This window comes from Mytilus trossulus, chromosome 9, assembly GCF_036588685.1.
Source record: "Mytilus trossulus isolate FHL-02 chromosome 9, PNRI_Mtr1.1.1.hap1, whole genome shotgun sequence".
Lineage (NCBI taxonomy): Eukaryota > Metazoa > Mollusca > Bivalvia > Mytilida > Mytilidae > Mytilus > Mytilus trossulus.
In genome coordinates this window covers 23685441-23801074 of record NC_086381.1, presented here as the reverse complement: position 1 = coordinate 23801074, position 115634 = coordinate 23685441, and the positions used below count along the sequence as shown (strand labels likewise).

Here is a 115634-nt window from a genome sequence, read left to right as displayed (position 1 = left end):
TAGTTACGGGATTAACAAGTTACGCTAGCCGGAACAGTATCTATTTAGAGACGGGTTGGGAAAAATTAAGCGTCAGACGGGAGGTTAAAAAATTATCTATGTTTTATAAGATTATAAATAACCAAGCGCCAGATTATTTACACGATTTGGTTCCGGATTTTGAATCAGATATTTGTAATTATAATTTGCGTAACAGTCAAAATATTACTATTCCCGTAAATCGTTTATCAGCTTATCAACAGTCTTATTTTCCGTCATCTATTGCACTGTGGAACTGTTTAGACTTAAGTATAAGACATATTCCTACATTTTCCTTTTTTAAATTAACCTTGCACAAACTATACTATAGAAATAATAAATGTCCGAGATTTGGCTCTTTATGAGATCGTTTGTATTCTGTTTTTGATTCTCATAAATTCTATGTATAACTTTTGAACTAGTTCGAATCTCGGTCTATTTCTGTAATTTATTCTAACATACTTTTGATTTTTTAACTCTGTATGCGTACATTGCCTATGGGGAAAACAATTTTTAAAATTGTTTGTATGCACATTGAACAACAAATTTATGTGACGTATATAATTTTTCTAACGTCAGACACTCAAATCAATCCATGTGTTCTTAGACAGTAGATGTTATTGTGTCCTGTTAAATTGTTCCCTTTAAAAAGTTTTGGATTCTCATATATTCTATGTATAATTTTTGGACTAGTTTGAATCTCGGTCTATTTCTGTAATTTATTCTTACATACTTTGGATTTTTTAACCCTGTATGCGTATATTGCCTATGTAAATTTTAAAATTGTTTGTATGCACATTGAACGACAAATTTATGTGACGTATATAATTTTTCTGACGTCGGACACTCAAGTAGATCCATGTGTTCGTGGATAGGTTTTTGTGTCCTGTTAAATTGTTCCTTTTAAAAATTTGGATTCTCATAAATTCTATGTATAACTTTTGGACTAGTTTGATTTCTGTAATTTATTCTTACATACTTTTGATTTTTTAACCCTGTATGCGTACATTGCCTATGTACAATTTAAAATTGTTTATAATCCAGGTACTTTTGATAACTATTGTATGCACATTGAACGACAAATTTATGTGACGTATATAATTTTTCTGACGTCAGACACTCAAATCGATCCATGTGTTCGTAGAAGTAGATGTTGTTGTGTCCTGTTAAATTGTTATACGATGATGACTGACATGACTGATGTTCCCATATTTTGACTATTTTATTGATTGTGACTGTTTATTTAACGCATCATGTAAATGTAACGGAATTTGATGAGACTGTTATTAAAGTGAGAGGGTTAGCGCTATAGAACCAGGTTTAATCCAACATTTTCTACATTTGAAAATGCCTGTACCAAGTCAGGAATATGACAGTTCTTGTCCATTCGTTTTTGATGCGTTTTGTTTTTTGATTTTGCCATGTGATTATGGACTTTCCAAATTGATTTTCCTCTGAGTTCAGTATTTTTGTGATTTTACTTTTTACACACAAGGCTGCGTAACAGATGTAGCGCACTGCGTGCTGACTTGTTCAAAGCAAATTTGATACAAAATGCAAATTGTTCATGTGGTTTTGTTGATGAAAATGTTGAACACTATCTATTTTATTGTATTAATTTTTCAGCTCAGAGAAATCTGATGTTTAACGAAATTAATGTCTTTAATGTTAATATTACTATCGATTTATTATTATTTGGCGATGATGCTTTATGTACTGAAGAAAATGATATTATTTGTTTATCTGTTCAAAGATATATAAAGAATACCAAACGTTTTTCTCTGCATTAACAACCTTAATTCTGTTAACACATGTGATTAAAGATATTTCTATATACATCTAATGACAATAATCGAATGATCTTGATGAATATTTACTGTTAAGTTTTGTTATCAATAACGATTCAATGGATTTTAACGAAAGAATATAAGAATAAGTTTCAAATCTAAACTTACCATTGTGCAGCTGACATCCTTTTCGAAACTTGGATAATATATTAAGATCCCACACTTTATTATGAGAAAACACACACACTTATTTAAGTTATGTCCACAAGAACAAAATTTGCGCATAGGTAATTCCACTAACTATGCGGTGTGTTTGTGTCGTATTTATACTGTAAAAGGATGCACTCGATTAAAATCCATTGATTCGCTTCAAAAAGTTTCCTTTTGTTTTCATGTCTTTATTCTTAAATTATTTGTTAGTTAGAAATATTTCATATGTTCATTAATTAATGTGTATATTTTGTATTTGTTTTGGAGAAGACGTTTCTAAGTTGTAAAACTTGTGTCTGATCCTTTTGTCATTTTGAACAATAAAATATGTTTAAACTAAACATCGAGTGAAATGTGTTTGACCGTCAATCGTTTCGGTATTAATGTAAATACTGTCTACACCTTCTGGGATTAAGGAACACAGTTAGCTATACCGAACGGGACACAACAAACACTTTGTATTTTTGTTATTAAACCATTCGCTGCACTAGTCAAAAACCTCCGAACCTCGTCATACTTGACACAGAAGCCATGTGCATTTGAATTTTCAATCAAGGACTTCGATTCTAAACTCTTGATACAACTGTACTACAAGACCAAGACTTGTATGTGCCTGTCCCAAGTCAGGAGCCTGATATTCAGTGGTTGTCGTTTGTTTATGTGTTACATATTTGTTTTTCGTTCATTTTTTTTACAGAAATAAGGCCGTTAGTTTTCTCGTTTGAATTGTTTTACATTGTCTTATGGGGGTCTTTTATAGCTGACTATGCGGTATGAGCTGTGCTCATTGTTGAAGGCCGTACGGTGACCTATAGTTGTTAATGTTTGTGTCATTTTGGTCTTTTGTGGATAGTTGTCTCATTGGCAATCATACCACATCTTCTTTTTATATTAATGAAGTAACTACGTTTTATAATTTGATACCAGGCACTCTGCGAGAGCAACACATTTTCTTCGAATGTCATGCAATACATCCATTGATACCGAAGAAAATGTTTTAAAAGACTTTTTATCAAGAAGCCAAGTATCAAAAAAAATAATGAAACAGGGTGGAAACATTGCTTTTAACATTTTCAACGATACTTCGTCATTTGCAGGATAATGATAAGATATATAAAAAAAATTATGTCTTTATATTGAGGCTGCTTCATAAAGTACATGCATATCGGTTTGTTTGTAAGTTTTGGTGGAGCTACATGAAATTTAGTCGGCGTTTATCTCAAGCATTTTAATTCTGCTTCGATGTTATTCGCTGCTTTAACAGCGTATCCAATAGAAATATCGCATGCACATACAATGCTAGATTTACCTTGTCCTTGTTGAGCAAAACACCTAACGGCATCCCTATAGTGCTTTTCAAGTTAAGCCGTAAGTTTAAAGGAATTACAGAATGTCTTACTTACTTTATCAGGTAAAAAAGACTGGTACATTGTCAAAAGTGGTGACAATTTAAGAGACTTGTTGTCACGAATAAGGTCTATGTCTATAATTTGAAATACTCTTTCAAATGCCAAATCATACGCAGAATTATCAGTGGATTTTGGTCTATATGCCAAGTATGTGGTCAGACATGTGTGTGATACACTACAGTATTGAGCAAATTATTTTGCTCTATTTGATTTTCACTTCATTTCAGCGCATGCTATAACAGCAGCATCTTTGAGATTGACTAACCTGTAAACAGTTGAAATTGTGCATAATGTTTTCACCTTTTTTATTTTAGACAATGATACACTTTGATGTATTGTGCTCAATATTTTCAGGCAACACAGAATTAGATAAATCAGAATTTATATCTGGTGTTTCTTTTTTAGCTGAAAAACATGATACTGCTTTCGAATTCTGCTCACTTGTGTAGCATGACATATGATACCTTAAGGATGTACTCTTCTGACGATTTTAACGTAATTTGGAAGTGGTCAACGGGAGATAACTCGCGATTGACTTCGATGTCGCAAAATGGCTGAAAAAGTCATATTTCGCAGAAGATAAAAAATATCGTTTAAATGTACATTAATTGTTTCTATATATTCATTTAGTTATTTAAATGGTTGTATAAAATTAGAACGACTTACTCAAAGTCCCGGATGTCAGTCGGCAATGTAAACAATCGTCTGCCGGTAGATATTGTTGACATTGATTATGGTACGCAAAGTGAAAGGTTTTAAGAGTAAAAAGCAGACGGAGCGGTAACGGAAGGTTCTACAGGGTCTAGAAGATCGGAGAAGGGAAAGATGTACAACAGATGGGAAGTTTCTTTCCGTTTTCAAGGACCATTCTTATGCATCCGCGAATGATGGCAACCCCCCCATACACGTCGCGGAGCAGTTGTTTTCAACTTCTACAGAAACTTCCTGGTCTATGGGCAGACGTATAGTGGAACTTGGTGTACTTGCAGAGGGTCTGTCCGGATGCAAAAAGTGTGGACTACCTCTGCAGTTGACGCATGCATATGGCATTTTGACATATGGATTGTCAGCTATTATCAAGGTAAAAATTCACAGACATTTATATTCTTTCTCGTTGTATAAAGAAGATGTTCCTTTAGGATAAGGGGAACTGACCACCTTCTTTTGCACATGCTCTTTCTATTCAAATTCATAGACTTTAAACAACCAACCTTTTAGTGATCATGAAAAATTTGTTTTTCAAGTGGTTATGGTGCCCATTTTTATTAATGTTCATTTGATGTTGAACCACTTATCTTTAGAATTTTTCAGCATAGCAAACCCCTCTTTTTTGGACAAGAATTTGATTTTTTTAGGAGAAGTATGACTAGTCTCTGACTTGCCTTGTTATTTTTTACAAAACAATTCTCATGATTTGGGTGTTTTTTTTCATTTGTTCATCATGTTCATATCCTTCTCCTTTTTTTTTTTTTTTTTTTTAAAGATTTTCATCCTTCCTTTTTTTCTAGTTATATCCTAGCCCCCCCCCCCTCCCCCCTTTCCCCTAAAAATCAAATGGTAGCTTCCTAATACTTGGTTATGGTGGAATCTCATCTTTTTAAGTGACCTTCTATAAAGGTTGGGTCTGTGACTAAAATAATACATTTATTCAATGCATGTGTCAAATGGACTGCATCAGGATTTAATACTTGTAAAAAATTAACAACTCTACCAAACACAGTATTATTACAGGAAATTTTGTTGTGTATTTAATACATACAGTAAATATAAAACAGAAGATGTGGTATGATTGCCAATGAGACAACTATCCACAAAAGACCAAAATGACACAAGCTGGTGGTAATAATTTTGAAAACTATTATTAATCTTTTTTTGCAGTCACTTAATTTTTGTATACTTATATATTGATGTACAAAAAAGACTTGTAACATAAAACAAATCATTTGGGTTAAAGATACAGTAAAACTATTAAAGATGGTGCTTAGTTGAAAATGAAGAAACACAGCTTATGGGGGCTGAGGCCAGGTAATAAAAATAAAATGACCTTTTGTCAATTGCTTTATTCTGTAAAAGCTTACAAGTAAAAAGTAATAACAATCATTTTAAACCCAATAGTATACACAGTCTGCATCGGCAAAAAATGTTTTTACTGTTGAATACATGTATAAAACACACTGCATGTAGTAAGTACATATTGCATTACATTAAATTGTAATGAATTTTTAAGAATATGTTTTCTTAACATTTTAGATACCATGTTATAATACCAGATGTCTTCACATAAACAATGTTGCAACTGGGAAAAGACATAACAAGATATGGGATGCCAACACCAAATTAGCTACAGGTATTTTTAGTGAACAACCACTGTGTCTAAAGTCAAAATACAATTTTGCAAATGGTAACTAGAGCAAATTATTATTCCCCCTTGTAAAAATGTCTAGAGGCACACAAATATGCATGCAGTATCTGATGACAACCACTTTAATTACAGGATGATCATGACTTGGGATATGTACATAATGTTTATATTGAATATTTATATGCTTACTTAACTGTGAGATCAGGAGATGCTGATTTAAATGGGGTCAAGTGGTTTATTATATAGAGAACTACTGGAGCATGAAAATTTCTGAAACCGTAACTGTCTGTAAATTCAAAAAATTATGCAAGATTTTAATTATAATGAATAATTCAATTGAGTTATTATTGCAGTACATGTATAAAAACTTACATTCAATTTTACACTAAATTTTTGTCACAAAATGCAACTTCTCCTGTTATAGTAATACATAATATTGATTAACATTTGTGAAATTGAACATGCTAAGTAATTTGTCAATATTATAATGGTTTATTTTATATGCTGCTATTACAAATTAAGCCTTTCAATGTTAAATTTTCTCTTTTTAATTTTAGCTATGGTACACGTCTCTTTGCTGCAGCATTTATAAGACTTTTTTCTTCCAGATTCAGTTGATGTTATTTAAATATCTTCAACAACATATTTGCAAATAATGCATTTGTCAACACCAACATCCACTCCTTATTTTGGGCATCTGGTGGGACCAGTTTTAACGAGACTTAAATTTTCCATTTGATTGAATAAAAAACAAATCAAACACACCTGAAAACCAAACAAACCCTACAATTACATTAACTTTCCCAGTTAAATTCAACAAAAATGAATAAACAACAATACCAAACAACATAAATTAATCACAAGGCTTCGGAAATAATAAGATTAACAAGAAATATGCTTGAAAATGACTACAAATAACCTTCGCTCAATCGCTGAATGAGGGACTATAACTAGAAACCACAACAATGTCGGTTAATCTGTGACAAATATACGAACTTGAAATCTGGATAAAAAGCAGATATTTAGCCAAATATATATTTTATTAGGAATTAACTTGAAAAAGTAAATCGGGTCGATTGAAGTATTATAAGGCGCCTTTACTGCTGTGCCTTTAAAATACACATAAACTGCACGTGCAAATAATGCTTGGTGAAAAACGATGAATTTTTCAGTTTTATTTTCAGCCATTTTCAAATGCATTGTGCTTTGCATATATCACTATTTAGAAATGCCCTTATATTGTATGAAGTTCAGGAATTACTGTGTTTAACAATTTCGTTCACAATTATTTTTTAGAACGGGTTTGTTATGAAATTTGTTTACTGAATTAGCAGTAGGGTATTGGATTCAAATTGGGTAACGTCAGTTAAGGCTATTTTTAAGTACTATATATACCATGGGTTTTACGAGGTAACATATTTAAAAAAACGAATCCGAAGGATGAGTTTGTTTAAATATGTTAATGAGTAAGACAATTTGTAATATAAATAAAATGATTGACAGCTTCAAGACCTTCAACTAATGTCGGAAATTGATCACGTTACAGTTTTATCCAATGAAATGGAAGCTCACGTAAGTAACTTTTGCACCTCGTGTATGATCTTCTGTGTATTTCATGTAATAAAACCCCTGAATTTGCAGAAAGTAAATAAAATGTCGGATTTTCCCGATTTTTTAAAGTTTTGCACCCCTTGTATGATTGTATGCGCAGGTAATTTCATTATGTCATCAGATTGAAGTAAACAAAAAAGTCGAATTCCAGCGACAAGGATCAAATAATCATTCTAATGACGGTAAGAAATGTTTTTTTTTGTTTGTTTTCATAATTCGATTATAAGATTATTTATTAGAAACACAGTTTTGATTCATAAAACACTGTATTTAAACAGTAGCGGATCCAGGGAGCGTAGACAGTTTACGTTCCCCTAATTGATGGCCAAAAAAAATCTTTTTTTTTCACAGATATTTGTAGCCGATATTTATTCCTTTGTCTATAGGTACACCCTTTCAAAATAAATCGAAATTTGATTTAATATTCGCAAGGTAAATGATAGTTTTACATTTTATTTTTTTCAAAACTGAAAGAAGAATAAGAATCATTTAGTAATTGTTTCCAAAATTAAGGGAATTCGTGACAATCCTATATAGTTTGAAAAAAGTTTTTTTAAGATGTGGTACACATAATTTATTGCCTTTTGTTATAAAATGAAAGCAAATGAAGATCTTGACCTTTTAGTTCGTTTTATGTTTTAGAGGCGGATACCTTTCAAAAAGAAGGTGGAGCTTCAGCTATGGAGTAACATGAAAATTAATATGTTATACCATTGCTGAAGCTCCGCCTTTTTCCTTAGGATTCTAGTTGAGTTGCATATTTAATTAGCAAAGTATGGTAAAACATTAATTTGCATATAATATACCATGGTTTTTCCTCACCACACTTTTTAAGCAAAATGTTTCATAAAAACATCAAAGGAAAAAATCCAATTTATATTACAACGTCATTTGTACCACATTTTATATTTACGACAAACATTTTTATAAAGCTGACTAATCGATAGACATTTTACGACCATAAAATTCCATGAGGTATTTAGGTAATTTAAAATCGTTAACTAAGCGATTTTTTCAACATTCGCCGCTCCACTATTAAATTATGACCTGTTGGGATGTTCTCAAACCTGTTTCCCAACTTAGTTTATTTTGGCACCTTCTGGAGGAATATAAAAAAGTGCACTACAAATCCCTGGTAAGTTTTTTTTTCTAAATCATAAAAAAATTTTGAAATTTATTTATCTAGGGCATGCTATGCCTGAAATTTTTAACAGATGCGCAGATTTGTCTGTACATAGAGTAAATTTTCAGGTGAAAATACGGCAATTTCAGCGATAAATGCCACATGAACCTTAAAAGCATTCTCTCTCTCACCTCTAAACAAGGTTAACCGTCCGATAATGACAATCGATATCCTATACTCTTAAATCATGTAATTTTTAAATAAGATGAATTGCCACCAGACATCAATTTCGTATAAGTGAATTATATGGGCGTTATATAATTTGATAACATGTATCGAAGACAAGTATATCATTAATTTCAGAGCAATGTATTGAATGTATTGGGCCGTGTTCACACCAAACGCCGTGTAGAGTAAACATGTTTACAATTAGTTTAGTGTAGTGTACACTGGTTTCACATAACATTTGTTCACATCTATACACCTTGTTAAGCTACCTGTACATACGATTTGTTCCCACTTGTAAACTATATGTCATTTAAATGTTCATTACGTAGAACTGAATTCAAAATTTTTGGAAAATTTTTCTAGCGGTAAGGGAACAACCATTTGACTTCAAAAGAGGGTGGGGGATGGGAATGGAAATATTCCGATCCCCAATTTGAAAAAAAAAAATGTTCATACAGATGATAAAAATTTTTATTCTGAATCAAGAGTTTCCCCATACATTATAGTGTTAGATATTGAAAAAAAAGTGTTTGATCACCAGCATCGAAAAAAAAGGAATAAAAACGTACGCGCGAAAAAAAATCTGACTTAGTTAAAAAAGATAACACTCCCCCTTTTTTTAAGTTAAGTGGTTGCTACTTTATGAAAGCCATTTTATAATTTGCAGTAGTTTGAATATACAAGAGATGTCTCGATAACGCATTAGAAAACGTTAGCTACAACAGCGTGCTTACAGCCGAAAAAAAAAAGGATTGAGATATCAGGGATCACTACATTTTTATCTCTTCTGTTCGTTCCAATTGGTAACGGGTTTTTTCATTTATTTTACGTGTTATTTAACGGATCTGAGATACTAGACAAACATATCATTTACCTCACACTTTTTTTAGTCATACATTTATGCGTGAATCGTTTTTTGAGTAAAGACCAGTGGCGAATATTTCTGTGTACGTCAAGTCGATTCGGGAAGACCTTTTCAAATGAATTAGGTAGCAACTATTTATTTCGTTTTTTGGGGAGGGGGAGGGGGGCGTGGGCTATAGATTTTTTTTCAGGACAAATTTTGATGACAAGTCGAAATCAATTTTAGCATTATATATAGTGGCAGCTGAGGGTGTAACAAACAAAAAAAAATTTCAGGGCCAAAAAGTGGAAACATTTTTTTTCCAAAACAAAATCCATAGCCCACCCACTGCCTTTATGTTATATACTCAACTATAATAGCCCCCCCCCCCCCCACGAAAATCAATTGGTTGCTGCCTTATCGGTTCGGCAATGATGCTGCTTTGAGTCTTGATCAGAGGTTAATAAAGTACGTTATTTTTTTTAACAAAAAAAACCGGTGAAATTTAGACAACAATTTCTGTAAAGAACTATACTAATAATTATCAAAAATATCAATTTTACTCAAAAATAGTTTTCTCCTTAAATATATACACGGTAAAACTAATGTCCTAAATGCCTAGTTTTGTGTACACTTAACCTACGCAAGGCCTACATTAACTATCGACTGTGTGTAGATAAAACATGATTTAAACTACATGTAAACATTGAGTTTTATCAATGGGAACGCAATTGTGTTTAATTTACGTGTGAGTTACACTAACACAACACCGAATTTATGTCAATGTGAACACGGCCTTATATTATTATTGAACATTGTATTCAATTGTAATATTCTAATATAAAATACAAAAGAAAATAATACTTATCTATATGACACCCTGTTCTTATAGATACTAACCATTTCAGGGTACCTTACACATGTTACAGTTAAAGCAGTAGCGGTAAGGTCATTGTAAACAGCTTTAGTGCAATAAATTTATATTTAAGTGTTAAAAATAATAGACTTGTGAACAAAACGTTTTAACTGATTCTTCCATAGAAATTGAATGTGACCTCACAAATGCGAATTCATCTTTGTATATGCGCTAGTTTGAATAAATTGAGTATAAGGAACACTTTAATTAGCCTATGTTACAAAGAAAATATACCACAAGAAATTCCGCTCATCATAATTCGCTCAAAAAGAATGTTCATAGCTTGAGGAAAATGACAAATACACGTCTCATGTGAACAGTTTAAATAGTGTGCAATTAAGAAACTTCATTCAATCCACTTTCATCTAATAAAATGACCTATACATAGAAAAGTTTAAACAAAACAAAACATGTACCTACAGAAAGACATACGTTGTTACATTCAACTTTTCGGGACATTTTGATATAAAGTAAAGAAGAAGGTTCAGTAAGAACCCCTTTTGGCCCAAAATATAGCAGTTTTAGAAAATTGTGAAAATGTAATCTTTAAGCTATATTTTGATAAGTAAAATGTTTTTGCTACATAAATATGAGCTGTTTTTTGACAATACAATTCACAAATATCGCGTTCTAGCATCATTTAGTCATGCTAAATTACTGAAATCTTAAATTTTTTAGCATTTTGGTTATTTTTTTGACTGTTTCCGTCTTAAATGAAAGTGGCCGCATTTGTGTTCATTCATAATATAGAAATGTAAGTTGCATTTGATGATAGTACAAAACCTATATAAAGGTTTAGGTTAAACACGGATGCGGCCACTTTCATTTTTGACAAAAACCATCTGAAAAGTGACGATTTTTAACCGAATTTTTGTGACAAAAATGTCGGTTATTGATTTAGGAATGTACGGCGGGCGGCCGGGCGGTCGGTCGGTCGGGCGGGCATCAATCAAATGTTGTCCGTGCATTAACTCGTGGACCGTTCAACCAAAGCTTTCAACATTTTAATATGTTGTTACTGACAACTAAATGAAAGTCAAGTGCAATAATGGCGATTTTGACTTTTTCCGTTCAGGAGTTATGGTTCTTGAAAGATTGAAAATGGAGTTTCCAGTCGTGTCCGTGCATTAACTCATGAACCTTTCAACCAAAGCTTTTAAAATTTTAATATGTTGTTACTGACAACTAAATGAAGGTCAAGTTCAATCATGGAGATTTTGACTTTTACCGTTCAAAAGTTATGGTTCTTGAAAGATTGAAAAATGCTGTTTCAAGTCGTGTCCGTGCATTTACGCATGAACTGTTCTACCAATGCTTCCCAAATTTTAATATGTTATTACTGATGACAAAATGGAGGTCAAGTGCAATAATGACGATTTTGACTTTTACTGTTCAGGAGTTATGGTTCTTGAAAGATTGAAAATGGTGTTTCCAGTCGTGTCCGTGCATTTTCTCATGAACCATTCAATCTAAGCTTTTTCAAATTTTAATATGTTGATACTGATGACAAAATGGAGGCCAAATTTGATATTGACGATTTTCACTTTCACCATTCATCAGTAATGGTTCTTGTGATATTGCCAGGACACAAATACAGTGGAGATCACTTCTAACCTCTCATTAAATCTGTCAGAATCTGTCAGGAGAACTGTTCTAGGACAGTACGTAGAACTGTCAGCCTGACACCTTTTAGTCAGTTCTAGGTTAGAACTGTTCTAGCTAGAACTGATTTGGTCAGTTCTACCTAGAACTGATTTGGACAGTTCTACCTAGAACTGATCCTTACAGTTCTACCATAGAACTGATTTGGACAGTTCTACCTAGAACTGATCCTGACAGTTCTACTCTAGAACAGTTTTAGTCAGTTCTACTTCTAGAACAGTTCTGATTACAAATTCTACGGCTAGAATTGATTTATAAATTCTACGGCTAAAATTGATTTATAAATTCTACGGCTCAGAGAATTGATTTTTAAGTTTTGAGAACTCTTTGTCTAAATATAAAGGCTTCGGCAAAATAGCGATTAATATTATAAAGAGTTTTGCTATTTTGCCGGTTTTATTTCAAATTTTTCGTCGAGAACATGTTTAACCCCGTCATATTCTGCATACAGGAATGTGGCTGTTCCATGCAAGTCTGGAGCCTGTTATTCAGTGATTTTCTTTTGTTGATGTGTTACATAAATTATTTGTTTTTCTTTCATTTTTGAACATAGATTAAGCCGTTAATATTGGGAAAAGGGGGGGGGGGCATTTTTATTTCAATTGTTTTACATTTGTCATTTGGGGAGTCAGGATGGCTCATTTTACATAAAAAAAATATCTGACCTTAATCTTTGTGTAATATGTTATTCTGGCCCAAACCACCAGGGACGGATCCAGCAGTTTTAAAAGGGGGGGGGGGGGGTCCAACTAAATGGCCTCATTCAAATGCATTGATCGTAAAAAAAAAAGGGGGTCCCCCCACCGCTCTGGATCTGCCATTGAGCCACTATTAACTTAAACTGATCATATTTGATTTCATCATATAAATCTAAATACATTTAGCTGCAAACTGCAGGAATCCAGTTTATCTTTAGGCAAGGATATCAATTATATTGGAAAACATTAATGATTTCAAAATTTTATTTGCACTCAATTTATAGTACTAGCATGTCCTCTTTTTATTTAAAATATTGAATTGTAAACAAATGTGATATCTTTTTACAAGTAGTTTTCATACCTCGGACGGACCTGTTATACAAAAATCTTTTGACCGCATCAATCTAAACTGACCTTATTTGCTCTTTCTTCCTGCAAATCTATATAGCTGCACAGTAATTCAGTTATAAATTTAGGTCAAGAGGGACTGATATATACAAGATACAGCAATATTGGAAAACAATAACCTCAAAATTTTGTTCACATGATTTTAAAGTGCTAGCATGACCTCTTTTTATTCAAAGTATTGAATCGTTAACAAATATCAGTAGTTTTCATACTTCAGACTGAGTCGTGTAATAAAATATTTTGACCGCACCAATCTAAAATGACCTTATTTGCTCTTTCTTTCTACAAATCTGCTTAGTATATAGCTGCACAGTAATTCAGTTATAATTTTAGGTCAAGAGGGACTATAATATACAAGTTACAGCAATATTGGAAAACAATGACTTCAAAATTTTGTTTGCATGAATTTATAGTGCCAGCATATCCTCTTTTTATTCAAAGTATTGAATCGTAAACAAATATCAGTAGTTTTCATACTTCAGACTGAGTTGTGTAATAAATTCGTTTGACCGCATCAACCAAAAATGACCATATTTTCTTTTTGTTTATGCAAGTCTATATAGTTGGACAGTACATCAGTTATAATTTTAGGTCAAGAGGGACTGTAGTTTATAAATAACTGCAATATTGGAAATCAACAACCACAAAAAAAAATTCGCATTGATTGAGAGTGCCATTATTTCCTACTTTTATTCAAAATATCGCATCAGAAACAAACATCAGCTAGTTTTCATACCTCAGACTGACTCATGGAACAAAAATATGTGTCTGGGCAACAACAACCCAACCATAGAGCAGACAGCAACGGATCACGATGGATTGTATAATTCAAATGACAGCGTGTCCTCTTTTTATTCAAAATATTGAATTTCAGAAGTTTCGATATATCAGACTGAGTCGTTTTAATAACAAAATTATTTAACCGCATCAACCAAAACTGAACATATGGGACCTTTTATAGCTTGTTGTTCGGTGTGAGTCAAGGCTCAGTGTTGAAGGGCGTACATTGACCTATAATGGTTTACTTATTTTTAAATTGTTATTTGGATGGAGAGTTGTCTCATTGGCACTAACACCACATCTTCATGATCTTCCTATATCTATATATTCTTTATCAAGTAAATATATATGGCTTCATTGTTAACCAATAAAATTTCTAAGTCAGGACAGATATTGTATGATAAAGAGGACACCAAATTTTATCCACATCAGAGCGCCATTATTTCCTCTCTGTATCGATAATATTACTATTTAAGGAATGACTGTAATATTTTTTCTGTCTATGAAGAAAAAACATAAAAAATTTGGTGCACACTGATAAATGCACGTAGAGGGTTTTTTAACAGTGTGCACCACATTTTTTACGTTATATATATCATGTATAATATAATAGACAGAAAAAATATTACAGTCATTTCTTATAATTTAATTCTAAATTTCATTTTAACAAAATGTTTAAACCTTGGCAAACCATAAAAAAACGTTGATGATGTTACGTTCACATGACTAACTTATGTCTATGGGTGTTGTAATGTATTGGTTGTTGATGGTCATCAAACTACTGGATTTAACCAAATTAATAAAGCCAATAAAGTATCACATTTATTGTTCACATCAGACAAGCTAACAACATCCGGTTACACAAGTATAGCTAATAACCAAAAAGGTTAATATGGTTAAATACCAAAATGAATATTTAGACAGATATTACATTTCTCCCCTTTTACTAAAAAAAAATCTGTATTCCCTTTTCTTTGAATTTCTAAATTCTCTTCAGCTTTTAAGTAATCTTTCAAAACTTAACCAGCAAAATTTTTACTGAAAATTGTCTTTTAAAAAAAAATCAAAATTAACATGATTAACCTGAGTATCAAGTAAAATACTGTAAATGTATGAAAATACTTTAAAGTTCATAATACTAAATTCTTGACTAGAATTTGATTTAACAAAAAACAATAAAAAATTGTCATCTAAATTAACTGTCTATAAACTCAAGTAGACAATTGTCTCAATTGCTTAAAAAAAAATCTTTGTATCTGGATGGTAGTTTCCGGTCACGAGTTGGTCTAGTCGGTTTGGACGGCTCTAGACTTGGGACGGATTTCATCAATTTGTTAGACTGAGCTTTATCATTAATTCCACCATTCTGATTTCCTTTTAACACATTTTGATTTTCACTAGATATATTTTGATTTTGAACTTCACTATAGACATTTTGATTGTCACTATAGACATTTTGATTTTCACTATTGACATTTTGATTTTCACTATTGACATTTTGATTTTCACTACTGACATTTTGATTTTCACTATTGACATTTTGATTTTCACTATTGACATTTTCACTATTGACATTTTGATTTTCACTAGATTTCCTTTCAATGAATCTTTTGATATGTGTGACATTTCTCTTATATGTATCACCATCATCATTTTGAACAACGACACTATTTCCATGCTTTTCCAGCAGTGTGAATGGTTTCGGATTGAAGGTTGTAGACAATTTATTTCCTCTATTTTGTTTCACTAAAACAGAATCTCCTGCTTTCAAATCATTTGTTGTCGCATTCCTTCTTGTGTCCGCATATAGTTTTCCTTTCTCCTTCCTTTGACTATCTCGGTCACGCACTTCAGTGTCGTCATGTGAACGGATCTGAATATCAGGTAGTTTTGTGCGAAGCGTTCTATTAAATAACAATTCAGCTGGGCTTACACCTGTAGTACAATGAGGTGTTGACCTGTACATCTTCAAATACGTTTGTATTTCAGTACTCAAGTTCTTTTTCTCAGCATTTGCAATACGCATGCGCTTTAGCAATGAACGGTTCTGACGCTCTATTTCCCCGTTGGCAGCTGGCCATAAGGGTGTAATTCTTCTATGCACTATACCATTTTGATCCAAGTATGTTTTAAAAGTGTCACTAATAAATTGAGGTCCATTGTCAGTTGCGATTGAAATAGGTAAACCATGTATAGTAAACATTTTGTCCAGAGCATCAATTACACGGTCTGCGCTTGTACTTTTACTCATAATTGTCACTTCCAACCATCTTGAATAGTAGTCAACAACGGTAAATAGATATTCTCCAGACGGTAACGGTCCTAAAAAATCTGCTGATATCTGTTCCCACGGTTTAGACGGAAGTGACGTTCGTATCATCGGTTCTGGTTTCTCTGGGTTTGCGACAAGCTGGCACCCATAACAAGACTTACAATACTCTTCAATACTCTTGTCCATGTTTGGCCACCAAACTTTTGATCTTAATCTTTGTTTCATTAAAACAATTCCAGGATGTCCCTCATGTCCTAACTTCAGTATCTGATTCCTCAATTCAGTCGGTATAATTAGTCTTGTTCCACGAAGAACAATATGACCTATAGAACTAAGTTCCTGTTTCACTGTTAAATACTGTTTGTTTAGCAAATCTTGCCATCTTCCATTTAACAAACAATTTCTAATATTTTGTAATTCTTTGTCATTAAGTGACATTTTATCCACATCTTCAATCTTTACAGCGTTTGGTGTAGATTCAGATGCAACAAAACGTATATACTCCTCAGCTTGATTTATTTCTCCTTGTTTTGATTCATTTTTCGGTACCACTAATAACCGGGATAGAGAATCTGCAATATTCTTTGATCCTGGAATATATTTCACAACATATTTAAAAGGTTGCATTCTAAGCATCCACCTTTCAACTCGAGCACATGGTTTAGACTTAGGCGAGAATATAAATTCCAATGGACGATGGTCTGTTAGCAACTCAAAATCATGACCCAGTAAATACATGTGGAACCTTTCACAGGCCCATACTAACCCCAACGCCTCTTTTTCAGTTTGTGAATACTTCCTTTCGATAGTTGTGAGACTTCTGCTTGCATAGCATATGACTTTGTACTCGTCATTCTGTTTCTGTACTAGAACAGCACCTAAGCCGACAGGGCTGGCATCTGCAATTACTTGAGTTTTCGCTTTTAAGCTGAAATAGCTTAAATTAGACGCAACCACCAGACCTTTTTTCAATTTTTCGTAAGAATCATTTTGTTCTGGTCCCCATTGAAATTTTGTCTCTTTGTGGAGCAAGCGGTGTAGTGGTTCTGCTACAGTTGCTAGATTTGGTATGAAACGACCAACAAAATTAACTAACCCTAGAAAACTCCTGATCTCAGAAACTGATTCTGGCCTTCTAGCATTTACAATTGCTTCAACTTTAGACTGAGACACACCAATCCCATGTTCTGATAACATGTGACCCATAAACTCAATGTTTGCCATGTTGAATTTACACTTGTCAATATTAAGTGTCAGTCCTCTTTCCTCTAATCTTTGAAGAACAGCATCGAGTGTCTCATTATGCTCATTAGAAGTAGAGCCATACACAACAACATCATCAAAAATGTTTCTTACTCCTTCAAGTCCTTGAAATACCTGACTCATTACTTTGTTATACATCTCTGGGGCGCAGTTTATTCCAAACATGAGCCTTTTATATCGGAATATTCCTTTATGTGTCATGAAGCAAGTTATCTGTCTGAACTCTAGTGTCAGTTCAATTTGATGGTACGCAAGTTTAATATCTAACTTTGAGAAGACTTTACTTTGATTCAAATCTTGAATTACCTCATCTACAGTTGGAATTGGATATCTTTCACGCATGACTGCTAAATTTGCGCGCCTCATGTCAACACATATGCGTATATCACCATTTTTCTTTGGTACAACCACAATTGGCGATGTCCACTGACTTGGCCCATTAACAGCTTCAATAATGTCCTGTTCTACAAGTTCATTCAGTTTTTCTTCTAACTTTCCTCGCAAATGATACGGTATACGACGTAATGGCTGAATTACAGGTTGAATGCTTTTGTCAATAGGAATTTTCAATTGAAAGTCTACTAATTTTCCCACACCTGAAAATACCTTTGGAAATTTACTTGTATAGTTAGTTTTCACCACATTATCAGTCACTGTGTTAACATTTGTCTCTATTTTCAATACACCAAGTTCTATTGACGTCTTATGTCCAAGTAATGCCTGGCCGTCTTCCTCAATCACGAAAAAATCAGCTGAAACACAGCGGTCGTTCACACAAACATTTGAATTAAAACTGCCTGCTATAGTAAGTGGCTTATTACTACCATAAGCGTACAAATTCTTAGACGATGTCTTAGACTCACACTTAATCTTATTCTTCTTTAAGTGTTCCCAAAGTGTCCTATCTATAATGTTTACAGTTGCACCAGAATCAATCACCACAGGAACATCTATACCTCCAACATTAACTGTAAATTTGCTGACTTTGCCTTGATTCCCATGTACTGTAAATGCATAATCATCATCTTCGTTATCGTAATCTGGTTCACTGCATGTATCATCTGCAGACTCAACATGTCGCACATTTGTTTTTCTTGAATAGTGATTCTTTGAATTTTTTTTCTTCGACTTGCAACATTTTTCAAAATGTCCTTCATTTTGGCATAATCTGCATTTCTTCCCTTTTGCTGGGCATTTTGGGTCTGTTTTGTAATGTCCAGAAAACCCACATGCGTAGCATGATATTTGTTTAAACTCTGATTTATTTTGATTTTGTTTCTTACTTGCATAAGTTGAAACTTTGTTGACAGATTCAATTGGTTGTTCTATCGAAGTTGCCTGTTTCTCTGCAGCTTCCATTGCCTGTGCCGTTTCACGCAATTGATGTAAGGTAACATTGTGCCTTTCTAATAATTTTCTTCTCAATCTCTTTGAACTACATTTGTCTATTACTTGGTCGCAAATAGCTTCGTCTACATTACCAAAATTGCAATAAATTACCTTTTGTCGTAACCTGGTTATATATTGTTCAATTGTTTCTTGGGGTTTTTGTTCCATTGCCCGGAATTGGTTCCTTTGAAAAGAGTTATTTACTTGCGGTGTAAAGTGATTGTTCAAAATTTCTACAGTAACTTCGTACACTGTTTCATGTTCACCCGGGTCTCGTTCCACCAGGGTATAATACACATCTTGTACTTCCATTCCCGCACTGTGTAACAATAATGCTTTTTTCTGTTGTGCCTCTACAACTCCTTTACCTGTTGCATACAAATTAAAAGATCGAAGCCAGCGTGTCCATCTTTGTCCCAACGAATTAATGTCATTGCCAACGTCAAAAAATGGAATTAAACCAACATCAGACAATATTGGACGTGCTTCTGCCATCTTCTGTTATCCTCGATTATCCTCGTCGCCAAATTGTAATGTATTGGTTGTTGATGGTCATCAAACTACTGGATTTAACCAAATTAATAAAGCCAATAAAGTATCACATTTATTGTTCACATCAGACAAGCTAACAACATCCGGTTACACAAGTATAGCTAATAACCAAAAAGGTTAATATGGTTAAATACCAAAATGAATATTTAGACAGATATTACAGGTGTTGATAACAAAATAACGTCAGAAGACCCGTTACATCCAAACTTAAATTATTAAATATTGAACCGTCACAAAAGTGACTTTTAAGTCAGTAGTTCATGATGTTTTTTTTAAACAAAACTATTTAACGGCATAATCCAACACTCACATGACTGATTCATATACTTTATTTTAAAATGAAAAGTACATGTATGAGAAGTTCTCTTCTTGGACTTGGATTTTTAAGAATAGTATACTGACTATACTGTTAATATATAATTTGAAGAAGGACAATGGTTGGTTTTGTTTGTAGCCTAACGTCCAGTGGCAAATATTTCATTTATGTTCAGATCGAGTATATTTTTCAGACTTTCAGGACTCCCAGATATTATTCATAATCGTTATGGATAAGTTTGGCAACGAGCTACATGTAATGCAAATGTACATAGTTTTTTTTACGTTTAACAACACTGATTTCATTAATCCCATAATCCATCCACTGTACAATTTTCGTTTGAACATTTGTCAAAACAGAATCCTAAGTCATGAATGTAAATCCAAGGCAAACAAGGTAAATTAAGATTAAATTTCCATGAATTAAATGCAGAGTTATATTTATGAAGAGACTGTTAAACACGGGGAACGAAGAAACGTAAACAATGATGTTTCATTTGCAATCTTATAAAAATATTTCTCCGATGAGTTGGATAACCTCCTATCCACTTCGATATTTGTACATGTAAATTTTGATCAGTAAAAGTATAGAAAAATCCGCTATTATATATAGTAAAGTAATTGGAACTGATTTTTTCTTCTAAATTCTAAAGTGCCCTTTCTGCAGTGACGTCATTTAGAACTGTTCTTCAGTCCTGACTGATTTGGTCAGTTCTGCTGACAGTTCTACAGTTAGAACTGATTTGGTCAGTTCTACCTAGAACAGTTTTAGACAGTTCTACCCTAGAACTGATCCTGACACGTCTACCTAGAACTGATTTAGTCAGTTCTACCTAGAACTGATCCTGACAGTTCTACCTAGAACAGTTCTAGGGTAGAACTGTTCTGGCTAGAACTGTTCTAGGACAGGTTAGAACAGTTCTATGACAGATTATTCTGACAGTTCTAATGAGAGGTTAGAACTGATCTCCACTGTAAATGTTAATAAATCCGGTTTGCTGTCGTTGTGACAGGCTCTTGTTGGAATATAGGATGGATTTTTCATATTCAAGCTTGAATCAGAGCGTTTTTAATGACTAAATCGGTTAACATATTTCACATAAACTAATTGAATCAATTGAAATATACACTTAAGTGTTTAAAAAGTGTCCATAAACTTTCGTTAGATGAACCTGAAATTTGAGGCCAAAATTGGCCCTTATCGGACCTACTCCTTTTGGGCAAGTTTTGTCCAAAACTGAACATTCTCTTTATAACGGGTAACATTAATTCCCTATGTGTTTTTTTTTTATCTTTGTCTGATTGTATCAGAGTTACTTATTCTAACCCCATTTCAAGTTTTCCCAATAGGTTTATTTTTTTATAAACAATCATTATGAGTAATTCATTTCAACCAACGAGTGTATTAATTTTTTGTACAAGCTCTCTAAATTCCAATTTGCCGTTGCTAAAAATAGACAATCGTTGATCCTGGCATCTTTGGTGAGTTTATTTTCATATATACAGCAATATAAAGATTCGTAAATGAGTTTGCTTCAATGAACGTCTCTGAGTTTGACAATGTTTGGTCTAGATGTCAGTTCCGTAGGTGCGTAGGCTAAATGTTTAACAATAGCAAAACTTGGACTTCTGAATTTGTATATATCTCAAAACACTATTCCTTAGAATCTATTTGAACTTCATGATTGCCTAATGCTGATTTCTCATATTTTTTCGTTATAATGTGTCTTATATCCTTATATATATCTTCTAAATATTCAGGAAAAAATCAAATCATTGACTCATCATCAACACAATAAGTACTAGCTGTGACATATTCGACTGGAATCGACTAATTGGTTGAATATTTGTAAAATGAGGGCATGTATGATACTAGAGACGCTGTCAAAGAGTTTGCATATGGTAATCTACAATCGTCTCAGGATATTAATTATTGAAAGGGTCTGTCAACAAATAGAGAGTGTGGCACTCTTTACAAACAAGGAAACAGATTTGTTTGTCCCATTAAGACAAGATATAAATATGTTTTTTACACCATTCCAAGCAAAACAGACCAATCATTCAACACAGGTGTGCTTCTGGATTGGATAAGTCAAGACATATGATAAAAATGGGAACTTTGCTAACTTTCATAGCTCATCTGTTGTAATTAAAATTGAGAATTGAAATGGGGAATCTGTTAGAGACCAAAGCAAAGAGCAGAAAACAGCCAAAAGTAACCAATAGGTTTTCAACACAGCGAGAAAATCCCGCAACCGGAGGCGTGCTTCAGTCGTCCCATAAACAAACATGTGTACTAGTTTAGTGATAATGGACGTCATGATCAATTCCGAGTTATATAAATGATCTAATATTATAATTCATACAAGACTAACATTGTCTTTACTTTGTAGAATGTCATTGAAGTGGCATTATAAATGTCAAAAAAAATTACAATTATTGCACTAAAAAAGAGGAGTTCGGCAACGAGAGGCGCAAAGTTCGTTCCCACAAGAATGCCGACAAAGTGTTGAATAAGTCTACCTCCAAATTCAACAAAATATATGTTATCAATAAGAAACTCTAGCATACATGTACTAATCACTTGTTCCTTTGTGTAGCATATATATTTATTGTTTACTTTTAACAAAATAAGTCGTATGGTATCTTAAAGAAATGAATTTATAACGTAAGCATACCATTTTGATGTGAAAGCATTGTGAAATATGTCGCTTATACGATTTTCAATTTCCCATGCGGAGTGGTAGTACAATGTTTACATGATTGAAAAATCAAAGGTTTTGATAGAACTAATTTCAGAGAAAAATCGGGTTTTAAAGTTATCCAGAATTTCTTCAAGTTTTTAAGAATCCATGTACGGTTAATACCTTTACGCAAGTACCGTTGTTGTATACGTCATTTTATGATGCTTTGGGATCCAATACAAACAAGGCTAGAATGCACAAAAGCTGCTCTTCTTCTAAAAAAAAAGTAAGATTTTTTTTATGTATTCACAAAACTAATGTTAACGATTTAAGAATTAAATGTTTCTTTTTGTTTACCTGTGAACGTGTTGACCGAAGAAAATTTGGTATGAAATTCCGCGCTTCAATAATAGAAATATGCACACAATCATGCTTTTATAATACGATTTTTATCAAGCTTAATATTTAATTTACCTGTGCACTGTTTGATGGAAGCTCTTGTCATCACGAAAATTACATATCATTTTGAAATTAAGTTTAATATCAGAATTACGTGAGATTGATGTTAGCCAATCATACTAACATATCTATTATAAGAAAACATAGATATAAGAAGATGTTGCGTGAGTGCCAATTAGACAACTTTCTTTCCATGTCACAGTTTAAAACCATTATACGTCAAAAAAAGTAAAATCACAAAAATACTGAACTTCAATTCAGAAAGTCCATAATCACATGGTAAAATTAAATAACAAAACGCATCAAAAACGATTGGACAAGAACTGTCATATTCCTGACTTAGTACATGATTTTTCAAATGTACAAAATGGTGGATTAAACGTTGTTCTATAGCGCTAACCCTCTCACTTTAATGACAGTCTCATCAAATTCCGTTATATTTACATTGATGCGTTAAATAAACAAACACAATAAATAAAATAGTAAAAATATGGGTACATCATTCATCATCGTATAACAATTATAAAAGGGGCAATTTAACAAAGCACGGTCTTCAACACGAAACCTTAGCTCACACCGAACAATGAGCTAACGAGAGCCCTATAAATGACAAGTGTAAAGTCTAATCTATAACAAAAGCGAATTACGAGAAAAACTTATGAACCATGTGATATAGAAATTAAATCAAAATTTTCCAACTGGCATACTGTATATCTGGACATTTTTGACAGTTTCGATTTTCTAATCCTCATTTAATTATGCAAGGTGTTAATCTGAAATATGCTTTTATTCTATTAATGATATAGATTCTATATTGTTAAGTTTGATAGTTCAATTACATATAATTTCCTCTTTTGCTTTCCTGATTAATTTCCGTTATTTGGGAAAATAAATTTTCCACTATTAAATGTGATGCCGGGATAAAATTGTTTTATTTCCGTGTAATAATATCGTATTAAGAAAGCACCTTGTCCTCACGATTCCAAAGTAAAAGTACATGGACATAGAGAGAGCTATAGCACATCAAAAAGATGCTTAAGCGAGAACGAACAGTTGCGTAAAGAAGCATAGAACATGATATGGTATCAAAAAGGTTAGTACTTTTTATTATTTAATGTAGTGTAATTTAAGCAGATCTTTCTTAACTGTAGTTGAGTAATATCATATATTCATCATATGATTGATATGCACAGCAACTTACTAAAACACAAATATGTTTGCTCTATTGAACGTCAATGAATTTGACGCGTATGCAAAATTACTTTTTAAAATACATTTATGAGGACAGACATAGAATTTCGGAATGTATTAAACTCATGTAATACAAGTGAACTTTATAATAACATAATGCTTGTTTCTCATATGTCTTCCTTAGTTTGGCTGATACGTGTTTTTTTTTAAATAACTAGACATATGATGATTTGGTACAAGTTATAATGACACAACTCTTCATCTAAGTTACAATTTGTAAAAACTTAGTAGGCCAAAGCACGGCCTTCAACTCGAGCCTTGGCTCACAATGAACAGCAAGCTATAAAGGACCCTCAAAAAATATTGCGAAACCATCATCCGGTAAACCAACGGTCTAATCTATATACAAAAAGAGAAACACTTATGAACCACATCAACAAGTGACAGCCACTGAACAACAGGTTCATTACTAAGGACAGTTGCAAACCTTTTAACATTCGTCAACATTGGTCCAAACATGCAGTAGAAATGTCACATAAGAATATATAATACAGACAAACACACTATAACATATAACATATATCTATTAAAATGGCTAAACTCAATAAAAACATATATTAACAAAACAAAGTAAACATAAACTGAACGAATTTTATCTATGACACAATATAAATACAATATTAATAATAAAAAAAGGTAGCTGTAAAACAAATATGCTAAAGACAACTATAACTGTTTACAAAAAGTCGTTAAATAAAACAACGTAAACAGGTTAATCTCATATTATGTTTGTAAGGAGTTCATGGAATACGGAAATATTATAACACATAATTAACTTTGTGTATATAAGACGAGAGAACAGAATTGATAATAAATACTAGGTACATAACCAAAAAAAAGAGACAAAAGAGACAAGATATATTAACACAAAATAAGTAAATATTGAATAACATCAATACATTAAAAATTGAACCAACAGATCAAATTAATAGGAATATACGATTTGAGAGTACTCGCAGTTACCGAAAGCTAGGTAAAATCGAAATAATATTAGATTAACAAGATAAAAAAAACATGCACCAGAGACTAGAATCAATTATACGCATTCCAAGAATTTAGTGTTGATAAGCAGCAAGTTAGTTAAGATTTATAAACCTTATAAAAGTTATGGAAAACATGGATTAAACGTTTATTGTCTAATGTCTTTATATTCAGGAAAAGATCAAATCAACAGCCAACTTATATAATAACATGAATAAGTTTATTGCTATAAAATTGGTCGATTTGAACCGAATGAAAGACTGACATTTTGTAGTATGAAGGCATGCTAGAATAAAGAGACATTGTCACACAGCCTGAAGGTTGTTAATCATAATAAAATTTCATTGTTGACATTTTTTTTTGCAGACCAATGGAAGTATATTCTTAAAATTGAACACTTGAACACTTTTATATGAAAATAAGAATATGTGGTATGATTGCAAGCAAACAAATATAACTCCAGTCTAAAGTAAAAAAAAATAATGATAGTCGGTAAGATAAATTCGTTACATAGTGTGCCTCTCACATCATATGGAATTTACTGACTCCGTATATCTCCTATTCATTCACTTACATACTATGTAACTAATATGATTTATCGGCGTATGAGGAAACATATTAAAGGTTAAATTATAAAGGAAATTATATTGATTTTTTTTACGTTTTAGTTAAAATGTGTTAATATCATTTGCCATTTGATTTAGGACATTCCTTTTTGAATTTTTCTCGGCGTTCAGTATTTTTGTGTTCTTGAATTGAAGCATTTTCTACAAAGTTACATTAAATGCTTGTAAACTTTCACCATAAGAATAATTCATTTAAAATGCAAACAGTTACACGAAAATTAAACATCACCCTGTACCTCTCGATAAAAACAGACCACTTATTAATTTGCAGTTTTATGATTTATATTGTTCGTTTTAAGATTGAAGAGAAAGATTTTATTTTGGAAAGAGTAATTTATCTTGAATGGTAATTTTTACAGGAGTTGACAGATTTCGAGATACTTCATATGCAGACTTGGAAAAGAAGAACAAAAAAGTAAAGGAAATGAAAGAGCTGTCTTCTTAATATCAAAATAAATTTTGACAAATAATCAGGAATTTCAAAGGGAAAATATATCAATTGATTTGACTTTCTTTCTGAATATAAAGTTAACATACGTTAAAAAGCTTGTGATGCTATTTATGGTGTTAGATTTGCACTTCATATTCAATATTTTGAAGATTTGTTTCACGGTTACAATTAAAAATGGGTGATGGTAATATGTCAGTTCCTTTGTACAATTATTTATGTTCAAAATTAGGATACGAACATGATGTAAGAATAAGAAGACTTTGCTATACGATGTCCGAGTATATTTGCCCTAACAATAATGTAATTCCTAGTGGAAGTAAGGCTGAAGGTCTCGATTTTATTGAAAGCGATTTGGATATAATGTTTTTGCTAACATATGTACACGTCTTTGAACTTCGAATACATAACATGTTACCCGACTCTTTTATAATACATACAGAAGACACAGCACCAGGGTATGTTCGTTTGATATCATCTAGTTACATTACTCCCCTTATTCGTGAATGGTGTATAAAGCAGGACAGAAACAAGCTACTGCTGTCAAACAAACTCGCGAAAGAGTATTGGTTATCCAATTTTCCTGTTGTTGCCTCTATCCATGGACCATGTATAACAGATCGTAATGAAAGTATTGATCATGCATTTTGCTTTAGGTGCACGTCTTGGACAGCAGGCACAACCATGGATCCTAAGGAAACGTGAATGGCCCTCACCGAATTTAATACATAAAATACAGAACTTTGGTGTCTTGTTTGTAGCAATTGGCTGTAAAGATTCACCAAACGAAGATATTGAATGGCGAGTTTCATTTTCGGTTGCAGAGAAACAGCTTATATTTTCGTTTTCTCATACACAACTTCTCTGTTATGCGTTGATGAAAATCCTATTGAAGGAAGTGGTTAATTTTCAAAAATCTTGTAAAGGTTTGTTGTGTTCCTATTTTATGAAAACAGTGGTGTTATGGGCATCCGAGGAGCTTCCTGTAGAGATTTGGAAACCAGAAAACCTGATTTTCTGTTATCAGTGTGTTATACAAAAGTTGATTTACTTCATAAAATTCGAGAATCTTCCTCATTATTTCATCATTGACAACAATATTTTGAAAAATAAGTTAACTGTTGTCCAGTCATCAAGCCTACTTAATTTATTATCGGAGTTATATGACAGAGGTGTATACTCTTTAACTCAGTCCAGAACAATGTCGAGTTTCTTTCAGTCAAACTTTGTCCAGTGGAAATTCGTTGCAATACCTAAGATAGGACAAATATATAGGCAGCTCAAAATTTTCTTCTTCAATTGTCACTTTAAAACTAAACAACATGTTGCAACATTAGATATGTTATTTAGACTAATCGCCTCATTCAAACTGAAATCGCACACATTTCTGTATTCAACTTTAACATCAATGTTAGCTAAATATATTAGTTGTCGTGGTACAAACATATGGGAATTCGCTAATAAATATTTTTATAAAATACATAGGAATAAAGTTCCATATTTCATAATTGGATTGCAGTGTGATGCAATGTCTGGATGGCTTAATCTAGCAACTTACTTTTACTGCATGAAACAGTACAGGATTTCGTTATATTTAACCGTGTTGACATTAAGTAAATGTCTTTCAAATGAAGTAGTATCCTTCCATTGTATGGATGCTGGTTTCGGTCGTATCTTAAGCAATGTCGAACATGAAGCAATAGCATATGGTTTGATGAACGCTTTTCATGTTTGCAAACGACACCTCACAGACAATGTAGAGTTTTCCATTTTTTCGTGCATTTATCCATTCGAATTAGAAATGGAAGTTCGAATTAGAACATTAATTCATAAATCGCCGATCCTGTACGGCTTCTTTCTACGTTTTTTGTGTTTACACCACCTTCATGAACATACCGATGTAACATATGCCTTACAAGATCTTTATGACCTAACGAACTATCTTACTCGAGATTCTGATCATCTCGATTGGAAGATATTTATGGGACAAGCACACTATATACTTGGAAATTTCCAGACGGCGTTAATATTCTTTAAAAACGTTTCTGAATTTGAAGAAATGCGTTCTTTATTTACATTTGCTGATCCATTAAAATACAAAGCTTTTGCAGAATTCATGATAAGTCATATTCAACTGTATTTGTAATGATAGCGTGTTTTTTAACTGTTTGAAGCTGTTGCGATGGGTCATGATAACCGTTCAAGTGTTTTTTAATTGTGCAGAAGGTCCTCCAAATTCAATATTGTCTGACTAGAATACAAAACATTGTTTTTGAGTTTTAAACGTGCATTCTCCAAAACAAATATACCTAATAAACACACTTTGGACTAAACTTATTTTGAATAATTTGTATATTGTCTACTATTTTGTATTATATAAAGATAGCGATGTGGCATGATTTTCAATGAGACAACTATCCACCATCTTCAAATGAAGTTGAGGTACATAATTACAAGTAAAGAATTTAGTGGGATCAAATGTGTATGAGCGCTGTGCCTTTCTAACCTGGGACAATGTTCAGTTGAAAAAAACACCCACTCATCATATTGAAACAGAGAAAAACATCAAACAAAAACACAGAAGGACATGGCAGGTTATCACTAGTTCCTCACTACAAAAAAAGACACTGAGCACTCGAAATTACTGTTAAGTATTTCAAAGCCAATAACAACTTATATATATAATCGTGTATCTTAAACTTACATATCAATCAGTACACACTCTGTAGCCATTGGATTTAATTTCAAGACCTTAGTGTGAATGTTCATATGTGCGTATGTGCGTCAGTTTTTCCGTATGAATGGTTTTGAGGTAGCAATTTGTGGGGCCCTTGATGTCTTGCTGTTCGATGTGAGCCAAGGCTCCGTGTCGGAGGCCGTACCTTAACCTTTAACGGTTTACTTTTATAAATTATTATTGCCATGGAGAGTTCTATCATAGGCACTCATATCAGATCTTCCTATATCTATTTTTTTTTAATTTAACACTGATATTTATAAATCTGGTTTCAATTTACTAATTACAAAATAAAAATGTATACCAATGAAACAATATTCAAAAATCTAATTACAGTCTAGTATTGGTTTTCCTTTAAGAATAAGTTTTATTAATTGATTGATGAGCTCACCAGAATTGTGTCTCAATTTCCGGGCTCAGTTAACGACATCAACGTAAAATTTGGACCGTTTTCTACAGCCTTACTTGCAAACCAACCGTTTTGATCTATTGAAGATCTTAGTAAACGTTTTCGGTAATATTTGGTAATACTGAACAATCTAAAAGTCCCCAATCACATGGCAAAATCAAATGACAAAACACATCAAACGAATGTACAACAACTGTCATATACTTAACTTGGTACAGTTATTTATTACGGTACACATAGTATGCTCATTGATACGTAATTTCTTTTTTTGGATTATCTGCAACAGTTGGAAACATTTTTAATTGTGACGAGTGGAGCTATAAAACGTATTTTGCACTTATTTAATGTTCTGGGCTAGAATATTTTCACATATGTGATAAGGGCACAATTAATATATTTTTTTTCCAAATCGGAGCCAGAATAATTACTGCCACCATCTATTAGCCCTCTTCTCCCCCTCAGAATCAAATGGTTGTCCGCTAAATGGCATCATTGAACATTCAATAGAGCAGGAAATCTGAGGACTTACCTTGTTTGTACTGGAAAACAAATTTACACTTTTTAAAATTGTTTAAGTAATATTTAAGTTTTTGAAGTGTATTTCTAACCTAAAACGTGGTAAAAGTCATGGTATTGATGGTACATTTAACGAGTTATTCATTGAATTTAAGGATATTTTGCTACCATTCCTAGAGGAAATATTCAATAAGATATTAGCATCAGGACATTTTCCGAAAACTTGGGCACTCGCAGTGTTAATTCCTGTTTTTAAAAAAGGCGACTCGTCCGATCCAGCGAACTATCGAGGAATCAGTTTAGTCAGTAATTTAGCGAAACTGTTTACATCTATTATAAATTCAAGACTTATTAAATGGTCTGAGAATAATGATATTATTACAGATGCGCAATTTGGATTTCGCCCGGGTAGCAGCACTGTTGATGCAATTTATTCTTTGTTGACACTCGTTCAGAAAGCACTTTTCAAGAAAAAACGTTTATATTGCTGTTTCGTTGATTACAAACAGGCATTTGACTCCGTAACCAGACTTAACTTATGGTTGAAACTGTCAAGAGTTGGTATAACAGGCAAATTACTGTCTGTTTTAAAATCAATGTATTCTACAGTAAAAGTATGTGTGAAAGTTGATGGTTTTTATTCTGAGCAGTTTACAAGTTCAGTTGGTCTTATGCAAGGGGAAGTTCTTTCTCCTATAATTTTTTCGTTATATGTAAATGACTTTGAAATGGAATTTCTACGTAATAGTAATATACCATATGAAGTGCAAGAATTGTCATTATTTCTACTGATGTATGCTGATGATATGATTTTATTTTCTGATTCAGTTATTGGCTTGCAAGATATGTTAGACACATTTTTATTATATACTTGTAAATGGGGTTTGACTGTAAATATTGCCAAAACAAAAACTATGGTATTTAGAAACGGAGGTTATGTAAAAGACGAAGAAATTTGGTATTATGATGGCAATACTATTGACATAGTGGATGAATTTTGTTACCTTGGTGTACTGTTAAATTTTAACGGTAAATTTGTTAAAGCTCAAAAACATTTAGCTGAGCAAAGTAGAAAAGCTGTTTTTGGTTTAAAGTCGAAGGTTTCGTCATTGTATTTGAATGTTTTTACATATTTGAATTTATTTGATACTTACATTAGCAGTATTTTATGTTATGGTTGTGAAATTTGGGGCTTCCATAAAGCTCCAAATATTGAAAAAATACAACTTGATTTTTGCAAAAACATATTAGGTGTTAAACAATGTACAACAAATGTTATGGTTTATTTTGAATTGGGTAGATAACCTTTGATATATTTTAGAATGTACAAAATAGTGAAGTACTGGTTGAAACTATTATCCACAAGCAACTGTATTTTTAAAAACTGCCACAGGGAACAACTGTACAATTTCTGTAATTTTAGAAGCAGTTGGATTTATCAACTACAACAATTATTATTTAAGTTAGGTTTGAATGAGATCTGGCATAACCAAGACAATTTGATTATTGATACAAATTTATTATTATTTGTAAAAACAAGGATATATGATCAAGCAAAACAGACTTTGAATGATCATCTATCTGAACGTTTCATTTAAGTATTATTTATATAAATATATTGTCAATAATGTATGTTTACAGAATTATCTAACTAAACATATGAATTTTAGAGTGTATTTAACTCGCCTTAGATTGTCATCTCATAATTTGTTTGTTGAAGTAGGTCGTTATCATGGAGTTAATAGGTTAGATAGAAAGTGTACTCTTTGTACTTTGAATATCACTGAAGATGAATTCCATTTTGTTTTACAATGTGTATGTTATAGAGACTTAAGGAGACAGTTTATTAAACCTTATTATTATAGACGTCCATCGTCGTTCAAATTAGTGCAACTTCTCAGCACTGAAAATGTAAAAGATTTGCGTAATTTGTGTAAATTCCTGTTTAATGCATTTAATCATAGGACCAAACTGTTATTGGTCAATACTTGATATTTATTTGCTTCTCTGATGTATTATGTCATGTTGTGTTATAAAAATGTATTTGTATTTATTGCACTGATAAGCATAATGTGCTTAAAGTAATACAGAATTGAATTGAATTGAAGTTAATTTCCTTTGTCCCTGATTATCATATTGTTATATTTCTGACTTGTTACATGTGTTCCCTTACATACAAAATAGTTAATGTATTTGAATTTCACTAATTAAACCTGTACAATGTAAACCGATTATGTATTATTGGTTTGCTTATACACGTTTGTTTCAACGGGTCAGCCCAAATTGTCCGATAACCCAGTAGACCGACATCGGAATTTAAAAAGAAATAAATTCAATTTTCTTTAAGATAAAATACAATATTGCATTAATAAGTTAGGGATTACAAATAGAAACAAATCATGACGGTATATGTTATTATTGTTTAAAATGTAAAATTTTGTGTCAGACGTTTTAACTATAAGTTCTCTTCAGTTTTTTAATTAAAAAAACATTTATAACCAGGATGAAAAAATATAACGCGGAGAAAGTACACATAGGAATTCCAATTTAACAATAATCTTACAAACACGAACACAACTATTGTCAAGCAAAAAACTTAATTTTTAATGGCGCATTCCAGGAACAAAGCCAAATTTTAAGATTTTATAATTTAAAATATTATTTGTTTCAAAAACTTTTTTTTTGAAAACGTCCTCTGTCACTCAATGCTAGCATGAAACCACGAGGTATTTGATGCGGTATAAAATAACATTACGGTTACTTGAAACCTGTGTTTTTGGAACAATTATTGATCGAAATATTGATGGGTGTGTAGGTGGGCGTGGGTGGATGTGAGTGATTGTGTTGATTTGTATGGTGTTACTGGTTGAAATGTGCACGACATCATATTTTTACTTAATTGAATTTCAAGGTATAAAAGGCAAAATGTAACTGTTTAACCTTGAACTTTGAAAATCAAGTGAGGCCACTTTGTCCAATTATAGGTAGTAGTTTGAATACACCATCTCCCCCAATGGAGGTTATCACACTATTATGGCAGTATCGAAATACATGTCTTGACACCTGTGTTTTGGTATATTTTATTGGTAAGGGTGTAATCTCTTAGGAACGACATCAAAAGTTGGATAAAAAACTTAAATAACATAGTTTTTTTCACTGACCCCCCCCCCCCCCCTACCCCAACACCCCCTCTTCACTTAATTTGGGAAAAAATGATTGATCATTATGGATATAAGTTCAATTGATTTTTGATAACCAAACTTGCAGGAGTTTAACCCCAACTCCAAACTACTTGAATTAAGTTTGTGTTTATCCTACATTGATCTTTTGTTGTAGTCCTTTACATCGATCATGTTTTGCCTCTCAAAGATTGAATTTCGAGATATATCAGTTTTGTTGAAGCATGAAATTTGGTACTCTAAAATCTTACAAATAACAATTTTTTCAAACATATAAAGTAGCGATAACATCCATTTGTTTCAGGAACTCACTCATTTTTATTTAAAGACTTTAAAGTGATAAATTCTTTATCGAATGTCGTAAAAAAATGTGTTGTAACTGTATATGCATACACATATTATGTTATTAGTTGAAATCTTACAATAATAAACCTTTTTAAGGCAGTGAAAAGAAAAACATGCAGGTCAAAGTATTTTCTCTCAGCCTAACGTTAACAAAAACCGTTAAACAAATCACTTATTTGGAGTTAAAATCACTTATTTAAAAGTTATAAAATTTTGCATTTAAATGAAGCTTTAGATCTGTTTGTGTTTTAAGTAGAGACGCAGACACACCCTGTCAGTTTATAAAGTGAGCCTTGATCATTAACATGACAAAACGGTCTATTTAATCTATGCATTACCAAAATAAGTTCAATTCATATGTTTAAGTGAAGATTTTTTTAGGAAAATAAAAATGCAAACCAAAAAGTATCGTTATTATAGTTTAATTTAGTCCTGGTATCTATGATGAGTTTATTTTTAACCAATGGTAATTGCAACAAGGTTTAAGGTTTAACACCGATATCATTCTGTACCACACGTGTTTCATACAAATAGTCTAGATATATAATAAACATAAGACATTAACGACCATCAAATCAAGATGTACCTGACAGTGCAGTCAAAATTCTAAAAAAGTAAATTTCACACTTTACATGGAAACGATTCTGTCTTGCTAAAGTACTTGTAAAATGTACAAACTGATTTTTTTTAAATGTAAAAGAGGGACATAAGATACCAAAGAGACAGTCAAACTCATAGGAAATAAACTGATAACGCCATGGCTAAAAATGAAAAAGACAAACATACATATAATAGTACACATGACGCATTATAAAAAAAAAACTGGAGACTTAGCAACACCAACCCCACCAAAAAATTGTGGTCATTTCAGGTGTTCCGTTAAGGTAAGCAGATGCTGCTCCACATGTGGCACCAGTCGTGTTGCTCATGTTATTACAATCCAGGTAAGTAGTCTAATTCGGTATTTCACAATCGCCAAAAAGGAAGGGGATTGTAGTTACGACGAAAGGAACATATCCGATATCATCTGTGAAACGGTTATTCCATAACGATCAATTAAGTCATAATGGCGTCCGTAAAATTTTGAAAGGGATTAATTCAACTTCACCATTTGAAACTCTTGGTTTGATAGCTTCCTAGTGAGCAGCAACCTTCTATTTAGGTAATCATGATAGGAAATACAAGCATGGGAATATCGTATCAATTGGGAGATTCTGAATTTCAAACTATGTCATTAATTAAGTACTTTGTACTTAGCTGATGATACCCTCATCTTTAGCGGTTCGTACCCAGTGGTAGGTAAGAACGATGAATTATTACTATAAATCTATACATTTGAAGTTGAATACTGACAAAAATATATATCTTGCTTGAAATATTTAGGTAGATTATGATTCATATAAGTATAGAAACAATATCACAGAGAGCGCTGCATAATTGGTGCACATAGGAATTTAAAATCTCTCCATCTAAGTCATCATTTGTAAAAATACTAATATAGCTCATTATATACTGCATGTCACTGAAATCAAGAACGACATTGGCATAAGAAAACAATGTTATTCTCTGGTTAAATTAAATGCTGTAAAAAAACAGATAAAACCTTATAGAAATATGTGAGTGTTTTGTGTCAAAAAATCAAAAAGAAAAATTCATATTTTTTTAAATTTACAATAATTGTTTAGGGAATACCCGTTTCCAATTTTCCTCAGAATTCTGTATTTTGGATATTCTTTCTGAACGTTTTCCCCCAAAAGTATTTTGTAAATAAAGCCTTCGCTACGGGCATTACAACAGTTTGAACAGTGACACAAATCGCAGATTGTAAGTAAACTACTTGTTATTGCCTAAAAAACATTTTTTTGCATTAATATTGTAAACTAGTCGACACAAACCAGAATATAGTGTTAATTTTTTTTTTTATAATATTTATAAATATTGTGTTTAAAAACAATACCTAATCGTCATCAAATTTAACGAAACATTAATAGTAAGTGCTAATTAAATACAATTGATTCAATACCTAACATATTAATCAATTATAAAGGTTGTGCAAAAATAAATGCAATTAATATAAACAATTTGTCACATATTAACACGTGGCAAATTGCCAAAGACTGGCTGATTATATTGTGGTTGGGCAGGTGCACCGTACCCCTGCTGTATTCCAGGAGCCGACGGATAAGCTGGCGAAACCTGCTGTGCTGGTGGATACATCATGCCGTACGCAGGAGGTGGGGCAGAATATCCATATTGATTCAGAGGCTGCATAGGCTGCATATATCCTGAATTTTAAAACAAAGTATTGTAAATTAAAAATTGTGTTCATAAAACCTCTAAACAATGTTGATAATAAAAATAAGTAATCAAACCCCTGCGTACATATGCATCTGCCCAAAAATTAGATACTCATAACAAATCTGTATACCATCTCTTATCAATATATTTTTACCTGGGTTATGACTGGTGTTTGTGACAGACACATGTGTCCCTATGCCTCCATTTGTTGTTGTCATAACTCTGCCTGGTCTGCCTTTGTTACATCCTCCTTTTATACATATAACAACAATTACAACAAAAATGGCTCCTGCTGCCAATACACCGATAACCAATCCTGCTATGGCACCTCCGGAACTATGAAAAATATTTAATATTCATTACCTTTACTAGTTTGCTTTACATGTTCTCGACATGAAAAACCGTTAATAGTGTTGTGTTTGTACAAAACAAGTTTGAACACGCAATATTACGTTGCCTGATTAAATGGACCTGATTCAATTCATGCCGAAAATCTTTGCGAAAACGGTTATAATACAAGTAATACATAAGATTAACAATATGAATAAGCCATGCATGTAAATGAAACCAAATTAAGAAGTACAATGTCAGAAAAAAGAACGTCTTACAATCATTCAAAACATCCAATTTAATTATTTCCTATTGCTTACAATCAACATTCCCTAAAAGAGTTTGAACATATATATTCACATTCTGATTTTTTGAATGCCCATTTAATTAGGTGTGTGAATTTTTTCTTAATGAGAATGTGAGGCAATGTGGTATACAGGGTAGAAACATCAAAACTTTGAACAGATTCAAAATCACCAATATAAGCATGCAATTTATTAAGTACTTCCAACGAGTTCTTGACACTCCAAAAGTAATTTATTCCACTATTTTCGAAGGCCTTATTTGAATAATTTATTATCAGGTTTTTAATTGTACCAAGTGTGCTGGTAAGAAGAATAGACAATTTAGTAGTTGAACAATGGCTTGAAGACGAAATAAATCTATATTTGTAAGGGGTTTTGTGTAGCTTCGGAAGCCAATACATAGTTGGGACTTTCATTGTATTTGGCTCTGCTTGTAAGGCGGTGGCTAAAAGTTTATGTTTGTTACAGACTTCGTTTTCTGAAAATAGAGTCAGTTGGAATGTTGGTGAATTGGTGATTTCCTTTTTCAGAACCTCAATGTAAAATTTACGTCAAACAATAATAATATTATTAGCAGCTTTATCGGCCGGGACAAAAACAAATTCCTTGTCTAGTTCTTTTAGTTTATGTTTGATACGAGAAATAGGTTTATTGTGGTTATTGTTAATAGTAAAATGTTCTGTAAAATGTTGAATACGTATATCAACTATCTTCATTACTGAATTAAAAAAAGAGTCTTAAGATTTTTTGTCAGCTTTTTCCCGTTTTATCCTTTTCATACAGTAAGTATGGAGTGAGTCGTGGATGATATTACGACACTCATTCCAATTAATGATTGACGGGGGACGATATTTAGGTCCTTTACTGAGGAATGATTTAACTCTCGGTCTTGAACGATGTTAAGATCTCCTGTTATAACATGGGAAATGGGTCCATAAATATATTCGGAAATACTGCAATTACATGAAGTAGGCGTATTTTCACTCATATTAACATTTTTACACAATTGACTTTAATTAAACACAAATTTTCGGGTAGATTTCTTGTAAATATAACAAATAAGAGGTAGCTCAGTATTGTCAAAATATCCAGGAATTTGTTCTTAAACAGAATGGTCGTTAAATATACCGGCAATATTTACAAAATCAAAGCCTTTATTCGCATACTTAATTTTAATAAAATGTTTTTTATGATCATCCGGGCGATCAATTTTGGGAAATAATTTAGAATAACAATATGCCATAATAAATTGAACAATTTCATACTTAGGACTGCTATATGAAATTGTGTTGCAATCCTCCAAAATTTTATTTAACTTATTAACCGGTAACGAACAGAGTTTTGTTAACAGATAATGTCTGCGGTTGTTTTTAGAAATATAAATTAGGTCCGAAATATTGGTATGATTAGCCCGAAAAAAATTTTGATTGCGATCTGTTCTACGACCGTGAGATCGTTTTTTACGAACGGTTTTTGAAACTATATCCAAAATGTTAACGGAATTGGTTCTAGATATATTACCAATTTCCATGATATAATCATTTAGACCGAGAGGGTAAACTGTCTGTATTTTTTTAATCCAATTTAATTCAATTATTTTCCATGATCGAACAAACTTTGAATGCGATTCACCAGGCTGCTTATTAACTACTTCTAAAGGTTGAACTGCGAAATATTTCAAAGGATGGTTGTGCTTCGTAAGGTGTTGGTAAATGATACTTTTGAATTTATTGGGTCTGTTAATACGATACAGATGTTCTTGAGTGCGTTTAGATAAATATCGTCCAGTTTCTTCTACGTACTGAATACCACACCGCGGTTTGTTTCATGTGAGTAAATAAATAATACTGTTTGTTTTTCAAGTTATATCAGTTTCAAAATTTAAAGAAAATGTGCGACCATTAAACGTGGACCTTACCGTATTGTTGGTGGAAAGACGGGGACATGTAAGTAATTTTTTGGCATGACACTTATCGATAGAAGGGTAACCACTATTTTTATTGTTAAAAATGTTAGCGATGGTAGTATTTTTAGATAACCGATTTTAAAGATTGAGACGTGTAGAAACCCTTTGAACAAGTTAAGTATTTAGTAATTTTCCAGTTCTAAGCTTCATAATTGGTTTGTTAGTGAATTATATAATAAAGGAGCAAAGATTGGCGTCCAGAATATGAACCAGCATACAATAATTTATGCTATGTAAAATGGATAAATTTGTTCGGCTAAAAATGTCAAACGCTATCAGTATTAATTACCCGAAAAAGATAGGGTATATCAGGGTAGGACTGATGGCTGACTAAATAGTAGAATGGGGCTGAATATTGAAATACTACTTTTTGATAAAAATTCCTAAAGTAATGAACTAGAGCAGTTCTCCCTCGGACACACACTCCATAATCTAGTATATTATAAGAGCATAAACCTGATTGCATACACTACATATATAGATGAGCAATTGTGTATAGTTTCTGAGTAATGGACTTAGCGTTGACTTATGAACGAGAGGATGAAGTCAAGGTCAGACAAATATATTTGACCTGCTCATAGTACCCAATAAACAGTGTAGTCTTAGATGAAAATCTAACATTGGACAATGAGCCATGAAACAACTTAAATCAAGGTCAGACTGACATCTTGCAGTACACAAACCAAAATAATTAGATCAAAACAAAAGAAATATGACCGACGAAAATTTCTTAATACGAGGTATCTATTTATAATTTATAAAACACCAATGATAGCTTAAGCCGTTGTCACTCGCGGACAGTAATCTATATGATTTGCTGAATGCACTCTCCTGACATAGATATAAATATCTGAACACGGTAGAATCAATGTGACCAAAAAGGAACTAAAATAGCAATGTTAATAGCAGGTCAAGCTAATTAGTTATTCATCAAATCTAACATTCAAATAGAATGTCACTCTTTCAAATGGTGTCACATAGTATTTCGTCTTCAAAATAAAAAAAGAACTATTTAACACAATATTTTGTACGATTATGTTGAAAGCTTTGTTGTGTCTTGTGTACTATAATTTATCTATTTGTCTTTCTTTTAAAAAAAATGAAGTTGTCATTTAAGTTTCAATCTATGAGTTTGACTGTCCCTCTGGTATTTTTTCGAGCCTCTTTTCTTCGTGTTAACTATAACAGTTTATGTTCTAAAATAATAAATTCATGAATAACTTCACAAATGTGTCGCTCTTCGGTATTTCTTGAATACTATTACTTTTCGAGAAAATTATCAGCAACTACGTTGTTATTATTTTGGTACGATTAACTAAATTATAAAAGATACCGCAACCATTGCAATTACATTTAGTTTTTTTGAAACCCAACCTTGGAATGATAATCCTTTTGTTTTTGTCATTTGCTGTGCGACTTCATATACTGGAATACTTTTCCAAGGTTTGGCTATGATTTACTTAATGTTATTACTTCTACTGGGTCGATGCCTCTGCTGGTGGACTGTTAGTCCCTGAGAGTATCACCAGCCCAGTAGCCAGTACTTCGGTACTGTCATGAAAATACGGATTGTTTTGTGTTATAAAATTTGCTGTTACAAAATGTTAGAAATAATTATAAATTAAGGAATGTGTCTCCTTCATGCAAAGCTTTGATTCCTTTCACGGATTTGGCTATACTTTTTGAACCTTTGGGATTATACCTCTTCATTTTTATTATAAGCTTTGCATTTCAAAAATGTTGGCTACCAGCATCACTGAAGAGACATGTATTGTCGAAATGCGCATCTGGTGAAGGAAAACTTGTACCGTTAATGTTAGTATATATATACTTGATTCTTGAACTTTTGTTAATAAAACTATGAGTTCTATTCTATTAACTTTTGTTAATAAAACTATGAGTTCTATTCCATTTATATCTTTTTTCGAACAGCGGCGTACTTCTGTTGCAATTATTATTCAGCTGGCATATGATATAAGGTATTCTGATGTTGGTATATGAACGAACGATAGGCTACTACATGTTCCCGGATGTGTAGACACTGACCCTTCCTGTAATAATGAAATTATATTGTATAAAGTGGTACATGTTGATTGTCTCTTTTTGCGATTAAACAATAATATGATCGTTACTGAACTCACCTATGATAAAAAGTAAGACTAAAATCGCATTATACATATTGAAAAATTTCTAAATAACTGCCAATTCCGCTGTGAAATTATAAAAGAAATCTGTAGCTTATCTGATTCTAGTTCAGACAAATTCAACCCCACCGAAATTTCTGAGGCAATATCAAATCTGAACAATGGAAAGGCATGCGATGAATATGGGCTATCTGCTGAACACTTCAAATCTGCTGAAGAGGTTGTTGTTCCGTATCTCGTTTCTCTATTTAACCAAATATTGGCTGAGAAAAAGGTACCAATCCAATTTAAAACCGGTATTCTTAATGCAGTATGTAAGAAAAATAAAGATGACAAAATTCTTGATAACTACAGAGGCATCACCGTATCATCAATTATAGGAACAAATTTTGAACATGTTATCCTTCAGAGAGTGCTTCTGAAATTAGATAAACAATCAGAGTTACAATTTGGCTTCACAAGTGGCCTCTCACCAGCAATGACAGCACTGCTAGTCTCTGAATCGGAACTTATATAAAATAAACAAAAATCTAAATTAATTTTCGGACTTCTGGATTCACAAAAGGCATTTGATGTTGTTCATCATGATATTCTTCTCGACAAGTTATTTGACCTAAATATTGATCCAGATAATTGGGAAATCATTTTTGATATGTACAACAACCTTACCTCTAAAGTTAAATGGAAAAACGGATTTAGTAACAGCTTCCCTGTACGACAAGGAGTCCGCCAAGGATGAATTCTATCCACCCATTTGTACAAACTGTACATTAACGACCTACTTACAGAACTTGAAGAGAATGGTATGGGCCAGTACATCGGCACAAACTTTACGGGATGTCCAACCTGTGCAGATGACATTATACTACTGTCATCAACTGAAGAATAAATGCAATCTATGCTAGATACATCTAAAAGATACTCAGACAAACATAGATATAAGATCCATCCAACCAAAAGCGTTACAATTAATAAGTATAGTAACTCAAAAACAACGAAGAGTGAAGTTCAATTCAAACTCGATGATAAAAACATGCCATCAGTAAACCAAGGTACACATTTGGGTATCATCAGAGCAATTAAGGACCAAAATAAAACAAACATCCAGGACAGAATAAGCTTAGCCAGAAGAACAGCTTACTCTCTTATGAACGTTGGAGTACATGGTACTAATGGACTAAACCCTAAAACTTCCTATATGATATATAGAGTATACGTTCTACAAGACTACTTTACAGCCTGGAAGTTCTGCAACTCAATAATGGGGACATTAAGTTGCTAAGAGATTTCCATGTGAATTTTTTGAGACAAATACAAGCTCCTCCTTCACGTACAGCAATTTCAGCAGTATACTTACTCGTGGGTGCTCTCCCCATAGAGGCAGAAATTCACAAAAGAGTTCTTAGCCTCTTCCACTCCATCTTTTCATCTAACAACGAGAATCTAAAAAAGGCTTTAGAGAGGCAATATGTTCTGCAAACACATGAATTAACCTTCCTTAACAGAGTAGCAGATATTTTATACATGTATAATCTTCCTCCATGGACTGATCTGAAAGATCAATTACCATCAAAGTTATCATGGAAATGCAAGGCAAAAGAAGCAATAAACAGCTACTGGAAAGTGAATCTTCAAAGGGACGCCAATAGCAAAACAACACTAAAATTTCTCTGCATCCCTAATTTAGACATAGGAAAACCTCATTCTATCTGGAACAGTCTACCACCAAACATTGGTGAACTCAGGAAAGCAACAATAAAAGCAAGGTTATGCACAGGGACATATATTTTTCAACCGCAGAAAGCTCAATTCTCAAATATGAATCTTGATGCAACTTGCCCAATCTGTCAACTGGAAGAAGAAGATATCATCCATTTTCTCACTCGCTGTCCCGTTATGGAAGGTATACGCAGATAATCTCTTGGTGTTATCAAAAGAATTACCATCAATAAAATTGGGCTAGGCAACTGGAATTCTAACTTTCACGAGAGAACTTGTATTGCCCAACTAATCTTTGATTGTCAGCAACTGGCCCTAAACAATATTCTCCCTCTGGATGACCTTTTTCTTAATTCAATAGAAGAACTAAGCAGGAACCCATGTTATAGACTCCATCTAAAGAGAGTATCCTTTCTTAATATCTAGTTCCCATAAGGTCAGTGTGGTTGTACCGCGCTATACCTTAGTCAGCTATCTTCAATTTCACGAAATGAAATATGGCTTATTCTCTGGACAATCTAAGGAATAATCGTTAATGATTTTTCGACAGTACAACTAGGTCAGTGTGGTTGTTCCGCGCTAAACCTTAATTACATCAATCTTATACACAGAATTTTAAATCTTCATTAGGTTAATATGGCTGTCCCGCGCTATGCCTTCATTTGCTGTCTTAAACTCCGTAGTATGAAACATTGCTTATCTTTACTATAGTCATAACCAAGCCTTTTGGACAGAACAACTAGGTCAGTGTGGGTGTTCCGCGCTAAACCTATCAATCCTGTATGTAAAATTAAATGCTGAGAAAATCCATGAAATAGTAGAATAACTGGTCAGTGTGGTTGTGCCGCGCTATACCTATAAAGGGAATAAATATGCATGTTTAGCTTTAATACCCAGTACTACACACACATATATATATAAATATATATATAACAGATAGTTATACATGTTATAATGGCTATGCATAATTAGATCGCTTAGGACATATAAGCTTATATGCATGATTTTATTGATTTTATATCGCCTAGTAGTACACACAGGTGCTTGAGGACAGGATCCTGTATGAGCCCCATATAGTCCCAACCCCCCCCCCCCTTTTTTTTTTTTTTTTTTTTAATCATAAATCTCAGATTTTTCTATATATATATATAACTTATTTGTACCATATATATACTAATATACCATATTTATACTCTAAATATGCATGTTTACTATCAACGTGAATCTCAACTATAGAGCGAAGCGAAAGGTTGCCAACTTCGTTTCAAGAAATTGGGGCAATGGTCAGGAAAAATTGTTTTAAAATCTAATAAAATGTCTCTTACCGGTCTAATCAACGAGTACTTGCTGTTCCCACATAATTATCCTTATCGAATATCAATATCCAGACATAATATATTACTGTTTAAACACTTTTAATTAGTTTTTTCGCTGGCGGTGTTGCTGTTTTTTGGTCCATTCAACTTCGATCAACGGAAGTTACAAAACAGCGACATCTGTGTGGTCTTCAGCTCAAGAAGGATAACTCCACATGAAAACGCAGGAAATTAGAAGAGTTCCGGGGTATATGCAGGATAAGAAAACATAAGAGAATTTCGAATGTAAACATTTCTAAAATCTCTGACTTTTTCTACCCCGGAACTCATCTAATTTCCCGCGTTTTCATGTGGAGTATGGTATATTAGTATATATATGGTACAAATAAGTGATATATATAGAAAAATCTGAGATTTATGATTAAAAAAAAAAAAAAGGGGGGGGGGGAGGGACTATATGGGGCTCATACAGGATCCTGTCCTCAAGCACCTGTGGTAGTACACATAGACAGATGTAGTAGCTGTAGCAGGCAGAAATCTGAAAACTATTTATTTTTATATTTTCTTTTTACCTTTTAGTAACACTGTTTTAGTGAATGTAAAGATTTTTTACTATAATGATGTATGTCCTGTAAATAATATTCAAAACTTTCTTAAAACTCTATTAATAACCTTTTAATTGTGACACATTTTTAATGTACATAGAAGTTATAATTATTGTTTTTTCAGGGATTTAACTGTATATATTTTTTTTAATGTTATTTTTAAATAGTTATGTTTTCACTGAATAATTAATTATTATAAGGGTTTAACCAACCTTAATTTAGTAAGGTTGGTGTACTCCAACTATTGGAGGAAGTTATAGAGGAAAGAAGAAGATTGCATAGAAAACAATATTGTTTACGTTTCTTCGTTCCCCGTTTTCACAGTCTCTTCATAAATATAACTCTGCATTTAGTTCATGGAATTTTAATCGTAATTTACCTTGTTTGCCTTGGATTTACATTCATTTAAGATTCTGTTTTGACAAATGTTCATACGAAAATTGTACAGTGGATGATTTATGGGATATTAATGAAAAAAGTGTTGTAGGTATTATAACGTAAAAAAACTATACATTTGCACCATCTCGTCAATTTAGCCAGACTTATCCATAACGATTAAAAATGATATCTCGGAACTGAAACTCAGAAAAATATACTCATCTGAACATGAATGAAGCATTTGCCACTGGACGTTCGGCTACAAACAAAATCATGCATTTTTCTTTACCTTCTTCCATTTGTCTTCAACATGTTCAAATTATATTTATAATAACAGTATATTATTCCAAGAAGAGAACTTCCCATACATGTACTTTTTATTTTAAAATAAAGTATATGAATCAGTCATGTGAGTGTTTGATGATGCCGTAAAATAGTTTTGTTTAAAAAAAATCCATCACAATCTAACTGACTTATACATGTACAAAGTCACTTTAGTGACGGTTCATTATTATGGATACAGAGAGGAAATAACGGCGCACTTAATTTTAGATATGGTATAAATACACCTTATCGCTATTTGTCTGCCATTACTGGATATCACACAGGTTCCCGTAAAAATTCGACATCATACAGCAAAATATCTGACGCCACAATGGAAAAGTGATTGTTGTATGCTTCAAAAGTTCAAGAGGCCGGGTCAGCCAGAATTAGCAATATAGGTGTATTGTGTTCCAAAGTTGGTGTCATTTTCGTCATACAATCCATCCTGACATAAAAATATTATTGGTTTACAATGAGGCCATATATATATATTTACATGATAAGTGTAAATAAGTTCAGTTTTGGTTGATGTGGTCAAATAATTTTGTTCAAACGACTCAGTCTGATACATGTATATCGAAACTACCGAAATTTGTTTACAATTCAATATTTTGAATAAAAAGAGGACTTGCAGAAAATTGCTGATACTCTAAATTGAAGTGAAAAATTTGCCAATGTGTTACAATATTGCTGTCATTTGAATTATACAATCCATCGTGATATGTACTACATGTATAAGTGATTTATTATGCGGCTATATATATATATAGTAAGAATTACATTATAAAGTATAAATATGGTCAGTTTTGGCTGATGCTGTCACATATGGTCAGTTTTGGTTGATGCGGTCAAATATGGTAAGTTTTCATGGTTTTGGTTGATGCGGACAAATAATTTTGTTATATCCATGAGTCAGTCTGAGATATCAAAACTACTGAAATTAGTTTAGGATTCAAAATTTTGATTAAAAAGAGGACATGCTGGCACTATAAACTGATGCGAGCATAATTTTGTTTTCCAATGTTGCTTTCCTTTATATTGAACAATCCATCATGATACATGTTTAAAAAATATAAGCACGTGCAATATAAAATTCTACTCGGAACAATATTCCCCAATATTCATGCAATAACCCTATAATATAGATCAATTGTATTATAATGATTATACACTCCATCCCTACATAAAAATATTACAGATTTACTATGCGACTAAAAGAGTTGCATAAAAAAGAGCAAATATGGTCAGTTTTAGTTGATGTGGTCAAATATGGTCAGTTTTGGTTGATGCTGTCAAATATGGTCAGTTTTGATTGATACAGACAAATAATTTTGTTACATGAGTCAGTCTGAGGTATGAAAAGTACTGATATTTGTTTCTGATGCTATATTTTGAATCAAATAGGAAATGCTGGCACCCTCAATTAATGCGAAAAAAAATTTGTGGTCATTGATTTCCAATATTGCAGTTATTTATATACTACAGTCCCTCTCAAACTAAAATTATAACTGAATTGCTGTGCAGCTATATAGATTTACATAATAAAAAGCAAATATGGTAAGTTTTGGTTGATGCAGTCAAAAGATTTTATTACACGACTCAGTCTGAAGTATAAAAACTACTGATATTTGTGATGATTCAATGTTTTGAATAAAACAAGAACATGCTCATCGGAGGATCAAGGGGAGGGGTCCAGGGGCAAATAGTGGCAGTTTAGATTGATGCGGTCAAAAGATTTTTGTTAAACAGGTCGTCCGAGGTACGAAAGCTACTCGTAAACAGATGTTATATTGGTTAATGAGGTCATATTAATTTTGTTATGTGATAACAAGCCATCCTGACTCCCGGAATAACAAATGTCAAACAATTCAAATAATAATGCCCCCCCCCCCCCCCACTTATACTAACGGCCTAATTTATGTACAAAAAATAAAAGAAAAACAAATGATTTATGTATATAAAAAAGAGAATGTGGTATGAATGCCAATGAAACAACTATCCACAAAAGACCAAAAGACACAGACATTAACAACTTTATGTCACCGTATGGCCTTCAACAATAAGAAAAGCCCATACCACATAGTGAGCGATAAAAGGCACGATAAGACAATGTAAAGCAATTCAAATGAGATAACTAACGGCCTACACATCAACAAAAGAAAATCACTGAATGAGGCAGCAACCATTTGATTTTCTTGGGGCGGGGCTTTAGATTTTTTGCTGGACAAACTTTTTTCTTCGCCTTCGGGGAAAAATAATTTTTTTGGCGACAAGTTGACAACAATTTTTTTCTTTCAATATTAGCATTACATATAGTAGAATCTGAGGGTGAAATAAACAATTTGTTTTCTCAGGGTTGAAAAAATTATTTGTTTCTCCGAAAACTGGAAACAAACTTTTTTTTCCAAAAAAATCCATAGCCCCCCCCCCCGCAAATCAAATGGCTGAGGCCTTACATGCTCCTGGCTTGGAACAGGCACATACATGCAGAATATGGCGGGGTTAACAGGTTAAACATGTTCTCTTGCCGAATATAAATCTGAAATAAAACCGACAAAATAGCAAAACTCTACATAATTTAAATCGCTTTTTTACCCAAGCCTTTATATAATTAAGTCAAAGAGTTCTTAAAACTTATAAATCAACTCTAGCCGTAGGATTTTAAATCAATTTTACCCGTAGAATTTATAATTTAATTTTAGTCGTAGAATTAATAAATCAAGTCTGACCGTAGAATTTAAAAAAAAATCAATTCTAGCCGTAGAATTAGAAATCCATTATAACCGTAAAACTGTTCTAAATATTTGGTCAGTTCTAGCTAGAACTATCAGGATCAGTTATAGGTAGAACTGTTCTAAATATTTGGTCAGTTCTAGCTAAAACTGTCTAAAACTGTTCTAGGGTAGAACTGTCAGGATCAGTTCTAGGAAGAACTGTCCAAATCAGTTCTAGGTAGAACTGACCAAATCAGTTCTAGCTAGAACAGTTCTAACCTAGAACTGACTAAAAGGTGTCAGGCTGACAGTTCTACGTACTGTTCTAGAACAGTTCTCCTGACAGATTTAATGAGAGGTTAGAAGTGATCTCCACTGTATCCTCGGGAGTTCAGTATTATTGTGATTTACCTTTTTCTAGTACAATAAAACATTCAATGTCGGATGTGAAATATCGTTTAAAAAAAGTTTTCTACAGGCACAGCCAAAATAACTGATGAAATCTCTGTACTAGTATCTATAAAATAATGTAGTAGATTTAATCAGTAATTTAGGTAAAGAAATTCTCCTCGGAGCACATAAAACCCCCAGCTTTTGATAGGATTCGTGTTGTTCAGTTAATACACAAGTTTTCTATGCTGTGTTTTATAGAATTTATTTATATACTGTTGATTTTAGGGTCTTTTAAGTTTACGTTGCCATGCCATTGGCATTTTGTTTTCAACTTATGAGTTTGAATGTCCCTTTCGTATCTTTCACCTATATTTTATTCATATTAATAGTAATCTACACACTACTTGACCAAGAAATATACTCATATCATTATTTTGATATCGAACTTGTTTGATTCTAAACGATCTTTTCTATGTTGTGATGTTATGCTATTGTTTCAGAAAAAGGGAGAAGGTTTGGATCTATTAAAACGTTAAATCCCGCTGCAAATGTTTGCACCTGTCCTAAGTCAGGAATCTGATGTACAGTAGTTGTCGTTTGTTTATGTAATATATACGTGTTTCTCGTTTCTCGTTTTGTTTATATAGATTAGACCGTTGGTTTTCCCGTTTGAATGGTTTTACACTATATTTATTTTGGGGCCCTTTATAGCTTGTTGTTCGGTGTGAGCCAAGGCTCCGTATTGAAGGCCGTATTTCAACCTATTATGGTTTACTTTTTAAATTGTTATTTGGATGGAGAGTTGTCTCATTGGCACTCACCGCACATCTTCCTATATCTATTAAAGTGTTTGTCATTAAACTGTTACATCAAATTATAAAGTTATGCATTTAATTAGAGTATATTTTACATTTGCAATTGTTCAACTTGCATTGCATTAAAAATAACTGTTGATTCTCAATTAAATCGCCCATTAAAAACATAAAATAATGGACCTTAATTTTCCTGAAACAATGATTTTGAGTTAGTTTTAAAGATTAACTACTATCGTGGCGGTTTATTTTAATTTGTGGAACTGATTGGAATGGAACTGAAAAATATTCTATTGTGCTACAATGAAGTAACATATCAAAGAATAAAGCGTTTTGGAATAATGATTACAACATGTATCGCAAATGATGAGAGTGTGAAAATATATGGAGAATGGGTCTATTGGATACCCTAGCTTGCAAATGACGTATAAAGGGACATATGATGTAGACAGTACACATTCGGACTTTCTGATTTTTGTTGTGATAAGGATTGTGTATTAGTGTCATAACATTTTGTTAAATAATTGAAATGAAAAATTCATATTCCTTTTTATTTGTTAATGGAAGTAACTAAAAAATGGTAGTAGGGACGCAACCAGAATTATGTATGTTTTGCTAATAAACGCTGTGAATATAAAGTTTCATAACATTTGATTGTGGCAAACGAAAGTAAAGAACGTAACCCAATTTCGGGACATACAGAAAATATCTTGCGACTAGAAATAATTCACTACAATAGTAATATATATTTTGGCACGACTAAAAAAAGACGACAAAAACAATTACTGTCACGAGGATTTACATTAAGCTAAATTTCACAAAATACTAATTCTACAAATTAGTATGTCGACTTTATCTGTTGTATGTCATGCATCCTTTTTCTATTTCATTACCAATCTGAATCATAGTAGACATCATAACTGTCTTCATAGCAACCATAATAATAGTCATCATCAGAGTCAGAGTCATCATAGTAGTCACCATAATAGTCATCTGAATCATATCGAGCGACCCTGTCCAACACCATCCTGAATAAAATCATAAAATGTGTAAGAAAAAAAACCGACATATTAATAAATAATATAATTGTAACATTGGTTCAGTATTTCAATTGTTCCATTGTTTTCTTCTTATAGTTGATATATTTCCTTCAATTTTGGTATGCTACCAAAATTTAGATAATCTATTTGGCATATTTCTGGTTGTCATTTCAGCAAAAGTGAAGACCGAACAGGATCGCAATTTGGTAGCTTTGACAATTTTGCAAAAAAAAAAAAGAATGGCGGAAAATATCGAATGGATATTCAAACTCAAACTGCAATGTGAAACGGACAACACTAATGGAAAAAAAAACGCAAAACTGTCAAAGGCTTTATCAAACCCATAATCTGTATGAAGTCATGCCACATACAATATCAACATGAGGAATATATATATATATAAAATTGCGGTTTTAATCCAACGCAATCATAACTTTGAACGTATTTTTCAATTTATACTTGTTTATATTTTTTCGTTTGGGCTTGTATCATATTTTCCCTCCGGTTTATATGATCCGTTCATTCTATATTGACTCTTAAAATTAAAGAGTCTGTCTAAAAATGAGGGTAAATTTTATATGGCCTTCAAAATACCGTTTCGATCCCTAACATCACTGAAGAGACATTTATTGTCAAAATCCGGATCTGGTGTACAAACAAAATATTGACACCTTATGTTTGTGGCATAACATCGTAGCCACAAGTTAATTGTTTTCTGTTTAGTATTAAATTTATATAGTAAGATCCATTTTGTTATTCTTGTGATCAATTTTATTTGGCAATCGCAAATGGCAGTCAGCATGGTTAAAGAACATCAGTTGTTCGACCTGTTAGTCAAATGCGTTTTGTTTAAATATACTTTGGTATTTTGGAAAATTTGTTTGTGCTGTATTTAGACCCTTCTACAACGACATTTGTACGACTTAGCCCCCCCCCCCCCCCACCCCCCCGGCAGAGCTATAGAAAAACAGTACATTAACGGGTGTCACACGGACTCTTTTGAGACGATACACGGACTCTTTTTAGATGTTACATGGACACTTTTAATGAATAGAATCACTCGTGCATGATCATTGAGCTCATGGGCACTTTATCTTTCTATTAGATTTGAACTTTTTGGTTCACGGACTTATTTCCTGTCTTTTTATTGAACAACATATTTTTACGTTAGCATCAATATCTTTTTTCAAACATTTCCAGTTAAATACTATTCATAGCAGTACTCTAAGGGATTAGACATTTAACTTCAAATGGTTTTCTCCTAGAATAGGTATTTTGATCCCAAATTTTATGAAAAAAAATTATAATGGTCAAGTAGAGGACAAATTAATGTTTTGCATTATTCCTTGATTTTCCAGAATACCGTTTATAGTGCAAATTCAAACCAAACATTTGGGTGATGGCGTTGAAAAGTGCATAGTTAATATACTCAAAAAAGAACATACCGCCCTCTTTATGAAGCAAAATATTCGGTAAATAAATGTTTTCTTCAATATATGGACAAGCAAAGTATTTTGGATAATGCTGGAAGTAAAGAAATGATGATACTGACGTGTATATTTCAATAAAAATAAGACAGGAAATAAGTAAATAAAAATCAAATCTAATATCAAAAAATAAAGTCCCTATCATCTCACCAATGCACGATTGATCCTATAAACAAAAAGTGTTCGTGTAATACACGTCCAAAAAAGCAGCAAATCTAGAAGAAAATCATTCAACTTATGTCATTAATTTTTGGCGCTAAGCTGCGATTGGATCATATATTAACACGTGTTTAATCCCGATCAACACTTGCTGATCTAGAGACGAGCATGAATTAAAAAAAAAAATCAAAGTATAGCATGAATATTAATAATAGTAAGACAAAATCCATTTTTTCATAAACATTTCATTCATTAATGAAGAAGGTAGTTCAATCTTTTGATACATTTATATTGTTATCGAATTTATATCACTGTCGGATCCAGGTAAAATCCAGGACTTAACAGGACTTAACAGCGGGGGGGGGGGGGGGGGGTTCAACTTTAATCTCCCTATTTAAATACCGTCAAAAAAAGGTTGTTTCCTGCGACCCACACCACTGAATATTGCGCGATTTTTACGATTTTTTCATGGGGGGATCGAATGGCACATCTTACATTTTTTCATCAAAAATAAAGATCACAGCCTGCTTATTTTAAAATGAATTAGACCTCCCCCTCTCTGCTTTCCGTTTCATTCATAAAATCTTACGTTATACCTACATATTTTTCTTTAATATATTACTTTTTTTTTAGAAGTTGTGTTTTAAAAAGTCTTAAATGCGTACAACATTTATCTTTACTTTTTTTTTTATCAAATTATTAGATTCCTGATTTATTTTCTTTCAAAAAAATCTCGGTTGAAGGGAAATAAAAAAAATATGTTTATTATATAACTTACATTTACTGCTTTATGACTATCTAAGTTTGTCGAATGTTTTGTCTTGCTTAAATTATTATTACTTTCTTGAAACGTCGAAGAAGTCAGATTAAAAATATAAGTGACAAAAAAAACAGGCCGGTTACAACCAGCCAAATAGTTTTTCGCCTTGGACCTTGACCTGAGTACTCGTGCAGAAAAACTATCCGGCAATGGTTGTTACCGGCCCGTTTCTTTGTTACCTTTGTATTTTATCTAATACTTGTTTTACATGCACACGTATACAAATTGAAGTTTTTATCCAAAACAACCATAGGTTTGAACGTAGTGTTCAATTTAGTCTCGTTTATATTTTTCGTATGGGCTTGTATCATATTTTCCCTCCGGTTTATATGATCCGTTCATCCTATATTGACTCTTAAAATTCAAGAGTCTATCTGAAATTGAGGGTTAATTATATGTCCTTCCAAAAACTGTTTCGATCCCTTACATCACTGACGAGACATATATTGTCGAAATCTAGATCTGGGGTACAAACAAATATTGACACCTTGTGTTTGTGGCATACCTCTTTGCTACAAATTTATCGTTTTTTGTTAAGTATTAAATTTATATTAAGATCCATTTTAATACATCTCGTGATCATTTTTATTTAGCACTCGCCAATGGCAGTCAACAGGCTGTAAGAACATCAGTTGTTAGACCTGTTAGTCAAATGCGTTTTGTTTAAATATACTGTTTCACTTTTTTGGTTTGTAGGAAAATGTTGTTTGTGCTGTTTTTAGACCCTTTTACAACGAAATTTGTTTTACAATCACACGTATAAAAATGAGGTTTTTATCCAACGCAATCATAGGTTAAACGCAGTTTTCAATTTAGACTCGTTTATACTTTTCCGTTTGGGCTTGTATCATATTTTCCCTCCGGTTTATATGATCAGTTCATCCTATATTGACTCTTAAAATTCAAGAGTCTATCTAAAAATGAGGGTATTTTTTATATGGCCTTTCCATATACCGTTTCTATCCCTAACATCACTGAAGAGACATTTATTGTCGAAATCCGGATCTGAGGTACTAAACAAATATTGACACCGTATGTTTGTTGCATTACATCGTGGCCCTAAGTTTAAAAAAGAAATTTCTGTTTAGTATTAAATTTATAGTAAGATCCATTTTGTCACATCTTGTATTCAATTTTATTTGGCTATCGCCAATGGCAGTCAGCAGGGTTAAAGAACATCAGTTGTTCGACCTGTTAGTCAAATGCGTTTTGTTTAAATATACTTTTTCACTTTTTTGGTCTTTTGGAAAATGTTGTTTGTGCTGTTTTTAGACCCTTCTACAACGAAATTTGTCTGACATGCTCACGTATAAAAATTGCGGTTTTTTTCCAACGCAATTATAGGTTTGAATGTAGTTTTCAATTTATACTCGTTTATATTTTTCTATTTGGGCTTGTATCATATTTTCCCCCCGGTTAATATGATCCGTTCATCCTATATTGACTTTTTTCAATTTAGACTCGTTTATATATATATATGTTTTTAGACCCTTCTACAACGAAATTTGTGTTACCTGCACACGTTTAAAATTGCGGTTTTTATCCAACACAATCATAGGTTTGAACGTAGTTTTCAATTTAGATCGTTTATATATATGTATATATATTTATATACGAGTCTAAATTGAAAACTACTTTATATATACGAGTCTAAATTGAAAACTACTATATATATATATAAGATTCTAAATTGAAAACTACGTTCAAACTTATAATTGCGTTGGATAAAAACCGCAATTTTATCAAGTGTATACGATTTGATTTTTAAAATGTTGCACACTGTATAAATCCTCAATGTACATAATGCCTCAATCAGAGCTATTGGACTATATTAGTGTCTCGGGTTGATACTGATGCCATACTATATTCTCTATGTAGTACACATTGTTGGTGTATACTTCAATGCAAATCTACAAAAAACTTACTTTTCAATCACAATATTCTCTATGTCGTTCATAAATTCCTTCAAAGATAAGAAGCATTTGATTTTTGACGGAAGCGGAAGTGCTGAAATCTTTGTTTCAATCTCAGAACCATTCGAAACCGTTGACAGTTGATGTCGAATTGCATTCCTGCATATATTTGTTAAGGATTTTGGACCTGTGTCAATACTCTCCAAGAATGATTGAAACTCTGCTTTTCTAGTTTCATTTTCATATCTCTTGTGGATGTTGCATTCTACTGTTACATTTTCTAGATCAAGCTTTGAGACATCAAAGGCATCAAACCATTCTTCCTTTTCCACATCCCATCCACTATGTAGCAAATACTCTGCAGTTTTGAAGAGTCCATTACTTATTAACATGAACAGCGCTGACCGACTTGTATTTTTATCTGGTCTGAAAAAAGGCGAAAGTGATTATAATTATAAATAAAATTGAGAATGGAAATGGGGAATGCGTCAAAGAGACAACAACTCAACCAAAGAATATACAACAGCAGAAGGTCACCAACAGGTCTTCAATCCAGCGAGAAATTCCCGCACCCGGAGGTGTCCTTCAGCTAGCACCATAACAAATATATATACTAGTTCAGTAATAATGAACGCCATACTGAACTCCAATTTGTACACAAGAAACTAAAATCTGTATCCGAAGGAACTTATAAACAGTCTAAGCTTTCTTCAATAGGTTTCAAGCGTTCCTCTACAGGCATATTTGTTTTTGTATTGATACGTTATTCTAGAGCTAGCCTAAAGTACGTTGATTTTGTTGAACGAGGAATACTGCATTCTCACAAATTGCTAAGACAAATCAAATCAAATTAAGGTCACCACTCAAGAAATTGTACGGTCGCCATCATGAGCTGATTGGCCATTTGACAAAAGAGTGACAAAAATCATATCTGATATTCTTCCTCAGTTATAATAACCTTCCATCATTACCAAAATGAAAAACGAAATAACACGAAGGGTGCCGTATACGGTGCAGTAAATGCTTACCCTTCCGGAGCACCTGATTTCACTCTCGATTTTTTGTGGAGTTGTTGCTTATTCTTTTTATTTATAACTGTTGATGTAAATGTCCTTTGGTTTTTTGAGTCTTTGTTTACTCCTTGGTTTTGATTGGTATTGTATTTCAGAACATAATAAAAAAGACTCAAATATCAACAGGGTGGAAAAAAATCATAAATCGCACCACATTAAAGTCCAGAAATGTATATGAAGGCCTACTTATTTAAGATTTGGCCTTAAACATTGACATATGTGACCTGCAAAGTCTGATCAAAAACTCTATATAAAGTATATCACCGATCACAATCATGTGTGCCAAATATACATATTGTACATAATCCTATCATAAATATTCATCTATCGAATTTTCTTTATATAGAAAGATTTGACCATCCTGCTGCAAACTATAAGGAAAGTAATAAATTCATTCAATTCTCAGAATTTGATAAAACAAAAACTTTTAAAACAAACTAAAAGAAGTGTAAAATACAAAATAAGAAACAAACGTATATGAATAATAAGGAAAAGGAAAAAAATAAAATTTAATGTACGTTCATACGATAGTTTTAATGCACAGCTAATGAACAACGCTTATATCAAGCAATCAAAAATATAAACATTGTAACACTCAATAACCATGCGGAATAATAAAGTAGTATACTTGCATCTGCATTGTTTCAGTGGAAAGCTCCCCGATTTTTGCATCGATTGTATCAAGCATCGAAGGACACAAATCTGCACCTCCGCGAACCAGTAAATTCAAGAGCGAAAGGTCTATCGTAAGTAAGCCACATTGTTCTTCCTTTGCTTCTTTTACATCAATATTTCTCATGTTTTTGATCATGTTCTGCACTAAAACATCAAGAGGTTTTTCGCCATTCGTAGATGTTGCATTTAAATTAGATCCATGTTTCACCAACAGTGCTGTAATTTCATGTCTGTCCCTGACCTGACCTATAGATATGTGTTTAAAAAGTTTCAAGTTACGACAAAGTGTGAGGTTTTATAGCCATTATTTTATTTATACAAGAATATAGAATACAATAAGTAGGTTTTCATTTGACAAGAATCCTTAAAATAGTTCCGTATTCAACGTTACTGGAAAATAAAACAATACCACTATCGTTTGTATAGTCGAAGAATAGGTCGGATATAAAAAGGTATAAAAGACGACGATCTGCTGTCAAAAACCGACCTGTTTTTATATCTGGTCAGGGGCTGACCGATTCTTGGTTCCAGTCAAACGCAAAATGATCACAAAATGGTCCGGGGCAATAATTCTGAAGCAGGTTTTATAAACCTACATAGGTTTGGTCTACCAACAACGAAGTAAACATGTGGACATGCCCTGGCCTGGAAGATTTCTGTTTGTCGTTTATAATAAAGCATTTATAGAATTATGTTGAAAAGTAAACTGTTAGTTAACTATTTGATAGAAGAATACTTTTGTAACATAAAAAGAAGCTGTTTTGACAGTTAAATGCCAAAAGATCTTGCATTAATTCATGTATTATTACTAAAAGCTTCTCCATTTGAGCATTTGCAATATATTAAGACAGTTTTGTCGAAATGGACGTGGCCGCACTAAGTCTATCGTTCAGTTTTAATTTTTAAATATATATGTTGTATTGTATGATCATACATACTATATATATATATACGTTGAGACTGAACACGAATGTGGTAACTTAAATTTTAGACAAAAACATATAAATAATTATTTATTTCATGGATTTGTCATACTTAATGCCCCAGTCACACTATACCACGATCGCCTAACGCTCACTGTGATTTTAATAAATTCAGATCGTGGTGAGGTCGCGGTATGAGCGGCATGAAAAGGTAACTTTTCGTTGTTTTCACGATGCAACCACGTCCTCATTACGATTATAACAAGTTCTGTGACATCACTACAATTATTACGATCTTACTACGCTCATCAGGTTCTCATTACGATCATACCACAATTTATTGTATTGAAACACGATCTGTCCATGCTTCTTCTGCTATTATAGCACGCTGTTCCCAGTCATTCTAAGATCTTAACCCGTTCATACCGCGATATAGCAACACTGAACAATATTGTTTAATATAAATATTGTTCCTTTTCTTCTAATTGTTGTTCATACGTACAATTCTTGAAAATAAAGATTTACATTTTCATGCCGCTCATACCACGACCTCATTACGATCTGAATTTATTTTAGATCACGATGAGCGTTGTTCGATCGTTGTTTAGTATGACTGGTGCTTATTGGATATTATTTTTGAACATCTTCAATGACGAAATCAGTTCAAATATTAACATAAAGTATTTGCAATTAAGTCGATTGATGCAGATACCTAAACTTTAAAAAAAGTGTTCATTTGGTCTAGTTTTGCACTGCATACATTTCTACAAAAAATATATTATGAAAGAAATCATACACATAAACGACGATTTAACATTTTGCATCTGTAGAATGCACAACTGAGAATTCCCTAACCTCGTATACAAGCATAGTGTAAAGCAGTTTTCTTCATGCCATCAGCAAAATTAATATCAGCTCCAAACAGGATAATCTCTTCAACAAGATAGCTGTTTTGATACTGGACACAGTCAATTAAGTTAGACCCATCTGTTTTATGCTTGTTTGGATCAGCCCCCTTCAGCAGCAACGAATGTATGAAAGAAATCCAGGAATCAGCATTTTCATAAAAACTTCTACAATTCCGCAAAGAATGTTGAATACAGTATCCAAATTTCGGGTCCGCCCCGTTTTCTAACAAAACTTCCGCTATGTCTACAACTTTCCCTGTTTAAAGAAAGCAACACAATAATTAAACATAACTCAGAAAATATCATCGATAACTCTATATACTCGATTCAAATGCTCCTTAGAGCACGTGTTGTATATTTTAACTTATGCCGAGTCAAAATAATTTTTTCTCATCTTGTCTTATTTTATGGTTTTAATTTTTAACGCGTTCGTTAATGTGTTGGTTGAAAGAACTAACGCGTTGATTCAATAGTCATACGGTATGAAAAACTGACCCTTTGGCTTTCAATTTCTATAACGTAAGTTTTGCATTTTTGTCAATCAATCACAAACTTTCTTACAAAGTATTATCTAAATATGAAATACACTAATGATTGGACTGATGATACGATGCTAATACTGTTTTCATTTCTGATACGAATTATGTTAATTTTGAAATATGATAAAATGTCGTCATGTAATACATAAATGTAATAACAAACAACGAAAATTTAAAAGCTTGAAAACAGTGACCTTACCAATGCAATAACCTTATTTTTTGGTTTTTTTAAGAACATTAAATTTTAATTTTCTTTTTTTATATTAATAAGATATCCTTAAAATAAATCAGGAAAACATATTTTTTTGTTTGTCAAAAATTAAATTTTACCAACCTTGGCTGTGTCCTGACCGTTTTCATCACCAGTGCATTGACTATATACCAATTTTTATGTATTAGGATTTGTCTCAAATTAATAGAAGCATTTAGATTGAAGCATTATTTTTTTTATCAAAAAACATGAAAACAATCCACCGGCCAAGTGTACCAAATGTTCAACTTATCGTGACAAGTCTAATTATATCAGTTTATTGATATTAGATTACTGGCATGATCAATTAAATATATATAGAGTATACAAGTTAAAGTAGCGTTTAATTCATATCTTCAATTTTTGTATAACTTATACCGATTTCCTGGCATAATTCAGACGTTAAATGAATATCCACAATATTCACCATTAGCGCATTATACGCCCGTCGCTATTTCAGAGAATAAAGTTCCACAATTTCTGAATGAAATATCATGAAATATATGAAAAACTAAATGGAGGTAATCGTGGTAGATATAAACCAGTCACCAACGTTCTTGCAAATTCGTGAAAGTGTTATTGTGAAACAAATTTGTTCGATGCCGGAACATTTAAAACTAAGGAAGGTATGCTGCATAATGCACGGGGATACCTCAAGTTATACACGAGTATGTTCATTTATCTTAACTTTCATGCCACGTTTTTGCAAGCGTTTAATTTTTTTTTCGTATATGTTTTCTTATATTTCTTTATCAAATATTAAAATCTAATTATATTTTAACCTTGAAATAATTTCTTTACAGAAATAAAAATGTTATTCAACATTTCTCATTGTCCTTCTTTGCTTCAGTAATTAGTGTAACCCATATTTAGGTAATACGTAGTCAGAAATTCTTTTGATTGGTTGACAAAAGTTGAAAACTTACGGTATACAATTGAAAACCAACGCATATAAATTAAGAATCAACGAGTTACCTTTTACAACCTACGCGTTTAAAGTGAAAACCAAAGCGTTGAAAATGAAAACGCGTTGGAGGTAAACATTTTATACGGTCTGTTTTAACGCCAATGACACGAACGGCCACTTATGATCATTTCCAAAACTGGAAATACAGTATTATGTCAGGTTATCTGGTTGAACATAAGGCAGCTTTAAGAAGAACATAAAACTGACTTAGAAATTTGAAAGAAATCTAAAGTCCTATTTATACATTTTAATCGTAGTTTGTATCTTAAAATGAGCAATATATGTAGTTGTCTAGTTTCATCTAAACTAGGTTCCATTTCATCAAATAAATATTACCAAAAAAAAGCTAAGCATTAAAACATTGAAAGTAATTATTTACAAAGACGAATCAAATAACACCTAAACACGGCACTAAGAAGATAAATAACATCAGTACCAAGAATTGACACCGTAAGACCGTCGTGTATCATTTGTGTAGTTGATACGTGAAATTTATTATCTTCCGCACTGATCTTTGTTAAATAAGAACGGGACGTTCTTCTACATAAAACTCGTGCATTAACTTTCTGCTCAGACACTGGTGACGTTTGACAAAGTTGAAATAGCAGCTTAAAGCTCTTTAATACCGCATGCGTTGCGAAATTTAAATCTCATATGCAGGTGCATATATTGCTACTAAACAAATTGATAATTTCAAAAGTAGAATCATCTCGTATGTCATAGAGTCTGGTACTTAGATGACTTCTAATGTCGAATTCAAGGTTAAAGTCTATAAATTTGGAAGAGGAATTCATAAATATGGAAAGATGTGATATGAGTGCCAATAAGACAACTCTTCATCCATAGAGTAAAGTAACCATTATAGGTCAAGATACGGCTTTAAACACGGAGCTTTTGTTCACAACTAACAGCATGATATAAAGGGTCCCAAAAATTACTTGTGCAAAATCATCCAAACGGGACAACGAGCGTCTGTTTTAAATCAAATGGACAAATTCTAACTTTAGGTCGTTTTGCATTAATACCAAAAAGTATGAATACTTGTATCAATACGCAAAGCAAAATATAAAATATTGCATACTTCTTTAGCTGACAGACTAAAGAACATTATTTATGCTATTTAGTAGACGTTAGTATTTGACATGCTTTTGTTTGTTTTCTTATCACGAGGCAGCATATAACCTTATAATATAATTCAATTTAACGTTTATTACTTTTATATCAAGCTAGTCACATTAAATCATGTTAATGAAGGTTAAAGAATTACAAAAAATTCACTGACCAGAAGAACAGAAACTGCTCAAAACGGTCTCCTGCAGGTTGTCACAAATATTAAGATCTGCGCCATGCTTAAAAAAACCATTGAAAATGTCTTTGAATATTTTAACATCTGAGTCAGTGTGATAATTTCCATTGTACTTTTCAAACAAGTAAAATAATGCAGATTTCCCATCTGTATCAACCAAATTTACATTGATTTCATTTTCAAACAGAAGTTGTGTCAGACGAAGATAGTTTTCTGAAAAGAAACAAAAATACATAGATGTCCATCAATGTTGAATAAAACACAACAGAAGTGTTCACGATAACCAATTAATACACACGTATTACATTTGCAAATATATAACATTATTAAGTATGGCATATACCCGATTTCTGTACATCTGAAATTAAGAAGATAAAGAAACAAGTTTTTGTCGTTTTTTTTTCAAAAAGATTTACGATAAAAGAAATAATAGAAGCTATTGAAAATTAATTGTACAACAATTTTCTTTGGATAAAAACTGACGGTGTGAAAAAGCCAGCGTGATCTAATTTAATATCACCAAAAAAGAATTATTATTTTTAGGTACACATTTCTCAAATAAATAGAAACCTGATGCATTTCAGCTTGTGATTTATTTCATGCTTTCAATTGAAATCAGAGAAAATTAATTGTATTTAGAAGTTACACAAGTTATTGTGTTGATAACTCTTGCAGACACTGAAATCAGAAGGATAGAATATTGATTTGCGTAGTTGTTTTGCGAAGAGGAATATCGAATTTGTCGTTTTTAAATATAGTTAATCCTGTAAACGTATTTCATGTTTACAAATCAACTACGTTGGATGGATAATAGCTATCAGAAAAATCAGTACCGCTGTAAATTTACTGAAACGGTAGCAAGGTAATAGTTTAAATTGCACGAACTACATACTACTCACTCAAGAGTCAATTCAGTTTTACAATATGTTGATCCCATTTTCAAGAGAGGCGACAAAAACCCAAAGGGATATTCAAATCATAATTTCTGATAATGTCGTGACAAAAAATTATAATAACATAACCGGGAAACAGATTAAAAGATTAACATCATTGTTGTTCTTAAATATCTGTTAATAAGATTTCATTTATCCTGTTTGTATATTCGTATCTTTTTTCAAGAGGATTAACTATTAGACGCATATTTACCTTTTTGACTTTGAGGTACAAAAATAGTATGGAGTGCTGACATTCCTTTATGGTTTGTTGCATTGATGTTTGCTCCAGCTTTCAATAGGAGGGTCGCCGTCTGGATATCGTTCGCTTCAATAGCAGACAACAAAGGTATTTGATTTTGCGTGTGATCATTAGGATTAGCCCCATATTCAAGTAATGATGTCACCAAACGAGATGTTAATGAAGAAACGTCACTTAATTGCCTTAGCCAAACAGCTGTTGCAAGGTACAGTGGAGATTCTCCGTTTGAATTCAGACACAGGTTTGAAGTTTGATTTTCTAACATCTTTTCGATAATTTTGCATACATTCGCCTTCGCTGAAAAAACGAAACAATACATTCACAAATGTCTGTAAGCGTTGAATTCTTAAACAGGTTCAAATGAGTACATGAACACCATTCTACTGGCGTTGTAAGATTATCATTATTGCAATATACATATGCATATTAGCGCGGCAATCAGTTAAATCTAGCATTTGGATTGAATCCTAGGCAATAGGCTAACACAAAATCAGAATATGGACAGGCACATCAAAATGCTCAATTTGACAACATATTTGTTGAGTTTAGTGAATTGATGTTTCAGCAGTAAATCAGTATTTCAATATGGTCTCAATGTACCCCATTAATGACTCGTTTTGTTTTGTGTTTGTACTCATATGAAACACATTTTTTTATCGAATCCTCGCGGACACAAAAGCAAAAAGTCATCTCGCAAAGAGATTAAGTTTAGTTTATAGATATATATTTACTATTTTTGCCTTGGATGAATTTAGATATTTTTTTTGTTGCTTCCGTCTTATTACAGCAATTGCTTTTATTATATGTTTTCGAGATATTAAAATTGAGAATGGTAATGGGGAATGTGTCAAAGAGACAACAACCCGACCATAGAAAAAACAACAGCAGAAGGTCACCAACAGGTCTTCAATGTAGCGAGAAATTTCCGCACCCACCCGGAGGCGTCCTTCATCTAGCCCGTAAACAAATATATACTAGTTCAGTGATAATGAACGCCATACTAATTTTCAAAATGGACACAAGAAACTGAAATTATAATTATACAAGACTAACAAAGGCCAGAGGCTTCTGACTTTGGAAAGGCGCAAAAATGCGGCGGGGTTAAACATGTTTTCAAGTCTCATCCCTCCCCCTATACATCTCGCCAATGTAGAAAAGTAAACGCATAACAATACGCACACTCAAGTTTAGTTCAAGAGAAATCCGACTCTGATGTCAGAAGATGTAACCAAAGAAAATAAACAAAATGTGAATATACATAAATAATAACAGACTAGTAGCAGTTAACTGACATGCCAGTTGTTTTATGTAGTCGTCAGAAGTTCAGTTATGTGTCATTTGGTCTCTTATGTGGAGAGTTGTCTCATTGACAAGCATACCACATCTTTTTTTCAAATAAAGAGGTATAAGATAAGGTTCTAAATGCTTGAATCAATATTTCAGTTTACATGGTCAATTATTTTAAAGGATGAGGTTCAATAAGACCCCTTTTTGGCCCAAAAATAGAGCAGTTTTACAAAATTATGAAAATGTAATCCTTAAGCTATTTATTGGAAAATAGAATGCTTCTACTACATAAATATGGGCAGTTTTAGACAATATAATGCACATATATTTGGCACTTGCATCATAAAGTCATGCTAAATGACTAAAATCTTCACAATTTCAGCATTTTAGTTAAATTTTAGAGGGTTTCCGTTTAAAATGAAAGTGGCCGCATTCGTGTTCATTCATAATATTGAGATGTAAGTTGTATTTGAGGATAATACATAACACATATAAAGGTTGAGGATGAACAAGGATGCGGCCACTTTCCTTTTTGACAAAAACAAACTGAAAAGTGACGTTTGATGGCATATTTGATAGATTTTTCAAATTTACGCTTGAATCAGAGCGTTTGTAATTTCTAAATCAGTTAAAATCTTCACATACACTAATGAATCAATTGAAATAGACACTAAAGTGATTAAAAAGTGTTCAAAATCTTTCGTTAGATGAACCTGAAATTTGAGGCCAAGGTCGGTCTTTACCGGACCTACTCTTTAACGTCTTTAACTTCAGGTTGTTTGCAATGGAGCAATCGTTAATGGTTTTAATAAACATTAAAGCTAATCTGTATAAAATAAATCTGAGAAAAAAGAAACTTTAAACTGCAAAAAAAAAGATAGTTACTATGGATTGACCTTTATTTATCAATACTGAACTAAAAAGAAACAAATAATTACACGATTAATGACGAATTGAACCAATTAAGACTGAAGATTAACAGAAAAATTATTTGACTTTATCAATTAAATTATTAAAGGAAAATAAATAAATTTGGTGTATTTACTGTCTTCTTATTGGTTTTACGTATTACTTTCATTTTCAATGTTGTCAATTGTTATGGCGACTAGCCAACTCTGATGTTGTTTATTCATACGCCAACATGTGTGTACGTTGTCATTGTTAATTTGAATAATAAAAATAGTTTTTAAGCGTTTTGTGTTTGTACTCATATGAAACACATTTTTTTTATCGAATTCTCGCGAACACAAAGGCAAAAACTCATCTGGCAAAGAGATTTAGTTTAGTTAATAGATATATATTTACTTTTTTCCCTTTGATGGATTTTGATATAATTTTTTCTTGCTTCCGTTTTATTACAACAATTTTTTTCATTATATGGATTCAAAATATGTTTTATGTAGTCATCAGTAGTTCAGTTATGTGTCATTCGGTCTCTCATGTGGAGAGTTGTCTCATTGACAATCATACCACATCTTTTTTTTTTTATATAAAGAGATATAAGATAATTAAGGTTTTAAATGCTTGAATCAATATTTCTGTTTATATGGTAAATTTTTTAAAAGAATGGGTTCAGTAAGACCCCTTTTTGGCCGCAAAATAGATCAGTTTTACAAAATTGTGAAAATGTAATCTTCTAGCTATTTACATTTTTATTGGAAAGAAGAATGATTCTGCTACATAAATATGGGCTGTTTTAGACAATATAATGCACATATATCGGGTAGTAGCATCATAAAGTCATGCTAAATTACTGAAATCTTCACAATTTCAGCATTTTATTTAAAGCAGTAGGTTCAGTAAGACCCCTTTTCAGTCCCATAATATAGCAGTTTTACTTTTTTTTTTAGATATTCTGTAAGGCCAGTGTACCGTAACAAAATTTATATTTATTGAAAGTTATACGCATGCATTCCCCATTTCCATTCTCAATTTTAATCTAATGTTTTTTATGGACAGTTATGATGTTTGAATTAGCTTGTTATGTTTAATTCAATCACATGTCTTTGCGAAGGACAGAAATGTCCATAAAACTGATATTTTCAGTAAAGGTCTACAATTTCGACCCTAGTATCGATCAAAGAAGCGCATGAAGGTACCCTGTATATTTTTATAACATATTCAAATTGCTTTAGTTAAAAATAGCATGTATTTATGTTTTCGTAAAATAAATTATTGTGGGATCGAAACTGTATCGTATTCCCTTAAACTATCGAACTTCGAACTTATCGATATAAACTCTTGGTTTAATACTTCTCAAACAGCATCAGCCACGTTTTAAGGTTTCAACTGGGTGAGTTATTCTCGTTAACAAACAATGCTGACATGACGCTACATATAAAAAGATGGTGATTGTTCGACAAACTCAAACCTTTCTCCCTATTTCTTGTATTTATACGATAAGAGCATTTCAAAATGTTTGTTTTGCATATAAACATTTTGGAAATTCTTATGTTTTTTAATAACAGTCAGGGATCTTATGAGGTACTAGAACACACCCGTGATATCGCGGTCCTTAGTTTAGTATTGGTATTGTCATATGATAAAGTTATGCCGATTATAAGATTCACAGTTTTCTCTGCTTTCAAATCTTTCTGTTTGAACCCGTCGACCTGGAACTTATCAACTATTGGTTACATTAATTATGTGGAAAACAAAAGGGTCTGAAGTGGTGTAATTTTTAATCTACACCATTGTCCTATATTAGCTATAATATACAAAGTTGAAATATTTGATTCGATGTTTTACGTCATGCCCGCTAACAAATTGAAAACTGTACATATACGCCTTATGTTGAGTCCAGATATTTTAGGAATCGTATTGTTATCTTAGAAAGTCTTACTGATTAAAATACTACAATAAGGAACAATTTGATAATGATTAAATTTAGTAGTCTCAACCCTGTGATTATGACCCGTGTATATAGCATAATCCTAAATACAGTTTGGTGGTGCGCCTGTCAGATGCGGAACGTATAGATAAGGTAATAAGTTACAGGTGAATATACTATTGGTATCGGTATCGGATTCGACCCGGAACTTGTTAATTATTGGCAATATTGAATATGTGGAAAACAAAGGGGTCTGGAGTGGTGTCATTTTTAATCAACAACATTGTTCTATGTGAGCTATATATGAAGTTGAATTCTTTGATTTATCGTTTAAACCCGATGACGGCGGAAAAATTAGACCTCATTATTTTTGTATTATAGAAGTTATGTTTGGTATTTTATTTCATTGTTAATTACACCTTATATAAGAATGCTAGATTTTGATTGGTTGATGGCAAATGAATTTTTCGCATATTCTAATATTTTGTACTCATTTCATACTATTTGCTTGTTTTTCACCACTGCCGGTGAATTTGCCTAAAATACCATGATATTTGCCATTTTGGATATTCCTTTTTTATCCTTGCATGAGCGTCTTCCCGTCAAAATTATTCGAAACATTTCTCACATAGCTAAGCACTATTATTTAGTCAAATCGAAAACTTTTACAACAAAAATATCAGATATAAATTGGCAAAAAGACCTTCTATACAAATGAAAGATTTCATGGAATAACAATAACGTTTATACATAGATATCATGACGTTAAGTTAAGACAGCACTAACGCGTATATAATTACAAGTTTAACTCCCGCGGTACTCCGATTTCCCTGTTCTGTACAGACAGTATCAATCAAAATATATTCTGTCTAATTAAACAGATTTATCATTTGCCATTTTGGATATTCCTTTTTTATCCTTGCATGAGCATCTTCCCGTCAAAATTATTTGAAACATTTTTAACATAGCTAAGCACTATTATTGAGTTAAAATTTTCAAAATGGTATTTAAGAAAAATACCAGTCTTGGGAACGTATTCCTTCGACCAGTGTTTTTCAGAAATATTTCCATCCGAAACATGCCATCTGTTCAAAATTGCAGAAAATTAAGGAATATCCGGTATATTATTATCTGAAAACAAGACCGGGTTGACAGGATACTTATAATCAGCACACATTTGATATGTTCAACATTAAATTGCCGAAAATGCAATCATCAACCCGATAGCAATCAAACCAAATAATCCACTCACTAACGAAAAGATTAATACTAAAATTTAAAATAAAAGAGATGATTTTTAATTCCTATCGTTAATTATCTATTCTGAAATGGTGACGTTCCCTTGTCACCATCTTACGGTGTTTATATATCTCAACTTGTACTGACAAATTATTACACCAGGGTTTTCGATATCACAAACTAGTCAAAACATTTTATCATCGATATAAGACATCATTTGTAAATATAGCTCAACATGCAAACTTCTTATACGTTCAGGTATTTCACATCCATATTTTTATGGAAATATTCTTTATAAAGCACAAAAATGTCAGTATTGACCTCAGAAACTAACAAAACCTTTAATAGACTTATTAAAAAGGGATATAGTTACGAAACTGTTGTCTGGTCATTAAAGATTGGATATTGTGGCGTTAAAATTGATTCAAATATATAGTCTTAGCATCGGAACTAAACACATTTATTCAAAAACCAGTTGTTGGCATGTCAAGGGTTATGTTCCTCTCATATATGTTATGATGGTATGATACTAAACCTCTAACTGTAAGGATTGTGCCTGATATTCATATGATGAAATCATAATCTTTCAATCAGTTTAATTGAAGTCTGGAGCTTGCATGTCAGTTAACTGCTAGTAGTCTGTTGTTATTTATGAATTAATGTAATTTTGTTTACTGTGAAAGTACTTTTATTCGTGGGGTACCAGTATTCGTGGTTTTCGTGGATGACTTCATCCACGAATTTAAAAGCCGACCGAAATAAAACAACCACTGTCCAAATCAAGACATGGAAAATCACCATCGGTAGGTTTAACTACTGATATGATCTAGAGAATGTATTGAATCGGAGAATACTTTCATAGCAGTCACAGAACTACAACAGCACGCAGAATTACTTATTTAATCTTTAACAACCTAAATTGTACAACTTTTCTTCTTTTAATTCTCAGGCATAAAAAATATTTTTAATCGATGAAAGTCAGATTTCCGGTATTGCTATATATGCAAGTATGATAAAGTGTTCATTTTATTCCGTCATTGTTCTCGTACATATTGGAAATACTAATTTCATGCTGGGCTTGATTTTGATAAGAATTATTTGACAATTCAAGATACGTTTATAGCATTTGTTTATGTTACTGTTTTCTTTAGGTGACATGTTTATGGCCTAATTAACACCTTTGATGGGTTAATTTTAATCTGTTGATCACTTTATCATGGATTAATAAGTGTTATCACTTCAATTTACACGGGTCAAGGTTTACTCAGCAATTTACTTCAATCCAGACTATTTGTAACCTTCGTTTCTTAAGGCTTTAATTTTAGTTAAAAAACTAAAATCCACGAATTTAAAAACCCACGAACATGTTAATATTGCTCAAACCACGAAAATTGATATCCACGAATTAAAGTACTTTCACAGTATTTTCTTTGGTTACATCTTGTGAAATCAGACTCGGACTTCTCTTTAACTGAATTTTAATGTGCTTATTGTTATGCGTTTACTTTTCTACATTGGCTAGAGGTATAGGGGAAGGGTTGAGATCTCACAAACATGTTTAACCCCGACGCATTATTGCGCCTGTCCTAAGTCAGGAGCTTCTGGCCTTTGCTAGTCTTGTATTATTTCAATTTTAGTTTCTTGTGTACAGTTTGTTAATTAGTATGGCATTCATTATCACTCAACTAGTATACATTTGTTTAGGGGCCAGCTGAAGGACGCCTCCAGGTGTGGGAATTTCTTGCTACATTGAAGACCTGTTGATGACCTTCTGCTAGTGTTTTTTCTATGGTCGGGTTGTTGTCTCTTTGACACATTCTCCATTTTCATTCTCAAGTGTATGTGTTTCTGATTTTAATTATTAAATCTTAATATGACCATTAACTTACGATTTTTCAAACATATATGAATTGCTGTATCTCCTGCGTTGTTGTTGTCAAATATTGAATCCTTGCCTAATTGCAAAAGTACTTTTATAGTTGCAAGGTAGCCATTCATAGCAGCTAAATGTAGTGGTCCGTTTCCGTCTTTATTTTTCACGATATATGCTCCATTTTGAATAAGAAATGAAACTATATGTGCTATTGTTTCATCCCTTTCTTGATACCTACAAGCACGTGTCACTTCAGACAACAATGACATCAAGATCGAATTTTTTACCGAATCGATACTAATCAATGAATGTCCGGTATCAACAAAGTTCTGCAAAAACTCCAATGCACCATCTAAAGCTAGAAAAAAAAATAGAAATTGATTCTGAAAACTTGAACTGTGAGAGACATTAAACATCAAGACCTACATCACGGTAGGTATAATGTCCGGCTAAGATCGAGGTTTTTCGAGTGATTCGGTCTATTTTTTTCGAGTGCAGTTCGGGCTTTTTATAGTGATAACACATGCGATAAGTTAAAAAAACTGCTATTTCGTAATTATGATAGGTTTTACATTTCTACTTATCTTATATTGAACACCTATATTGATTCGAGAGTCACTGATGAGTCTTTTGTAGACGAAACGCAGGTCTGGCGAAAATATAAAATTTTAATCCTGGTATCTATGATGAGTTTATTTACATGTTACTATCAACAAAGAAGCACAATTTCCTTATATTTAACCAAAAAATCAGACAACTGGCCAAAATAACACAGACATTAACAACTAAGTCACCATACGGCCTTCAACAATGAGCAAAGCCCATATCGCATAGTCATATATAAAAGGCCCCGATAAGACAATTATGTAATACAATTCAAACGAGAAAACTAACGGCCTTATTTATATAAAAAAATGAGCGAAAAACAAATATGTAACACATGAACAAACGACAACCACTGAATTACACTACAGGCTCCTGACTTGGGACAGGCACATACATAAATAATGTGGCGGGGTTAAACATGTTAGCGGGATCCCAACCCTCCCCTAACCTGAGACAGTGGTATAGCAGAACAAGATAAGAACGAACTATAACAATCAGTTGAAAAAGACTTAACTCATCAGATGGACAAAAATACAAGTGGACGTGGCCGGGTATGTTTTTTTGAGAGCAATTGTAAATAAGTCCAGTTTTTTAGACAAATTGTCCGGGTTTTGTTTACAGAAAATTTGTATAAGAAAAAAAGGTATTATAATCTTTAAAAAGGCTTTTCTAGTTTAAAGATATAGGAAGATTTGGTGTAAGTGCCAATGAGACAACTCTCCATCCGGATATCAATGTAAACCATAATAGGTTGCATTTCTGTAAATATTGACAATACAATTTCCCATAGAGACTCTTTTTACGGCTTAAACTGTACTCCCTTTAATATGAAGTTTTGAAAAAATCTTACCCTAGAATTTAAAGTTCATATGCACTACAATTTTTTTCAAAGGTCAAAATACAGGGTGGTGCGGCATATTTTCAACTTTTATATGCCATGAACTTTTCAGAGTTTAAACCAACACTATTTTGTTTTTGGCTACCCCTATCTGGAATAAAGGGTTACCACAGATTTAAATGTAAAACAATATGCACATGTATATTTACTTCTAACATTCCCAAGTTATGTCTCTATGAGATGAAACACAGAGAGCATAACTGGGAACCAGTATGTAAACAAACAAAATTTTCTATGAATATTCTAAATCTCCCCAAAAGAGACATGGTTTAAGAAACAGCTGTATATACAAAGGGCAACCAATACAAAAACATGTTTTCCAATAGAAAATTCTCTGAAATCAGTTTTTCTCACATTTATACTCATTTATCAGAATTATAGTCTTAAAGAAAACAGTGTGTACTCTAAGTTTTTTTTACTGAACATTTTATATTCCCTCCCCTGTTTTTGATTTTGAAAACAAGACTTTAATTATTGCCAGCTTACCCTGTTTGCATATTTTCTGATATAAAATAACTAGAACCTGTTTAAAACTGTTTTGATAACATATTGAAAGCATTTTAGAATACTATAAATGTAATGTTTAGCAGTCAATCATTACAACATTCAAGATTACATAAAGTATCCAATCCTGCATCTGTCTTCAGTCCACATCTTACTGTATTCCTATTCGTCAATTAAACTTCAAATTTACTACCTCAAATGGTCAATTTAGAATTTTTTGTCACACCAGTATCATCTGTAACCATATGTCTGACACTGTTTACTTAATAAATATACTAGAAGTGTTCAAACAAAGCCATATTTGCAATAGTTGTATGTATGCAAATACCAGTCTGAGATAAAAATTCACTTAAAATGTTCTAGAGATGACTGCTTACATCTGAGTTTTGCATAACTTCCAGGGCATAGTTATTGTTTTCTTTATTAAGGACTTAACAATCATAAAATGATAGCATTTACAAGTTAAATCATTTGTTTTATGACCCAGGGATTAGGCAATTTTCGACGTTTTTTCACCCTGGGGCTTCAATTTTCCTACCTATTCTGCTGTTTCTAGCCATTTGGAATATTTAGTACATATTCAGGATAGAACACACTATTGTAAGTTTTGTTGAGATATATTTGTATTTCTAGCCTGTATTTTTTATGTGGTGTCAAAAAAGCAGATTTAGGTGTTACGGCTCACTTATGGGTTAACGACAGGACACAAACACCATATAAATAATATTCTGGAAGGATCGATGAGATTCAATGACTGCGAAGAGTAAACATAAGCACTTCTAAACAATTAAACTTACATATATGCAAATATTATGAATTCATTTTGTATTCAGGACTTTAAGTAAATTATGCATAATGTAAACTGTGAAATTATGCTGAGTCGTCATATCTAAGGCCCAGGACTCTATCAATCTTCATCATAAGATATTTAGAAAACTCCATATTTGAGTTAATTTCTTACAAATCTATGAGAGAAAGCAAATTTGGTTAAATTCTGAATGTTCTCTTTTTCCCCTATAAAGGTCCATGTACGGCCTTCAACACGGAGTATTATAATACCTGTAATTTAATGAATGAACATATTATTTATTCTCAATAAATCATAAAAATATAATACTACATTGATCAAAACTAACCTTTTTGAATTTAATGCAAGATTTTTGTTCGGAAATCGTTCTACTACAAATTTCATGTATTAGATTAGAAATTATTAGATCCTTTATAAAAGATATTGAACAAAGTGCAGGAGAATCAGGTACTTTTGTTAGTTTAAACATATTTATTAATAGTTGATTGGGAAACAAAATATTTCAATTTGTAAAAATCCCTTTCTACTTTGGTACTTTTGTTGTCAAAGGAAATAAAAAATAAATTGGTGATCCATGGAGTTTTTATACGGGACATAATGTGGTTCCCTGTTGTCCATTCGTCTCTGGTCAGCATGTTAGACAAAAACTCAAAAACGCGTTTACCAATTTACATGATTCTTCGGTGAATTGCCTGTTGAGGTAGCATCCCTTTCGAATGTTTAGTAATTATTGAAATTAAGTTTCCGAGTTATGGGATTTTATTAAACATTTTAGAGTTTCCTAAGAGCCTGTGTCACTAACCTTAGTCTTTCTGCTTCAGTGCATGTCACACATTGCACTCTTGAACATTAAAGGCAAGAATATATAGAATTCATGGCAAAGATATCTGTTTTGGTGTTGGTTGTTTGTAGATCTTATTTTACTGAACATGCTTGATTTTTACAGTAATCTCTATCTATAATGAACATGGTCAAGTAGTTTCGGACGAGAAGATTTTGGTAAAAGCTAAATTTTGACATTAAGAAAGAAAAAAAAAGACATTAAGAAATTATTGATAGGTGTCATAACGAAAAAGAATAGACATCGCTTTCTATTAACCCGAAATATTTAATTTCATAAGAATACCATTATCAAACCGAAAAATGCATTGGTTCATGCCTGGAAAAGAACTTAATTTGAAACTTTGTTTATTATTTTTAATCGTAAATACACTGCAAAATATCATTTTTAACTATATGCAATTTGTATAATCACTCGAAACAAAATGGACACACTCCAAAAAGCCCAGACAGTTCTCGAAAAAAACTCAAACATAAACAAATGGATTTAGTCTCAAAATGTCGTCTTCGATGCAAAAACAAGATTTTATGTAAAGTGCCTATATTTATAAGGATATTTAAATTCCATGTTTGTATTTCCTTCGGCATTATCAGTGATATGTGTATAAAAAATTACTTTATTTTATATTTTGGAATCAAAAAATTTTAAGGCTTATTTTAACTTTTTTTTAACGAATATATTGCAAGTAACATCTTTCTATAGCAAATACTATCATACATAATATAACTTTGTAAATAAAACACAAGCTTCTATATCACGCTCTCAGAGATGAAGTCTGTTCGTTTACATATTTGTTCATATTCACTCGAAAAAAAATTCTCACACTCGAAATTGCCCGACCAAATCACTCGAAAATCCACGATCATAGCCGGACACTATACCAACCGTGCATATGATTATGAAATACAATTTATATATATTTGAATGCTAAATGATTTTTAAAATTTAAATGTAAAGTTTAATCGGCGATGACGATGATACTACTTGTACATGACGTAAACGACACTGTGCCAATTTATCTATCGAAACATTAGATTATAATGCTGGAAAATATTCTCCGATTGTATATATATTATATAGTATCTAATTGAAAATAGTTCATTCGTGCATGTCCGGATTATATGTCCTATATATATATATATATACATCATAAATAGGAAACTAGCACAAGTGCAATCAGGAGGTTTTGATTTGAAGTCGTCAATATTGAGATCCTGCAAAACCTGCTTGTAATTTTAGTTGCGATAGGTTTGGTATAGGTATAAGAAATGATTGGTACGGACTGCTCTTTGAAATGAGGAGGTGTTTTCGATTGAACTAATTTATGATGAAGGATATTGCCTTAGGTGACGCCATCGAGAATTTTGCTGGCGAAGTAAAGATCTTTTCTCTTTTTCATATTTTCCAATGCAAACTGGCTTGAAAAGCCCGTGACTTGCAATATCCGAACTTATAGCTGCAAGTTTGTATTGGTTTGAATGAGGGTTTGTAACAGTGGTTTCCAAAATAAATTGAAAAGAGAATGACGTTTAGAAAGGGGAAATGAATGAAGATTCGTGCGAATGTGATGAAAATCCAACAGCCTTTGTATACATGGCATCAAGTCATTAATAGAGACATCATGCGGAGTAGGTGATGTATAATAACGATGACCATGACTGCGTCTACGTCGAGGTGTAGAATTAAAAAATATTCACCATATTCACCAAGCTTCACGAAGGAATAGATATAATACCTATGCCTATACCATCAAATTTGTTATTGCAACTTTATGGTGTCGCAGTTCCCAATTGTCTAATACAGTAGTCCTTTTTGTCTACGGAAAGCGTTGCTGGACATGAGTGTATATGTGAAATTCAATTGTCACTAGTATGAGGATCTGAATCATGTTTGAGATATTAGTCATGGCTGGTAATGAGGGTACATCTGCCGTATCAGACGACATCGTATTTATAGTGACTTCTGTTTCGAACCTTTTTATATTGGGCGACGTGCGAGGCAGTATTCAAAGTGTTATAAGATATAACATTTCTGACATCAATGCACATTCTGTTTTACATAAATAAAGATGTGGTATATATACCGATGATAAAACTTCCCTTTGGAGACGATAAAACAAAATATAAGTCAGAGTACGATATATAACATGGGTCATTGGTTCACACCGAACAGTTAGAATTTTTGTGTGTTTAAAAGTGATTTCAGTTGAGTTAATACGTTAAATACTTACGATTTGACCAACACAAATGTAAGATAGACTTTCCATTCCCATCCTTTTTACAGTAGTCACCACCATAGCGTATAAGACAAATAATCCCGGTGAAATCACTCATCTGGGCACACATAATTAATGCATTATTCAAATCATTTTGATCTGTTTTTGCACCAACCTTTAACATTTTCTGAACATATTTGCTAAAATATTTATGTTTATCATATACATGATATAAACTCATACTGGGATCATAATAGTATTCCGAATTCCAATAGCCAGCTCTCTTTCCACATAACATATCAATGGTCCTCTTCATTACTGTCTGATTCAAGTCGTCACAAATGTCTAATCTTGGACTTGCACCAAGCAAACACTCGAATATTAAAGCAGCATGCTCATAGTCTAAATAATATTTGCAAAAATAAATTAATATAACAAGTATACATTATGATGAAATATTCAAAACGGAAACTATGGTAAACTAGGTTTGTAATATGCATATCCTTTCATTTTTACCTCCATCCATTGCCAACGTAACCCAGGCCCCGCTTACCACTTTGCAAATTATTTCGCGGATTTATTAGCCGTTAAAATCAACAATACATAGCAGGATTATAATTTATTACGCCAGACGCGCGTTTCGTCTACATAAAGACTCATCATTAACGCTCAGATCTAGATAATAACATCTTTTAAGGGGCACTTACAACAAGATATACAAAATATCTAACTTATTATGTTTTTGGGTTGCCCCATTAATGAAAGTTGTATAGTGAAGTAGTAGTTCGCTTTCAGCAGCCAGTATTGTTCAATCTTGTCAAATTAAGTTAGGTAAATTCATGATCAATTATTTACTTGCAGGTGAATAATTCAATAATTGTTCCTATTTGCATGATTTGTATGAACCCATATATGTTTTGCAATATGGCGAAATATTCTTCATAGTGATGCATTAAATATGAAAATTTGAGTCAAATCGGTGAACAAAAATTTGACAGCTAATGCTCCTTAAAGTTTCATCATAGTATATAAACTTATTATGGAATTCATTAACAATTACATACAACTTTACAAACTTTTATAATAACAAGTCTAGAGATTAATGATTCAAAGAAGGATAACTCAAACTCAAGAGTTTAAGATTTCGCTTTGAATGTTCACCACGAACATGAAAATATGTAAATTGAGTAATTAACATCCGTTCAAAAAGTTATAAGAATACAACTTAGTTCCACTTTTTTACGTTTATAATGTCAGTTAGAGTAAACTCATTTCATATGACAATTATGAAAATGCTTGAAAGAGAATCTAATATTCGAGAAGGCTTCATCGGATACAGAAAGACGCAATTGAAACACTAATAAACAACACTTTTAATTCCATCTGAAATTCCAATGATTTTAAATTTCGTTATTTCCCAGCACCGAATGTTGATTAGATTAGCACACTTTATAAAACAATCTGGTTTATTTTATTATTATGGACTAAGTAAAAATACTCATTGAACATTACAAATCATTAGACAAAATGCTCCTGAAAACATTCAATTGCCTTGTTTGAAACTGATGGCACGCGCAAATTTAGATCACATGATAACATATAAATATATCGTTTGAGAATATGCTCACCATCCAATTGTATACACAAGTGTATGTTTATTAAATGATAAAAAAAAAACCAGGAACACGTAATTTCTGCCGTCATTTTCGCTGATACCAATTAAACAATTAACAATGTTTTACTACTCATAGTAACATCGATCACACACTTTGATAATTAAAGGAGAAACGCATTAATTCTTTGTAAAGCTACAAATTCTATGCACACAAACTAAGAGTATACATAAAAGAATCTGCCCATTGATGCACCGTATATTAACAGCTAGAAATATTTTGCTTATCATGTAATCTGGTGGAATTGTTTTTTACATTTATATCAATTGTTTAACCATAACGGTGGTTACAGAAATTATCAAACCGTGAAAGACTTCAGGTCAAGAACTTGGAATAGCCTAGGGACTCTGCGTATTAGAATTTCCCTCGGACTTCGGTAATTTTTGATATCTCACTTTTAAATACTCGAAATAATTTTGTAAATTCTTACCTGTCAAATAAGTGATGTGGTGTAGTGCAGTCATTCTTCTTTTCCCTTGATGGTCTACATCTGCTTTGTGGACCAATAACATCCTTATAGACTGAAGGCATCCCAGTCGGCAAAAGTAAATAAGTGGTGAGTCGTCAAAAGTGTTTGCTAAATTAACATTAACATCTTCTTTTGTATTCAAAATCTTACATGTAACACTATCAAGTGTTTGCTTGTTTCCAACAGCATGCACTGAATCATTTGATTTAATGTATTCCCAAAATTTACTGAAAAAGACATCAGCAGTCTTGTCCAAGGGTGCATGATCAGTAAGCACATCTAAAATTTTCAAGCAATCGTTTCGATTCGTCCCTGTTAAAAGATAAGACAGATATGTTAATCTCTGAACAAATCTCCTTAGCGATTGTATCATCTTTTTAAAAACTTCAGCTTCCCCTATACAACAATCAAATTGTGAGTGAACCACGGAAACAATGTATTTTGATATTTCCAGACCTTAAGAATGTAGTGTAAATAATAATGTCTATCTGAGGGTCGCACACTATCACTTTTACCAATGAATATAAGCCATGCATATTCTAATGTAGTAACTACAGTAGGCCCCCTTTGAACTGATTTAATTCAGACCAAGCACCTGTGAGTGCAATGCGAACATTGACCTGTGCAATATTTCGGGTAATCATTAAAAAAACAGAATGACAAAAATGGTAGGCAGGATAGAAAAAGTCAAATTTATCAATTTAAACTATATGCTTTCTGTTTTCGTTAGCAAACATCAGTCAATGTGGTGAACATATATTAACGTATTTTAAAATAATATTTATAATCTGTAATTCGATTGCAATTAAAGTACATATGTAAGGTATCCCAAATTATTATGATAGGTTTAGTTGTTTTCTTATAGGTTTTGATTTAAATGGCAGTAAATGGAAGTTCTGTCAGAACTATACATATAGTCGTTTTTAACTGTATATAACAATTGTCTTTTTGTTTGTTTATTCTTTTGAACATAAATCAGGCTCTGAATTAGTTTTTTTGTTTGAATAGTTTAATATATGCTATATCGGGTTCCTCTCTAGATGACTACTGTATCAGTATGGATTTTCATTAAGGATGTAAATGCGTTCTCGAGTACTCGAGTATCGCCAGGTAGAACCGAGTACCGATTACCAAAATGAATCTCGACTAATAGGTTTCTTGTTCAAATGTTGTTGCTTTCTTAAGTTTGTAAACATGTTTTTATTCAGAGTGCCTCCCGAAAAATTATTAAATACTAGAACACACCCGTGATATCGCAGGTGCGTGACTGAATTAAAGCAGATAACTATGCGTTTGACTTATTTGAGTATTGGTATTGGCATCTGATAAAGTCATGCCGAATATAAGATGCATAGTTTTCTCTGCTTTCAATCATTTTTTTTGAACTCGTCGATCTAGAACCTATCAACTATTGGTAATATTAATGATTCGGAAAACAAAAGGGCCTGGCATTGTGTTTTTTACTCAACAGTATACAGAAAAATTCTAAAAACACCGTTTGGTGGTGCGCCTGTCAGATGCGGAATGTACACACAAGGTAATAGGTAAAAGGTGAATATACTATTGTTATCGGCGTCGGACTCGATCCGGAACTTCTTAATTATTGGCAATATTAATTACGTGGAAAACAAAGGGGCCTGGAGTGGTGTAATGTATTTTACTATATTAGTTATATATATATAAAGTTTAATTCTTTGATTCATCCTTTTTACGTAATGACGGCTGACAAATTTGACCTCGTTATTTTAGTATTATAGATTAATCAAAACTAATAAATATTGAAATACGATTTGAATGTGTGCGTTTAATTGTCATTGATTATATTTTATATTTTTAAAGCATAACAAATGTGATTTTAACGTTTAAAGTAAGGCGTGGCAGTATTTATAACTTTAAAAATAAAATTAAATGGCGGACATTTGAAAATGGCCGCCAAAAATGTAAAAAAATAATTTAACCGAAATTAAATAAAACATGGCTCTGTTAATATTCATTTCATTCTTGGAATTGCTTTTAGCAGTTGATACTACGTTATAAGGATTGTGTTTCAATAATACATGACTTGCACGATATATTTTTTTTATCAAATATCCCATTAATGGAAATATCCGAACGTTTTCATGACGCCTTTATGATTTGTTTGACTGTGTACCATCTAAATCAAAGGTTATGATTTTAAATAAAGGCGAAGTGGAATGATGGCTTATGAGACAAATCTCAACAAGTGACCAAAATGTCATAAAAAAATAACAGCTATAAGTCACTAGACGGCCTTCAACTATAAGTAAAGCCCATTACACATGTTCAACCTCTCCTTGTCCGATTCATAGTACATGTATTTTTTTCCCAAAGAAAATTTGTCAATGTTGTGTGATTTGGTCTTACATGTATTTATTTCATATCTGCGTTGTTTACAAATGAGTTTTTAAAGCAGTAGTATCCATCATACAGCATATGGCAAACCTAATTTCATTTCAAACTAACCTAACATATACCAACATGTTTCTAATTTGATTGAACTGGATATAACTCATCAAGCTATTTAACCAATCACACCTGCTGACCCTCCTTTAACACATTAGATCATTCCCTGGTTCTATGAAAGGTTTCGTGTTGCTCATGGTGTCTCCTCATCTTCTTTAATTTTTAAACAACAACATTTTTTTAACTGCAGTTTTAAAAATGTGTGCCGGCATTTAGTTTTTCACAACTCTTTACCACATTTGAAAAAGGAATGTACATAAAATCATAATCCTCCCCATATATGCAGATTTTGATACTTTATGGCGGCAATCTTGAAAAAGCCGCCATATTGAAATTGCAGATGTATTTATAGTCTATACTTTTTGAAACACCTCTCACTACTGTCACGCCAAATTTGGACATAAAACTGACCTTATATAAGTTATATTTGCAGATTTTAATATTTTATGGTGGCCATCTTGAAAAAAAGCCGCCATATTGAAATTACAAGGTGGGTCCATAGCTAATATGTTTTGAAATACCTAGAACTACTACTATGCCAAATTTTGTGCTTTTATCACCCAACACACAATTGTTTCACCAATCAGCCGGACTACTAGGACACATCCAAACTATACTGTGTTGTTTTGTTTTTTTTCGTTGACCATTTTTTGTAGGTCGTAGGCCAGAAATTGGGTATAAAGCATATGTGTGTGTCATGTGTTAAATACAGATAAAACAATTTTAAATATTAACATAGCTAGGGTAATTTGCATGCTTTTTTAAGTTGTTAGTGGCTTTGAACTAGCTGTCAGTTAGCTCTGAATACTCACAGATTTATTCCTAGTGTCTTTTTGTTATTGGGATGTTCAAGTACCCGGCCAAGTCCACTAGTATTTTTGTCCGTCTAATGAGTGAAGCTTAGAGGGTTGAAATCTCGCTAAAATTTTTAACCCCGCCACATTATGTATGTTTGTGCCTGTCCCAAATCAGAAGTCGGTAATTCAGTGGTTGTCGTTTGTTGATGTGTTACGTATTTGTTTTCCGTTCATTTTTTTTTTTAAATAGATAAGGACGTTAGTTTTCTATTTTGAAATTGTTGTACATTATCAATTCGTGGCTTTTTAAAACAGACTATGCGGTATGGGCTTTGCTAATTTTTGAAGCCGTACGGTGACCTAAAGTGGTAAATTTCTGTGTCATTGTGGTCTGTTGTTGAGAGTTGTCTCATTGGCAATCATACCACATCTTTTTTTTATTATAACACATATAAAGCACCATTAATTGCCTTGGTTCTGTTACATATTAACTTTTTCTCATTCAAAGGAACATTCTGCACTAGTTCTTAAATATCATTCGTTTATATCTAAAAATACAGACTGATATGAAAAGATCGAAAATAATTTAAAAAAAAAACCACCACAGCCTTGATCTCTATTGTAAGTTCCATTGAGCCGTAGCTTGTGTTTTTTTAACAGTGTATAGAAAATGGGAATTGATGCGAGACGTCTTTTTGGTATAGATAACAATGTTTTGAAAACAGTGCCGAAATCTCATTTCCATGCGGATGAGATGCGTTCGGGAGAATATCAGTGTTAAGAGGGATACATTTGTGTAGTTCCCACTAAGTAAAGTTGTCGTATATACAGAATTGTTTTTAAAAGCACCATTTCTGTTCGAGGTCACATGCCAAAAACCAAATTGAAAAATGACAAATAATGACAAGTGATAGAAAATAAAGATAATAATAAGTAGGTTTTTTACGAACAAAATCAACATTTTTTTCTGTTAATACTGGAAAGACCTAACTGATGATTTTCATGTAGAAATTAACTTACCAAACTTTAAACACAGCTCAAACGCATTTAACCCATCCTTTCCTTGTAGCAAAATATCTGAACGTGCAGATAGTAGTTTCTTCACACCTTCTATATTCTGATTTGTTATTGCCATGTGCAACGGAGTAGCTCCTTCATCATCTTGAAGATTAACATTTGAATATTTTGACAAAAGTAATTCCAGTATTTCTAAAGATTTTGAACCTCCATAATAGTTCTGATAAATTTCTGAAACTTAAAAAAAGGAAACATTAATATACATATAAAACTTATAATTAAAATTTGCACGCGAACAATTTTTCCGCCGGCTTATACGCAACTGGGGCATCTTTATTTTTCCTACCATCAACAAATTTCAGTACTAATTTAAAAGAAACCGGCGACCGGTGATTCAAATATGATAGTAACTTTTCTTGATTTATTTTTGAGCAGACATCAATTTTATTTATGAGTGTTGGTTGGTCACGTAAAGATTTCAACGAATTGTTTTCAGTCTTACAGCTTTTTAAAGAAAATAAAGTATAACTAAAACAGCAATAAGGTACATTTATACTAAGTTTGATTCGCATTAACAAATTCGAATTAGTTTAATTCGCATTCGAAACCTTTTACGTCCTAACGTCAATTATAATTCGAGTTATAATATTCGCTTTACTGTCCAAACGACGTTAACATTCAATTCGATTAAAATGTCCGTGTGAACGAAGCATTAGTTGACAATCATGTGCCAACAATAAACCTTAGGAAAAGTGATATTCTTTTTTACACTGTGCGATTAGTTACAATATTGTATTTTTCAAATGCAAATATTAAAATATGCAATGTACTTTATTTTCATACAACTGGTATACAAGTGGGTGGGGGGATGGGGGGGGGCAAGGGGTTAGCTAGCTATATACTCAGGTTTAACTCACTTTTTATTATATATATACCTGTACCAGGTGAGTAATATGACAATTGTTGTTTATTGGAATAAGGAGTTAAAGCGTTTGCTTCTATAATTGGATAATTTAGAAATATCGGCTCAACAGTGTTAGATCTGTTAATTTGTGGAAGCATGCTACTGTGATATCGTGAAACCAAATCGCTTTGCACTATACCCGACGCAGAAAGACCACCTTTATAAAAAAGAAAGCTTTCGGTTGCCGTGTTACGTTTCCTCGTCATTTTCCTTATCTAGTGTTGTCACACAGTACATGATATATATGAAGATGACAGGATTTACAGAACAGGTGAAATATCTATTGTCAAAAATTGAATACAACACGTTTAATTATTTCTTGCGTCCGAAACGCTTTTCTGGATAAATCAGGAACGCTCAAAGCCAAACATTTGAGATCCAAAGATGTAAAAGTACCGAAACCGTTGAAGAGCTATGTGTCAAAAATACCCAAAAAAAAATAGCCAATTCCATCTAAAGCCAACTTTAGTATCCTATAAATTAATGTAAGATGCAATCTCAGAAATGATATATACATATATTTGGAATGCCATCTAATGCACTCGGAAAATAATGTTCAACAAAATCCTCGGCTGTTTTCGGTGGGCTAACAACTGAATTTGAGAAACCCTCAAATTGTGAAAAGTGAGACTTTATTAAATTGCTGTAAGACATGTTCTGGTTAAAATATTTCAATTTGAAGACTGACAGTTTTGGAGTCTACTATTTCGACAAACTTAACAGAATTTGGTTTACAATAAAACACAAAAACATAAAAAGGGTCACTGATGCCATTTTGAGTACCTTTGAAAGAAAGGGATTTGTGATAATGATTGTTTGAATAAGGCATTTATTGAAATGAACGGTAGGCAAGAGAAAAAATATTTAGTATGAAATCGTGAATATTCTGAGTTCTAAATAGTTGAAGGCACATTGTCTAAGGTCTAGCTTATTGTAATGTTGGTCGGCAAAAAATAATGTAAGACAAGATTTTCAATATTGTTAACCTCATAAAATGCAGGAAATTGAACCGTGTCTGTGCTTTCTAAGTCTAGTATTTTTATTAAACGTTCTATACACGTTCAAAAAATTGCAACTTATACAGTCATATTTACCTAATATCGCAGTCCAACTTGACTACGATATTTGAAAAAAATATACCACCTTTATACCATATTGTTTAAGACCATAGTACGATTTTAGCACGCTAAACCGACTTCGTTCATACTACGATCATTATGCTCAAGCTCATTGTCATTGACATATGAAGTTTATAAAATGTCTCCAGCTTTTGTTTGTCTGTATGTAATTTGGACCTCTTAACCTTTACAAAAAGTATCCCCATCGGCTCAATAATTCTTGACACATCTGTGTTATCGCTACTATTGGTCACTAAAGCATCGTCATTTGATCTTGAAGGACAAGCAGTAAGTTGTAATTCAGGTTGGATTGGTGGTTCGACATATATCTTATAGATCATAATTCGTTACTAACAGATATCCCTCTGCCTCTACCTCTACCCTTACCCTCATGTGCGAGGTTGCATGACTGTGTTGTTTGCAAGAAACATACAAACAACCAATCTGCCGAATTGGAAGATTATCCCTTCCAAATTTTTTGACAATCTTCAAGTTGGTAAAAACTTTCTTGTCTTTAACATGAATATAGATAATATTAGATCATAAAATGGACTCGGAAAAATACCCGATTTTTATTTACAAGTAATTACAAGTTGGGTTAAAAAAGGAGGAGGTTTATCAACATGTTCTAATCACTTTTCTTATATTAAAAAACGGATTATTTGGGAATAAATATATTGAGGGCATACGGTAAAGTTTTGACCCCGTATTTACAAGTTGATGAAAATTTGCATATAGGCTATTTTGTACCTAATTAAATCAAATATGTAATATAAAGTATACCTTCGTGTGTTATGATAAAAATCAGGCGAAAAATGCATCTTTTCCCTAAAAGTCACAGTTTGACGTCGCGAAAATAACATTTTTCGTTAGCAACGTCATTATCTCTCCTGTAACTGTATCGTATGCCCTTAAACAACGCAACAAATGCTTGTATTCCCGAAATAAGTAAATAGTGGATTGGTGTATATTAACGAAATATTGGATCGTGAAGGACATTTATCTGAAAGTTTTATTTAAAAAAAAGTTAATTAATGAAACAAACTGGATTGCAGAGTTTAAGAGGTTAAAATCCTGCATTCCAAAAGAATAGATGCCAGTTTTAAAAAGGAAACCTCCGTTCAGATTATAATCAATATATGTAAGGTTAAATTAAGATGGTAAAATAAACAAATTAAAACAAAAGATATCAACAAGAAAATACTTTATAAAACTTTAGTAGATGAAAAATATGCAAAGCCAATCGGTATCAAAATTTGGACAAGATATTTAGAATACATACCACATATGTCATTTGTATACGATTTTATATTTACAATTTTATCGGAAAATAAGTTAAAAAATTTCAGATGGAAACTGCTTCAGTATATTATATTATCCCTACAAAGCAGCTACTATTAAAGTGGAAAATATTTGAGAACGATAAATGCAACTTTTATAAAACAAAAATAGAAGATTATTTGCATTTCTTTAGTACATGTTCATTTGTAGAAGATTTTTGGGAGAAAGTACATTATCTTCTAGCAAAAATGAATTTCCAAAACAAGATATTAGCAAAACATATAGAATTTGGATACAAAATATCAAGTAAAGGGTAATATGATTTTGTAATTATTTCTTGTCAATTTAAGCATTTTTTACTAACAAAACGTACTATGCATCCGAGCAAAAACTGAAATTTGTAGATTTATATGCAATGTTTATAAAGGATGGTTTATGAATGAGAATATAACAGTATCTCAAAATGTATTTTTTATAAAGTTAAAAAGATTGATATAATTGTTTGAAAAAAAATAAATCTATATTTTATCATATTCTGTTTATTTTCCTGGATACTCAGAAAGTATTTCACAGGGATACTTTATTGAAGCTTGGACAATGAAGTAAAGTTGAAATAAGCAATTTGAAAAAAAAGAATATTTAATTGTTGTAAAAAAAAAAATAAAAATGAGAAATAACGGGGTAATCATTGTTTATACTTGTTCAAGTCAAACAACGTATTAAATCAAAATGTCAGGACGAGGAAAAGGAGGAAAAGCAAAAGCAGTATTAGTATGGAACCAGATGTTGACGCTATCGCTGTATGAATGTGGAATGATCGTATTATGGTTGTGGAAGGATTGTACTTTAATCGCAGTCGAAGCGGGGTAAGATCATTTTACAATCGAATTAGTCACGGTATGGTCGTTGTGAGGACGTGGTGAGCGTTTAAAGATCTTAATATTCGTAGTAAGGTCGCCGAATAAGCGTGTCGAGAACACGGTTAAATCGTAGTAGGATCGTTGTAGCAGCACAGTGAAGACGTAGTTGCAACGAGGTTGAATGCAAATTTACATTTTCATGACGCGCATACTGCGAGCTCACCATGATCTGAATTTATGTTAAGATCGCGGAAATCGTGGTGCGATCGTGGTCTAACGGACTTGGGCTCAAGATCTTGAACTTATTTAGCCCTATAAACTTTTGTTTAATACGAGCATCACTGAGGTTTTTGTAGACGGAACGCGAGTCTGGTGCAAATTCAAAATTAAATCGTGATATCTATGATGAGCTTATTGGATTATGTAAACACACAGGAACATTAAACCATTGCTACATACTAACATAATTTATCATAGGAAGTCATTCGAAATTGTTATCCCAAATATGGTCTTGATTATCGCTTCAGACCGGTCAACGCCTTGATTTTATTTGTATCGGGGTTTTATGGGGATATATTAACAAATATTTAAGTAAATCACATACTTAGAATAAGATTAACACACTGCTTTGTATTTAGTTTGATATTATTTGAACATTTAGATTAAGAGAAAATTCTCACCATTCAAACGGAAGTAACAATGTAAAACATTTTGCCCATTTTTCCCAAGGTGATGAATATCTGCTCCTAATTCCAAAAGCATTTTAACAACGGTTGACAGCATATTTTCTACTGCTAGGTTCAACGCAGAATCTTCACCAAATGGTGTAGCTTTTGGGTTTGCTCCCTTATCGATCAGTTTTAAAGCAGTCTGACTGACTAATTTATCCCAATTAGTGTATCCATAACAATAATTTCCAGACTGTTTTACAGAATTGATTAATAGTAACAATGGTGGTTTTCCATTTCCGTCTGTAAGAGTAACAGAGGCTCCTCCTTTCAGTAGTATATCTACGATTCCTTCCCTAGATCCTAAATGATAGAAAAAAATGAATTTAATGCACATTTTATTTTTATTTAAGCAATGTTTGGCATAAAATATCTGTGATAGCTATATGTGATAACATGGATAATTTTTTGTAACCTGAAGCAGGACAGACGGACGAACGGACGAACAGACGGATGACCTGACGAACAGACGGACGAACGGACGAACAGACGGATGACCTGACGAACAGACGGACAAACACGAACGAATAGACGGTACGACGCGCAGACCAACGGACGCACATACCAGAAACATTATGCCCATAAATAGGGCCTAAAAATAATCGAAGAACCCAAGAAAGGAGTTTATCGTTTAACTTCCGCTACGAAAAAGATAAACTCTCACTAAAAGAATTAAGTTTTTGGTAATTTTTTTGAACGCATCTGTCCAATCGTTCTAAAAATAAAAAATACACCAAATACATTTAATAATGTCTCATATCTTACTCAAATCCAGAAATTGACAGAGAGTGTCAAGTGAAACAAAACTGAAAAAAACCATTTGATTTCAGCATAAAAAGTGCGGTTGAACGACACTTATCCTACATGTATAACAAACGGTAACAAGTCGGGATCAAAAGGCAAATCGATATTCCTACGCACACTCTTGTGTTAATTATATGATATTTTGGTTTGATAAGCATAGTTTGATGAAATAAATATGTTAGAATTAGGCACAAAAAAAGCTCTAAATATAATTTAAATACCTTAAATATAAAAAACAATACACAAAATGCAGTAGTAGATATTTCTATTATAAAAATACCTTTTGTTGAGTCACAGTAATCATTTAAGATCGTTGTAAGCGCTGTATTTCCTTGGGAATTCATCCCATCAACATTTGCACCGTGCTCCAGGAGCATTGTTGTTGTCCTTTGTTGATTTAAATATGCAGCGGCAATTAATGGTAGAGCTTCTCCAAAGTTAGGATCAGATCCCGTTTCTAGAAGATATGGCAGAACTGTTTCAATGGTTTCCTTACTCTGGTTCTCAATGAGACAACAAAGAGGTGTTTTCCCATCTTTGTTAGCAATATTTAAACATGCTCCTGCGTCTACGAGTTTTTCGACGACTTCTAACGCTATAATAAAATATGAGTATAGTAAAGAAAAAGAAAATACCTAAACGATCTGCGCTAGATTTACTTTTCTGTACTACTTTTTTAACAAATCATAGCAGTCCATAACACTAGTAAGTTTTATATATAGCCACAGCATTAAGCTATATTTCCTAAGCTTAGCTGTTTATTTTTTCAAATAAGATATCTTTTGGGGTAATGTGTTTTCAAAGAAAAGTTAATGAATAGGGGGGCCCGTGCGCTCTAATATGCAATTTAAGTTATGTTGAATTTCTCAGCATAAGAGGGAAGGATAGCTATGACATCATATGACTGCCACCATTGAATTGAACTGAAGTAGCTATTGAAGGCATGAACATTTAAAATCGGTGTTGCTGTCCGTTGTAAATATTGTTTGTTTGTAATTGAGATATTGAGAGAAAAAAAGGAAAATAATGCTATAATTACAATCCAAGAAAGCAGTATACAGCGAATATACCTTATTATTTTAAGTTAATCATTTGATTCGATCGAAACATGTGAAAATTGTGTAATGAGATGTGTCTTACGGAAACAGACAAATGACCCTTTAACCGTTTTAACACAACGAACGTTTATCAACCTCGAAATTATACCTTTTTTCATTTATATTAAGAGCAAATCGATTTAGCATTTAATTGAGTATGAACGTCCGTGTACATTTACGCAAAACATTTATCATTTTAAAATGAAAAAAAAAAAGATTTTTGAATTTGCTCTTCTTAACTTAAGTTTATATATTGAAAAAATGTAAAAAAAATCGTTGAAAGTCTCTATAAAAATCATTTTCAAAACTGGAAATTGGTTATTTTCATGAGATTACAATTTTTGGAGCATTTCCTTTTTTTTGTTTTTCAATTTAATGTCAAAACGAAAAACCTTCACGTTTCCTATTTTCAATATTTAAAACCGAAAAGAAAAGTGTTAACGGTCAGCAATGTTATCATTTGCTTGTCAGAATGAGATTGACAAATATTTTTTTTCTAATACAAGCAAATGCAATTGTTTAAATCTATTCAAAGTTTTGACAAGTTAAATAATTTTTAACACGAACTTTCATTACTCTTTTTCATACCATCGTGAAATTATATTAAAAATTTGTAAAGTATTATGAAAAATCTATTTTTTCAGTTTATAATGACATACTTTTGCCCTTAAAATACACGGTCGAATCAATTACTATTGCATCGAAAACATATTATACATTCATATGTGATAAGGACACAATGATGTATGAATTTTGTTATATATTTATGATTAATGATGTTAGTTAAGGCAAATATTTGATGATGTTAAATAATGTCCAGGCCTAATAAAGTAACAGCTGACACTAATAATGAATGAAAAGGAAATCTAGGTACTACCAGAGATAATCGAACAATTGAAGGAATCATTTATAATCACAAGGATTAAACGTTTCTATTTCAAAATGAGCATTAAAAAGGTTTTGAGTCCCAGATGTAAGAGTTTATATTAATTTTTATAAGAACATTGGTAAAACTATAACTGTTTAGATTACTCATAGAATTTTTACTTTCAAGAAATTTTTTTCCGTGTCTTTTCTTTACTCCTACCACAGAAGTAATGTTAGTATCTCTGTTCATTTTCCCGACATCTGATTTGGATGATCTGTCTAAATGTTTGAAACCAGCATATTTTGTGTCATCATCTGAGTTACACAAGGTGTTATCATCGACATATGAGTAGTGATGTATCGTGCGTCTGTATTCTACAATAACATTATTAAAGGTTAATTTTTTATTCACACTAATAAATCAAAACAAAATGTCATCTTTCGAATTTGTCTACCTTCATTATCCATGTAATCGATCACTAATAGATTTCAAGAGTTTATTGTAAAGCAACGCTTAGACACATATATGTGTTAAATGAGGTACATATAACATAATTAACATGATTCACAAGACAAGGGTAACATTCAAAAGACAAAATTAGACGAGAGGGTAACATTTAAAAAATTGTCACCTTCTCAGCCATGTTATAGGTAAATTAACACCCTCGTATCAGCCAATCAAAATATGTCATTTTAACGTGAAGTATTATAATATTCCTTTCACACCTTTTGACCTAAACTCGAATGTCTTCAATGTAACTAGGTCTGAAGTGGTGTTCTCTTATTGGCATTTGTACCACATCTGCTTATACAATATATATGTTTTATTCTTGTGTTGGTTTCTGAAAATCATTATTTTGCGAAGACCAAATTGAGTTTGTGGTTTTATATTTCAATAGGGCTGCGCTTTAGCGCATGATACGCCCGTTGTTCTTTTAACTTGTCTTTTATGCTTTAAAGGAATTTATATGATCAACTAGAAATAGTTGCATAAAATTTTGTGAAAGTGTAAGTTATTGTCCCAAAACTCCACCCTTTTTAATCATAAAAATTCATAACACGGAAATGTAAAATCTGAAATTTATAAAAATTGAAAGGGAGCTTACATCAATGGATATAAACAATTCACCAAAGTTTCATGGACATTGGTGAAAGCCTTTTTGAGTTATTGTCCGAAGTGTTAAACATCCCCCTTTTTTATGAATAAAGCCCCATAAATCCAAAACTTAAATTCTGAAATTTATAAAATTTTAAAGGGAGCTTACATCAATAGATATAAACAATTCACCAAAGTTTCATGGACATTGGTGAAAGCCTTTTTGAGTTATTGTCCGAAGTGTTGAAAATCCCCCCTTTTTATGAAAAAAAACCCATAAATCCAAAACTTAAAATCTGAAATTTAAAAAAAATCGAAAGGGAGCTTACGTCAATAGATATAAACAATTCACTTAAGTTTCATGGAAATTGTTTAAAGTGTTTTTGAGTTATTGTCCGAAGTGGGGACGACGGACCCCCTTTTTTATGAATAAAGCCCCATAAATCCAAAACTTAAAATCTGAAAGAAAAAAAAACGAAAGGTAGCTTACGTCAATAGATATAAACAAGTCACTTAAGTTTCATAGAAATTGGTGAAAGTGTTTTTGAGTTATTGTCCGAAGTGTGGACGACGGACGGACGGACAGACGGACAGACAACGGTATACCATAATACGTCCCGTCTAAAAGACGACGGGCGTGTAAAAAGAGGAATCACAAAAATACTGAACTCACAGGAAAATACAATCGGAAAGTTCATAATCACATGGCCAAATAAAGTGACAAAACACATAAAACACAAATGGACAAGAACTGTCATATTCCTGTCTTGCTTGAACTAATCAGACATAACAAATAAAATAGTCAAAATATGGGTACTGCAGTCATCATCAAATAACAATTTCAAAAGGCACAATTTAACAGAACACAAAAAAAAAACATCTATCTACAAACACATTCATTGATTCTTTCAACTCAAACTGCAACTAGTATGTGCGGTCATTTAAAGTTTAAACGAATTCCAAAGTTATTTTGAAAACATATTGAATAATAACTTAAATTAACCATAGCAAAATGTTTTACCTTTCGAGAAAACAGCATGAAGTACTGTATTTCCATTTTCTCCAATATGATTTAAGTTGGCCTGATGATCTATCAAAACCGAAGCAACATTAAAAGATTCAAATAAAATTGCATCTAATAATGCAGAGTTCGATTCATCGGCACAAAGATTTGCCTTAGCACCATTTTCCAACAGGAATACAATGTTTTCAACACTCGCATACGTCGATCCTCTTTTTATACAAGAAATCAATGGCGTTTCCTCTAAGTCGTTAATGGCGTTGATATCTGCCCCATTTATCAAGAGAAACGAGAAAATATCTCTGCTGAACATCTTCTTTTCTTAAAAACAAATAAAAGTTTGATCATAGAATACTTATGGTAATGGTGATAACAAACATTGTAGAGCAGCAGTTTTTTTTGTACAGGATTAAAGCAGTGAGCACGATCATATACCCCACGTCCCCACATTAACACTGGACAAATAAAATCATTGAAAGGAAAACAAAATTGAATCATTATTTCCTGTCAGTATGCACATTTACAAATTATACAAAGTTTCATGAAATTCTTTTGAGTGGTTTCGGAGGAGTTGCGATGACAAACTGTTGCAGTAGTATATTGAATAAATAAGTTAAAAGGGCCTAACTCATAGAAAAAAAATTGAATCATACTTTCCTGTCGATATGCAGATATACATGTACATAGTATGTTCATATTATTTAAAAAGGTTTCATGAAATTCTTTTCTGTTGTTTTAGAGGAGTACCGACGAACTGACGGACGGGTGGATCAAAAACATTATACCCTCCACAACTTCGTTGCGTGTGGCAAACTTATCTATCTTACTGCAAAAAATAAAATTTATGAGGTCGGCTGTTGCCTAGATAAATACCCAGAAATCGAAATCGTCCGCTTTGAAAACTTATCGTATAGTTGCGATTGGCCCACAAACTTTTATTTTGTTTAATGCTTAGTTCGTTTCTGTGTGTGTTACATTTTTATGTTGTGTCGTCATTTTCTTGTATTTAATGCGTTTCCATCGGTTTTGGTTTGTGACCCGGATTTGTTTTTGTCTATCGATTTATGAGTTTTGAACATCGGTATACAATGTACTACTGTTGCCTTTATTTGGTAATTGCCATTGTCTGGAATATGAAAATTTCATTACAGGATATTGTTAGGTTGGAATGAAAGGGCATGATAATTGCACGGCAAACAGGACATCCACTTCCAACTATTTTTATCGGTCGAAAGATGGTTGGAAAATAGAAAAGAACGAGAAGGCAAAATCTATTAACAAACAACAAACGTCTGTGTTATTGAATAGAAAATAGCTATGCCATAAAATAGCTACATGTAAAGCTTTTATGGAAGCCGGTAAAGGATTATGTCTGGGCGTATTGACCAGAGAATATACTCATGTCTTGATGAAAATTACATATAATAAGATGGCAATGCTCTGATTCATAGGGTTAGTTTTGTGAGAGTGCGTCAAACAAAGTTAAATTCAAGATATGAAATGGTCGGTACAAAGTTCCGTTCTTGATGTTATTAACAATATGAGACGTCTCGTTAAACGTGAGCTGCACAAACAGGTGCACTTATCCATAAATAAACCCTGAGATTCAGACATCGATTCTGAACTGAGGAACGCATATACCCTTAGAAATTATTATACAGGTTCGATCTTTCTACATGTTAGGTAAGTGACAAACGAAAACATCATAAAGCAATTTATGAGTACAGATAAGTTTATTCAGAAGATAATAAATACTTGTATTGACATGTGACGAGTACTTGATAAATATTATGTAGCAACAATCTTGGAATTATCTTCACTTATTCAAGACAATGAAGGATAATTATCTTTCCCTTTTTATTCTATTGATAGCCTAAAAAAGTCATATATACTATTCATAGTATTTCAAGTACAAAAAATAGTGATTGCTAAGGACTGATATGTGGTTGCTAGGGACAAAAATGTCATTTCCAGGATTAAAATGTCATATCTATATTATTCATAGCCTTTAAAGTTAAAAATAATACGTGTTTGCTAAGGTGTTTCTGTCGTAGCTAGGCCCTTAACATCTGACCTTGTCATAATTTTATAGATCTTATGATGAACATTTTTGCATTTCAAAGTTTCTTTTATCTTTAACCTCTTATGGGTTATAAGCAAAAAAATCACCATTTCGGACCCGAAAAACAGTTTTCGTGCCCTAGGTCAATAATAGTTGGTCCAATAATTTTGAACCCAACATAACAAAAATCTTACAAAGACACACATTTTCACTGTTTCTTTTTATAAGCCATCTTTTACGTTTTTTGAATAAATCCGATAACTAACCAAAATCTTACGGTTTTTAAGTTTAAATTGTCAACCGACATTTGTTTATTTTCAAAGGGGCATAACCCTAGCAACAAGTCGTTGAATATATTTCGATCCAAATGTAACGAAGAATCAGGATCTGCTCCTGGAAAAAATCGGCCCTTCGTTTTTTGTTTTACCTATTATGATTATGAAGTTAGAATGAAAACAAGGTGTTTAGCGTGAGGGGAGATAACCGCTATGAAGGAAATGTTACGGGGTCAACCGATATTAGATAACTAATATCATGTTAACATGTCGCGTACTTTTTGGGAGAAATGACGTTAAAGTTTGGCGTAAATAATAATAACAATAAATATAAATCAATTGTTTTAAAAACAATTGTTGGCGGTCTTTCCCCTCCAAAACATGATTGATTGATTGATTTATTGATTGATTGATTTGATTGATTGACTTATTACACACGTGAGATAGGGTAGCTTGAAACAAGCAAACACGAAACAAATGAGATATTGCACCCGAATTAAACACAAGGGACCACAACATGTAATAGTTGGTTGGTTGTCGGTTAAACACATGGACAACGCGAAAAGGGAATTGAGAGTGAAGTGCTCGTGTTTAAACACGGAACACGTAAACTAGGCATTAAGAACTTAGTGTCCGTGTTTAAACACTAGAGACCCAGCCTCTAGGAACACGTCGTGAAAACGGCATTGACAGCCTAGTGTCCGTGTTTAAACACTAGAGACCCAGCCTCTAGGAACCCGTGAAAACGGCATTGACAGCCTAGTGTCCGTGTTTAAACACGAGAGACCCAGCCTCTAGGAACACGTGAAAACTGGTCTGTGAAATATTTTAGTTCTTTTAAAATTATGACATTTGTAGGAACATGCAAGGATATATACACGCTTACAAAAAAAAATCCTTTATAAAAGTTTTTTTTAAGTAGGCTTTCCAGAACGTGTGTCGTGTCATATTTACTTGTTGATCTCGTTGTGTGTGCACTGTATTCAATTTTATATTTAAAGGAAATCGGACCTGACCTACATGGTTTTAAATGAACGTGCACATTTAAATTTTTTTCGAAAAGGGGAAAACCCTGTTTCATTTAAGGAAGTACCGGATGCAGCGATTGTGACGTCTCGTGCACCAAGCAGATATTCTCAGAAAGATAGTTTATTTTAATCCTTTACAGAGAGAGACGAGGTCCTGACCAAACCTATAAAGAATGTGCAAACGGATTTAATTTTCTTTCATTTACAGGTCATTGATGTCGGACCATGCATGCTTTTTTCTTTTACATATTTACAGGTACACACAATGGATTTATTTAATTTAAATGCATGTCTGATTCTAGGATTTTACTACTTTTTACGAACTTTGGAGGGAATTCTATGTCATAGATTTTAATTTCTCAACCCAGATTAATTAGAACGTCAGGCAGACTGCACGTGATTTATACTGCTAACGGAAAATATATTTTCTCGATTTATTTTACAGGTAAACTTTGTCCAATTGCTGACCACTGGTCGACTCATTCATTCCATGCACACAAAAATAATGCTGGTGCTGTAGTAATTTAACAAATCTTGTTTCAATTATTTTTCAGAAATACATGAACATGATTTGAAGTAGCATTTTTTTTGCAGCAATAGATTTGTATTTCAGAAAGAAATGTATTCATAAAAAGAGAAGGATTGGCATTTTTTTAATAATGATATAGAAATGGGATTCCTAAATAAAAGGGGGGAGGCGGTGGTGGGGTTGGGAGGGGCTAGATTGGTGGTTATGGGCATTGGATGATTTATAAAGATAAATTGCATGAACGCATCACGAGATTAGTACAGTTTGAAGCTATAATTAGTCAATCTGTTCATTTTTTCATTTCAGTGGCACGAAAAAACCCGAATTACTATGCGAATAATTTTCACATTTTTCTCGAATAACTTTATGTCGCGACTAATATTTTGCTCACATTTTTTTAAATTTTACCCCAAACTTTTTTCTAAGTAAAAGCAGTTTGAAGTGAAAGTTAAAATTCAGAACATGACTTTGACCTTTGTCCCTTGACCTGATTTTCTAAGTTGGGACTCAAGGACCTTCAATAAAGCGACTCTAGGTGTATACCGCTTACGGTTTAGGAGTTTATATGCATATCACTTATGTTAAATGCATAAGGGGAAATAACTCTCATATGGAGACTCCGGAGTACTTTGGTGCATACCGACTCGTCATCTTGAAGATATATCAAGCACTTTGGTCAAATAAATTTGTCTAAATCTTTTACGGATTCGAAGGAGTCGTGGACACAGGAAAAACAGTATTCGGGGAGATAACTCTTACACCGTAAAGTAAAGGGTTTGACAGGGTCAGTTTCAAAAGCGCAATAACTGTTCAAAATCATACGCCAAAAATCACAGCGACATCTTGCGAAACCACCATTTTATGCAAGAACAAAATGAGGCGGATGAAAAAATAAAATCTCAGAAGAAAACCAATAAGTCTTTCCACGGAAAAGTGGAAAGACCTAATAAAAACCAGAAGAAATACAGAAAGGTCTTTCCTTGTAGTTAAATTGTTCATACAAATACAAATACTGGTCATTTTGGTCTCTAGTGAAAAAGTTTATTATTGATAATGAAACTATCATCATGCATAAAAAAATCTAATGTTTTGGTTTTAAAAAATTTGACGTTTTGGGTTAAATCGGTTCTAAAACGCGCATCGGAGATATTATTTTCATGCACAAGTTAATTAAAAAACAAATGTTATGCGAGTATCGCAGTTCACACTGGACAAATTGTTACATGTACCTACAAAGACCGATAGTTCATCAGCAGTAGTTCTAATATATGGAAAACAGGAATGATATGCTTGCTTTGCACTCATCACTTGAAAAAGTTTTATTATTCATAGTATTTCAAGTAAAAAAAAATGATTTACACTTAATTTAAATTAAGCATCTATTAGATAAGTTTTAAACTGTTTCACCTTAAATTACTCACTGTACAGTAAAGTGTTGAGTATTGTTGAAAACAACTTACAGTTTTGATTGCTACGTCCGCCCATTTCACCAATGCTTCAAATTTCATTATTTATTTTTTTATATAAAAACCAAATTTACCTATGACGACATGAAGAGCAGTTTTTCCATTAGTTCCTTTTGACTTTAAATCTGCTCCTAATTCAACCATCTTTTTCATAACGTCTAGACTGCAAAACTTGGTGATATCTAGAAATGGTGTACTCCTATTCTTGTCTGGGATATTTATATCTTTAGTTAGGTCTATCAGCTTCATTATGTCACCTAGATTACTTTCAAAGTCATAACATGTCTTGCAATTTGAAAGAGCTATGTGTATTGGTAAGTTTCCATCAAGGGACGATACATCAGTGTGTGCACCATACTCAAGTAAAATTTTGAGAATGAACGATACGTTACTTGGTGTACCAGACTCCGGAACGGACGACTCATCTTCAAAACTTTCATCAATATACGCTCCTTCTAGTATTGTTCTGTATGATGCGTTTACTTGTAAATATATGAACCGACATTATAAATATTATCATTTAACATTTTTAATTATGAAATAGTATATATTTGTTAAGGGGCCAGCTGAAGGACGCCTCCGGCTGCGGGAATTTCTTGCTACATTTCAAACCTGTTGGTGACCTTCTGCTGCTGTTTTTTCTATAGTCGGGTTGTTGTCTCTTTGACACATTTCCCATTTCCATTCTCAATTTTATTTATGAGACGTAACATGTACATTGTATTAGTTTGAATAAAATGCTATTCTTATGTGTACCTGATATCTAACTACCATATATAATCTGCTCTATTAGTGACATAGTGACATGATATAATAGATTTTATCTGCCACGTTAATATTCTATTTTTAAAATTGGACTAAATGCAAACGTTATTAAGTTTTTTATGCATTCAAAAAAAATCTTATCTGGAAGAACATTGATACATACTTTTTTTAATAACAATTGTGTTTCAGTGCCTTTGTATGCTCTATAATTTTATAGACCAACGAACAAAATAATTTCAAAAACTAATGAATTTTTCACACATACAGACCAACGACTAAATGAGATAAGAAAAAAATCAATTACATAAACTTCATCATAAGATATGTGTTTTAATTTTGTTTGCAAACTATTTTAAATACATAAGAGGTTAACTAGTTCAAATGTTTTTCAAACTGTTTATACATCACTTTTAAAACAAGTATACAAAAGAAGATGTGGTATGATTAACAATGAGACAACTGTCCACAAGAGATCAAAATGACAGCTATTAAGAACTTTAGGTCACCTTACGGCCTTTAACAATGAGCAAAGCCCCTACCGCATAGACGTTACGCACGGTATTCGGTCTATTTTTCATTAGACCATTTCTTGATGCATAAGTAGGACAGAAACAAATCAATTATGCGTATTATCAAATAATTACTTGTCTTGGTGCATCAGTTTTATCAATATCAAATAAAACCTAATTTTAAAATATTTGATTTTATGTATTATTACATAATAAAGCAATAAGTCCCGTGTTCATCATACCATTTTTACCGTGTAAGACGTAAGCTATAAAAGACTTCGATAAGGTTATTTTTACAATCATCATCACGAAATGGTATGTGAAATAGATGTGTCAATGTCTGAATACATTAGTGACCTATTTCAGAGGTAAAGCAAAACTGTCTGTTCTGTCATTGAAACGGTTTACCGATTTTTACATGTGTTTTGATCGTGGATTTGTATTACGGGTGATGCATCCACAGCTGTTTGAAAATTCCTTCTACTTTTAGAGTTCATCTGAACTGGTCTCGAATTTACCGACGAATTCATTTCGACATTTACCATTTAACCTCTATCCTTTCATTAAATTTAACGCATTGTGTAACAGTTCTTATCGATGGGTTTTATTCTTGTTTTCCAGATCCAGATGACTGGCCCCATTATAAAAAATCAATAGTGTCCAATCAAATCGTTATAAATTGTAATAAACTCAAACTCTTCCTAGCAATTGACAGTAGATGTCAGTCTAAGTTATAATGAATGCCCAGTAACCATTTAAAAGATTGTAAGAAAGTCAACTTATGGTTATACAAATAACGAATTCTATAATATAATTAACACTTATACTCTTAACAATATAGTGAGACACATTCTGCCACAGAGGTAAAAAGTCCATCAAAATTATTGAATTGTTTTAATGTTTCGTCTCTACTATAAATATTTATGTGTGACTATGGTGATTTTTAACAAAGGAAATGGATAACTGACCGTTATTTGGAAATATTATTTAACTAAGAAAATGTAATTAAATACTTCAAAATGTATTGAGACTTATGGTATCAAGTAATATATACCTGATTTATTGATATTCAAGAAAAAGACATGCAAAGCAGTGTATCCCTTGTTTCCTATGTGATTTATGTCTGCATGTGCCTCAAGTAAAGTCTTCACCATAGTGGGATCGCCATGATGCACAGCTAGCATCAGACAAGAATCTTTTCCATATTTTTCTAAATTAGGATCTGCGCCAAACTCCAAAAGTAAACTCACAAAATATCTTCTTTTCTCCAATGACATTTGCTTGTTATCTAATAATTTCGCAAGAATAGACATCTCAGTCTGTTGTTCTGAAATGTCTTCCATGGACTTCAATACACAATGGTCGAGCGAAGTGTATACTACAAAAAAAAACTATAAATTAACAAAACCGAAAACCAATAACCTTAAATGATTGTATTGAAAACTAATCTCATATATCCTATTAGTCTTTGATGCATCGCGGAGCAAAAAGAAAATACATGAATCTAAGTAGTTTTTTACTAAAGTTCAAAACTCAAACAGCAAGGAATATGATAAAATGTTCACGGTGTTTAATGTTTAAGTCGGAAATGACAGACCAGACGATCAAAAGACATAAAGAGCTCACAGGAACCTGAATAACTCCCCTAGTAAAAATATATGCAACTCAAAAATCATAAGTGACAGTTTTAGCCATCTTGCACATAACTTTAATTAATATGACGTTCATAGAAAGTTACTACCTTAAACTAAATTAAAAAAATAAATGATGCATACGTTATCTTCCTGGTAAATGTCAATACTTAATACTTAGCAAACAAAAAAGGTTTTACGTTACAAATTGTCATACCTTCCTTCAATAGTTTACAATTTCGGTAACATTTATTTATCAAACACCAGGTTTTAAAGCATTAGTTTATAGTTGTAAACGTAAAGTCGTCCTTTCATTTCGTTTGTTTATCAGACCAATATTAATATTGCTTTTGTTCAGAAAAAAAATTCAGAACTTCCTATTTTGGTATCAACGTTAATGTAAATATAAAAAAGAAGATGTGGTATGATTGTCAATGAGACAACTGTCCATTATCCATTAAATTATGCTTTACTAAGTGAAGCATTTTTTCAGAATAGTCGTTGATGCACATTCTTTTTACCGAGACAAGAACAACTTCAATTACCTCTGTGGAGAGATGACAGAAATCTTTTGTATTCTTTTTACTACTTAAGTTACAACTTGAAAGACGTATTTCAATAGTAATCAAATGTAACATTTATATAATTTGATACGTCAGACGCGCGTATCGTCTTCCAAGATAGATTTGTTAAATAAGGTTAATGGCTATACAATGAACGACACATTAACTTAAAACCTTAACTGCAACCTTGCAAGTCTTCAAATTGGACAGAACACACGAATCCAATGCCAGTGTAGGGGTTTAGCTCTTTTGCCTTCCGATTTATTTTTCTAATTATTTGAACGTCAATGGAGTTCCTGGTATTAGAACCCACTTTCCAATAGCGTGAATGGCAATGATAAAAACATATTTTTGAACCGAGTAAATCAATAATTAGTTCTTTAATTCTCTTTTGAGATAATTCGTAATTTCAAAGTCTTAATTACAGACTCGCAACTATCAATTGTCAACAATAGTAATGTTATCTTGTATGTATATTGGTAACAATAGAAATAGACAAAGCAATATTAGTCATATTCTAAACTAACAACCTTTTGATCTGCGATATAATAAGCCACTCTGTCATGTTAAGTGATTTACATATTAGTGTTTAATTGCATTTCGTTTCATTATCCTACAAAATTATATCATTAAAAATTAAATTAGAATTATCAATTTGGAGACTTTTAAACTACAAAGATCGTATATATATATAAATGATACATTAATTGGCAATAAAGAAGAAAAAAAAGAAGAATGAAATTTCATAATATTTGCATTTAATATTTTTCAGATTCTTACCTCGTCCGTTTCCGGCATGATGTTCAGTTTTTGCGTTGCAGATTTGATTCACATTTGCTCCAGCATGAAGAAGAACTTTTACAATGTCATCCAATTCATGAAAGATAGACTCAAACAACGGTGTTTTTCCATTATCATTCACAATATTAACATCTGCTCCTTTTTCTAATATAACTTTTACAACACCTTCTGCACCAAGAGAAATAGCCAAAAATAATGGATATGTTCCAAACATGTTTTGTTGATTTACGTCAATTCCAGCCAAAACAAATGTCTCGAAAAGTTTAACTGCTGAACCTAATGAAATAGGAATGGAAATTATAAAATCGTCTACACGTAACTCTTTTAAAAGAAATTAAACACAGATACTGATTATCAGCATGGACAATAATGTCGAGTCATCTCATAGAAAGAATTAAAAAAAATAGAAATGCAACGGATAATTTTGTTGTTCATAGTTCCTCATGTTCATAGCACCGACATGAAAATCTAGTCATTCAAAAAACTTTGAAAAAAAAATACAGAGACGAGGTAAACCCTAACTAAAATCGATCGCCACTTGAAAACGGCAAAACGTGCACAAAGCAAGCAAAACACACCTTAATTTATATTTCGATCGCACTATCATTTTCTATTTTCAGTGGATCGTGAAATTGGGGTAACAACTATAATTTGGCATAAAAATTACAAAAATCGTATCCTAGGGAAAAGTTGCTTGCACTTCAACTTCGTTGAAAACTACCGTGACCAAAAACTTAAACCTGAAGCGGGACAGACGGACGAACAAACAGACAGACCAACAGACAAACGAACGCACAAACCAGAAAACAAAATGCCAAGAGATAATCTCTTATCGTAGGTTGAACATTAAAACAAGACTTCATAACAGTCAGAAAAGATGAAGTTTCTTCATTTTGAAACATTGAATGCCATACAGAGATGTTATGCATGTGTGACTTATATACTACTACTAAAGGGAGACACCGATTTCATTTAGACGCAATTTCTCTGAAACCATATACAAGATAGGAAATATTTATGATAAAAAAATAAATCAATATAACAATGTATAATGTAGTGTTTGTATTTCCAAAATTTGTATTTGAAACATTCTTTTTCCCTAAATCATGTTAATTATAAAGTACAATATAGTTCAACGATATTGACGCCACACAGAAGTCTTAAACATTCAAACAAACAAGAACAAAAAATACTAGTAGTCTTAAGAAGACTAGAGGATCCAGACTTGGCACAATCGTAAAAATGCATTAAAACATTAAGTTCAGATTTTGGATTGCAATAGAGGAATTAAATTGTTTACCCTTAAACTGATATTTAAAATAGAAGGGAAACTAACGAAATTTGAATATTTGCAGGTATCCCTTAGAAATAAGACAAACACTTTACCAAATGCTCCTTCTCAAAATTATATGTTCAACTATTTGAAATAACCATAGAAAATAAATGCACTGCTTAAGAAGAAAGAATAAATTTCATATGCACGATGAAAATTTAGTCGGTATGTATCAAAAAGACTAATGAACGAACTAATCAATCTGATTCGAAGCAAAAGCCAAATAACACCGCTTGAAATGCAATAGGGCTTTTGTATTTAAATCTTACCTTGATATTTACGTGGGTGATACAAAGAACTGAGTTCTTTTAATTGACCTATAACAGAAAGAAAATATATAAATATTTGTATACTAAAAAAAACCAGTAACGAGAAAGATACCATACAGTCATCAAACTGAATTTTGTTATGTTACCACAATATCAAAATCTAATGTAAATCAACTAAACAAATCCGCCTTCGTTGACATACATGGGTTAGCCGGCCGAACGGGAGGGATTTTGCCTGATCGGCGTTTTGCATTTGCGCCGATCTGCATTTCATTTGCGCCGATTTTTTCTTTCATTTGCGCCGATTTTTTTTTTTCATTTGCGCCGATTTTTTTACAGGTAAATAACAGGTAAATTACTGTTGAAATTATTTAAGGTACAGGTGCGGATCCAGCCATTTTAAAGGGGGTGGTTCCAAGAATATGCTCCCATTCAAATGCATTGATCGGCCAAAAAAAGGGGGGGTCCAACCCCCGGACCCCCCTCTGGATCCGCCAATGTAAGAAGATGTGATATGAGTGCCAATGAGACAACTCTCCATCCCAGCATTGTTATTTTCATTTATCATTAAAGACCTCTTCCGTTAGCCAGTTGTACGTATGTCATGAATTGTCAATCATAACATGTATATAACTGTTGTCTCCTGTTTTAACTCAAGAAGTAAAAACCTAAGATAAAAGCACTTTGTTTATACTAAAATGACCATACAAAACGGAATACATTCAAATCATAAATCTCTTTTTGCCGAGTATGTATAGTAGGCAACACATCTAACATATTCCTTTCTTATTATTTCGTCTCCTCTATATTTGGCGTAAAGAAGGCCATCTTTTCTTTGTCTGGCATACATACTGGTTGGGGCATGTTTAGAGTTCGCATTTTCTACCAAGGGAACTATTAAACCAAGAGTTCCACATGGTGAAGTTGAAATCCTCCCTTCGTTAATTTTATGGACGCCATCACGAATTGGTTGACCGTTATGGAATGTGTACTTGTACGTTGTCTACGAATGTATGAAAGTCTTCAGAAGGAGCAGAAACATTGGAATAGCCATTTACCAATTGCAATGTCACTTGATTTGTCTTTATACTCTGTGCTCGGCCAATGTAAAAGTATGAACTTACCTGTAACTTACCTGTAAATCCATTTAGGAAAAAATATAAAATCGGCGCAAATGAAAAAATGAAATCGGCGCAAATGAAAGTATGAAAATTTTCAAAATCGGCGCAAATGTCATACGGCCCTGCCTTATATTCATATGATGAAGACATGATCTTTCAATCAAGTTAATTAAAGTCTGGAGCTGGCATGTCAGTTAACTGCTAGTAGTCTGTTGTTATTAATGTATTATTGTCATTTTGTTTCTTTTCTTTTATTACTTCTTCCGACATCAGACTTGGACTTCTCTTGAACTGAATTTTAATGTACGTATTGTTATGCGTTTACCTTTCTTCATTGACTAGAGGTATAAGGGGAGGTTTAAGATCTGATAAACATGTTTAACCCCGCCGCATTTTTGTGCCTGTCTAAAGTCAGGAGCCTCTGGCCTTTGTTTGTCTTGTTTCATTTTAAATTTTAGTTTCTTGTGTATAATTTGAAGTTTATGGCATTCATTATCACTGAACAAGTATACCTATTTGTTTAGGAGACACCTGCAGGACGCCTCTGGGTGTGGGATGTTATCGATGTATTGGAGACCTATTGCTGGCCTTTTGCTGTTGTCTGTTGTATAGTCGGGTTGTTGTCTTTTTGACACATTCCCCATGTCCATTCTCAATTTTATACGACATATTAATCGTTTAATGATGAATAGTACTTAAAAAAATATTATCCAACTTACTTGTCAAAATATCAAATGCGGTAAAGCCATCTTCATCTGTTCTGCCAATGTCAGCATTTGCATCTAACAGAGCTATGCATACATCATACATTCCCAATTTAACCGTCTTCATTAAAACAGAATTTCCCTTTGCTATTATATTTGGATCGGCTCCGTTAGAAAGTAGCAGTAAAAAGTAAGTACAATCACGATTTTTGTCGATCAATAATTCAAGAGGATACTTCCCTCCCGAATTTGGCTTGTTCAGTGGCATTCCATTTTCTATAAGTATTTTCAGTGTGTCTATACTCTTTGGGTTAGGGCCTGAAAAACAAATAAACAATCTCATCTATAATATTTTGAAATTAACTCTTAATAGATCTTTCGCAAACTATTTACACCATTGTATACGTACTCCACTTGAAGCAAATTTCTTTGCAGAACCAAAATTAACTATTTCGTAATCATACTTATCTAAGATTTATTCTTGATTTTAAGTTTGTTCTGGTGTATCAATTTGAAGTAAAATTTAAAAAAAAATGTTAGACTGTCCGCTGATTGTTTTGTTGATATCCTTCACAAGTTTGAAATAAGTAAATATACAACATTCTCCTTTGATTTTTGTATTGTATTTATCATTTTTGAGCATTATATAACCTTTTGCATACATTGTTGAAGGCCTAACGGGGATCTTTCGTGTCTTTTTTTCTAGTTCTACGTCGTTTGGTCTGCGAATGAGAATTGTCGCATTAGCAATCATATTTCATTTTCGTTTTATAGAGATAATAGATAAAGGAAGATGTGATATGAGTGTCAGTGAGACATTTCTTCATTCAAGGAACACTTCATAAAAGTAAATCATTATAGCTTAAGCTACGGCGTTCATCACGGAGACTTGGCTGACACCAAATAGCGAGCTATAAGGGCCTAAACAATTACTAGTGTAAAACCAAACAACTACGTACATAACGTTAAATTACATTCACATCAAATTATGTTAAAAACATGTTTAACTTGACAAGTGACAAAACTTAATGTACATTAAATAATGTTGAAACCACATCGAGAATGATAAAACCATATTGAATAAATAAATGACAAGACTATATCAAGTCATTACGAAACCATATAGACTTAGTGTAATATCGAAATACCGTTAAGTAATTATTATTCCATATTGAGTATGCTTGACGAATCATACGTACGACTCGTTTAAGGGATCCTTTATTTTGACATATTTAGATAATAGTCGTGGAACTTCGGACAATCATCCTACATGCAAGGCCACTTATTAAATTGGATTTTTCTGGGGATATATTGAGAATTTTCGGTACGTACGATAGGTTTAAATATGATACCACTAGGTCGGAGGAGACAACACTTCAAAATATCCTAAAGATAGAGTAGTCAGACGAAAACATTTCCCCTATTAGACTAAATACCGACCCTCCACACTCTTCAATAATACAATGTTGCACTGTTTAACCTAAAAAATGTCAAAAGAAATACATTTTGTCTTCTTCCCTTACAGAAAAATGAGAAAAATCAAAGCACAAATACTTCCTTGATTCAAAATTAACAACGCTCAAAATAATAAAATGAAAATGAAGAAAACAAGATGATCTTCATACTATGCCATTTACTGGTGCTCGTTTAATAACTTTTGAATCATCGCCTCTCCTCTGATACTATTCATCACCCCTCTTTCCCCCTTAATGTGTATATATGATACACCGGAGCAATGGAAGGGTTGTGTTAGTGTATAATTACGTTTTGCCTATTGTCCTGAACATTTATGAATTATTAGCCACTGGACGATAAGTGACAACTTCGCGTCTATCTTCCAAACACGTGTACTATTAAATCGTCATTATAAAATCCACAATATATATGGTGCAAAATTGTAGATTTATTTTCTTGATATACAAAATCTGTTTTTTTAAAACATTGTAGAATAATTTTTAAGCAAATCTTGATATTTCACTTTGACAATTTGCTGAAAATGTAATCTAAAAATAAAAATAAATGTGAATCTCGTCGTTATATTTAGACTAACGTAATTCAATATTGCCATTGAAATGTTAATCGTGAAACTCGTGCTTAAAAATTCCCGCGGAAATGTGTGTACTCGCTGTTTACGTTAGTAGCATATCGGACGTAAAGATATTTGACACTTTTTTCCTCTGTTTGATTATCATTAAAATCGTGTATTATTTACGATATTATCATTTTTGAAAAACAAACTTGGTTTAGAAAAGAATGCTGTTTTACTTGATAAAACAAAGACGCTTTTAACTGTTATTGTGGAAATATAATACGTGTTCCCTTTACGTTCGTTCGTACCTTTCGTCAATTTGTAAGAAAGCTCTATCACAACATCATTACGTAATGTCAAAACCATATTAAGTAAACATAACAATAGCATTTTGTGGTTTAATAAAGTCTTGTCATTGTTAATATAATGTAATACAACTAATACTTGAATTAATTGAAGAGGTTTAAATGGAAATATCTAATGTGTACCCGAATAAAAGCGCTTTTAATTTTGGCATGTTTATAAGTCTGTATAGTTAATTGGTGTTCACTGGAAAAAATGTATGTTTATTTGTTAGGTTAACGACATTCATTATTTCATCTATATCATTACTTGTGGCTAAATATTTCTCGTGTAATTCAATACAATTTGAATACACGTATTATATTCGATTGCTCTGAAATATTATCTGCGACGACATATTTGTATTTTACACATGATGAATATCTCTGCAAGACAATGTTTGATTGAATGATTGATTGATTTTTTATGGTTTATCGCCATGATGCTATGATATTATCTTCGTCGGCGTAGTCGGCATCGTCGTCAGCGCCGCTGTCGTCCGAAGAAACTTTTGGTTTCCGCACAATTCCTTTCGTTTAAGTAAATGGATCTGTATGAAATTATACAAGAAGGTCCATATCACAATGAGAAAGTTGAAATTGGGTTTTTGGTTAATTGCAGGAATTAGGAGCAAACGGGAGGTCAAAACAAGCATGTTTTTAGTTTCTAGACAATAACTTGTGTTTGAGTGTATGTATCTCTCTAAAACTAGAACATAAGGTTCCATACACAAAGGGTAGACTTGGACTGAGTATGGAGTAATTACTTCAAAGGGAGGGATTTTTTTTCAATTAGTTTTGGGGGTTCATATATTTTTATAAAAAGTTTTGGAAATTTGAATTTTTGGAAAATATTTTAGAAAGAAATCTTCAATTGGACAGTATTGCGCTTTAGTTTTTAAGACTACATTTTTTGAGCGTCAGAAATCTATTATATTATGTCAAAATTTTGATTACAATCTAAATTCAGACAGTAGCAAGCCTTATTATTATGCCCAAACTTGTCCCAACTGTTCAGGGTTCAACCTCTGTATTCCTATCAGACTTCGCTAAACGAAGCATTTTATTATTGCCGAGAGAAGTCGAAATGCTGTGTAAAAACACCTACTTTTGATAGGAAAACTCTTTACGTTTAAATGTAATGCTTTTACGTCTTCCTGTTCGTTTTGTATATAAAAAAAATACTTACCAGGCTTAAAACAAGATTCAAATGTAGTAGACTTTTTTTCACCAATATGAGATGCATCAGCACCAGCATGAAGTAACACTTCGACAATTTTGTCTAATCTTTTCAATATAGCTAAAATCAAAGGAGAATTTTTACCACTTTCGGTTAAATTTGGATTCGCTCCTTTATTTAGCATTTTTGTGATTATTTCTTCCGACACGATGGTTTTATTTACATATGCTGTGTTAAACCTCTCAAAACCTGTGTGCATGTAAAGTCTTGCGTATTGTCTTCCTCGGATAGCAAGCTCTAGAGGATAGTTTCCTTTTGCATTGGCTTTATTTAGGTCAATATCAGTTGTAAGCAGTATTTCCAAAAAACTCCAGTTTGACTCTATAAAGACAAACAAATATAATATAACTGCAGAAATTAGAGACATCATCTTTGTTTTCATTATAAATATTTTATTTCTACAAATCTTTTTAAAAAATATTTAAAAGTAAAGAATTTCCATGAATTAATTTAAATGTTGTGCTAGTAATATGTTAATTCCCTCCGTTGGTAAAACAGAAATCACTAAAAAACGCTATAAAGGTCTCCAGTTTTTATTTTGGATACGAAATCTGGAAAAAAAACAAAAGCATTAAATTCGTCAATATGTTCTCCTACTATGTAATTTGACAAACATCTTGGCTACCAACTTAAACTGTACGATTGTCTATGCTTTGAATATATGAAAGGCCAGCACTTTGTGTCTGCTGATGTCGATCAAATATTTAAAAATAAGACGATACGGTATGATTGCACATAAGACACTTATCTGCAAGGGACAAATTGTCACATAAATTAACTACCTTCCGTTAGCATAAAGTGCACATGTTCATTTATACAATGTATATGTGAAATATAGATCTTAGTTTCAACCCACTGGTAGCCGAGTTGTTTCGTCGATAGTTTGATGCTATAAGTCACACTCGGAGCACTTAAGAGAGGGGTTCGATTTCAACTAAAGGCATATATGCAAATTACAAAACGTAAAGGTGAGGTGTTTTTTTTTTTTAAATCAATTGGATTTATAAACAGAAATTACTGAATCGACCAATTCAAGCCCAATGAAACAATGCACACAAAGGAAACAATTTAACATAATTTGGTGAGTCCAACGGTTTTAACACAAACAATATTGCCAAAATAAATGTATGAATTATGTTTATAATCTTACTTATGAATTTTTTTGTCAAATGGTTTTTGTTTAATTTGCAAAATGTATTTTATGATTTTTAAGATTTTATTTTTCGTCAGTTGAGTTTTAATATCAAGCAAATCAAGCTCAGACTGTAGCATGTGTATACAGAAGAATGTTTATCCCTGTCTAAAACGGAAAGAGAATCAGTTTTGAATAAGAAAATTTTTATTCATTTTTCGAAAAAATACTCTAAAGTTTTAGAAAATAATAAGCAGTGAAAAAAAAATGCATCGATGGGAAAGGGTGCATGTTTTCGTTTAATCAATTGCATGGTGAATTACAGACTATGATAATAAATGCACCTAGATAATAGTTTTGTTATCTTAACACTTTCAATTTTAAGATGCCAAACTTGAACCGTTTTATCTTTAAAAGGAGTCATGAACTGGTATCTTATAGCAGCAGAAACTCGTTATATACTTTTTTTAATGGCAAGTATAATTATCACAATTTAATTACCAATGCAGCACACATGGACAGCTGAATTGCCATCTTTTCCAAGTTGATGTATGTTGGCACCTGCAGCTATTAATATTTCGAAGACACCTTGTAGACGATTTTTGACGGCTGTAATTAACGGTAAATCACATTCCTCTGTTGACATATCTGGATTGGCACCGTTTAAAACTAAATCCGCTACCTCATTTTTAATCAATTCTAATTCCCCATTCTCGATTTCCAGATCCGATCGTCCAACAGTACATATATTATAACTAAACCAAGTACTCAAAGCCAATCCTAATGTAGGTACTTTGTAAGTGGACTCCATCTCGTGCACAGATATTCCAGCATTACGAAATGACTTCAGCTGGTCTAAAACAAATAAAGTTCTGTCATATTAATAAAAAGTTTGAATTGTTAAATTGCTTTTATTTTGATACATGAAATGAATTAGTTTCGCATTTTAAATATATCCAAGCATCATCATACTTAAATCCCTTTTCGTCTATCCCATTGTAAAATTCCCCAAATCATTCTCAAATTTCTAGATGTGTAAGTTTGTTAATTTATTTGCCGATTTGTTGATAATGACTGCGATTTATACTTTAAAACGAGTATGTCAAATTGTTTCAATATTCAACATTCAAAATTTTTTTCTTGCATCTGACGAAAAACAAAATGCTGAATGTTAAATGTTGAATATTGAACCAACTTGATACCGTATGCATTGTTATACTTATGAAGTCAATCGAAGTTTTTGTAGTAATATCCTTATTTGTAAACAAATCAAGCAACATATATAAGTTGTTTTATGGCTGTTCTGGTTCAACTCAAACCCAAAGCACAGAATCGGGACCCACCAACAAGCGTCTGGACAAAATTACCAACAAAAAATATTATTTCTTTACCCGTCTTTTTTTTCTCGCAAAAAATATGTGGTTATTCTTAATAGTATGGTTCTTATAAAGATATATTTGCATCCCATTTATCTATCGCCCCTCTGTTATGAACATCGCTGGTCTTGAAACTGATTTTTTTTACGAATAACACCTTTTAATGTATATACTGAACACGAAGTCATACATAATTAGGTCTTTCCACTTTTCTGTGGAAAGACCTATTGTTTTTCTTCTGATTATTTTTTTTTCTTCCGCCTAATTTTGTTCTTGCGATAAACATTTGTTTTGCAATATGTCGCTTAGATATTTTGTATATGATATCGAACAGTTTATGCGCTTTTGAAATTTACCCTGCGTAAGCGAATACTTTTCTTTGTAGGAGTTATCTCCCCAAACACTGTTTACCTTGTGAGCGCAACTCCTTCGCAACCGTAAAAGATTATGACAAATTTATTTTAAAAAATTGCTCGTTATATCCTTCGCATGATTTGTCCTATTTTGACCGAAGCGATATGACCGCTCCATATGAGAGTTATTTCCCCTTTTGCATCTGATTTAAGTGATATGAATTTCTATCTTATAAACCATAAGTGATAGAGACCTATGATCTTTTGATTTGAGGTCCTTGGTCCCAAAAAATGAAAATTAGGTCAAGGTGAGAGAAGTTTTCTCCCCTCTTGTATTTGAAAATACGCGTTTGGTGATATAACTCATTAACTAAATATAATTAAGACCTATGGTCTTTTGATTTGAGGTCCTTGATTTATGACCTTGAAATTGATCTCAAGGTCATAGGTTAATTTGACGTCCTTGATTTTGACCTTTGCTTTTATTCTATATGTATACATGATAAAGCTATAAAACTTTTAGAAAAAGGTATCAAACCATTTTACCTTGAAAAAAACAACCGGAAGTGACCTTTTGTAAACCCGAAGTAGCTATTTTTTGTACTTTATTAATATAAAAGTATATGGAACCAGATAGTTTTGGAATCAGTGTCAAGTAAATATTCAAATATAATAGTAAGTAACATTTTTGAAACCGGAAGTAACAAATTATCTCCCTTTTTTAAAAAGAATGTATGGAAACAATATATTTTTGGAATCAGCTTACTAGGAGATATTATTTGACGATGAAATGACATTTTAAACTTAGTTTCACAACTTTTCCTATCAAAATACATTGTTTTGATGGAAAGACCTTCAATTGTTCTCTGAACAATTGGTTTTTGATTATATTATATCTTTGTTTTTAGACAAGTTATGATAAGGATTTATTATTTTTGAATGAAAAGAATCTGCATGCCTTTATATTTTTCAATGACACAGTCTTTTCATACCGAATATTTCGCACCATATTTTGTTAGTCATGTGACGTAAACATGTAGTACCAATTACCTTTGTATTGCAGACGAAAAAGTAACCAAGTATACATTTTGTGGCTGCATTATAAAATTGAGAAAGGAAATGGGGAATGTGTCAAAGAGAAAACAACCCGACCATAGAAAAATACAATATCAGCAGGTCACCAACAGGTCTTCAATGTAGCGAGAAATTATGTCAGATAAAAAAAAAAATTTGATTCGACTTTTCTTATCTAACATTATGCCGCCACGAAATGTATGCTTGGTGACGTTTTGGTCTGCAATACAAATATCTGCAATCTCCATATCTATGTCTTGTGTTTTATTGTCGAAATGCACATCTGGTGCAGAAACATTGGTACCGTTAATGTTATTACATGTGTAAGGCTCGAATAAGAACTATAAAACATGACGTACTAATATACATACAAAGAACTATCACATGTCAACCTCATAACAGCGAATAATCAGGACATTTTTTTCAAAACATGTCACGACTTTTGCCATAAACAAATCTGAAAGTTTACCTTGCAAAATCAATGTTAAAAAGACTTTTATGTCGTCACCGCGATTTTCAGTAAAATAACATACCATAATGTTTGCAGCACTGTATCACATTTTTGCCATCTCTTCCAAACTTTAAATTTGCACCAGCTTTAACTAAAGCCTCAATAGCTACACTTCCTGCGTTACTATCTAAAGCAATCATCAGAACTGACTTTTTGTTGTGCCTCTCGTACAGGTTTGCACCACGTTTGATAAAGTCTGGAACAAGAGCCGGACATTGCTTTATCGCTAAGCAAAAACACCCAATTGTGTCTTCCGGAGTTTCCGAAGTTTCTCCCTTAAAAGATATATCAGCGCCATGCTCAAATAGCACTCTAGCATTTCTTTCATTACCCGCTTTTAAAGCCATAAACAGAGGTTGCTGGTTGAGGTTATTTCTAATAAGCGGTTCATTTACATTCGCACCATACTTTAAAAGTATCTGGATCATTTCTGCACAATCCCTGAAACCTCTTGCAGCTATATGGATAGCTTTAAATCCAGATCGATAGAACGTTCCAACATTCACATCAGCTCCACATTGACATAAAATGTCAACGCCCTTTGGGTCATTATTTTTCACGAGCATCAATAATGCAGTACGTCCATCTGAAAAAACTTGATTAATATCTAATTGGCTATTTTTCTGTAAATCTTTTATTGTTTCAATGTTACCAGATTTTGCAGCAAAATAAAACAGTTGAAAACAGTCGTTGTATTCAATTTGTGACGCCTCATCCTTTAAGCCTTCGTCAGTTCGTAAAAAAAAGTTCACGACATCTGTGTTACCATGGGAACAGGCAGTTTGTAACCAGGTTTCGAATTCATTGCAAACATCCTCATTTTCATCAGCACCCATGTTCATCAACGTTCGCATAACGTCAACGGTACCAGAACCAGAAACCCGATGCAATAAACAATGTCCAGCATCGTCTTCAAAATCCAAAATATCCTTCCTTTTTGAACTATCACAACATAAACGGAGAAGTTCCTCAGCATCGTTCGTATTAAGTGCTCTTTTTAGCTTTTCACCAAATGTCAGATCATCCATGAGTCTTTAAAAAAATAAGGAGATGTAGTATATAACTTATAAAACCGGTCCTTATAAATGGCGTTCTAATATGGCCGAATATTGTATTGATAACAAATCGAAAGTAAAATTTGATTGATTTTTCGGAATTGTATTTGGTTATTTTTATCTTATGTTTACTAACCGCGAAGTTTAAATAATGAATATTTGATAAGATTAGAAATCACACCGTACAACGGCCTTGATAATTTAGTTGTACATGTAAGAATGTGTGCACTCAACATATTGTAATCTAACAACGCAAGGGAACTGGCGGTAGATTTAAATAATACGCAATTATACATTAATGTACATGCAATTTTCTATTGGTGAATAAACACTATAAGATCAATAGAATTACATAAATGGAAGTACATACAACTATACGAACGGTACAGTCCGCTGAAAAGTCCTCCAATGTAGCAATACAAGGTCAGTATTCAAACGTTTGGAAATCCTCACTGCCTACATTTTCTAATGGTCCTTTTTATAACAAATGGTGAATTATTCTTTTAAAAAGTACTTATTATGGGGACAAAGTCTCCAATAACAGGTAGAAAAATCAATAAAAGAAAAAAATCAAAATTGTCGGGAAAACTAAAAATTGTTGACTTTTTTTCAGATCTTCTTCCGTTTCCGGTCTTTTTCCGTTTCCAGTCTTGTTTGCATGAGACTTTGAATAAAATGTATATTTATCAACATATTAACAAATATAAGAAGGAATTCGACACCAAATCGTTTTTAATAATTGTGTGATATGAAAAAAACGTAACCTGGATAACAGCGTTTTTTTGTTAACATTGAAAATGACGGCATAACTTAAATAACGTCACAACTAAATCCCTAACAACAGAACCAATATCGGAAACGTTACGGTTTTTTCGTTTCTTGTATCAACATGTTTGAATTAAAAAAACTTCGTTCCCATTTACAGGTTATGCTTGCCTCATATTATTAATATAATTTCAACAATTGATCTTCAGTCTTAATTTGGACTGTTCACTAGTACAACTACTATTCGTGATATCAAAATGACATTGTTCGGAAGCATATTAGCGCCACCATTTTTTTTATATTGTTGTTTTATCTTTTCGTTATAACGCAAACCTTTGCGTTATAAGATTCAATACCTCCAAATCATGATTCGTCACATCCGGTTGTATAATAAATAAATAGGTAGAAAAATATTCCCGTGAATTAGACAGTTGTATGTAATTAATCCTACATTTTATTGCAGTAAAACATTTCTGTGTCATAAACATTTGTCTTGGGTAATTCTAATGAATGATATGAACATTGTGGTACAATATCAGAGCAATTGAAATTCTAATACACAACTTATTGTCCTGAAACTAGATAAATGCTTGTTTTTTGTGCCCCTAATTTCTAAACCGTTCGGACCATCACCCCAAAAATCAATACCAACCTTCCTTTAGTAGTTACAAACGTTGCGTTAAAATTTGATTGATTTCTTTTTACTTTACTTAAGTTATCCGGAAACCAGCTCTCTTCTGATGACGCTGCCGACGACGAAGTGATATCAATATGTGTAAAACCATTTAAGGTGGTATGGGAGTCCCAAATAGAAATGATAGAATTTGTTCATACTTTGCCAAAATGTAGTATCTATTTATATATGTTGAAAAATATAATAAAAATGATAGGTCACCGCGCATTTTTTCAAGCTACAGGACGTGACAAAATGACACATTTTGTATGGATTCTACCGGGAAAACACCATTTAGTTATTAGAAACTAAACAAAATGATGGAATTGTTAAATACTTAAGGAAAGATAGCTTTCAGACAATGCTTTGAGAATATCAAAAGAAAAGAAAGGGTCTCCGTACGTTTTTTCCGGCTAAAATACAAAATAGGAAAATTCCATGTAGAATCCTTCAGAAAATGCACTGTTTAAGAGTTACTTCCCCTTTAAATGCAAATTAAAAAAAAAATAAAAGCAACCAAAAATCATCAACACTTGCAGAGATATTTAATAATTATAAGTTATATTCTTATAAATTGGTTCTTTTAAATGAACAATCAATTTTAAAACTTCA

At 32.4% G+C, this 115634-nt stretch overlaps 2 protein-coding genes across 2 annotated transcripts; both read right to left on the bottom strand.

Annotated features, from left to right (window-relative positions):
• Nucleotides 1-15134: 15134 nt before the first annotated feature.
• On the bottom strand, nucleotides 15135-19475 carry LOC134684401 (uncharacterized protein K02A2.6-like). Its single transcript, XM_063543685.1, has 3 exons — nucleotides 18875-19475; nucleotides 15587-18652; nucleotides 15135-15139 (listed from the first exon to the last, which is right to left on the bottom strand). Exons 1-3 carry the CDS (start codon nucleotides 19473-19475, stop codon nucleotides 15135-15137), a joined length of 3672 nt encoding a protein of 1223 aa, XP_063399755.1.
• Nucleotides 19476-49544: 30069 nt separating this feature from the next.
• LOC134684400 (uncharacterized) lies at nucleotides 49545-113631 on the bottom strand. The gene is made up of 22 exons (XM_063543684.1): nucleotides 112552-113631; nucleotides 109717-110070; nucleotides 108033-108404; nucleotides 104489-104791; nucleotides 102649-102696; nucleotides 101026-101322; nucleotides 99106-99429; nucleotides 96852-97259; nucleotides 91418-91738; nucleotides 89481-89675; nucleotides 87617-87931; nucleotides 86485-86835; nucleotides 81585-81818; nucleotides 77245-77595; nucleotides 75157-75543; nucleotides 69286-69627; nucleotides 61993-62337; nucleotides 60823-61059; nucleotides 57732-58040; nucleotides 55911-56199; nucleotides 54218-54631; nucleotides 49545-49814 (listed from the first exon to the last, which is right to left on the bottom strand). Exons 1-22 carry the CDS (start codon nucleotides 113555-113557, stop codon nucleotides 49676-49678), a joined length of 7341 nt encoding a protein of 2446 aa, XP_063399754.1. The 5' UTR covers nucleotides 113558-113631; the 3' UTR covers nucleotides 49545-49675.
• Nucleotides 113632-115634: the final 2003 nt, after the last annotated feature.

Bases quoted from the DNA above. Each gene is read 5' to 3' on its own strand.
- LOC134684401 (XM_063543685.1), bottom strand. From the start codon at position 19,475: ATGGCAGAAGCACGTCCAATATTGTCTGATGTTGGTTTAATTCCATTT. The intron at 18,653-18,874 runs GTAAGAAACAAA...TTGAGTCTGCAG, and splicing joins CAAAGTTTCAACTTATGCAA to ATGATACATGCAGTGAACCA.
- LOC134684400 (XM_063543684.1), bottom strand. From the start codon at position 113,557: ATGGATGATCTGACATTTGGTGAAAAGCTAAAAAGAGCACTTAATACG. The intron at 99,430-101,025 runs GTAAGAATCTGA...TTTTTTTTGTAG, and splicing joins TCATGCCGGAAACGGACGAG to TATACACTTCGCTCGACCAT. The intron at 91,739-96,851 runs GTAAATTTGGTT...TTTGTTTTTAAG, and splicing joins TGCTCTTCATGTCGTCATAG to AAAAGAAGATGTTCAGCAGA.